Source organism: Acomys russatus, chromosome 14, assembly GCF_903995435.1.
Source record: "Acomys russatus chromosome 14, mAcoRus1.1, whole genome shotgun sequence".
Lineage (NCBI taxonomy): Eukaryota > Metazoa > Chordata > Mammalia > Rodentia > Muridae > Acomys > Acomys russatus.
The window spans coordinates 35321499-35464331 of NC_067150.1; the positions used below are offsets into that span (position 1 = coordinate 35321499).

The following is a 142833-nucleotide window of genomic DNA, read 5'->3' on the forward strand; positions in this document are numbered from 1 at the left end:
AATCCCCAATCCCCAACATCCCTTTTTTAAAAACCAAAGTCATCATGTATATTCTAAGATTTATTTGGAAATACAAAATCTCTAGAAGAACCAAAAAGTCTGAAAATGAATAAAACTGAAGGGCTCACGAGATCTAAACCTTGTCATAAAGCCGCAGTTGCTAGGATATTGTGGTTCCAGTACCAAGAAAAACAAATAGGTCACTGAACAGAATAAATAGAATAGAATAACACCCATGTCTGGTCAGTTGCTATTTTTTTATAGGTTTAAAAAAAAAATAAAAAGGAACAATTATCCATGTGATAAGCCATATACTCAAAATGAAAAATTATTTTGATAACTAAATGAAAATCAATAAACTAACTCAAAATAGATCATAAGTGTCAATGTAAAATCATACAGTTCCTAGAAAAAAAAATATTCATGACCAATGGATTTAAGCAAAGATCTCCTAGATATAACACCAAGGACGCAATCATGAAAGAAGAAAGTGATCAATTAGGGCTCAACAAGATTTAGAATTTCTGGAGCTGGAAAGACACTGTGAAGAGAATGAAAAGGCGACCAGACACCGGAAGGGGATATTTGCAAATCACAGAGCTGATAAAGAAAGAGCTTGTACTCAGAACGTAAACAAGCACACAACGGTAAGAAAATAACCCAATTAAACGCAAGACACAAAATATTTGAACAGCTCACCAAAGAAGCTATATGGGGGAGAAAGAGCTTGAAAAGATCTTTAGCATTATTAGTCACCAGCGGCCTGCAAATTAAAATCATAATGAGGAGCCTCGACACAGTTATTAGAATCACTAAAACCAAAAAGAGTGACTATGTTGATTCTAGTTGAAGCTGGTGGCAGATTTCATGTATACATGGGTGCTTCTGGGAGCATAAAATAATGCAACTAGTAGGAAAAGGATCCAAGCTGTTCCTTTTTTTATGTGTTTGGAGGTTTTGGTGGTGCTGGTAGAGGGTTTTTTGAGACAGAGACTCACTATGTAGACCAGGCTGGTCTCAAAATAACAAAGATCTGTCTCCTGAGTGAGTGCTGGGATTAAACGCACACACCACCACCTCCGTGGGTGGGAGGTAATTTTGGTTTTGTGTGGGTTTTTTGTTGTCGTTGGGTTTTTTGTTTGTTTGTTGTTTGTTTGTTTTTGTTTTTGTTTTGTTTTTTGGCCTTTGTTGAGCTGGAGATTGAATCCAGGGCCTCATATAAACTAGACGAGTGCTCAACTACAGAGTGCAGAAAGGAACAAAACATACATGAGAGAACTGTTTTTGTTGTTTGTTTGTTTGTTTGTTTATTGTTTATTTTGGAGGAGCAGGGTGTGTGTGTGCTAGGGATAGAACCTAAAGCTGCATGCTCACTAGGCAAGTACCCTACCATTGAGCAGATCCCCGGCCTCTTCATACACTGCCACGACTGTGGTTATATTTCACAGAGTCCATATATGTCCAAACATATACCAATGAACATGTGACATATGTATAGTTTCTAATGTCTGTTATACCTCAATAAAGCTACTTTTGTTCAATATCACGATAGAATAGTGTCCCGTGCTACTTCAGGTTAGTCCCTAGGAAAGGCCTCTCTGAGGAAGCAGGGTCTCTTTGAACCTGAAATATCCCCACCCCACCCTCACCCTCACCCCATCCCCTCACCCCCATCCTACACCCCCACCCCCATTGCCTGTGTTTTAAATGCTCAGTCCCCAGCATGCAGAACTGTTTTAAAGGGTAGAGAGCCTTTAGAAAGTGACGCCTACCTAGAAGAAAACAGGTAACTAGGGTCTAAGCCTTTGAGGATTATACTTACCCTGGTTCCTACCTAGTCTTCTGTCTCCAGTCCCCCCAAGATATGAGACACCTCTACCTCCAAGACACACTGCCACCATGGATCGGCTCAACCTGTTCCCTGCTCTGATTGGCTAAAGCCCCTCCACAACTGTGAGGCAAGATCAACCTTCCTTCTTTTTAGTTGCCTCTGTCAGGCATTTTGTCATAGCAACCAGAAAAATAACTAATATCACGACATTGTGCTGGATCTGTCTGGCTGACCAGAAGCAGCGCAGCAGAAGTGTGGGAACAGCATCCCAAGCAGAGGCCACTGTAAACACAAGGTCCCTGTGGACAAGAAAGAGTGTCCTGTCTGAGAGGCACATTGTGCTGGGAGGGCTGTTGTGGGTCACAGAGGTTACCAGAGGCAGACTGACTCCAGATCAGGGAGGGATTAGCAGGCCCAGCAGGAAGTCTGGGCTTTACTCCAAGTAGGTTGGAAGTCATTTGCTTCCAAGTCTCTCACTCACTCGCTCCGCTCTGGTAGGTGGGTAGATGTCATTCAACAGAGGGACACAATCTGATTGCCATTGCTTTGTTGTTTCTAATATTCAACTCTGCACCAAGGGTATGCATTATCTGTTAGAGATAAAACATATATTCAAAACAAGATTAGCTACGCTGTCATGTGGAGTCTAGGTGGCAAATGAGTAAGAGTGGAAACCCCAAGGTAGGTGCAGCTGCATGTGGCATGCAGAAGGCTTGGAAAGCATCAAATCAAGGCTGGTCAGGGCTTCATAGTGACCTGAGAAGACTTTGACGATGACGAGGAGGAGGAGGAGGAAGAGAGATGATGATGATGATTAAAAACTGGGCAGAACTCTTGCCTAGCAAGCCTACAGGCCTGGGTTGGATCCATAGCATGAAGTCAGGGGGGTTGGGGAAGTTGGGGAAGCTGCTGTGGTCACTAGGCTGGGACCACAGAGGCAGCAGTGGAGTGGGAGGATGCCTTTAAGATTGACCTAGAGGTGGGGTCCAGAGTACACACTATAGGTGAGGTGCTGGTGAGCAGAAATGGGCTCCAAAGCTGGCTGCAGAGTTTATACAAGCACCTGCCCCTCGGATTATGTAGCCTCCTGACCTCCACAGGCTCTAGCCACTGTTCCCTCCCTGGAGTCACCATGGTTGGCTATGTCTCTACCTCCCTCTCTAGGCAGAGATCTCGTCTTCCTAACCAGAACTTAGAACAGCACCTGGAAGGCAAGTAGCTGCATTTTTGCTGAATAAAGAAGTAGAAGAGGGTGCCGGGCGTGGTGGCGCACGCCTTTAATCCCAGCACTCGGGAGGCAGAGGCAGGCAGATCGTTGTAAGTTTGAGGCCAGCCTGGTCTACATAGTGAGTTCCAGGGCATCCAGGGCTATGTAGAGAGACCTTGTTTCAAAAAACAAGAAGGGGGAAAATGAGGTCTGGGAAAATGGTTCAGTCATGTAAGCATGAGGCACCTGAATTCAGATCCCTAGAGCCCAGGTAAAGCCAGGCAGGACAGTGAGCACCTGTATCTCTAGAAGAAGGGGGTGGGGCAGAGGAAGGACCGATGGAGCTCACCCATCAATCAATCAATCCTGCCAAATCAGTCATCTCCAGGTTTATTAAGAGACCCATGTCAAAGAATAAGGTCTCAGAGCATGATATGGAAAGATCCCCCTGGCCTCCACATGCATGCATACAGACACATACAGAGACACACACAGACACACACACACACACAGACACATACACACACACACACACACACACACACGTGCATGTGCACCAGCATGTACACATGCACAAGCAGAAACAGAAGAATGAGTAGCTGAGTAGCTCACAGGCTCACAAGCACCAGACAACCTGCCTTGGCTGCGGCATCGTGCCTTCTGCACCATCCTGCACCACTCTCCCCTCGTTCCTGTGCTCCACTATAGCAGGCTGCCACCACCAAAAACTGCAACTACATGGCCAGCATGCTGGGCAGTCAGTGCTCGCTGCCCCTGCCAGAAAGCCCTGACCTAGTTTGGTGCTGGTCAAGGCTAATGATGTCATCATCAGTGAAGCTCCAGGCTGGGGCTTGTGGGTTGGACTCTGGGGCTGGCTTTAGCTCTGAATGCCAGGAGCCTGGGCAGAGTGCTACTCAGGGATGTCACAGAGTGGTGAGGACAGTGCTATGAGTGTGGATAACAGCTCTCTGGAAACCCCATTCTCCTGCTGGGAGGAGGCCCATATCAGTTTCCAAATCCCTTCTGGGGCATCTGGGTTGTATGATCTGAATCCCAAATTCCTCATCACACAGAATTGGGGTAGGAACAGGGGGTGGGAAGGATCCTTGAAGGACCTCCCCTATGTCCCCAGTCTTTAATGAGTGTGTTAATTTGAGCAGTTTCAGCCATGCTGGCAGGGCACAGAGCTGTTGGTGAGGGTACAGGTGATTAAGATATTGTCTCAACGCTCAGTGGCTCCCTGTCAGGACTCTGAGAGAAACATCAAGCAACCAAAACACTATGAATAATTGTGAACATGGAAACACAGCTGTGACCAATTGCGTGGCAGGCTCACTGGGCTCAGAGTCCAGCAGCGGTTTCACAGGGCGGGTGTATCTTAAGAAATGAAGCATGGTAGGACTTTCCTAGTGCAAACAGGTTGGCATCAATCCCAGCAGTGGTGTCGGCTCAGGCCAACACTGTGTGTCTGAGGCTACAACCCAAACATGGGGGGAGTGGGCACAGGTGCAGAGAACAAGGCTGAACTTGGCCTATGTGGGACATATATACATGCTATGCTCACAGGCTAAGATGCCATCCTGTCAGTGGCAGGGACCTAGGAAGAAACTTGAATCCAGGAAAGGCTTGGACATTTTAGGGTTTCAGCACCCTGCTAGGTACAGTGGTGGTGAGGAGGGTCAGGCTGGAGACAGAGGGACACTAGAAACACTGACACGTTGGTAACAGTGATGGGGTTTGGGATCCTTGCCAGATCCAGAGGGGGAAGTTAGGAAGGACTCATGAGGAAGGTGGGTGCAGTGATCAGATGACAGCAAAGGCCATCTGTCCCCAATCCTCATGCCTCCACTCCTACTGCTGGCCATTCAAATCCATGACACCACCACCACCACCACCACCACCAATGGTGTTTTCCCTTGTGTGTGGCTCTGTGTAACTGTACTTTCAGCTCACCCTGGAATTCCCATTGAATACTGTATATGGAGGAAATAGAGAGACAGAGACAGGCTGCAGGTGAATGGGGCAGAGGGGGTCATAGGGGACACAAACAGTCTCCTTTTTAGGCAGGAAAATCTGAAGCGTTCTTCCAGGCTTCATCCACCCTTCCTTGGGACACAGCATCTGTGAGATGAGTCCGTAGGGAGAAGAATCAAGTCCCTAAGCTCTGGGCTCTCCACCAACCACAAAGTGACAGCCTGGTCCCCGAGAAGCCGGATGAGACTGTCCTAGGGATGGAGACGTGCCCCAAGTTGGGCACTCAGCTGCTATGAAGTGGCCTTGACCGTCTCCCCAGGGTCAAGAGTGCCACTGAGTATGGGATTGAATGGGACAAGGGGAGGGCTGACCAGCTGATCTCCTGGCTGGAGGGAGAAGGCCCTGAGAGCCACTTAATGCAGTGTGACACCAGGGCCCCCTGGCAGCACAATATTCCATGTCATGGTAATCAAGTATGACAGCTCCTCTTTACTGCCCCAGCATGTGTCGGGGCCAAGCAAGGGAGGTCCCCAAAGCCCCACCCTTGTCACCATAGGCTATGTAGCAGGAGCCAGCTGTACTGTAGCAGCTCGGGTGGGCAGAAGGGCAGCCCTGGAGGGCCAAGAAGGAGACAGATTTCATGAGAAAACCAGAAGCAGAAGAAAGGAGACAGTCGGGTGTCTATAGAAAACCCTAGAAATGAAGAGGTTAGATCCTAGCTAGGCATGGTGGCTCATGCTTATTGCCCAGTACTTCTGGGAGGCCAAGGCAGGAGGACTGCCATGAGTTTGAGGCATGCCTGGGCTACAGATAAAGACCTTTTTGGAGTAGGGGGAGAAACAGCCCCTTTGAATAAGTCACTTCACCTCTCCAGAAGTCAATATCTATATTTATAAAAATCAGGGGCGGAGCTGGCCAGTGGTGGCGCACACCTTTAATCCCAGCACTTGGGAAGCAGAGGCAGGCAGATCTCCATGAGTTTGAGGACAGCCTGGCCTTCAAAATGAGTCTAGGACAGACAAGGCTATACAGAGAAACCCTGTCTCGAAAAACCAAAAGAAAAACTAAAAGCAAAAACAAAAAATCAGGGGCGGGTGTTACTATTCCCGGCAATATAGGCTTTGTTTAATTTTTGTTGGTAGTTTTTGTTTTGCTTCATTTTGTTTAGAGAACAGAGTGTTTGTTGGGAAGAAAATGCCAAACAAAGACAAGCTTCTGGGAAAACAAGCTACTAGTGAATGGGCGGACAGTGGGGCTAAGCAGCAAAGCCAGGCCTCCCTCCCTGTGGACAGAGGCGATGGTGAAGGCCTTGCCTATTTTATCCTGGCTCCAGGGAATGTCTGGGGATCAGAACTCTGGCAGTGCACCCACCCCAAATCCTTATGAACTTTCTCCTTCTCCACCTTGTTCAGGCCTGTTAACTGAAGGAGAAGCCAGAGAATAGTCAGGGGCTATTTTAGGGCCACAAACACCTGGTGATCGCATTCACCCTGTGACTGTCCAACAGGCAGCTTTAGACTCCACCTTGTCCTTCAAGGAACAAACTAACTGACTTTATGGGAATCACTTTACAAGCTACATTCTATCAGTGGAACTAATAGCAACACAAAGCTCCCTTGTCTCCCACAGTAATAGCACCTGCAGCTCCCAACATCACGACACACCTCCCGGAAATGGTTTCTTTTAGTTCTCCCCAGGACCCTGTGAAGGAAGGAGACATGGAGCCACTCTCCGTACGTGTCAGGGACAGGAAGGAAGATTCTGACAGTTCAGTTACTATGTGGTAGCAGAGCCCAGCTCTGATCACCCTCTCCTCCTCCACACCGCTCAGAGGTCCTCTCAGAATCCTGCACGTGCTTCCCACACTACAGGCCAAAAAAGCATGAGGGTGGCCGACAAGGAACATGTGGAGTCGGCAGGGATGGGCATCAGCGTGGTAGGGAATTAGGGATGACCACACCCACACCAAGACATCATCATCAGTCGGCATTTCCTGAACACCTGATGCACACATGGCTGGGGAATCAAGGATAACTACACTATGACATTGATAGTCAGCATTTCCTGAGGTGCTGTATACGTGGCTGGGGTGCTGGTGCTGGAGGAACAGCACGATGGGGATCCTGGAAGATGAACACAGAATTACGCCTTTGTCACCCTTGTGGTACCAAACCCAGGTACCGTTTCACAAGTGAGGAAGTTGAGCTACAGAAAGGATTCTAGAGCCGAGGAGGCAAACTTTTCCGTGATAGCTTAAGCTTTGCAGGCCATGTGTGTCTCTATAGTATGTTACTGATATGTAGGGGGTTTTTTGTTGTTGTTGTTTTGTTTTGCTTGTTTGTTTGTTTTAAGGATTTCTTTCTTTCCTTTTTTTTTTCATTTTGTTTATTTGGGGGTAGTAGGTGTAAGCCATGGAGTTCATGTGGAGAGAAGAGAACAACCTTCAGGAGTTAGCTCTCTCCTTCTACTGTGCAGACCTTGGGGGTCAATCTGAGTGAACGGGGGTGGGGGGCAACAAGTACCTTTCACTGCTAATGAATCTTGATGGCCCTCTTTCATAGTTTTCACTACATCTCTTTAAAAACATAGACACTCAGGCAGAAGCAGGTGGATCACTGTGAGCTCAAGGCCAACCTGGTCTACAAAGCGAGTCCAGGACAGCCAAGGCTATCACAGAGAAATTCTGTCTCGAAAACAAACAAACAAAACACATAGACATTCAAAATGAATACATGTATCAAAACATCACGTTGTACCCTCATATACGTAAAATGATTACCTGTAAATTAAAAGCTCATTTTAAATGAAGCTGTGGAAATAACTCAGTAAAGTGCTCACTTTGAGTTTGATCCCCAGAGGCCATGTAAGAAAGCCATATGGGGGTGATGGACAAGCAGACCTCTGAGCCTTGCTGGACAGACATTCTGGTTTAGGTGGTGAGTCTCAGCATAGTAAGGTGGACAATACCACCTAAGGAATGACGGCTAGAGTTGTCCCTTGGCCTCCACATGTTTGTGCACACAAGTGCGTGCACACATCTACATGAAACTGCATGCGCACATAAGACCCCACACACACATACACAAAGGCTTTAAGTATTCTCAGTTTGAGGGTCACATAAGACAGGCTGGCCACAGGTGGGATTTGGTTCACAGCCACAGTTTGATGGCCTCTGTTCTGCAGAAGTCAAGCAACCAACTGTTTCCTGAGCTGAGGTTCATCCAACCAGCCAAACTAGAGTCCACAGCTGCTCTGCTCGGAACCTGTGCCAAGACCTGGGGTGCTTATTATATAGTTTATGTCCTGGGGGTGCCTACAGCACTAGAGAAGACTGACAGGTGAGGACATACTGTCAGCTCAGTGCATGCTGGGAGGTGATTTAGGACAGGGCAACCAGAGGCTGAAAGGTTTTTTTCTACCTATGGGTCTCCTATGTGCCCCAGGGTGGAGACGAAGAAGAGTATTTTAATCTCTCCCTCCTTACTTATATCTACCCCCTCCCACAGTAGGAGTAGTTCATGAGGGGGGCATGTGACCCTTGTTTGATCCTTCCACCCAGGTACCTACAGTGCCTAGCAAGGGCAAGAGCAATCGCAGCACTAGAGGCGGAACATTTGGTGAGAGCCGCCGAAGAAACAAGAACAACTGAAGGGCTGCTCACCTTTGCTGCTCCAGGATGGACAAAGGGAACAAATGAGAAGCTTGTGGTGCCCACGCATGACACCCCAGACCCCTCACCCCACCCTGGCCACTCTGCTGACTCACCCCACAGCTCAGTCAAGCACGTTTAACTCAGTCCCAGTTAGCCACAGCTTCTCTTCGAGAGGGGGCTGGCGTGACTGTATCTTGAGAGTATTCTATGGCAATGGGGAAGCGGGATCCCTGAGCGGAGAAGACAGTCACAGAGATAAAGACACATGACCCCACCTCTGGATTACAGGGGAGAGTGTGGAGGGGATGCAAGGAGCCACAGCTGGGCGGGGGGGGGGGGGGGGGGGGGGGGGGGGAGGGGGGGGGAGGGGGAGGGGGGAGGAGCTGTTCACAGGTCTTCCTGCCATGACAGAGGACAGACCTTAGTCCCAGACAACTGGAATTACTAGAGAGAATTTAAGCAACGAGATGCTTTTCATCTCTGTGTTAGAAAATGGGCCTGCAGGGGTGAGAAAGAGGAGAGGGAGAAGGGAAGCTCCGGCAGGCAGACCATTAGGAGACTGGAGGAGACCCAAGCTGAGTGGTGTAGGAGAGTGGACTGTGAAGATCAGCGAGAATCAGAGGGAGGCCGAGAGTGAGAGGGAAAGGACAGAAGCAAGCGGCCATTTGGCTGTGAATAGGAAAGAGGTCATTTAAGCTCGCAGAGCCTCAGCTCGCTCTATAAAACAGGAAAGAAGAACTACCCAGCAGTGTCATTGTGAGATTCATGGAGGGAGACTGAAAGGCCAGAACAGGGTCTGGCAGGCAGAGATGGCTTTTCCTCTCTGCACCTTGCTGTGCCTTTGTGCAACATCTTATACTACTGGGCTTTTTCTGTGTGTGTGTGTGTATGTATGTATGTATATATATATTAATTTTTACTATATATTTTACTATATACAGTATATCACAAAAATACGCAGGATGTAAACTTACCCTCGCTGAGTGCACAGTCCCACAAGACTCAATGCATGAGATTGTACAGCCATCACCATCCATCTCCATAATTATGTTCATGTTGCAAACTGAAAATCTGTACCTGTTGAACACTGACACACACACACACACACACACACACACACACACACACACACACACACCGATTTCCCCTTCCTCCAGCCCTGGCAACTGCAGTTCTACTTCCTGTCTCTTGTGATTTTTGACTCCTGAGGTATTTCACTTAAGTGCCATCATACATAATTTGTCCTTCCGTGCCTGGCTTATTTTACTTAGCAAAACATCCTGAGACTTATCCCGATTGTAGCCAATGCCATATTCCCATCCAAATATGGTGGCTCACATCTATAATCCCAACACAGGAGGCTGAGGCAGGAGGATTGCCAAAATTACAAGGCTAACTTGGGCTTCAGAATACCCTGTTTCAAATAGATGAATAGATAGATAGATAGATAGTTAACAGACAGATAGATGATAGGTAGGTAGGTAGATAGATAGATAGATAGATAGATAGATAGATAGATAGATAGATAGATAGATACTTTCTAAAGTGTGAGTAGTAGGTCAGGTATGGTGGCCCACATCTCTAATGCCAGCACTCAGCAGTCAGAGGCAGGTAAATCTCTATAAGTTTGAGGCTATCCTGGTCTACAAAGTGAGTCCAGGACAGCCAGGGCTATTACAAAGAGAAACCCTGTCTCAAAAAAACAAAAACAAAAACAAACAAAATGTGTGAATAGTATTCTTTTGGTTGTGCCCACCACATCTTGCAGGTGATATATAGGTTCCTTCTATATTTTAGCTACTATTCCTACTGAGGACATGAGTGGGCAGTAAGTTTTGAGGACTCTGTTTTTGGAGGGGATGTTTGTTTGTTTGTTCTTAAAATATATACCCAGAAGCAGAATAGCAAGATCATGTGATGCTTCTATGTTTAACTTCTCGAGGCACCACAGTAGTGTTTTCCAGCTGCATGTTCGCCTCCCCATCACCATCCCCAGCTATGCGAGGGCTTCATTAACACTGACTTTTTGCTAGAAGTTATCCTAGTGGGTATGAGATGGGCCCGCTAGCAGTTTTTCAGCAGCGAGCAGAACCAGGCTCACCACGGGGAATGAATGAGCAGTCCCAAGATGGAGAGTCAGGGTCCCCTGGGCTGTAGCTGTCATCACATGCCAAAGGCCTGTGAGGGCTCCTCCCACCAGGGCAGGGTGCAACATCAGATGGATTCCAGGTACCCAGCAGATCCAGCCCACTCAAAGCTGGAAGTTCATGTAGAGTCTGTTTCTGGAGGGGGGGTGGGTCACACAATGTGCATACTTACTCACCCCACTGAGTCCATTGAGAAATCAGAATCCACTCAAGGCCTTTCAAACAGAGGGATTTAATTGATGGGCTCAATTCTGGCTTATGACAGAAGAGGTAGGGAGCCCACATTAGCTATGTAGGAAGCTGTTCCCTTCGTGGAGATGGAACTGGGGCAATGTTCTAAGCGCTCAGTACTGAGACCACCAGACAGGGCATGGAGCCACTGCAGTCAACCAGAAGGATCTGGGCTACGAGAGGAGGGGCTTGTTCACAGAAGCCGAGGAGGAAAGGCAGATGCTGTAGAAATATAGACCCATAGAGACAGAGAGACATCTTGGCTTCTCTTCCCACCCACCTTCTTCCAGTGGCTTTAATTGGCTGGAGCCATCCAGACCCCAGAAGGTAAGAGAGTCTGGGAAACGTAGCTTCCTTGAGACATATAAACCATAGCTAGGAACAACAGGATGTGATCCCGAAGCAATTGATGGGCACATCCATTTGTCCTCCCATCCATTCACCCATTCACGTTTATTGAGCATCAACAAGCAGGGAGATTTAAACGAAGAAGAATGCTGGGTCCTGTCCTCAAAGCACTTAGGATCCAGCAGTACCAGGACTGTATCTTGCATCATACGCCCACAGCTGGCCAGAGGCATCTGCTCACCCAGCCTGGAGCAGGAACCCTGGAGAACTACAGGCAGGGAGGGGGTGGGGTAGAGGCTGGAAGCTTCACAGCAGGGTACCAACCAAGAGGCTGGGGCTGAGTTCTGCCTAGGCTAGGGATTTGGAAGGGCAGGGTTGCTCCAGCCGCTGCGCCTCCTCCCCAGCTGAAAGCTCAGCTCAGAATGAAATGACTCTAAAAAGGAAAGAAAACCCTTAAATCCCACTGTTTGTCTTTGGAACCTGGGAAGTGAGGGTGTAATGAACATGAAACGTGCAGGCTGCTCAGAAGTTGCCTTTGAAACCTCGCAGGCCGGCTTTGTCAGGGAGCAGCCCTTCCTTTTCAAAGCCTCGTGGCTCTGAGCTACCCTCTCCTCCCTCATCCCTAGCAGGCACTAGATAATTAGCTGGAGACGTTAAATGTTCCCTGGCTCTAAGAGAGAGAAGTCGCTGGTTTTCTGGGGACCTGGTAGTAGGGCCTCTACTACCACTGTACCCCATGAATGCCTTGCTTCTTCACCTTGCTCATACTAAGTCCCTCTCCATACCCAGCCAGCCCCCCCCCCCCCCCCCCCCCCCCCCCCCCCCCCCCCGCTCCTGGCACTCCCTCCCACTGGCTGTGCTGAAACATGTTCTGTTTCCTCAGATTTTTCTCTTCCCCTAAATACGCCTCTTCCCAGAAGCCTTCCAAGACGTATCACATGAGTGATGATGACAAACCTCGCTCTAAGAATTCACCCCAGCTAGGCTCTTATACACACCCCTCCTTGAATGACTAGGACAGGAAGTAACCCTCAGCAATCAGCATTCAACCTAACTAAGCCCAGTGTCTCCAAACACAACGGCTGCTGAATATTCATGCCAACACGGGGAGCAGACAGGTGGATGGTCCCTCGGCCTCACCACTACGGGTATTACAGGTGGGCAACCTAGCATTGGAGCTTGTCCATGATACCCCATGATAACCTTGAGCAAGACCTGCCTTGCTCTCCAGGCTTTGGGTGCCATCTGTAAAGAGAAGGAGGGTGCTATACCAACCAAGTCTGCCCCCACCATTCTGATTCAACAGGTCTGAAGGGCTGAAATCTGCATTCTCCATTTCACTATGTAGCCCTGGCTGGCCTTGAACTTATAGCAACCCCTCTGCCTGTCTCCCAAGTCCTGGGATCACAGCTTTACACTATCATACTTGACCTAAGAATCTGCATTTCTAGTCTAATGCCTCCAGATGCTGAGGTTCCTGCTGAGGGAACTACGTTGAAGGCTTGTGAAGGTGGCAGGGAGCTTAGTAGATGGGTTTGGATGTTCTGTCAGAATAAGGCTGTGTTTGTAGGAAGCTCAAGCAGGGGCATGCTGGCATGCAGATGGAAAAGACTGGGCAGGCCCCACCTTACCACAAGCATCATGGCTTTTGTGGGTTTTGCTTGCCTACATGTCTAAGCAAGACTTAATCACCAATGAGTGTCCAAGCTGGAAAAAGGTTGGAAGCCTGTCAACTCAAAGAGAGGTCAGGGAAGTCCCTGGCCTGTGACATTCCAGACCCCTGTGGTCCCTGCACACCCTTCCCAGGCTCCTCCAGCTTGCTTGTGCTTACAACTAAAGGATACAGGAAGCCAGGACAAGTGTTGTAGTGTAAGGGAGAGGGCACTGGGTGGGAAGAGGGACCTGGCCATAGTTCAACAAGGATGCACCATGAAATTGTGTGGCTTATAAACACACACATACACACACACACACACACACACACACCACACACACACACACACACACACACACACACATGGACACACACACCAGGCTCTTTCTTCTGCTCAAACATCCCCTCCAGAAACAGCCTAGAGTCCAGATGAGCTAGGCAGTTCCGGCAAAGCATGACAAGGTGCAAGGAAATATGCATGTACACATGTGTGATGTCTGTGTGTGCAAAAAAGTTACCAAGAGAGTTTTGACTAGAGTGATCTGAGTGCAGACAAAGTTAAATGAAAGAAGTCTCCTCAAAGCTGAGGAGAGTGGAGGGCACCCTTATTCCCAGCACTCAGGAGGCAGAAGCAGGCAGATTTCTGTGAGTTCAAGGCCAGCTGGTCTACCTGGGAAGATCCAGGGCAGTAACCACGGTGTAATAAAACCCTGTCTAAAAAAAGAGGAGGGGGAGGAGGAAGAAGGAGGAGGAGGAGGAAGAAGAAGAAGAGAAAGAAAGAAAGAAAGAAAGAAAGAAGGAAGGAAGGAAGGAAGGAAGGAAGGAAGGAAGGAAGGAAGGAAGAAGCCTCTCCAACCCCCAGGATCTGACAAGAAGACAGAAATTCCTCTGCAAGTGGAACCAGGGTTTCCTGCTGCCTGGGTCAGAGATCTGCCTTAGCTCTACACAGATGTCAAAGGCGCTCCCCCACACCACAGTGACATCAGCTGAAATGAATGGAGCATCGTGGCAAAGAGACAAAAATTTCACAAAAAAGAATCCAAAGCAGACAAATCCCTTCCAGCCGTGCCGTCCCCACCCACGCCGGCATACCCTGCTCAGCTGCTCCTTAGGGATGCCATTTCCAGAAAGGAGCCTTCCCCACTTGCGGCCAAGCTAGAGAGTGGCCCAAGAGTTATGGGGACTTCAAGATCAACAGCAGGCCTAACAGCCTCCTCAGCAGTCTGAGCCTGCTGGGGAATCTGGAGGTGACAGAAAAAGAAATATCAGAGAACACACCCAGGCCCTTAAGATGAATGGAGTTCTCCAGAACCGAGAGCTCTGTGTGGACTGTTCAGAAAGACCAGCAGAGAGACGCCAAAAAGCTCTGTGTGTGTGTGTGTGTGTGTGTGTGTGTGTGTGTGTGTGTGTGTGTGTGTGTATCAAATTGTATGAAAATGAAAGTGTTTGTACAAACCCAAGAAAGGCTAGCAGAGATTGTTGCCAGCCAAGGAAAACACACAAACTAGGTGTACACATACACAAGCATGTGTTCACACATATGTACATACACATACATACATACACATGGGCATACATACACATGCACACACATGCACACAAGCTGTGTGTAGGTGGTACCAGGAACAGGAAAGCCAGGGTGAGAGCCAAGAGTTGAACTGCTGTCAGAGTGAGTCGAGAGCAGACTTGTTTGTCTGTGACAGCAAGCTATGATAGAAGAGGACAGAGCATGCCCGGGCTTGTGGACCACAGGAACCTGTGGTTTTCCCTGCCATCAGCAGCCTAGAGTGTACTCTCACACTTTGGGGGAATCAGGCTCTTCCAGACAGAATCCCTTTCTCTGAGCTCTTTGCTCACAGCTCCCCATCAGCTACTACTGAGAATCTGTCAATCCCAGGGGCTCCTCTGCCCTCTACTTCTTCCTCCCTTGGGGCTAACTCTAGGGCAGTCTCCAACTCTAGGACAAATCTCTTTGTTCTGCGGGCAGCAATGGCATCCCAGCCAGTACAGTAACCACCAAATGCCTGTTCTGATCCCATCCCACCCACGTCATGTGACTGAATCCAAATAGTGGACCTAATAAACAAAGACACTGAGTCACAGCCTTGATGTCAGGGTTTGCCTCTGAAGCCTTGTGTTCTTGTACAACATACATAGGCCTACCCAGGCCCCTCTTTCTTTTTCTTTTCTCCTCCTCCTCCTTCTCCTCCTCCTTCTCCTCCTTCTTCTCTTCCTCCTCCTCCTTCTCTTCCTCCTCCTCCTTCTCTCCCTCCTCCTCCTTCTCTCCCTCCTCTTTTTTTCCTCCTCCTTCTATTTCTCCTCCTCCTCCCTCTCCTCCCCCCTCCTCCCTCTCCTCCTCCTCTTCCTCCTCCCCCTCCTCCTCCTCCTCCTCCCTCTCCTTCTATAATAAGGTAAAGAATGTGAAGCCCCTGGCATTGCACCAGCTACAAAGCAAACACTTCCTTTTTGGCCTCTAATCCATTCTCCCAGGAGTAAATTGGTTAGAATTCTCAGGGACTTCCCAAGTCACACCTCCTGCCTGAAACTGGAGTCATATGTTCTAGGCCCCCACCTCCCCCAGTGGTAAATGAAGACTATGGTCCCTGGAGAGGCATGTGTACTGATAATGGTACAGAAATCAGCATAACAGGTTGCAGCCTCACCTTGGCAGGTAGTCTTAGGATTCAGCCTTAAGCCAGAGAAGAGTCACAGCAGTGAGCTTCCATGGTCGGCTCCCTTTGGCTTGGAGGTGACAGTGAGCCCTGGATGTGGGAAAGGATGGGTCAGAGGCCAGGGAAGATATAGTCCTGCCCATCTTAGGAGTGTTGATCAGTTCTGCTCTGGCCCAAGTCAGAGCCCCTCCATTTCCTGCCTCTACCTTGCTCCTCACCTCAGCTGTGACCCATGGGACCAACAACACTAAGGAAAGCAGGTCTATGCTGGGACTTGCCCTTCCCTTGAGCAAGCATCCCAGAAAAGAGAAGGAGGAACGCTGTGAGGACAGCAGAGGTCGTGGTCCTTCTTGTGTTCGTCACACCCTGCACGGGAAGTTTCTGAGAGAGGAATAGGTGCATAAGCCACTAGTGATGAGGCTCCTCGCTCCACAGTGGCCTAGGACTCACTATGTAGCCCAGTCTAGCATCAAGTAGGCAGCAATCCTCCTGCCTCAGCCTCCCAAGGGATTATAGGCATAAACTATCACACATTGCGGTGTATTACAAGGCTTAATTTAATAGAGACCTATGAGGTGCTTAGAATAACAGATGACACATAGTAGAAGTTAAGTAAGCACTAGTGTGATGATGATGATGATGATGATGATGATGATGATGATGATGATTATTATTTATTCAGCTACCAAAAAAAAGTGTTGGGCTCATCTGCCAGGGGCACCGCCATAGATGCAATGCTGGAAAAGAAACCCAGGGCCTGCAACATGGCAGGGAAGCACCTTACCACTGACCACCGTCCCAACCCAATCTTTCAATAATCATGTAAAAACTACATATTTAACAAATCACTGTGAAGATAAAAAACCGAGCATGCTGAGAAGGCCTTTTAAATGAAACCGAATGAGCCTGGAAGGTCAGGTCAGGCTCTCTGGAAGGGCCAGGTCTCCCAGATCCCCCACTGAGTCTGTACATCCATCTGTGTGCACATCAGCATCAGAAGGCACATGAGCTGGACAAAGCTGGTCTAGCCAAGACACATGCAATTGATGAACTGAGACCCTCTCATTCGCCTCAGCTGCTGCCATTTCTCTTCAGAATCCCAGAGCAGCGGAGCTGGCAGTGGGGCGTGGCAGCACCAGGCTTCCTGCTCCCAGACTTCCCATTGTCCTGTTGTAAGCAGGTCTTCTTCCTGAGGACGTCCTGCACCAACTGGCCTCCTTGTGGGTCACAGCAGCTCACTGCCCACTGTCCCAGGCTAATGCCCCATGGGAGAGAGGGGGGTAGGTGCGGATCGGTGTCCTGCAAGGTGTGTTACCATTTCTCTCCTCTTCACCAAAGGGGGAAAAAAAAATGGACTCAGAAGAGAGAAATCACTTTACCAAGGTCACAGCGGAGACAGGAAACTCTGCTTGCCTTGAAACCACCCTGCAGTCTTCTTCCTTTTCAAAAAATGTTTAAAATGTATTTTTTTGACAATTTTGTACGCATACATAATGTATTTTGATCATTTTCATTCTCCTATCTGCCTTCCCAAGACTTTGCAACCTTAAGCCAACATAATGTAATTTTTCCTTTTCTTTTCTTTTCAAATTTAATTTGTGTGTGCATGCACATACCATAGCATGTGTGTCTCTTCCTCCACCATGAGATCCAGGGGTTGAACTCAGGTTGTCAAGCTTGCACGGCAAAGAGCCTTTACCCATTGAGCCTGATATCCCTGGCCTGATAATAGGCTCTTTTAAATAGTTATGAGTAATAACTATTATTATAGCTAATACTTATACAGCACTTCCCTTTCTACAGCTGTACATATTCTTAACTTATTTAATCTCCCTCATCACCCACGAAACAAGTGCTTATTCTGATATACAGAAAGATTGAGCCACATACCCAAGGTCAACAAGATGCATCTTCTTGCTCAAAATCAGACTGGAAGAACTGGGAGCCACTTAGCAAGCCTAGACCACAGTCTAGAAGGAGAACGGATAAGTCCAGGAGAGGGTGGGGCAGTGATACACAGGGTCCAGCCTGTCCAACCACAATCTGCCACTATAAGGTATCTTCAAGAATCCAAGGGCCTTGCTTTCCCTTGGACTTGACCCCTTCTCTTTCCCTCCACTTCTCCCAGGCTGATAATGGCTGGAGTACCGTCTTGCCCAGCTCCATCGTCCACCAGCTTGGCCAGAATTACGGGCTCCTCTGTCCTTGGTAATGAAAAAGAGGCTTCTCACAGATGCTGCCCAAACACTGAAACCCCTCCTACTACCCTATATGGGTTTATTTGCTCAGAAGCTAACCTCAACTCAGCACCATGCTTTGACCCAGAAATGCAGAACCCAGGTCAGAGAGAGCATGGTGCCCCTCTCATTATCTACCTCGACACAGAGAAGGTGGCTCAACTTTATCCCATAGCAGCTGCCCACTTCCCATCAGTCCTGCCCCTTCAAGGGATCTTTTCAGAGCCAGCCTTCTACCCCACCCCCACCCCATTGCATAGGCTCAGCTCAGTTTCCCTCCACATAGAACAGGGAGGGTCTAATGAAAGACCAGAGCATTAGGGGACAAGAGTGAGAGCTGTAGAGGGCTTAGGAACCTGAAGGATTAACTCAGATTTTTTTTTTAAGCCTTTGGCACTATCTGGCCACAGCCACACAGAAGCAAAGGGTCTGCATCCCTCCTTTTTCCTGGGAATATGAAACTGCACGACTCGTTTGTCCCAAAGTCATCTCCACAGGGAAGCAAAAAGAGCCCTCCAGCTGGTGTGGGGATAGACACACCAAGGGAGGCAGCCACAGAGGTAAGCTGACTGGGCCACAGACCCAAGGTGGTTGACATGGGCTCCCTCCCTCCTCCAGGTCCCCAGGCTCAACCCTCCAGAGGTCTGTGTGAAGGACAGAGCCTGTGTGGAGGGAAAGTAGCCTGTAGCAGGAGGCTAAGAAGAAGCTCTGTGGAATGAGTGCTGGCATTAACGGTCCCTGTGGATGTTCGAGAGAGGCAGCAGGTGAAAACTGTGGATTCTGTCCAAAGGATACCCACCCCCCCATCTCACACAGAGCATTCGAACATGGCCTTGTGCTAAGATGGCATGTTTCTACCTCCCAGTTGGACCACAAAATGGCAAGGAGCATCCATAAAGCTCCAGAGTTGCCTCTGTGGCCCCAAGCTCCACCAGGGCTGCCGCTTCCCCCTTTAATTGGCCATAATTTCTGTGATTTGCAAGTCCCAAGCTTACCCAGGGCCCAGTCTTTGTCATGATAAATGGCCAAAAACAGTAAGCCATTCCTGTTAGCCCAGAGCTGACCCAGCCTGGGCACTGGGGCTGATATAGCAGGGTTCCCTGGGAAACAGGACACCCCACTCTTGCCTCCCTTGAGCAGAATCAAGCCTAGACTCTGGAGCCCAGAAAGAGGTGCTACACGTTAACTTTTATCCACGAAAATCTTGCATTAGACTTCTAACCCTGAACAGTATTGTAAGATAGGAACTGGATGTTGCTAGAAGCCCCCAGAGTTTGCACCATTTTTAATAGCATCAATAGGAAACACACGCTGAGCACTTTGGGAGTGTCTGGCACACAGCAAGAGCCCAACAGACATCATCTCACTATGTAGCTTTGTCACTTTCATTATCTTTATGGTTGGTCAGGATGGAGGATGCATAGTTGCTTCCTATGTGAACTGCTGAGAACCTGTATCTCGCTCTACTGGAGAGATGAAGCTGAATGTAATACTGCCAGTGGGTAGGGACAGCCTTGAAACAAAGTGTCACTTGGCACAGCCACTTGGTAAATATAAGACAGATGATAAGCCAGGGCATCCCTGAAGTCCCTTTCTTTTAAAGAACAGGAGTCGTGGGCACCTGGGAGAGAGGGGTGGGCCCATCTAGCACAGACACAAAGATGTTCCTACAGTTGCCCCTGCAGACATGACAGCTGGAGCTTAATTGTACCCCACCCCACCCCTGACAATGATCAAGGACACAGGGTAGCTGAGAAGGCTTGGCCCTAGGTATGGTTCGGCATCAAACCCTGCACTCACTGAGCAGTGTGCGAATGAACAAGACATGCCATAGGAAGGACTCGGAGCTAGACAGAAGGACTTCCCTGGTCCCCAGATAATCTAGGACTTACCTTGAAGACCCGAGGAAGCGGGAAGGGCTAATTATTCTTCCGTCCTTCTGTGAGCAGAAGGCAGGACTGGGGAAGGAGAGGAGATGACCCCCAGAAGCTCAGTCTGGCTAATGGATTATGGATTACCCTGCCCACAGAATACACCTGCTCAGTACCCCCTCCTCAGTTACTACTCTAACCAATAAGAGGGAGGCTTCCCCCAGGACCTCCAACTGGTCTCACTTTTCCCCTCAGCAGAAGCTTTACATTGCAGCCTTCTTTTCCCTCAGTTCCCTCACAACTTCCCTAGAGAGGAGAGCAATGCAGACAGCTGTCCCCTGTGGATCTTCTACTTTGTAGCCTTGCATAGTCCTTGGTTCTAAGGCAAGAGGTTTCTTATATAACGAGGCTGGGCCCAGTGTAGATAGCAGAATGCTTTAGTGCTCATAGCCTTTCATGGCGTCCTGGCACACTGGCCCTGGGTGATATGAGCTCGCTGCTGGTAGGGTCCGTGGCTACTTGTTCAGTGCAGGATCCCCAGAGGGACTGAATTTTTTATCTGGTTGGTTTTGGTTTTGGTTTGTTTTGAGAGAGTCTCACTTGGAACTCACTTTGTGGACCAAACTAGCCTCAAACTCACAGAGATCCACCTGCCTCTGCCTCCCAGGTGCTAGAATTGAAGGCATTCATGACTGCCCAGCTGGGGATGAATTTGAAATAGCCTAGAAGATGCACTTCCGGGTATGTCTGTGAGATTGTTTCCAGGGAAATTAACTGAGGAGGCAAGATCTACCCAGAAAGAATGCAGATGGTGCTATCTCATGAGTTGAGTCTGGTACTGAATTTAAAATTTAAAAAAAAAAAAAAAAAAAAAAAAAAAAAAAAAAAAAAAACAGGAAAAGCTGAGCATCAGCCTTCATCTCTTTGCTTCCTGGCTGGGGATGCTACATGGCCAGCTTCCTCGGCCTTTCCTGTCACAGCTATGGTGAAAGGGAATCCCAATACATCAGTAGAATTTGGCAACAGCATCCACGTGGTGGTGGTTTTGGAGGCACATAAAATACAAGGGTTACAGGATCGTGAAGGATTTGCACCAAGGTTCCAGAAAGCTGCTGAGGCCACGCAAATACACAGCAGGTTTGGATTCCCTAGCGAGGAAGCCTGAGAGTGATTGCATGAGACTACGGGGACGAACCTTGGGCTGCAGTGAAGATGCCAGGATTTGGGGAATTCCAAGTATAGGACATCTGCTGAGGGAAGCTATAGGAATTGGGTGCAACCAAGCTGAGAGTAGCAATGTGTGACCCAGGTGCAGAATTAAACACGCAGGGTTGCATGCAGGCACTGGAGCCCAGGTGATGCCACCATAACCTCAGATGCCGTGTATCTGCTGGGTTTGGGGTTTGCACTGCTGGATTTCAGTCTTGCTTTGGTCCAATCTTTCCTTGGTATATTTTTTACTCTTTTTTTTTTTTTTTTTTTTTTGCAATGGGAGTGTTGATTCTGTGTCATTGTGTAATGGAAGTATATTTCCTTTAAAAAAAAAAAAAAAAACAGGAGCTCACAGTTAAAAGATTGCCTTGAGTCTCAGAGGATACTTTGAACAATTTATTACGAGATTCCCATGAAGCTTTGGGGACCAGGACTAGCATGCTATGATTTTAAAACGATGTATTTGAGTATCAATTTGACAAGGGGCGGGTTTGCAATGGTTAATCTTAACTAGATTTAAAACAACCTAGGAAACATCTGGGAGTGTCTGTGAGGGCTTTTCCAGGGAGGTTTTCCTGAGGCTAGAGGACCCAGTCCCAGACTGAATAAAAGCGCAAAGGCGAGGAGCGTGATGGGCACCAGCACTCATTTCTGTTTGACTGTGGACTCCATATGGCCAGCTCCTGCCGTCATGCCCCGCCCCCACGATGGGCTGCACCCTCAACTGTCAGCCCAAACAAACCTTCCTTCCTAAAGTGCTTTTGTATGGCATTTTCTCACAGGAAGGAGAATAGGAATCAATACAGGCCCCAAATCCAGAGGTTAGGGAAGGAAATGCCCATCGAAGAGGAGTTCTAGAAACCCGAGGGTTCCTCCAGCAGAGAGCTTAAGGGGACCCATTCTTCCTAGAGCTGTTATTGTGAGAACAGAGCTGGGTTGAGCTAGGCCATGGAGAGGGAAACCACTGCTCTCTGGGGCATGCTGACCCCCATGCAGGATCTGCTAGTGGCTTAGGTGGCCTCTCTATCCCAAGTGTCCTTACTTGCGAAGTTCAGCTCCAAGCTAACATATTCCCACTACCCTCGCTCTACCCCGACTCATGTCCTTCCTTCTGATAAGCTCTCTTTGGCACCCCAACTCTACTTCCACCTCATTTGACAGACCTCAGGAAACACACCCACTAAAAGAGCCAGCTGACCCCTTCCAAAGAGATCATCATTTATCCAAGGTCATGTGGCATTCTGGTGACAAAACTAAGGATGGGGGTGGGGGTGGGGATTAGAGACCTTGACTACAATTTCATTGTTCATTCTGTTGTCCCTCTCTATCCAAGTCTGACTCTTGGGGACAGATGGCAAAGCCAAGACAGCAGGAGAGCTCCCGAAAGCATCGCCTGGGGAAGCCTTCCTGCACCAATTAGAGAAGAAATGATAACCTCATCCCAAACTCTGTCTAGACATAAAATTGAACATAAAGCTCCCTGAACCATGCACAGCCCAACTTGTGGCTGGCATGGAACATAAATACAGAGCCCCTATTTATTTCCCATCTCCCAACCACAGTCATGCGCCGCACCTCGGTGAGGACGCACGTAATGTCTGGGTAGACCAGTGCATCTCGCTTGGCCTGACAACTCGCAGGTAGAGTCACTGCGATTGGGAGAACCTCACGCTGAAAAGAAGATTTTCAATTTAGCTAGGCATGGCGGTGCAATGCCTGTCATCCCAGCAAAGGCAGAAAGACGGCCATGAGTTTAAAGTCAACCTGGGCTACATAATGAGTTCCAGGCTAGCTTATGCTACAGAGGGAGACTGTGAAGATGACAAAGATGGAGGTGGATAGAGAGGGGTGAAAAGGAGAGTAGTCTGGGGGGTGGGTGGCCAGGACGGACAGCATTTATCTCCCATGCATGAAACTTGGAGTTCATCCCTGAACAAGGGCAAAGGAAAAAGGAAGAGAATGAGAAAGGGGGGAGGGGGCTAAGCAATTCCTGAAGCCCTAGTTTCTTATCTAGGGTTCCCAGGAGCCCACTAAGCTCTGCTTCTTGCAAGTAGTGTTGAATATAAACATACATGTGTATGCCTGCTTACTGAACATGCATGTCCTGCCTGTCTCTCAGTCCATAGCACTGATGTGTGTGTGTGTGTGTGTGTGTGTGTGTGTGTGTGTGTGTGTGTGTGTGTGTGTGTGATTAAACTCAGACAGAGCCACACTTCCTGGCTTTGAGTTAAAGCATAGCTACTTCCTGGCTCTCAGCCTTCAGGTAAGTGCCTTCACTTCTCTGGGCCTCAGTTTCCTCTTCAATAACCTGATGGCCATCCCAGGAGTGCCTCTAGGTTCCTAGAGCACCAGAGCAGTAGGAGGCCTCAGTAACTTCTCCCTGTCACTCACTCCAAGTATTGTTCCTTAGCCTCTGCTTCTGTGGTCCTGTGATCCATTTTCTTGCAAATGGGAAGTTCTTGGTCAGGTAGCCTGGCAGTTTCCAACTCAGCATTTGAACCTGTAGCAGGATGGGCCTTCTGGGAAAGAAGTAAGCTTCTGATCACCAGGGATAATAGAGAAGAGTCTGTGTGTGTGTGTGTGTGTGTGTGTGTGTGTGTGTGTGTGTGTATGGTGTGCATGTGTGTATATGGTATGTGTGTGTATGGGTGTGTGTGTATGTGGTGTGTATGGTATGTGTGTGTATGTGTGCATGGTATATGTGTGTATGTGTGTATGGTTGTGTGTATGAATGTATGTGTGTATGGTGTGTGTGTGTGTATGATTGTGTATGTGTGTATATGGTATGTGTGTGTATGGTGTGTGTGTGTGTGTGTGGTGTGTGTGGTGTGTGACATCCTTTCCAATCCTGAAAGTCTGTGAATATGCGGGAAAATTCTCATTCTCAGCACCCACGTTCCGGAAGCTTTGCTTATGAATTGGGGCACGCCCTCCACACTGGCTGTGGGTAACAGGAAGATACATTATAAACTATGTCCTTCAGCACCCCCAGCCACCTCCTGTGTACACACCAGTGGCAGGTGGCCAGCAGGAGTGGAGGGAGGGACCAAGGGGCCATGCCCAGAAGCCTGTTCCCTACCACTCCCACAGCTCTTTCTTACCCTTACCAGCTGCCTGCCCCCACCCCCACCCCCAGATGCCCAGCTGGAGGCAGTGGGGGCAGGGACCAATAACCAGGACAGCTCTTTTGGTACGTAGATGTACTTTTGTACTTATAAGGAACCAGACACACACACACACACACACACACACACACACACACACACACACACACACTGCCATCCTTAGGCTGTGGCAATTTTCCAATTAAAGAGGTAGAAGAGGCATGGAGGACTCCTATCCCAGCTCTCCTCCTCCTCCTTTCCTCTTTCCTCCCCCACCTCGCCCAGCCTCAAGACTTCCTCCTGTACACAGCCTTACGGGGCTCTCTGGGGAGGGCCAGGTGAGCCACAGCAGCCAACATACTTTGTTGCAATGTATTTGTCTTTGCAGCAGCTGCATAGCAGTTCCTGTTTCCTAACAGTATCGGCTTGCCTGGTATTAAAAAAAGGCCCGTAAGTGCGGCGGCGGAGGAGCTTTGCAGGGAGCGGAGAGCCGGCGCGGGAGGGGTGGGATGGGGGTGGCTAGCTGGCCCAAATGGAAGTTTAGTGCTGAGGATGTCTCCGATGACGCGAATGAGGCGTGGAGGGTGGAGGGCGAGGCAGATCTCTTCCTCCATACCCGGTCCCCACTCGGTCCTTCTGTTCTTCCGCAAGAGTCATGAGGCTGCAAAGAGGCACTGTGTGTGTGTGTCTGTGCGTGTGTGCGTGTGTGTGTGTGTGTTCGTGTGTGTGCGCGCGCGCACGTGCCTGTCCCTTCAGCTTTCCTACCACAGATCCGCTACTCTTGCCAATCAATGGCCTCTTTGTGGCACAGAGGGGAGGGGAGCTAGAACATGCAGTGTTGGGGGAGGGGTACAGGCTGTCGCTGGGACTCTGGGGGAGATCCGGGCCTTCTGCCCTCGAGATACCCTCCTCAATTTGGGAAAAGTTCTCTCCAGGACCATCTACACACTCTCTGAAAGCAAAGAACACGAGGCTAACACAGGCAGTGGCCAAAGTCTCCCCGCACTGCGCCGTGCCCATAGTGGTGGGCAGTCCCGGGACCCATACACCAGGAAAGACCCGGACGTGCAGTCCCTGTGCCCCATATCCGCTAGGTGGCGCTGGCCCCACTGCGCTCGCCCCACTTGGGGCAGGCCCAGCAGCTTGAGGAAGCCTTTGGAAAAGGATGAGAGGTACATAGGAAGTCTCATTCACCAAGTCACTCGTTCGTTCCTATGTTTGCACATGTCCACTAAGTTGGACATGGAATCAGTTACACTTCCTTAAAGATCTAAAAGCCTTTGTCCTCAAGAAGGTCACAACCTCAGAGACTAGAGCTGCCTAGTGGAAATGACCACCCCACGTTGTGTAGGGAGAGCTGGGAATTCAGACTCAGAGAGGAATGACACATTCCTAAACTCCAACGGGTTGTCCCGTCCCATCTGTCCTGAGCTAAGCCCTAAGCTCTGTGACCTTGCACACAGTCCGTGCCTTGGAACTCAAGTGTTGTGGGAGAAAGCCCTCAGCACTCATTTCCAGGGAGATGCCCCCCATGTTCATCCTAGGCTGCTTGCTCCAGTCCCAGCCGTGGTTGGAAGTAAGGGAGTCTGTATCAGGAAGAGAACCAGCCATGCCCCTCTTAGGTCAAGGCAGAGATGAGAAAGGATGCTCTGACATCCAGAACACCGTCCAGATTGAGGCGGCTCTCTTTCTCGGTAAACTGGACCAAGAAATGTAGATCCTGACTCCATGTGCAAGACACAGTGGGTATCTGCCTTCTCTGTTGGCCTTTACTGCACTGTGGAGTGGATGTTCAGGCCACTACAGAGAAGTTTGAGGCCCCCCACCTCCTCTGCTGTAGGTGCTATTTGACTCTGGGCCAAAACTAAATAGCTTGCTCCTGAGGGCCAGACCATCAGAAGGAGGGGGAAAATCAGGAGATCGGGACCAGCCAGGCTAAGACGCCTCTAGAAGGGGTGCTCAGCATCCCCTGTAGCTTTCTCAAGTCAACCCTTTCTCCGTGTCTCCTGACCATGCCACCATCCACTTAGCATTCTGCTCACTTCCCTCTGCTCCGACTCCAAATGTTTATCAACACATGCTGTAATGTAATCAGCTCCTGGGAAAATACACACCAGGTAACGGGTGCTGACAAGAGTGTCAAACAGATGTCTCCTCCCTGCCCCTCCTTCCTAACCCCACCAGGCACACCCAGGAGGCTGGTGATATGCTTCTCACCAGGCCACCTCCCAGCCTTGTCAGTGGAGGCATTCACCAGGAAGCTGGCAACACAGAGGGCAGGGCCTGGCACTGTGGGGGTTCAGCAATGTGTCAGGCACCTGCCCAGGCTCTACACACCTCATCTCATCTGTCCCTCAAGGTGCCATTTTGCAGAAACTGAGGTCCACAGTGATGACCATGCAGAGTGAAACAGTAGTGACAGTCACTCTCCCTGACCCATCATCAGGCCAACCTCCCTACTGGTCACCAACTTTGAAAGGGAGCTGCCCTCATAGACCCTTTTGATAGGACTAAAAGCCTGGCCCCAGAGAACATGGCAAACAGGTATTTGGGGGCTTGCAATCTGTTCTTCATTTTAGCCAAAATAAGTGTGGCACAAGAGAGGGCTCTGAGGAAGGGGACATCCCTTCTTTGTCCTTTCCTCCTCTCTTCTCCTGAACCAGAGAGCCTGGGGACTCATAGACAGCATGGACAGAAGGACAAAGAAGTATGCAGAGCTGGGGAAGGCCCAGGGCGGGCACACACACACACACACACACACACACACACACACACACGCCCTTCCGGGGCCTCTGGGATCAGCTGTGTGAGGCTGGGCGTCCTAAAGGAAATCGGTATTTGCTTTTCCTTCAATTGCTCCTTTCATCTGACAGGGGTTGTAAATGAGACTTTATGGGATTTCTAATGATGGCGGTTTCCCTTTATCAGCCTCCAATTCCCACTTCGCTGCTGGCCTGGGTTGACTCTGGGAAATGTTTTGACCAGGAATCAAGACTCCAGCAGGCGCTGCCCTGGTCACCGCTTTCCATAGTGAGGGATGGAAGCCATCAAACTGGCATCCAAGGACCATACACAGGAAACTCACTACCAAGAAGTTCACCCTGTGACAGCTGACTGCCTTCTGCATGGGGAGCTTCACCTCCCTGGTTCTGGTTCTGCAGCCATAAATGTGGAGCAATTATACCTGCTCCTCCCACCTCCCCCAAGAGTTGCTGTGAGACCCAATTGAGGTTCCAAGCCTGAAAGGCCTTGGAAATAGAAAGCAGTCACCTAGCCTGAGTTTGCTAAGACTGTCATTGCTGATGAGGTTCTGTGTAGATGCAACAAGGGGAAGAAATGATGGCACTGCCCAGGTGAGGGTGCGCTAGTTTGTGTGCACAGAAGTGCACCCACCTGTTCTGGGGAAGGATGGGGTTCTCATATTTGCACCTGCTTCCAAAGGCAATAGATGAAACAGTGCGTGTGTGTGTGTGTGTGTGTGTGTGTGTGTGTGTGTGTGCCTGCAAGTATGTGTGCACACACTAAAATGTCTGCACATAATTGTAGATAATGGTATTGTATTAAAATACAATACAAAACTCCTACATGCCAGGCATTAATGTGGATGATCCTTTTAACCTCTGTGATGTATCTTTAAGAATATGAAAAGGCCCACAAGCCAACATATTATACAAGCATCTACCGAGACTAATAGTGTTTTCACCATAGGTATGTCAGCGTTGGAAGAGGAATGTCACAGATGAATCTAATGTAATTTAACGTCTATTCATCTTACACAAGTAGCAGGGATGGCCTCCATGTGCTTGCCTGAGTTTCAGTGCATATGTGAACATAACTACACACACACACACACACACGCATGCACGCAAGCACGCACGCGTGCGCGCATGTGCACCCACCTCCCCACTGCTGGGCTGATAAGTATAATTGTCCCTCATCTACCAGCTGCCTGATCTGAGTGAGCCCCTGGTAGGCTCTGAACACTGTTGTTGTGAGCCATCCAGCCCACGCAGACACAATGTGGTGACAGCAGTATGTTTGGGAGGGGTAGAACTCAGCATTTGGGAGTCACTGTCTGTGAAGATGGCAGGGACCCCTGCCAGTGGAAGGTGTAGATTGATGCACCAGGTTAGGAGCTACAGGGGTTTACAGCAGGTGGGGAAGGCTTAAAAGCCTTCAGCACAAGACAAGCAGAGCCAGCACTGCCATGTTCAAAGAACCTGGAGATGACAGGACAAAGCAGGGTCTGAGCAATCGTGGGATGAGGGGCTGCTGAGTGGACAGGCCTTACCACAGCTCCTGGCTGCCCTGGAATTCACTCCAGACTTCAGGAGGAGCCGCAGGGAGCCCCCACAGTGAGGCATGGATCTCCTCAGCCCCTCCCTCATGCTCTCTCCTCTTGCTCAGCCCCAGTAACCACGAACTGTTACAGCCTCCCCACCCCACCCCATCCCATCCCAAGCAGGCGCACAGCCTATGTGGGTTTCCTACCTTTCCTCAGCCTGCTTTGCCTCCCAGGCTTATAAGCCTGACTAAACCAGTCTCAGCCTCAGAGGGGTTGGCTCACCTCTGCAGGACATTTCCCAGCCTTACCCAACCTCTTGGACTGGCAACAAGTCCCTACACACATTACCACAGCTTCCTAATTTTCCTATTGTCCTACTTCCTCAATGATCCCTGCCTATCTACTAGACTTTGCTCCTGGCAAGGAAAAGGGCACAGCAGCTTGGTCCTGGATGGGCTGTAACTCTTTCTTTTCTGGGTTCTATGAATTAAACCTAGGGTTTCTCATGTCATAGATGAGTCTCTACCACCAAGCTATATCCTTGGTCTCCGTTAATATAAACCCTCTATATAGAAATTGTGGTGTTAATCCAAACGAGCTTTTGAGCTATGAGATTTTACAGCCAGAGAGAAGCAGTTCCCCCACTCCACCCGCAACGTTCCCTCCTCCTAAATCCACCCCCACCCCAGTACTGAGCACCACCCCCAACAAGTAGGAAAAAATGGAGTTTGCAGTGCACTTATAGAGACTCTCCCATCATCAGCACCATCTCAGACCTGAGGATGCTGAGCAGTCCCATAGCTCCTTAAGAAATGAATGACTGTCCTAGTTTGTCCATGACCTTCCGAGTTTTACCAAAGGAAGTCTCATGCCCTGGGACTTTCCCCACCCTACTCAACCCTAGGCAAACCAGTACAGCGTGTCCCTCTTGCTGTCCTAGGCCTCATAGTTAACACATGGCTGATCCAGGACCCTATCTCAATCGTCTTGACTCCGTATCACATCCTCATCCCCTGGCTAGGCCACCTCCCAAACAGCATAGCAACACATGACCCCAGTTCCTTTCAAACTCAATTGCCTTCACGGGCTCTGTCTACCCTTTGGCAGTCACCCCAGGCCACTTGCCACCTTCCTGGAGCACCTCTTCTCAGAGGCATGTGCTTAAGAAGTACAGGGCACAGACATTAACCTAAACCAAATATATTTCAGAGCTCATTTCTGCAGGAAAAGCGCTTTTCATAATACAGAAAAAAAAATAAAATTATTATTAAAGTAACTTCATAATGATATTAAAGTTTTAAATAAAATTAGAATAGAAAAACTTCACCCACAAATTATTTTCATTTCTCCACATTGCCTTCCTTATAGCTGCCTGTTTTTTGAGACCAGCAATACAGTGTCTGAACCTTGCTCGGTCGTTCCTGCATTACACCCTAAAAACTCGATATGGATGCTCTTCTTGCCAGAGTCTCTGCCTCACTAAGGTCTCTCATTAAGTCAGATGATAGGGAGCATGGACACAACACAAGGCAGCAACTGCAAAGGACTTTTTCTTCAGAGGGCTAGCTTGCCATGCAGACACTGTCCTTGCACAGATGTGTGGGCTCCTAGGCAGAGGAATATGGCTCTCCTCCATCCTTCCTGGGAAAGGTTGAGGTAAAAAAAAAATGTGAAAGGCCTAACTCTTGGGCCAGCTTCCGCTCAACATGCCCAAAACAAGTGTCCACAGTGTGCCCTTCTCAACTGGACACTCCTCTCTATCCTTAAGAGTTCTATTGCTTAACTTCATACCGCTCTGGCAAAGTCTGTTCCCTGACTGAGAACACAACCCCTTATAATTTCCGTGACCCCCTACATGAAAGGGAAAGATTTCCCAAAAATCTTTTGTCTCTTGGTCTCTGCCACCGAAGCTCAGTCCAGTCCTTCCTGTGCTCATGATCCAGGCTCATTGGTCTACTCAGACCCTCACACAACCCACTTCTCAGCACCACTGTAGAGTGTAAGAAGCCCCACCCAAGGCAAGCGTGTCACCTCCAGTCACGCTCAGAATTCCCTGGGATCCAGAGCGCTAAAGCGGCAAGAACACTAGGAGGACCTCTTGACCGGTAGGAAGGAGAGCACTAACTTTCTTTCAGACTTCATTCTTTCTGGAGAATTCTATGGTTCAAGAAGGGGCAAGGTATATGTCGCTCAGTTGGTGGAGGGCTTGCCTAACGTGCATGAAGCGAAGTCCTGGCTTCAATCCCTCGCAACACAGAGACCAGACACAATGGTACACACCTTCGATCTCAGCATTTGTGGGGGAGAGGCAAGAGAAGCAGAAGCTTCCAGTAGCCCTTGGCTACAAAGTAAGTTTGATGACAGCCTACACAAACATGTCTCAACAAACAACAACAAAAACCCCAGACAAAACCCTTGGACTTCAGTTCCACCAGCCATTAAAGTCCCTGGAACATTTCTTGATGTTCCCTTTTGACATGCTGGATCATTGGCGCCGGGGTGGGGTGCAGTCATTTTTTTTTTTTTTTTTCAGCTGGTCGGTCCCAAGAGCAATGGCAGCCATGGCAATGGGGAAGCTCTGCAGTGATCTCTCTAGGAATAACAATAATTAAATGCTGCTAAGCACTGTGGGATACAGAAGTACCATCGTAATCACCACAGCTACCATGGTGATGATAACAGTAATTAGGGGCTGTGGTTTCCAGCTCCCCCCAGGAGCACAGCCTAGGGTGATGCTGGCCTGTCAGGTGAGGGGAGGGGGTGCGGATAGCAGGTGGGGCGTCTCTGGGATTGGTCAGAGGTTTGGGCCATGTTTTCTCCATGGGATCCTATTTTCTGACCTTGCTCATGTTCCTCCTCTTCCTCTTCCTCCTCCCTCATCTTCCTCTGCTCACACTTCAGCCTCAACTGACCTTACACTGAGGGTTGGGGACCCCAGAAGGGGTAACCTTTTATTTAAGATAGCACTTCCAATGTATCTTCTCCTGCCATCAGATTTCAGGGGTTTGGGGAGACCCTTGGGATTTCATAAGGTCCTTCTCACATCAAAGTAAGCTTTATTAGCTAATTACTGAATGACACAGAGGGGCCTGGGAGACAGCCCCGGGAGGGGAAGTCATTATTATGTTGACTTTGGGCCTTTTCCAAGCCCAACAGCTGCCTGTCTGAAAGGGCCTGTGGAAGCTGAGAGAGTGCCTCTCTGGAGAATCTCCTAGGAGGGCGCCTTTCTCAGAGCCACTCCGGCAGACCAGTTGCCACCTTTTGTACCTCTATCGGTGGGCTAGGTAAGAAAGGAGAGACCAGCTGCCTGTTATTGGAGTGGCCTGCCACACTGAGGCATGTCTAGTCCCAGAGCCAGAAAGGGAGGACCCACTAGTGTCCAAGCCAAAACAAAATTCTACGAAAAGCATCGTTATTGAATGGACTGCAGCCTCAGTGGGAAGATGACCTGGAGTTCATTCCCTCGCCACTCGCCACTCGGCTAGGGTCTCTAAGTAGTCCTTGCCAGGGCAAATTGAATCCGACTTTGCTTAAACAGCCACCCTGGGTCCCAGGGGTCCTGAATCCCCTGGAAAACCACACCCAATCACGTGTACTCCTTTGCCCTGAGGTATTGGGAGACTGCAGATCACACTTTCCTTTCATTCTCTCCAGCCTCCCCACTTGTGAAACCTGAAGCTGCCTTCCAACCTCTTTCAGCAGGTAACTCCAGCCTGCAGTGACCCTGTTATTTATCCTTCCGGTGCTCTATCCCCAAAATTCTCTTTACCTCCGCCCTCTTCGTCTCCTCCCCCAGGCTCAGAAGCACCTGCCTCACCTCTTTGTTTTCCACCCTTGGCCCCACCTCACTACCACCACCCACTTCCAGGGGTGGATCCATAAAGGATTTTCACTTTCACTTCTTCCCTTTGCCGGGAGCCCACTCCCCCACCCCCCACCCCGCCCCCAGCTCTTGCTCCTGGGATGCTAAGACGCTTGGTAGCCTTTTGATTTCCCAACCAAAAGGAGAAACCAAGTCTCTTGACCTGTCTGGTTACCTCTCTAAGCTTCTGACTATCTTGCTTATGCCAGGCACCAAATTTCTAAAAAGCAGGGCACCTACTACTGCCCCCGCCCTTTGTTCTTCCTCAAACCACCCCCCTCCCCCCATCACCACCTCCTACTCTCCCGCTAGGATCTGGATTCTGCTCCTACTTGGAGGTCAACACTATTCTTTCAAAGGTCCCGGGTGTTTCAGCCACTGTTTCCAAGAGCCCTCTGATCCTTTGCACCTGCAAAATCACTATTGGTGGTGGCCTCCCCCTCCCCACACCGCCCCTCTCTCCCCTTCCTCTTCTTCAACTAAATCCCCTCCTCTTCTTACTGGCTCCCATGACAACCCACCCTCTCTGCTCCCCTCCTCCTTCGCTGACCAATCATCATCTGTCTGTCCAACCCACAGCGTTGCCAGATTCATCTCCTGAAAGCCCAGCTCCCAATAAGCACTTCTCTGTTCAGAAATCTTCAATGGCTCACTATTGAAGAAAAAAAAAAAAAAGATTTAAACCAACCATCATGTATTTGTGAAATCATACACCTTTACACAATCATAACATCTAATGCAATAAGTATCAAGAGTCTCAAACTTTTTTGATCATCCGAATCTTCAAGCTCCATTAAGAGAAATACTTTTCAGGAAGGCCAGTGTTTACTGTGTGTAAAAAACAACACGCTCTTTAAATATGTCTCTTATTAAAGCAAGGATATGACACCCAAAGACATTGTAGGGCTCTTAAAATACAATTTGAAAGCCAGTGGGCGCAATAGCCTCTTCAGTCTGCAGATGAGAAAAATGAGACGCAGAGAGAGCATGTGATTGGCAGAAGGAGCACACAGGATGCAAGTGAGAAGACAACACGTTTTTATTAAGTATTTAGTGTGTATGAGGTGTGTTCTAGGTACAGAGCATATAAAAGGGAACAAAACAGGTAGGGTCCCTGTCCTAAAGTAGATGAGGCACTGTAGCTAATCACCATGAGGCTGCAGGGATGCAAAGATGGCTGTGAGAAGACGCAGGAGGAAAGACCGTTAGGAGTTGACACAAGTAAACAGAGGCCAAAAGAAAAAAGTAGCTAACCAAAAAGAGTAGGAAAGAGTTGCACAGGAAATTGACGGCCATCTCTCAGCGCCCCGCCCCCTGCCCCCCACCCACCCACCCAGAGTGCCACATCTCCCACTCAAAGCCCTAGGGCAGAGGGATGCAGGAATTGTGAAGCAGGCAGGATCCAACAGGCATTGCTGAAGCCTTGACAATGACCTTGGTCTGGCAGGCCAAGGAAAGGGTGGAACTGATTACTGACATTAGAAGGTCACTTACATTAAAAGCCATGTGGTGTCTTTACTCGGATCCTAGGAGAGAAAATAAACATTAGTGAGGAACTTGGGAAAATCCAAATAAATTCTGTAATTCATTTAATAGTGACACAGTGATGCTAGTTGTTTTGATACATGGCTCATATATAAGCCATTCACATTTAAGAAAGTAAGTGAAGGGTAAATGAAAACTACCTTACCATTTTGTTTTGTTTTTAAAGGTGTTTTAAAATTATATTTGTGCATTTGCACACGTGTTTGTTCCTGTGTTAATGCAGAAAAGTATATCAGATCTCTTGGAGTTGGAGGTGGTTGTGAACCACCTGGTGTGGGCTCTGGGAATTGAACTCAGGTCCTCTGGAAAAGCATCAAATGCTCTTAACCATGGAGCCATTCCTTTCGCCTTCTTTATACTTGAAATGCACAGCATGGGAGTGCAGTGTCCACATCACGCTGTGTGTATAGTGTAGATCCCTCTGACAGAGAAGAACAAAGCACATAGTGTAGGATCAATGAAGCCAACATGAAAACAGTTCTCTGTACACCAGGCACTGCTCCAACTGTGTCCTCACAACCCTAAGAAGTGTGTGTCATCTACTCCTATTTTACAGATAAAGAACCTGAGGACATAGAAATTAAGCTGACAGTCGGTTGCAGCTCTGAAGGATGGATCGGATTTGAACCAAGGGAAGCAACTGAGGGAATTATGGGTGAACGGGACAGCTTGTGCAAGTATGTGGACTGAGCTTGTCTAAACACACATAGTTGACTGAGGGCTGCTGACTACAGACACACAATTACTGAAAAGAGTTGGCATTTAAGAAGTTGAGTGCAGGGCTGGAGAGTTAGATGGCTCAGAGCTTAAGAGGGAACACTGCTCTCCCCGCAGACCTGAAGTCAGTTCCCTGGACCCACTTGTAACTCAGCCAACTCTAAGATGAGCTCTGTTGTCTCTGGCTACTTTGGGCCCTGCACTCACAGGCACATACACATAATTAAAAATAATAAAGTAAGAAAAATTTTTAAGATTTATTTATTTATTATTTTATGTGTATCAGTGTTTTGGCTATGTGCATGTCTGTGTGAGGATTTCAGTTCCTCTGGATCTGAAGGTACAGACAGCTGGGAACTGCCATGTAGGTGTTGGGAATTGAACCCGGATCTTCTGGAAGAACAGCCAGTGCTCCTAACCGCTGAGCCATCTTCCCAGCCCCATAAAGTAAGAATTTTAAAAATAATTTGAATCCAGAGTTGGCCATGGTGATACACAGCTATTAACCTAGCACTTGGGAAATGGAGGCAGGAAAAAAGTAAATCGTCAACCTCAATTACATACTAAGTTCAAGGCTAGCCAAGGCCACAGTGAGACCCTGCCTCAAAAAACAAAACAAAAACAAAAAACAAATAAACAACAAAAACAACACAGTGTTGGGGGCCAGGTCTTTCATTCCAGGAAGCAGAGGTGGGTGAATCTCTGTGAGTTCAAGGCTAGCTTGGTCTATATAGCAAGTTCAAGGATAGCTAAGGCTACATAAAGAGACCCTGTCTCAAACACAAAACAAAGAAACAAACAAAATAACAAGAATGGAATCTTCTGAACTGGAGTGGAAAAGAAAAAAACAAAAACAAGGGGGGGGGGGGGGGGAAACACCTCTTAAACCAGGTGTAGTGGCCCAGACCTTTAATCCCAGCACTAGAAAGAGAGAGACAGAACAATGCTGTGAGTTCAAGGCCAGCCTGGTCTACATAGTGAGTTCCAAGACAGTCAGGGTCCTGTCAAAAGAGGGGAGTGGGGAATGGAGGAAGAATTTGAATTCAGGCATTTGGACCATCAAAGTCCCATGTGCCTGGTCAGTATATTATCCTCTTAGTCCTCAGTGAGGACCACACAGATACCATGAGCCTAGGAAAGCAGAAGTGCAGTAGTGCCATCTGTATAAGGCATAGATGCAGCAGAACCATCACATTCGTTTTTAGTTTGATTGGTTTTGGGGGTTGTTGTTTGGTTTGGTCTTTTTGAGACAGGATTTTTTTTCTGTGTAGCCCTGGATGTCCTGGAACTCGCTCTGTAGACCAGGCTGTCCTTGAACTCAAAGATTGTCCTGACTCTGACTCCTGAGTGCTAAGATTAAAGGCATGCGGCGCTGCTGCCACCGCCGCCACCACTCAGCAGAAACACCAGGTTTTGCTTTCAGGCTGGAACATGAGAGTTAAGCAAGAAGAGGCAAGGGCGACACCTGGGCTCCTAGAGACAGCGGTATACACCTTTGATCCCAGCACTCAAGAGGCAGAGGCAGAAGAATCTCTGAGTTTGAAGACAGCCTGGTCCACAGAGTGAGTTTCAGGACAGCTAGGTGTGTTTTGGGGGAGGGGGAGTTTAGGAGCACAGCCTGTGCCCTTCTGATGCCTGGTCCTATTTTCCTTCTCATCAGCAAAAACCAAACCAACCAACCAAACAACAACAACAACAACAACAACAACAACAAAAACCCTTCTGATCTTTTGCAACCCTGTTGCTTCTACCTGCCCCTCTCTCACACTCCTTTAGACTGGAAAACAAACTAAACCCCTTGCCATTCCCACAAAGGCAGAACCCTTACCTTCAAACATTTCCATACTCTTGCACAAATAGTACCACCTTCCTGAAATTCTCTCTTCTGCCTCCTGGGCTCAAATCTGAATGATCCTTAAGGGCAGCAGCTAACTGTCAGCCTTCCTGCATGTATATAGCTGACTACAGTATATACTGTAGGAGCTATAGTGCCTCAGCCACTTGCCGGCACATTCTCCACCTTAAGACAAACGCCCTCTTTGGATGCCTTGTTTAATTTTTGTGTGTTTGTTTGTGGTTTTGTTTTTCTTTTTTCTTTCTTTTTCCTTTTTGAGACAGGATTTCTCTGTATAGACTTGGCTATCCTGAACTTGATTTGTAGACCAGGCTGGCCTCAAACTCACAAAGATCCACCTGCCTCTGCCTCCCAAGTGCTGGGATTAAAGGCGTGCACCACCACGCCTGGCTGTTATTATTAGAAAGGCATCTAAAGCTGGGCATGGTGGCTCACAACTTTGGGGCAGAGGCAGGAAGATCTCTGAGTTCAAGGCTACCTTGGTCTACAAAAATGAGTTCCAGGATAGCCACAGAAAAACCCATTCTTAAAAACCAACAGGCAGGGCATGATGGCACATGGGAGGCAGAGGCAGATGGATCGCTGAGAGTTTGAGGCCAGCCTGGTCTATAAATCAAGTGCCTGGTCTACAAAGGGAGTCCAGGACAGCCAAGACAACATAGAGAACCCTGTCTTGAAAAGCTTTAAAAAAAAAAAAAATAACAACAAAAAGACTAACAGATCCAGGAAAGCTCCACAAGCGTGAGAAGGGAAGGGAGTTGACAGAACTTGCTGTATCTGGAATTACCCCCTTGAACACACAACCGTTCAGCTCCTGTGATATGTTAGGCACAAGCAAGAAACTCATTTTTGGCTTTGACAAGCTTAAAAGCACTTGCCAGCCAGATGGAAGATTCCTGGCTGCCAGCCTGGCCACTAACTTGCTGAATTTGACAGGGCATTCCGTGGATTAAGACCCTCCTGGGGCTACCTGGCATGATTCTGATTATAGGCCTGACCTTACCCCCAAGCTGAGGCTGGGGTAGAACCAAGTATTTATGAACCCCTTCCCCAATACCCTAGATGGTGCTCACCCTTTCATGGTTTCCCCTGCACTGACCCCTACCTCAGACCCAGTTGCTTGAAGGACTGTGTCTGGTGGATGCCTCCTGTCAGCCCCAGTCGCTCCCTTCCCACAGAAGTCTTTCTAGTCCAGCCCAGCCCAGGCTAAGCTAGATGCTTCTGTAGTGATTCTGAAAACCCACACCATGCTGTAGTGAATGAGTCTTCAGAACTTCTGGTTTTGAGTCCGTCCTCCTCCCCAGTCCCCCACCCCTACCCGGTGCCCCCGCAGCGCCCCCCTCCTCCCGCTAGACCCAGCACCCTATCAGAAGGTGCAATGTATTCCCAGGTCAGGCAGTAGTGTGGTACAAAGTCCGTCCTGAGTTAAACATGCGAAACATAAAAGACTACGGAGAGTGTTCCTGTGAGTGGAGTGACTTATTTAGGAGGCCGAGGTCATGAGGCCAATAGTGGAAAACTGTCACTCTCCTCCATCCTCCTCACCCCCCACCCCCTCCAAAGAAAAATTTACATTTTATCAGAATTTGGCTGCTTCCCTATGCATCTGTGCCCTTGGGGCTGGGCAAAGGGCAAAGGGGGGCGTTGTCAGCTCAGGCCTCTGGGGAGTGTTCAGATCTCACGACTGGGAAACCCTGTCTGTCTGCCTCTCCCAGACTAAGGATGGGGACAGAAGGTCCAGGCTTCAGGGAGCGAAGGGCCCCTCAGGCTCAGTCACCTTGGCAAGAAGCCACCCGGATGTGGTGGGTGGCAAACAGGATGGGGCGGAGAGTCCTGGCCATTCTGGGACACCGACTGGATGGGCCGCATTAGCGGGAATCCCGCAAACCGCTCAGAAACGATATGCAGGCACTAGGAGCCGGCACGGTTTCTCGCTGTTTGGGGAAAAGCAGAATGCTTCAGTTTCGGGACAAGGACCCCCTGAAGGCAATGAGATTCATAGAAGTCCCACTAGAAACCTGAGTGCCCTGATCGCACTCACTAATGCTTTCCCTCCGCTTCTCCACCGCTTTCGCAGTTAGCCCTCCGCAAGGCAGCTCTGTCTGGCGCCCAGATCTTGAGGAGCAGAGGCTTTAGCAGCTGGGTTCTAGACTGTGTTCTTCTTTCTGCCCGGGACCACTCTCCACGCCCTCTTCTGGGCCTTTGTTTCCTCATCTGAGAAATGGGCCCAGGGTTGGAGGAGAAGGTTGGAAAAGCCCTCGGAGCTTGGACAATGCCAGATACGGCATTCTCTCGTCTTCCCACGGCAGCCCCCCTCCCCATCTTAACTCCACCCCCATGGAGCCGCTTCTCCCCCTTGCTGGCCGCTAGGGGTCACTGCCTCCCTTTGTCATCGACCGAGGAGGGCAGCCGCCCTCCCGCCCTCTCCACGACCGAAGGCGACCCAAGGGGTATCTAGCTACTAAGGGGCCCTGAACAGAAGCCCAGGGCCACGCTCGCAGCCACGGCTGCATAGGGCTGGGAGGTGCGGGAGTTCGGGCGGAGGCCCGGGCAGGGTTGGGCCAGGCGCGTGGGAGCCAGGAGGGGGTTAACGCTAACCCCTCCCCCCGGGCTGACATCACGGGAGAGCGGGTGAGAGGCTGGATCGGCGAGTGAGAGAAAGAGAGGGAGAGCAGCGAGCGCGGCTCGCCTCGGCGCCCGGGAAGCTCCACATTGTTGCGGATCGCCCGCACCGGGCGCAGCGGCGGCGGTGGGGACTCGTGGCGCACCCGGCTTTCTCCCTACGCTCCTCCAAGACCGCGCAGCCCCGAGCCTCGCGGGCAGCTGGCCGCCGTAGCCGCACACCACAGCCTGGGCCCCGAGCCCTCCGCACCGCCCGGCCACCCTCGGAGAACGGCCGGCCATGGACGCCTGCAAGTTGGAGACGAGCGGGAGGGTGTGAACGAGCCCAGGGCCGGGAGCCTGCGCCTCGCTAGCCCGGCAGCCGGGCGCGCCGGGGGTGGGTCCCTCTCCCCAGCCGGCTCTGCGTGGAAGAAGAGGGCGGGGACCGGGTCGAGGAGGAGAGCAGAGGAGGCGAAGGGGGCATGACTCGTGCAACTTGCGGCGGGCATCTGCCGAGGCTCTGAGCCGGCGGCAGCCCCGGGCCGGGATTGCGGCCGCGCGGATCCCACCCAGCCCACCCCGCCCCGGCCGACGGCTGCGGCTGACCTGGATCCTCCGAGCGCTTGCCGGGCACCAGCGATCCGCCCTCGTCTTCCAGGCTGGTTTCTGGAGCGCGAGGAGCGCCCTCCTGGCCGCCCCTTTCGCCGGACCCCCGCCCCCCGATGGCTCGGATGGGGCTTGCGGGCGCCGCTGGACGCTGGTGGGGACTCGCTCTCGGTTTGACCGCCTTCTTCCTCCCAGGTAAGGCGATTGCCTCTGCTTCCCCCCTATGCTCCCCACCCAACCAGAACCTCCCCGGGACTGGGAGCTGGATGACGGGGCACGACTATGGGTTGTAGAAAGCGAACCGAGCCAGAAAAGTTGGGTCACGCTTGGATAAGGGGGGGCAGGAGGTGGCACCGTGGAGAAAGGGGTTGAGAAGCCCAACAGCCTGCCCTGCAGGGAAGCAATCGGATGCACGTCTCTATGTAGCAAGAAAGCACTTTCTCCGCTCAGTTCTTCACAAAAATAATAATATGTAATAGGGTTCTATTTATTTAATAACCAGTTCTCAGCTCGAGAAGCAGTTTGGAAACACTGTGTGTTACATAAATGCAAAATAATCACCGTAATCACGGGCTCCGGGTATGAGACAACAGCCCCAGGGGGAGGGCGTCAGTCTCCTAGCTGGTGGGCTTGGGGGGTGGCGGGGCGGCCCGGCGTTGGGGGGGGGGTTGTTCTTCGTTTCTTTTGGCGGCCTCTTGTCAGACGGTTTCGGGCTCGCGGGAGCCCCCTCCTGCCCCACATCGCCCCACAGCGGGCGCTCGGAGTCCGCTCCTGCGGCACAGGCGGCCTCTTGCTCACCTGCGGTTCCTTTTCTGGAGGGTGAGGCCAGGCTGCCTGGAGATGGCAAACTCTCGACCTTGCGCGGGACTGGGCTCCGCCTTGGAACTCTACTTCTAAAGCGGCGGACTCTCCCAGGAGGAAGCTCCGTGGGCTTCATGCCAGCCAGGTGGCCGCATGACCCACTTTCCCGAGAGGCCCCGAGAGTGTCCCGCGTGTCTTTCCTCGAGGTGGGAGCTGCCGGCAGAAGAGGGGTTAACTCGGCGCCCGACCCTGGGGTGGCCCATGGCAGCCCATTCTGACGGGTGGGGTGGGGGCGGAGGCTGGGACGGGCCGGGCATATTGTGCTGGGGAATGAACTGGAAAATGCGTTTAGGAGGCAAATCCTACCGAGTCCCCTCGCCTGGATTTAACCCCTTGTGTCCCCTGGGGAAGCAGCTAGGCTGCCGTCAAGACACTAATTTGGGTCAAAGTGGGGAAAGTATCTCTCTAGCTACCCCTCCCCCTCCCATAAAGAAACCTGAAGTGAGCTCTGGCCCTAGGAAGATGGGGTTTTGGAAAGCTAGAGGAAGCTTGAAGGTAGCTCATGGTCATCCACTGAGGGTGGAAGAATAGGGGGCTGGAATATAGACAGCGCCTCCTGGATTAAGAATATTGGATTCTCAGCCACTGCGATTCTGAAGGCTTGCCAGGCAGTTTCTTAGGGAGAGGCTGGTCTGACTGTCCAGGTGTGGCTTGGATGCACTCCTGGAAGCCAAGAGCCTGGCCTCTGCTTCCCTTACTTGCCTCCTCCTCTTGCTAGCCAGCTTGCTACTGGGGGCACTGCACCTCTCCATCAGTGGTGGATGCCAGGAAGGCAATTTGGGGAAGCCAGGTACACGGGCCATTGTGGAGTGTACCCCTCTTGGGTGTCCCAGGAGGGAAAATTCCACACCACTGTCCACTGTCAGCACAGGGTCATACTGAACCCTCCAGTGGTGTGGTCCGGGTGGGGGTGAGAGATTCTTCCATTCACTTTCTTGCTGATGATGTCAAGTGAAGTACACAGAGAAGCTCAGCCTCTGAATGTACATCGTCAGCATAGGTTGGACTTCAGAGCAGCTTTTAAATCCCCAACTCCTCCTGGAACCCAGTGCAAGCACTTTGCCAAGAGCCCTAAGGATTCCTAGCATACTAGGGGTTAACCCAATCCTGGGATGGACAAAGGGCCAGAGGGTTTGAGAAAGGATCAGCCTACTACATGTTCTGTTTGTTGCTCCATTTCCTCCAGTTTTGGGTTGAAGCATGATCAATTTTATCACTTTGGGTTAGAGGCCCCTTGTGCTCCATCCACCCCACCCACACAAGAGGTAGAAACAGAGAGGTGGGTGACACCTGGCTCAAAGCAGATGTTCCCCTACCAAAAATCCAACCGAGGGGCTAGGATGCCCAGAATGAAATCACAGCTAAGAGGTATTTTGTAAGTGCTCTCTGCCCCTGACTGTGACTGGTGGATGGGTACAGCTGAGGCAGCCAAGGTTCCTGGACTCACCTAGATGGAGCCTTCTTCTGTGTCTCTGTTGCTTCCTCTACCTGCTCCCTGAGGTCCACTGTGGCACACAGCAGTTAGACATAGCCACACTCACTCAGGTCCTTGGACCAAGGAAGCTGGCAGGCCTAGTTGGCAACCCATCCCCACTGTTTCCCTCCCTCTCCCTCTCCTCAGCTTTTTCTTGCCCTTCTCTGGGGGATTTGCCAGTCTGTTACTCTCTCCTGGATTTTCAGGGGTGGGGTGGGGGTGGGGAGCATTGAGGAAGTAGAGAGGAAGGAGCCCCCAGTGTGTGTGATGGCTCCTGCCTTTATAACAGCCCACCTGGCTTTTGAAGTATGTTTCTATATGACAGATGGTACAGGCAGCGTAGAAAGGGCCCAGGAGCTTCGTCTTTGTTTCCTGAGGTGGCAGGCTCCTTCCAGGGTGCTCACTTAGAGGAGAGAGAGGGTCAGGGCTACCCACCCAGGGTTGGAAGCCAGAAGAGGAAGGGGTGGAGAAACTGTGTGGGAAGTAAGTGTCCCACCTATGCCACACCCTCTCTAATTGGCTTCCCTACACCTTTGGTCTAGAAAGAAAACCCACACCCTAGGTGTCAAGCTCACTGTGCATAGACCTGCCAGGCTAGGCTACCTGTGCACAGCACCCATCATTCCTGGCGCTCTCCTTTGAAGCCCCCAGAGCCAAGCGGTTGGGTTCTTTTCCTCCTTCCTGTTTCTCACAGACATGGTGGGCTCGGGCTTACTGGGCCAGGCATTATAGCAGAACCCATTCTCCTGGCCTGAGGCTTGCAGTGTAAAACAGCCGTCTCTAGGCCTATTAGTCAGGCAGCCTTGTGGAGAGCATCTGAGTCAGAGTCAAAGCCTAACCTTCAAGGCCGGAGGGAAGGCTAGACACTGCAGAGCTTGGGCCCAGTAGGCCTGGCCCAGTGGCCCAGAAGGTGCTCTCTGAACCTGGACTCGCAGTGCGCATGTGGGGCATGTAGTCAGCGGTTCCCTATTGCAAGCTGGGGACCATTTGTAGGCTGCCAGTTCCTTCTTTGGCCACTTGGCTCTGCACAACAAGCCCACCTGGGCAATCGCCTAGGCTGCCTGGCCTGGGGGCCCAGTTGTAGGCTGCCAGCATGGCTGTGCCCACAGCTGAGCCAGTGGGACGGGATGGAGGGCCAGAGGGTCGGCTCCCATTGCTGCATCTCTGATGCTACCATTGTTTAGCAGCTGACTAATGTTCATTGTTCAGCACAAACAGAAAACACCCAAGGGAGGTGTGACTACAGCTTCGACTCTTCTGATTGTATCTTTCCTGGTTCACTTGGCAAATTGAACACCTAACTGAAGAAGGGGCAGAAAGGTGTCTGCAAAGTCACCTGTTGGGCTTTTCTTTTTCTTTGCTTTCTTTCTTCCTTCTCCCCCCACCCCCCACCCCCTTTGAACATTAGGCAGCACACCAGGTGAGAATGGACAGTAGCCAGTTGGGGAACTTGGCCCCTGACACTTCTGACAGGCTCACCTTTGGTCTAGTGTGGGTGTATTACACATGTGTACAGGGCTTTGTGTGATGGTGTTGGTCATCTACAATTCACTGCTGCAAGTACAGATCTGCCGGGACTAGAATTAGGGAGTATATATGCTCATATTTGCAGATTACCATGGAGCTGGAGCTTTGAGTACCAAATAGCATGTTCACACATAACTGATTTTTTACGGCATTCAGACGGGTTGAGCCTTGACGACGCCTGTGTCTGTATCAGTGACTTGAGGGTGATTTTGAGAGGAGACCCAGGATTTGCTCTTGGCTAGCTGGCTCTGGGGGAAGCTTCTGGATCCCAGTCCTTTGGAAATAGGAAGCCTTGATGCTGCTTCCTGCGTCTCTGTCCTTGGCTTTCTACTAAATCCTTGCTGGGAGGAGCACAAGACCTTGACAACACCTGGAAAGGCTTCCCTCTGTCAGCCTTCTGTTGTCTCCTTAGCCAACAGAGGAATGCTAGAGCCTGCTCCGTGGGCTCTCAAGATCCTGAAATGTCTGGAAGGGGCCAAGGGACATAGGTTTTCAGTTCCTCCTCAGGCACCTCTACTTTCTGCTTGGGCACTTAGGAAGTTGGGTACCACACTGCCACACCCCCCAAGTGTGTGTATGTGTGTGTGTGTGTTGTTGTTGTTGTTGTTTTTCAATACAGGGTTTCTCTGTGTAGCCTTGGATGTCCTGGACTTGCCTTGTGGACCAGGCAGGCCTGGAACTCACAGAGATCCACCTGCCTCTGCCTCCCAAAGTGCTGGGATTACAGGCGTGTGCCACCATGCCCAGCTGCCACGGTGTCCTTTTTAAAAGAGCAGAAGTGAGACTTTGGTCCCCATCAGAATCCTGCAGGGCCAGGTGGGTGGCCAGCTCAGCAACATGAATGTACCTGACAGAATCCTAGGCTTGGGTGGCAGGAGAGAGCCCACTAGTTAGAAAAAGAGGTGGCAGTGAGGGACAGGGAATAGGGAAACAGCAGTCTCAGGAGCTTAACCTCTTCTCCCAAGCCAAGCAGGCACATATACCCCTGTGCTGCCAACCCCACTCCATAGAGAGCAGGCCTGCAGAGCCAACAGCAGATGTGCTGCCTAGCACAGGAGGTAACTTAAGATCTGAGCTGGATCACCTTGCAGAGGGAATGCCCTGAGCTGGAGATAACACCCCTGTGTCCAGTTAACCCTCTAAGCCCCAAGAGCCTGGTGGAGCTGGAAGAAGAGAAAAGGGAAGAGATTTGAGACAAGAAGTCAGGCATGCTGTCAGAACCCTGACCTTTCCACAAGGAGAGGCAAACCCTGGTGCCACAGAAGAGACCCAAGACAGATACCACGCTTTTGTGATAGCAGAATGTAGGGCTTTGAGACAATGGGTAGGCAAGTAATCTTCATCTGGGGGAAGTGCAGAAAAGGGGCAGTTATAGGTTTTTATTCTTCAGGGGTAGGGCATGGGATCTGTGCCTTTCCCAGTCTCTCTGTGAAGGGCAGAGAAGCAGGTCACTTAGCTGTCCCTGTCCTGTAACCAGGCGTTTAACTCATCTTGGTGGCCCAGCCTTGTAAAACTGGCCAAACTAGGTTGGAATCCCAGCTCTACAGATGACTAGTTGAGAAACCTTAGCAGAGGTGCCTCCTGAACCTCAGTTTTCCCATCTGCAAAATAGAACTCTGTTGATATGCCTCGCAAGATTGCCAGACAAGGTGGAGAACGGTGAATGAAAAGTGATGATTGGCTCAAGGCTAGCCTGTGATAACACAAAATGGACCAAGAGCCGGGCTGCTTGCCCCGTGTCTTTTCTCTGACTGGCCCCTCCCCTCTGTGTCTACTCATTAGGTAGTACCACCATTATGCTCCTTTGAGAAAGCCACTGAGCTGCCTGCTCACTGCCAGCCTCGCTCCATTTTTCTCCAACCTGGCACTAAGGGAGTAAGTCCCTGCTCCTATTTGGACATGATGCTACAGCCACCTGGGAGCTGATGGCATGGTGGGAGGGCCCGGGTGGCCTAACTAGCTGAAGGTACCTGCCAAGGCCAGTCCTGTGGAGGCTGAGTACTGCACAGGCAGCAGGTGCTGGGCAGCCTTTGTTCTGTAGCTTGTCACTTAGGCCTCTCCAGGCTTTGCTCCCTGGATGCAGCCCAGCTGGGACGCCATTGCCCATCTGGAGTGCTTGCAGAGGCAGAGGCAGAGGCCAGGGCCTGGCAGGGAGGGCCTGGGACTCTTGGTTCCTGCTTTTTCTTCAAACTTCTACATCTGAGGGGAGGGGAGGTAACAGCTCCTGGTGAGGTGCTATAGGCCAAGAAAAGAGAAAGTCCTTCCTGGGATTGCCTCCTTCTCTTCCGGGTCTCCTGTTGCAAATGGAACACTTGGGCTAAATTGTCACAGGGTGTTGCAGATAGAACCCTTGGATTATGTGGTCGTGAGAGTAATGTCGGTGCAACCTTGCACTCAGAGTTGCAGCCGAAATTGTGTGTTAGAGTTAATATCGTTCTCCTTTTACAGATGAGGAAAAGGAATATTAGTTCGGTGATTTGTTGCCTTTCCCACGCGGGCAAATTAGAGACAGGGCTTCTGAGGGTAAATCCTTCTAGACCAGAAAGAAGAAACAGGCAGGGATGGGCACACAGCAGGGGTTGAGTCAAGTCATCATTGTGTCCACGATACAGTCATTGGTATTGTCAGCAACCACCAGCTTCCACTCTCCCTGCCCCCACAGCAGGTATGCCAGCTCCCGGGGGAGGTAAGGGGTGAGTAGAAAACACAGAGAAAAGTGCTGCTGAGATGACCACAGAGCCTAGGTTGGCATGGGGTACGGGGGGGGGGGGGCAGGGAGGGAGGGGGGAGGAGAGTGAGAAACCTCCTGTGGGAATGTGGGCTGAGACAAGGGCAGGGCCCTGAGGTGTGAGCGTGGAGCCCCAGGGCATGGGCACGCCAGGACAGGGTGTGGGCTTGGCTCAGGCAGAGAGCAGGAGCCCAGAAAGCATCAGGAGGTGGATGGAGCACCCAAGAGGGGTTTGGAGATACAGTTTGGCACTTTGAGTCAACTCCCTCGCCCAGGCAACCCCTGCCACCTCTAGTCTGCACAGACCCCCAAATCACTCGCAGTTTACGAGGAGTCTCATTACCAGCCACAGACAATAAAACCCGCCTGACCACTCTGGCCCGAATCTCATTAGAGGACATTAGTTCCGCTGGCTCGTGGCTCCTTTGGGACCCAGCTGCAGGCGTGGTCCGGGAAGAGAAATGGGCCATTGGCCATGGGCACAAGACTGTCCCATTGAGAGCTTGGGGTCAATCAATGGGCTTAAATGGAGGCCATCCCTCCAGAGTCCCAGGATGCCTGCACCTCAAAGCTGGAAACCAACTGGATGCTCAGTTCTGCCCTCTGCCTGTGGCGGACTAGACCTGGCTCTCTTCCAGGCTGTTCTCTGAAAGGAGCTGACTACAGGCTCCACCCACCATCGGTCCATAGAGGAGGGTCCTTAGGGAAAGGGACAATATACCAATCTCACATACAAGGGGAATTAGAGCCAGAATCCTCAGTGGCCTTTGCCTGTCTTCCATCCCAAAGAGGAAAGAGACTTAGAGAGCCTGTGGCAAAAGCATCTTCCCCATCTCTAACTGGAGTTCCATCCAGGCCTGAAAGAAGGAGCCAGCTGCTACCAAGAACCACCTAATAGCCTTGTCAGGGTTTCATGTCCCATCTCCCTGGAGTTGGGTACCTTGACCATAGTAACTGGTAGGGACTTTTGGAGTTCTTTCCCCCAAAGATGAGGGTGTCTGTTTCATAGCAAGCTCTAGTATCTGTGAGCAACCAGCCTTGCTCTGCCTGTACCCTCCTCTGCTGCTGCTCCTTGCCTGAAACCCAGCATACCAGAACACCAGCATGGCTCCTTGGGTGTCACAAGGAAAAACAAACAAGATCCCTCTTGGTGCCTCAGGCTTATGAGGAAAATGCAGGCCAGACCCAAATAACTGGTGTGAGCACACTTGGGCTCCCTGATCTTCCCTGCTCCCATAAGGGGGTCACACAGGGGAGCCCACGCTTTGGCAAGGGAGATGAGCTGGTATGGCTGCCCCATGAGTCAGTGGAGATGGGAGCGTGATCTGTTTGGGCAGACGCAGTCAACTCTGCCGGGAGGAAAGGGAGCAAGAGGCCACTAATGGCTCCAGGCCAATCCCTGTGAGCCCCTTCAAGCCACTTCTGGTATATAAATGACACTGGGATGGGGAGGTGGTTCCCTTCTCTATCTCTGAGGTGGAGTGTTAGAGAAGATGCCAAGCCAGCCCTATGGACACTGTGGCTGTGGGCTCTGATGACGGCATCTCCCTGGTAGGCTGCTACTGCAGCTCCTGCCTTGCATCTGGCCCTGACTCCTGACTCCCACCCTCTCAGGAAACACCTGAGAAGGACACTCAGGAGCCCAGGAACATGTGATGGCCGCTCCCTCCCTGCAGTCTCACTGCCCCCACCTGCACACTGCACACTCCTCAGTTCGAGCCAAGTGTTTTTCTCACCCCAGTGCCTTTGCACATGCTGTTTCTGAACATTGTCCACTATTTCCTTTAAATGCTGATTCCAAACTTTAACTCCTAGCCAATGGCATCATGAAGCCTTCACGGTCTGCCCCCTGGCTGAGGATAACTTCTCATCTTAAAGTCTTCCTATACCTCATTGGTGCCTCGTAGTTTGTTGAGCTTGGGATTTATCTTCCTTGTAAGGCTGGGAATACCATTGCTGATAGAGCTTGGTGTCCCCGTGGCCTAACTTGGCTTAAGAGCGCTGCTGTGTGGATAGGTACGTGCATGAATAATAATGATGGTGAAACAAACTTGTGTTCAGAGATCTTGGGTGCCAGACACTGTTGGCAGCGTCATGTAATAACTTAATGGCTATCGCGGGTCACGTGGGATGTTCATGATAAATGTGGTTTGCCTGTTTTTATATATGGAAAGATGAGGCCCAGACTGGTTAGGTGACTTGCCTGTGGCCACTCGGCTGATGAGTGGCAGAGCCAGAGTTCGGGTCTAGGAAGTCAGACCCAATGCCCATGATGCTTCTACTCAGCTAAGCTTCTCTTCCCAGGTGTTGTGGGCAAATGGTGGAGGCACCCCAAGCGCTCACAGACATTAAGAGCAGTCAGTTCAGTTCCTGCGCATAGCACTACACTGCTCACATCTTTGTCCCTTTGAGGACCCCCACATAGCCTGGCTCTGTGGTTAAATGGCCTGGGAGCATCGGGTCTTCAAGAGTCCTGGTGCTATTCCGGTGACATCCTTTGGCTATATTAGAAGTTTTAGAAGCTCAGTTAATATGGTCCGGGACCATCCTGTTCCCACCCATCCTGGACCTCAGGAGTATTCATTGGCTGTGCTAGAACAGAATCGATATTACGCTGTTATTCTTCTATCCTGAGTCTACACATTCCCAGCGCCAGTGTGGGGCCCTCCTACCATGCTCTGTGCAGGTACGAGAAGCAAGGCAATGGCTCCTCGGAGAGAACTTGCCAAGAACTGCTCCCAGTAGGTATCAAGGTTCCTGGGTTGGGCACAGATCGTGGGTGGGTCCAGAGCTCATCCCAGATTCAGGGAGGTTATGATCTCGCTTGCTGTCTCCCAGAGATCTCAAAAGATGGGAAGGGAGGGGCCTCTGCTGGGGGCGGATTTAGGGTGTTCACCTGTGCAAGACGCTTTGATCCCCTAGGATGAAAGGGCCAGTGCTTCCTCTGCCCCAGGGAAGCTGGGGACCAGGAGTTGGAGTGGAGGCAGGGCATGGGGGTGGGAGGGGGCAGCGGCCTGGGAGCCTCAGCGTGCAGCAGGGTAGAGAATGAGCCCAGCAGAGGCAATCTTCGAGGCAGAAAAATCAGACCTTTTCCCCTGTTGTGGCTGGGGACTAATCATGGCCTTTGCACATATTGCACTCTCAGGCTCACCAAGGGCTAGAGCTTTTCCTGGCACCCATGACCCAACAGGTCACCCAGTGGACTCTAGCCCCACAGCTCCACTGGCTTAATTAGGAAGCTAGCTGGACTGAAACAAAGTCATCTGATCGGCTTCGAAGCCAAAGAGAAATTCCTCCCAGACCCTCTCTCTGATTGTCCATGCTCCATTAGCTCGAATCACGATGTGGCCCCTGTGGCCCAGACACCAGCCAGAGCCATGCTCTGCGTTCCCCACATTGGGATCTACTCGAAAGCTCCTAGAAGAAGCAGGCTTACAACCTGCTTGGATCCTCCCCAAACCCAGGGCTTGCCCAGTGATCACAAAGGGGCCCCCTGCCCAGGGCTTGCTTTTGGGTCAAGTCACTCCACAACTCCTCTCCTCTACTCCCTGGAAAGGTTTGCTTTTATGGTGGCTGTATTCCGCAACCTCTTCTGGGGGGTGGCGGTGGGGGGGTGGTCTCGGTTTGAGCGCAGGCAGGGATAGGCATCTCCCAGGTGTAAATAAGACACGAATGGAGGAGACACACCATGCACAAGATGATTTTATTATTACTGCCCGCCACCCCGCCCCAAAGCGTCGCCATCTCATTGGCCTAGATTGCTGCATCTCTCAGAATGATGGATGGGCCTTCTCTCTCTTCCCAGGCAGGGCAGCAGCTCTGCTATCCAGATACCTCCTACACAGCCCCTTCCTAAATTTATTCTTTGTGTCTATGGTGCCCAGAGAGTCATCAGTGACCTGAACCAGCTGAGCACTGATTATCTCCGATGGCTTGATGGATGGGCCTTTAGGGGAACTGAGGCGACAGGCCCTACCCACCCCCTGCTCCCTCCTCTGTCCCCGCCATAGCACCCTTCTCAGCCCTCCCAGGAGGCAGATAATGGGCCTGGGTCTGCGCTGAAGAAAAACAGGGGTGAAAAAGGAGGGGAGTCAGTGATAGTCCTTGGCGCCCACCTCACAGCGCCGCCGCCGCAGGGATAGCTGGGAAGTCTCCATGCCCACCCCGCCCTGAGCTCTGCATGCGCCTATCATTCTCAGGCAGTGTCTCCCATTACCCTGTCTGCCCCCTATCACTCCATTAATTACCCCATCCCCTCAGCACTGTGGATGCAGCTTGCACTGTGGTAATAATCTGTATGGTTTATGTGTGTTCTTCACAAGTGTTTTTATGTCCTCTGTGTGTGTACTATGGAGGTTTATGGCTGTGTGTGTGCATGCGCACATGAAGTCATGTGCTGTGTGTGTGTTTTTATATGCGTGAGCATACTCCTGACTAGATGCTCGCCATCTTCATGGGGAGAGGGGTTCCATCCAGCTCCTGATGCTTATGCAGAGCAGGTACTGGAGGTGAGAGGTGGCCAGAGATGCTGGCTCTCCCAGCCAGGACCTGCTCAGCCCCCAGTGCCATGCAGAGACGCCAAGGTCACTGCCATAATTGTTTTGTCTATGGGATTACAAGCAACTTGTTTCACTCTTTTTCTTTTCAACGTTGAACCCACAAGTTATTTTGGTCTCAAGGTTTTTATGAGTGACTTGTGTTGGCCTATGGATCGATGCCATATGATGTCTAAACGTGGGTTCCCTGAACTGTTAAGTTGGGGTGAAGCGTTAGAATGGGAAAGTGACTGATAGCTGAGAGGGTCTGACATCATACCATGGCCATCGTTACCTCGTCACCTAAGGGTGCTGAGTCTAGAAGGGGAAGGGTCAGGCTCCAAAGGAGGAACACCCCCCCCCCGCATCGTACTGTCAAGAGATTCCCTCCTCCAGACTGGGAGCAAACATGTGCCCTTAAAGATGTGCCCCCACCTCAGATGGTCACCTGGTGCCTGGTGGCTCTCTGGGGCCATTTGGTCTTTCTTAAGTGGTAGTTGGAAGCAAGGCTTAAATGAGAGAGCCTCTAGATTCTGACTCCCACATACTCCTCACCACCCTTGTGCAATAGGGGTGGGCAAGTTCATCCCTACATTCTCTGAAAGATGGCCAACATACTATTCTGGCCAGCAGCCCTCTGCCCGCTACCCTCACACACAGCATGTGACACCTCAGGGTTCCAGTTCCTTTAAGTGAGAATGCCCACAGCACAGATGCCTGGAAGGCAGTGTAGACAGTGTTGCACCCTGGCAGGTCACGTCATCACTGACCACCCTGAATCTTCCCTGTATAGAAGAACAGCTGGGGTAGGCAAGATACTGTGTTCTCCTTCAGCCTTCAAGGAGAGTCCCCGCTTCCCCCACCAGACCCAGGTCTAGAAAGAGCCTCCCAGTAGAGCCATGGCTTAAGGGGTTTCCCTGCCCTGCCTCAGAGGGCAGAGCAGGTTGGTCAAAATCCTGGAGACTCAGCCTTAGAGGGAAAATCAAATAAAGTGCTAACCACAGTCACATCCTGAACCCCTTACCCAAGCCCCTACCAGTTGGTAGAGATTCCAGCTTCAGTGTGAACCCCTCTAGTGACAGGGAGCTCACCACCCTCTTTGGAACCCCCCACGCCCCACATTCACCATGCAGTTATGCCAAGATCTGTGTGTCCTGACCCAACAGCTGTATCTCTGCCCCATGGAATTGCCTGGGGGGGAGGGCGCGCATCGCATCTGATGCCCTTGTGATAATCTTCTCAGAGAGGCCTGAAGCCATGGCTCTTCCCCCATGTGTTTCTGTGGCTAGGGGTCACACTCCTCACCATCTCTGGGTCTGTGTCTGGGGGTGAACCATCCAGACAGATATCTAGTAACAAGTGAACTTAGTGCACCCGAAGTGGGCTGAGCAGCCTGCGATTCTGGTCTCATTTCCCAACTGTAAGAGATGTAAGAGGAGGTGGAGTGGGCGGGGGGAGGGGGGCTGGCTTCACACCTGCCGCCATCCTCACCCCATCTCTCCCAGCCCTCACTCCCTTCCCACCCCTGTTTTCTTTTGGATTAACTATAAATTGCAGTGAAAGATCGGCTTATCTCCAGTGGGAATTAAGGAATTAAGTTAGTGATGGGAGAGATGGTGGAGGGAGCATATTGCAGAGGATCAGGGTGGCAGGGGCGAGAGGGGGATGGTCAGGGTGGTGGGTTAGGACCCTCTCTACCTGCATCTGTTACCTTGGGGGTTGAAGGTGGGTGACTTGTCCTTGGGTTCCAAGCTCCCTGTGGCCCTCCTGGGGACCAGAGTCCTGACAGCCTTGGAGAGTGTGGTGACTCCGTGGGAATGGGGTGCCCCATGGGGTAGAGTACATGGAGTGATCTCCCAGTAGCCTCTTCTGTTGTTTTCTGGTGTTTCATGACCCCCAATACAGCAACTCTGTGGCAAGTCACAACACAGGAGGGGCCAGCCCCAGCATGCAGCAGGGTGGGGCATGCCACTTTTTGGCGCTAGAGTACTGAAGCAAATTCTGCCGTGGGAAGTTCAAGGGCCAGGGTGGCTCTGACAGATCTGTCCTGTCTCTGAAATGAGTCCAGGTGGGCCTCACTGCCTGTCTCAGGGGTTTCTTACCAGAGAATGCCTGGAGTTACGCTGAAACCCATACAGCCACCAGCCACCCAACTCCCCAAAGCGAAACTTGAGGGGGAGAATCAGTTCCCCTCTACTTGCAGGGTCCCTCAGAAGCCTTTTTGAATGGCAAGTGAGAGGTGAGGGGCCATGCGCGATCTGCTCCACCTGCCTCCACCTCACCCAGCTCCTGTCCACCACCCCCCTCCCCAGGCAGCCCTGGGTAGAGCCCGTACCCCAGGATATCCACTGCTACTTACCACCCTGCCTGGTATCAAGTCCCCCTGCGGCAGGCAGAGACAGTGTCCTCTCCTTCAGACTCCTAGCCTGACCCAAGCCCTGAGAAGCTGAGAACATCCAGCTAAACCATGGGGGAGGTTGGGAAAGAAGAAACGACAAGGCTGAGGACCTCCCTGTTCCCTCAGACAAGCTTGGGGACCTGTCCCAAACAACTGTCAGTCCTGGATGGTGGGGGGGAGTGGGGGTGTCGCTGAATCATAGCAGCCATCAGGGCACCAGAAGATAAGATCCAGACCAGAAATGGATCCTGACCCTGGTGGGTGGCGGGGAGGGAAGAGTTCAGCTCTGATGGGAGAAGCCAAACTGCCTAGAGGTCCAGGCATTTGGTGGGTTAATCATTGGTAACTCTGGTTAATAAATCATTGGCAGTTTTGTCCCCAAATTTCAGCCCCAACCCTAGAGGTCTCTCTGGCTATGTCCAGATCCCAGAAAGGAAGCCCCATCTGCCCTGTCCTGGGCCCCCCACCTCCCAGGCAAGAGCCTCTCATCATGTTCCCCACCCCCACACTGGTCTCTGGCATCCAGAACCAGCCTGCAGTGTAATCTCTGAGAGAGATTAGTGGCCTGGCTTCCCTGCCCTCCCCCACAGGCTGTGGATGCTCCTAGATACTTCCTGCTGGGAGGGCAGGCCACCCACAGAGGGTCTCCAGGTGCCCTAGTGAGCAGCCCACCACCACCCCATTATATGTGGGCCCTTACCTAGGGTGCCTGTAAGAGGAATGAGCCCACAACTCCTTTTTAGGTAGCTCCTTTGTGCCAGGTACCGTGTATCAACAAGAAATGCTTTAAGCAACTAGAGACAAGATTAGAGACGTTATTCAGCTGGTACGTGTTGGGAGCACCTGAGACCAGTTATACCAGGTCCCGCCATTTCAGGTAAAAAAAGAGGGGGCGTGTTGGGCGTGGTGGCGCACGCCTTTAATCCCAGCACTCGGGAGGCAGAGGCAGGTGGATCTTTGTGAGTTCGAGGCCAGCCTGGTCTAAAAAGTGAGTCCAGGGCAGCCAAGGCTACACAGAGAGGCCCTGTCTCGAAAAACAAAACAAAACAAAAAGAGGAGGGGGGTCACATGTTCTTGGGTTCTAGCATTTTCTTCGTCTGCCTTGTGGGGCACTTGCTGGTTGGAGATTGCTCAGGTTTCTCACCTCTGATTTATGGTCTTGGGTATAATCCTGTCCTGACGGCCATTAGAACAGTTTCCCTAGCTGTTTGTTTGTTTTTTGTTTTTTGTTTTGTTTTGTTTTTAACAAGACTGTCATCAGGGCAGAATGGCAGAAAGGGAAGAATGAGAAAGGCCAAAGGTCAAGCCAGGCCACCGGGGTGAGCTCTCCTACTCTCCCTCATCCTTCGCATCCCCTGAAGACAAGTGCTCAGTGCTAGGTTGTCCTCAACACGTGGGTTCCTGACTTCTGGGAATGATGCAGAGCATCCGAGCTCCTTGAGTGGTTTAGTTGCAGAATGCAGAGGTTGGGGTGGAGGGGCAGGAGCTGGGCCTTTGTGAGAGTGGGGCCCAGAGGCTGGAGACAGACCAGGGCCACTCCACGTGGAAGACCTGTGTCTTCTGGGGTCTATGGATATGCGTGGAGCCTCGGGAGGCCCAGGTGAAGGGGGCAGGCTAGAGAAACAAACCACTCTTCCCCAAGACCTTCACTGACACACACCCCTTCTCAACCTACAGCTCACCCAAGACTTTTCCCTTTTGTGCCATTGGGACCCCCACCCCCTGCCCCCAGCAGTCTGTTCCCTGTCTTTCACTCTCCCCGCTTTGCTTCTGCAAGACCCTGGCCCTCTACTCCTGGGGACACCTCTGAGCTTGGTACTGTTATTCTTCCCCTGTGTCTCTCCCCAGTCCTGAGCAAGCCACTGGCAGACTGAAGAGAAGTTTGAGCTCACTGCCCTGCTCTGAAGCTCTCCTGAGCGCCCCATTGCTGCTGACCTCAGTTCACGCTCCATCCATGCTCTAGGCCAGGCCTTTCAGCCTTAGCACTGCTCTCTTGGAGCCAGACAAGCTTTGGCGTGGGCCATCCTGCACACTGTAGCATGATTAGCAATGTCCCTAGCCTCCACTCGCTAGAGGCCAGCAGCATCCACTCCCTTTACCCCTGTGTACTGTGACAATAGATGTCTTCAAGCCAGACATGGTGGTACATTCCCGTATTCCCAGAACTCATGAGGTAGAAGCAGGCAGACCGCTGTGGGTTTGAGGCCAGCCTGGAGACCTTGCCTCAGACAAATGAACAAAAACAAAACGGAACAACCCCACCAAAAACATTGCTGCGTTCCCGCCGGCAACATATCAAGCATCTCTGGTCTAGCCTTCTGCTACAGCCAGACCTGTTTTCCCAAAGCTAACTCCCATGTTGTTACCTGAGTGCCAATTCCCGTCCCTGGGCCTTGCCTCCTGCTGCTGCCTGAGCCCTGAGCCCTAGCACATCTGCCTGAGAAACACCCAGTTTGCTCAGTATGACTTTCTCTTCTCCCTTCTTCTAGACCCTTGGCTCCTTGTGTGTGTGTGTGTGTGTGTGTGTGTGTGTGTGTGTGTGTGTGTGCGCGCGTGTGCGCGCGCATTGCGGGGCATTCACACAGCCCAGCTCAGTGCCTTGTAAGCAGCAGGTGCCTCATGAATGTATGATAAGGCGATGGAAGCCAGCTGGCTCTGGAGCACCCCCTTTTCTGTGCCATTCTTGGCACCCTTTCTCACCCTGTAGCCAAGAGAGAACTTCGGATGCTCCGTTTTTCCTGACACCTCTATACCCACCTCGTTTTTTTTTTTCCACACACAGCAAACGGGATCATCTTTTTCCATTTGCTAAGCACAGGGGCACCATGGTTGTGTGTGCAGCAAAGCTGTGTGTGGCTGGGGTGGCTTTGCTGGCAGGGAACCGAGTGGTGGCATGTTTCCGTGTGCCGGGTACTGGCGATGGCGTCAGAAATGATGGCGTTTGTGCCAGGCCTTGTCTAGGGGTCTTCTCTCCCCCTAATTGCTCTACACTCCAGCCACCCAAATGAGCTTATCCCCCTGCAAGCTATGTTCTTTCCCAGCTTTGTTCTGGCTGCCTTCTCTGTTTGGAGAGCCCTCCCTCACCACGTGGTGAGCTCCTACTCACCCTTCAAAGCCCAGTGCATCCTCAGGATATCTCCTTTCATCTCCAGTCGCCTTCCCCAGATGAATCATTTCTTTCCTCCGTGGCCACAGCACTTTTCGAACAGTCTGACGCAAGCAATGCCCATGTTATTAGTTCATTTGTCCTGTGTCTTTGGGACTATATCCAAGCACAGGTGTATGTTTATATTCCTATTCCCAGGCTCTTGATAAGAGTCTTCTAAGATGTTAATTAAATAAATGGGAATAAATTGCTTACTTTGTTTCCAAAGCTTTTTTTTTTTTTTTTTTGTACCGCGTTAAAAGTGTGTCTCTGTAATGACTTTGCTTAACCTTTCTGCACTGCTCCTGTGTGCTTCTGTTCATGTAGATGTGTGTCAGTGCACAGGTGTGCTTGGGTGTGTGTGTGTGTGCGCGCGCGCGTTTTGATGCTCTGAATTTAGAGGTGAGTCCCCCAAGTGCTGCTCCACACAGCTGACATTTCTTTAACCTACTTGCCCTACATCTTCAAGAACTGAAGACATGAGGGCAGGGGTGTGCAGCAGTGAGACTCACCTCCCAAGCCTCGCGCCTATTGTAGGGGAGTCCTGGGTATGTGCAGGACGGGTTGGGGGCCAGAGAACCTTCATGGCCCCATCAGATCACACCCCCTTTCCTATCAATCTCTGCCCTGTTTAATTGGAATTTGGCTAGTGGAGACCATCTGTTCTATTCCATCCCGTTTCCATGACAACCAAGTGGCTTGAGACTGAGGTTTGTGGTGAGAGAAGTGGCCTGGGGGATGCTGGGAAAAAATAGCTAGGTCCTCCCCCTCAACCCGCTCTGTCTAGTCCTCTTGTCTTTGCCGTGCCTTTACCTCTGAACTCAGAGTGACATAAAAAGCCACCCCTGCCCCAGAGCTGGAGTTCCCTGCATCACTCTGCCATCTCCGCAGCCCTTTCCCCGGCTTCTTTTGGCCTCCCACACACACACTGCTCCCATTCCCTCCGCTTCCATTCATAAGAACTTTCCATGGGTGCACACTGGGGCATGCAGGATTGCCCTAATCCTTTGTCCTGGCAAAGTGAGAACCTACATCTTCTGCCACCTTCTTCCTGGTACCTTTCTGTCTACCTGCCCACCCACCCCACTTCCAAGCATCCAACGTTTCCCTATGGTATCTGTCCCTCACATTTTCTCACTCAGCAGCTAGTATGAGGGGAACCCCACTCCCACAGATGAAGCGCCTAAGGAGTAAGGCCTTCTATATCCCCCATTGGGAAGCCAGAAGCCTGTGACTCAGTGATCTACATCAAGGACCACCTTTAGAAGCAGTCCTGGCTTCTGAATCCCTTCCCATCATGCTTCGGGGAGCACATGAGACCTCCCGCAGGTACAATAGCAAGACAGGGAGACAATGTGGCAGTCTCGTCAGGTGACCCTTGGTCTCCCAGGAGTTCTGACAGGTCTGGCACACTGGGATGTGAGGGGTATGGTGTCCCTCTCATATCTAACAGCCAGTTCTGTTTTCATGATGTTATTTTCTGCCCTAATTTCCTCATCTCTAGCAAAGCCTTTCTGTGCCTGCTCTATTGCCAGGGGACCTGCCTGTCTTCAAAAATAAGTGGTGTAGCCTGTCAGATGACCTGTTTGTTACGCTAGTTCCAGCCATCATGTGTGGGGCATGCATGAAATGTTTACTATAGCAGGGCACTGTTGGTGTGCCTGGTGGGGTCCTGGGCCTTTCCAATGCCCACTCTGCACAGAATCATCCCTGAGCTGGGGAGCGAAGGTGTCTCACACCTTTGCAGAGACACCAATTCCTGGCTGGCTTTCTTTAAATAGAGCTCCTCACCATCCAACCTTCTCCATGCACTTTTTTTTATTACAATATAATTGACATACCATAAAATTCACCCTTCTAAAGTATGCAACCCAGTGGCTTTTTATTATATTCACTGAGCTGAGAAGCCATCACCACCCTAGCATTCAAAACATCTGTGCCGCCTCAGAGAAAAATCCTAGACCTGTCACCTCTCCTGCCCACGTGCCCACTCATCCACTGTTTTCCTATTTAAACATATCCCATAAGTGAGACCATACAGTGGCTGGCCTCTTTCACTTAACACACTCCAAGCCTCCTCAAGTGACCATGTCACAGCGTTGCTGAGAAGCACTAATGGCACCCAAGTGGCTCATAGCTAAGGTCAATACACGGACTATTTACTTACTTACTTGTTTATTTGTTTTGGTTATGAGACAGTGTCTCATATAGACCCGGCTGGCCTCAAACACACTATGTCCCATGGCCTCCTTGTCTTCCACCTCCCAAAGTCACAGTTGAGTAATCAGGGTTATTTGGTGCTGGGGACTTAAGCGTGCTAGCCACCCCTGTCTCCTCCCCACCACTCTCCCCTCCGCCACAGATCTGCATGTGCCCCGCTTCCCCCATACACACACACTTTGAAAGACGCGATTTCTCTTCTGCCCCCTCTTGAGGGATTCTCATGAGACCCAACTAAAAGCCTCATCTTGCCTTGTAGTACCTTCATTGCTCTCAGACAGCCGTCCTCCCTCATTTGAAACTCCCTCAGTTCTGGTTCATACTTTACAAAACAAAACCAGCACTTGGCATGCAGTAATTGTTTGTTTTCATGTCTGGGTCTCTTGTTAGCCTGAGTTTTCCAAAGGGAAAAAAAAAAAAAAAAAGAAAAAAAAAAAGAAAATATCTTTGTCTTTCTCATTCCTCTGTCTTCTTGCAGCCATCACTGTTGTCTTCGCCACCTATAAGAAGCCGACACAGTGTTTGGCCCACAGTGTGTGGTCAGTGGTGTCTTAGGAGAACCGTCAAGGGACAAAGAATGGCTGTGGGGGTGGGTTACGTCCATAGCCTCTGTGCTACATCAAAATGGTCAGTAGTAGCGTGGGAGATGGGTTTGGAAAATTCGGCTTTGGTGGGAGGAGAATGGGGTTTAATCACAAAAGATGGGGTAAGGTGCTTTTCTGCCACTAAATGGGAGTGGTGGGCATAGGAGAAGGTACCCCCTGCTGACAGAGAAGCTGTGTAAAACCTCAGAGGGAGGAGGAGAGCCAGGCCCTAAAATACACTGGCACAGAGCCCAGCACAGGAGAGGAAAAGAGCAGTGGTGAATTTGGGCAGGTCCAGCTGCCCTTTATACCTGCACCTGATGGGAACCTCCCTCAGAGACTTCTTGTCACACAGAATGCCTGGCAAATGCAACTCAAGGGAAGAAGGGCTTATTTTGGCTCGCAGTTTGAGGGGATACAATCCATCATAGCAGGAAAGGCACAGCAGTAGAGAAAGGAAGGGGAGGGAGGGAGGGGAAAGAGAGACTGGCTGGAACTCTGCTTGCTGTCTCCTTTTTATTCAGTCTTGGACCCCAGCCCATAGTTCAGAGTGGGTTTTCTCACATCAACTAGCCTAGTTGAGAAAGTCCCCCACCCCACCCCACCCCACCCCACCCCTGCCTGGATGTGCCTAGAGGTTTCTCTCCTAGGTGATTTTTAAATCCTGTCAAATTGAAAATTGATACTACCCATCACACCCTTCGTCCTTCAAGGTCATTTAAAGATGGATGGCTTGATGGAAACTACTAGAATGCAAATGGTAGATACTAACCCCTCTCCTTCCTCACCTACCCAATCCTATGTGGAAGAACTAAGGGGGTGGGGCTAGAGAGATGGCTCGGCAGTTAAGAGTGCTTGCCGACTTGCTGTTCTTGCAGAGGACCCAAGTTTGGTTCCCAGCACCAATCTCAGGTGATTCACAACTGCCTGCAGCTCTAGCTCCAGAGGACCCAGCGACCTATTCTGACCTTCATCCATGCCATGTGCACTCAGATGTGCATAACCATACACATAATTAAAAATACAACTAAATCTTAAAAAAAAAAAAAGAACTGAGGGACAAGAGTAGATCTGGGGGTCCCTGGCGCCTGTGAACCTATGCCCTTTGGACTTTATGCCAGGCCCATGGCCCTCAGTTTCTCCTTTTGAAGTACTGACCAGCTGGCTATACCCATCACCCCAACACCTGGGAGGCTGGGGCAGGAATATCAGGAGTCCAGGGCTAGCCTGAACTGCGTCATGAGACCCTGACTCTCCACTCATCTACAAAACAATAGATAACAGTGCTGCCAACTCCTAGGGTTTTCGTGAGGCAAGTACCAGTGAACTGGAAGGGTATGCCAATGTTTGCCGTCTGGTGTGCTGAGGACGCCATTAACCAAATGGATGAAGTAGAGGCCACACCAAGGCCTCTGATATCCTCTTTGCCATTTCCAAAGGTTTAAAAGGTCCACTCTCCCCACTTGGGAAGCAGGCAGTTCTATGTCGTGCGTTTGAAACAGACTGGAAAGGAGTCCATGCTGTGATCTCTAGGTATGGAAGGGAATGGATGTTTCTGCCACCTTTGCTCTGAGGGTACAGATGGGCAGAAAGAGGTGCAGGGCCCTGGTCTGCAGTATCTTCCTGGGCTGGGCAAAGGCCTAGAGACAGAAGTTCTCAAAGCCTAGGGAAGCTGCCTTTCCCTACTCCCTGAAGCTGAAGTAGGGATTGGTCCAAGGCCAGGTTACTACTTCCTTAGAGGGTGACTCAGTTCCTGAGAAAGGTGTCAAGCAGACCTCCTGCCCCAGCGGAAGCCACCCAACTGCCTTTTAATCTGGGTGCGGGCCCTGACGTGAGGCAGAATGAAAAGTAGAGCTTCTCTCCCTTGAGTGAAAGTTATTTGATCTCTCAGTGTTGGGGGACAATATAAGAAGCTGGAGGTGTGGGCCCAGGGCTCCAGACCCTGGGGAGGCCACCCCAGAAGGCTCTATTCTCTGTGTGGCAGCTGACCCGGGGCCATTGTTTTTGCAGTATGCCCCCACCCCTACTCTGTTCCTCCTCCCTCAGGCCAGGATGGGTATGACAGCTTGTCTGCAGGGAGAGGGAGTGGGTTGCCAGCTGTCACCTGCACAGGTGGGAGAGGTGGGCTATGGGGAGGGGGAGGCCTCCCCATGCCTTGTTCCGTCAGGCCTGGGGTGCTTCCGTGAAGCCCTGGAAGGCACAGGAGGGTCCTGGTTGGTACAGTAGCCTAGTGGTAGCTCCCCGCCTTCATTTCCCGTAGGCTTATTCCCAGCAGTTATCAGTGATCTTGTGAAAACAAGCCGGATCAGGTGCCTCCTCTGATCACCCTCCTGTGCCTCCCATCACACTCAGAGGAACAGTCTAGGCCCTGTGTCATGTGGCTCCTATGTTTCTCACTTCAGCAACACAGGCCAGGAATTCCAGACCTCTGGCCTCAGGGCCTTTGCACCTTCTGCTCTCGCTACTGGAATGTTACTGTCTCCCACAACTGCTTGTCATGGTTGGCGTTTTGCTGACATGTCTTTTTCTCAGTCACGCCTCCCAGATAACCTATAGACGCTTCCTCCCTGTTTCTTGTCTTTTCCATCACTAGCATCCAAGCTTCCCAGGAGGAGAGAATTTTTGTGTTTCATCTAGTGCTAGATCTCTGGACCCTAATAGGATTCCTGTGATACCGGTAATATTTTAGTGAGTGGACACCCCAGAGGGCAGCCCCTGCCAGTGCCCTTGCACTCACTGGCCTTCCTGTGCAGGCTCATGTTGCACACACATGCACACATCTCCTGCTCACCTGGGCTGGCTCCAGGAAACTGCCTCTGGTATTGATGTGGCCACAGTGAGCTTTCTGTCCCTTTTCTTAGTCTTCTGTCCACCCCAGAGTCTCTTGTAGTGCTTTTCGAGTAGAGGGGTCCCTACTCCTCCAAGACCTGACCCTTCTCCAAGGAGAAGGCTCAGAGCAACTCACTCTGAGCCCTCTTGACAGTTAGCCAGCCAAGTTACACATGGACACAGGACCTGTAAGAGCCTAGGGAATCTCTCCCTATGCTATAGCCAAGGTCTTTAGTTCACAGCCTCTGACCCCATTCATCTTACTGCGTTCCTTCTCCCTGGCTGTCACTTCTACCTCTCAGGGAACACTGAGGGTGTCCCAGAAGGCCAGAAGGAGGAAGAAGACAGCCCTAACCCTCAGGTGAATGTTCAGGAAAATGGTGCAGTACCTTTAGTGAGCCACCTAGCAGAAGTGGCTCCTTCCAGCCTGGAGAACCATGTCGCCTGGATGCTTGAACAGGAGCCCTAAGAAGAGGTTTCTGAAAGGAGGATAACCTGGCAGAGAGAAAAGCACCACAAGTGTACGATTTGAGCCTGTTTGAAAAGACAGGTGCGGGAAAGGCTGATTGCCTCTCCATGACATGACGAGCGCCTGTGTGTCCCCGAGCACACTCACCTGGCAGGAAGCTGCCTTGCAGGTTCTGTGATTGTCCTTGGAGGATCTTAGTGTTTGAAGACAGGGGTTCTTTAATGATAGCCAGGTGGGGATGCGATAAGCGGGCCATTCAAGGTGGGGGTCATACAGAAAGTGGTTTGCTAGCTTCGGCTAAGCGTGCTCACATGGGAAGAGCGTCAATTTGGAGCTCACCTCAGTCACCAAGCCACTTAGTCACCCTAGCTGTTCTCTGGCCTTGCGGCTTCTAAGGAACTCTTGGAATCTCCTGTCCTGTGCTCTCTGCACAGCAGATCCATTCCTACCTCTTGTCAATTCCAATGCACTGAAAGACTAGTCAACGCATTACACCAGAGCAAGGAGCTGAGACTTCTGCCGGTTCTGGAGATGCCTCCCTCCTCTTGGGGGAGAGCTTTACCTGCCTATCCCCTGTTATGCTCAGGAGCCCTTCCTGACAGCTTGGGGCCTCCAGCATGTGGGTTCCAGAGGGTCAGGCAAAAGAACCCTGAGGTCACGTCTCTTCTCAAACTAAGCTCACTGGGGCCAGGGAAGCATCAGGATGCCCTGGCCTCCTGGTCACGCTGCTCATGTCAGCTCTTCTTCATGGTTGGTCTCCAGTGTGACCATCCTGACAGGCTCCAACCACCCGCTCATGAAACGCGTGGCCATTACTTAGCGCTTGCTTTGAGCCAGGCTCAGCTTCCTGGACTCAGCTTATAGAAAGTTATTTGATATTTCGGAGCCAGCAAGATGGCTAGCTGTTCTCTGACCTCCCCGTATGTGCCGTGGCACACACCTGCCCACACAAACATGCACACAAAATAAATAAAAATGCACTTAAAATGTGTTTATTTTTAGTCATTTGACCTTCCCAACAGCTAATCAATGATAAAGGTAAAGAAAGGACAGTCATTTCTCCTCCCCCTCTCTCTCTTCCTCTTCCTCCTCCTCCTCTTCCTCTTCCCTCTTCCTCTTTTTCTTCTCTTCTTCCTCCTCCCCCTCCCCCCTCCTTCTCTCCCTTTGGTGAAATAGAGTTTTTGTTTGTTTGGTTTTGGTTTTGGTTTGTTTGTTTTGCTTTTTTTTTTTTTTTTTTTTTTTTTTTGGGAGACAGGGTTTCTCTGTGTAGTCTTGGCTCTCTTGGACTCCCTTTGTAGACCAGGCTGGCCTCGAACTCACAACGATCCGCCTGCCTCTGCCTCCCGAGTGCTGGGATTAAAGGTGTGTGCCACCATGCCCGGCTGTGAAATAGAGTTTTGCTAGGTAGCTCAGGATAGCTTAAAGGTGTGGCCCTGCTTTAGCATCTTCGGTAGTGGGGTCTCAGGCATGTTCCACCGTACTCCGCTTTCTTTCCATTGTCGTAAGCGAGGACGCAGGTGTCAAAAGTGTAAAGTCACACGCGCCAGCAATTACAGAGGTGGGCTTTGGATCCAGCAACTGGAAATAGAAAGCTCTCTGCTATACAGTGAGACAAAGGAGTCTCTGGTTTGGTGGAACAAGAAGGCAACATGAGGCAGGGACCTGGCCCTACCCAAATCAAAAGGGAATCTCCCGCTATTTTAGCACCAGGCCTAGCTGGACGGTTTATGGACAGTTTCCACGTCTAGCCTTAGCCTGGGTGGTGTCTGGCAGTAACAGATCCATTCCTGGGCTCAGTATCAAAAAGCATGAGGGAATGGACTTTCCCTTCAGCAAAAAGGATGGAGATTAAACAGCAGGAAGGACTGCCCAGCTGTCAGGACCATACGCTTTTAAAACAGGCCGCCCAGGAAGGTGGAGGCCCTCGCAGAGCAGGTTAATGCTGTCCTTGCTCAGAGCTGTTGAAAAGGTGGAGGAAGGGAGGATGTGCTGCTGACCTCTCCAGGGTCTAGAGGTAGGACCGTGCCATTCAGACTGAAGATGCTGCCCCCCAGGAAAAAGAGGCTATTGGCTATCCTCACACTGGTACCACCCTATTCCTAGGACCCCATCTGCCCCAGCTCTGCCATTGGACTTCATTAAATTGCATTTTCCCAGAGTAGGGCAGGCTGGTGACAGAATGAGTCAACACCAGCTTGCTACAACTGTCGCCCCTGGAGCCGGCGGGCATAGAGGGAGATAATTGGGAGCGGTTTGACAGCTTAATGTCTGGGGCTGGCTTCCTGGAGTAGTGCAGGGTGGGGGGGGGGTGGGGCGGGCAGCTAGAAATGGGGAGGTGGCAGATTGGGCAGTCTTCAGACCAACTCCACCACTACCACCACCAACACTGCTGCCTGCCACCACTGCCGTCTTTCCTCTCCATTTCCCCAGCACCAGCTTGTTGGGCAGGAAAATAAAACACAGGAAAGGAAATTAGATACGGAAAATAAATTAGGGTTTCTTTATTAATTTGTCAGAACTAATTAACATCTCCCTGAGATTTGTCTCCTCTCCAGATACCCTCAGAGCAAGAAGGAGGAAAGTCGGCTAGAGTCAGGCTTCAGCTTCAGGGTCACTGTCCCAACCACTCCTGACAGCTCCTACCTCTAAAGTAGGGGACAGAAAAGGGGTCACTCAGAGGGAAGCCCCTAGAGTCCAGCTGAGAGAGACCCGACACCTTTGTCCATTTCCCTGGGTCGCTGAACCCCCGAGAACACTCATGTCACTGAGTTGTGGTTACTCTCCTGCCTCAGTTCACATCACATTGTCATTGGAGCAGAGTTACTGCCTGACTCAGTCAAGGCTGTGGGGGACAGTACCTAGTGTCAAGTGTCATTCTGAGCATAGTCAGGACTCAGTGTCACTTGGGAGACAGAGCTTAAGAGAAATTGAAACCGCTACATACAGAATCCTTTTATCCTAAGCCTTGTGGTGGTGCTCGACTATAATTCCTAACACTCAGGAGGCTGAGGCAGGAGGATTGTTGCTATTTCAAGGCCACCCCAGGGTATGTTTATAGAGTCTCTGTCGTTTAAAAAAAGAAAAAAAAAAAGTTTTGTGGAGAGGGACAGCACTCCCAAGAGCTGCCTCCTGAGTCCTCTCCGCCCACCCGTCTCACCCACCACAGGGCCTGACTCACTTCTAGGAGTCTCATTAATAGCTGTCTCATTTCCCAGTTGTGAGTGCAAATTCTCCCAGCCCGGAAGCCACCCCAGCTGCCCCTTGATTTGGGTGAGAGATAGACTTCCTTTCCCAGAGTCAGGCCCCACCCCGCTGTGTCAGAGCGATTTTCTGACCTCTCCACAGTCATGCCTTGTAGACGCTGCCTTGGAGGGTTGCAAAACTCCAGTGTGTTCTGAGTCCCACCATACTGACAGCATCTAAAGTGTTCCATTGACACCAGCCAACAAGATCTCGGACGCCTAGGAACTGTGGGGATGAAACCCACTCTCCTCCGCAGGCCTGTCACCCCTGGAGTTGGCTGGAGGTCGCAGAGACCCTAACACTGGCCAAGCCAGAAGAGGCCAAAGAGAGAGAGGGCTAAGTAGCCTCGAGTAACTCAGATGAGGACACTGAAGTCTTGGGGGCGGAGAAAGCCACAGCTTTCTGGGTCAAAGTAGCCTCAGAATTGGCACTCAAGTCTTCTGACTCCCAGGCCATGCCTCTCATCAACAGGTGTCAGGGATTTATAAATGACATTGGAAGTAAACTAATTTGTCACATCAGGGTCTCACAGAACCAAGATGAGGGATGTGAAACTTATGTTCAGTGGATTCAGACTACAGAGTTAGTGTCCAGGGTCGGGGAGGTAACAGTCCCACCCTCTATAGACATGCTCTTGATGTCTAAGACATGCTCTTAATGCCCCTGTGGGGCATTAGGGCCCTGCCACATCTCTGCATTAGCGGCATGCAGTATGTACAATCAGCAGACCTGGGTTTGCATCCGGGCTTTGTTGTAACTGTGACCTTGGCTGCCCTTGAGTGCAGTTGAGCCTCAGTTTTCCAGTTGTCTTAGAATGCCTGCCTTGAAATGTAAGGACACCATGAGCCATGGGTGTGGTGCCCTTGGAGTGGATCCAGTGCCCAGTGATCTCCAGAGTGTCTTTCGAAAGGCTCCTCCCTGCCTCCTGCCACTTTCCCTCCACACTAGGCAGAGATGGAATGGGGCCCTTGCGGCCATCCTGTGATTCTAACCAGGGCTGCCCGGCTGCTTTGCTCCTGCCCGGGCAGGTGTGCAGCAGGCACCTGGGATGGGGGCCTCTGTTCTCCAAGTCTCGAAGTTAGGCAGGAGGACTTTGGGTAGCCAGTGGGGAGGGGGCTGGGGACAGAGAAGGCCTGGCAAGGTTGGTGTCTGAGTCTGTGGACTGGACATGGAAGGAAGTCACAGAGGCCACTTAGAACTGTCTTAGACTTGGGGAACATGGAGTAGGGACTGAGAAGCCCCTTAGCGCTGTGAAGCCACACTCCCATGCTTCTTACCACACCCTCGCACCCTGACCAGGAAAAACGCAGGGCCACTTGCACTTAATCTCTGCAGGAAGGACAGCCAGTGCCTTGTGGCACTCTCCTAGGTTGCTGTCCCACTGGCTATGGGAACCTCAAGACCTGGCCCAGCTCTGTAGTCAAAATGAGGTGCAGATTTGAGGGGGAGCAGTTGAGCTGCTTTGACAAAGCAGCCTAGAGAATCCAGACAGAGGGACCTAGACATCAGCTTAGGGAGCTGGAAAAGGTCAAGGTTGGTGTCAGGTTGTGGCTCGTGCCTTGATCCCACAGCAGCTCCATCTATCGGGCTCCGCGTCCTGAGCGATTCCTTAGCCAGGCAACTGGATAATCATGTCTGCGTGTTGTTTTATCTCAGCCATTTTGAGATGAGCTACCAAGTCCACTTTTGTGGGCAAGGAAACTGAGGCTCCCAGGACTGAGGCAACTTGCCAGTGAATGGAAGGGCCCAGCCCGAGCTCTGTCTGCCTCCCGAGCTCTCTCTCTCTCTACTCCCCCACTTCTCTCCTTAGGAGGAAAAGCTTACTGATCTCCAGCTTTGCTGGCTGGTCAAACAGGTCTAAGCACTGTGGGACAGGGTGTGCTTCCATTGCAGCAGGAAGAATTGAGGAGACATCCCCAGGAGTAAAAGGGTGGACATCAGTTTAGCAGTCTCCCAGGGGCAACGGTAGAGCACCTTGGCTTCTATCTGCTGCTACCTAGCCAAGAAAGTCTGACCCAAGTGTCACGTTCCCAAAGACTTTTGTTCCAGTCCACTTGGGGACCCTTGCTAGCCAAAGCCTGGGGTAGTAGGCCAGGTGGGACCCCAGGCTAGGTGTGTCACTGATAGCTTCAGCCTATGATGCCCTTATTCTGTGCATGCAAAACAGGGAGCAGGTCCCCAGGCTCTGGCCCAGGACAGGGCTCAGACGGAAGATGAGCGAGCCCTGAGTCCTGGTTCCACTGTCCCAGCCGAACGGCTTGGTGGATTTCTCACCCAACCCCAGGCCAGGAGGTTTCCGCCTCTGTAAAATGGGAGTGTCAAGACTTGTTCCAGAAGAAAGTGAATGAAAGAAAGCAATGAAAGTGAAAAGAACCCAGAAGAGAAGCACTTCTGGGTACCTAACACACACACACACACACACACACACACACACACACACACACACACACACACAAACCAACAACAACCAGAGTAGAGCAATCAGTTCTTTGATGCCGAAGGCCAGAAGCACAGATTCTGCCCACCAGCATTTATTTTTTTTAGGGTTCAGAGAGCCTCCAGATGATGGGGGACAAGCTTACTCAATCTGTATTTCAGAAAGAAAGAGTTGCTGAGAACTGTTGGCCACTGTGATGGGACCATAGCTGGGCGCATGAAGATGAGGGTCTAAAGTCAGATGTGTGTTTTTAATTGCTTGAGTTCACATCTATAATAATAATAATAATAATAATAAAGCAGGAGCTTTGTCATTCCCCACCCCCTTTCTCTGCCATGAGTCAAGAACCAGTTCCCACCAGTCTTTCTGGGGTTCAAAGCGTCTCCCCGCCCTAATCCTTCCTCACTTGGACCTCCCCGCACCCACCACACTGTGGGCAAGAGGCTTTTCTCTGCCACTCCTAAGACTGTGCCACCATGATGTGGCAGTGCCTGGGGTGCTGGCAAAGAGGGGACACCCAGTCCTGCTCCCTGTTGATTGAGCCCAAGGCTCAACTCTTGCTTTTTTTTTTTTTTTTTTCTAAATCTAGTTCAGGCCTGATCTCTCCCTGCACAATGAAGGTGCTCTCTCCTAGCCCCTATCTACTGGAGGTGGCCTTGCCTAACAATTGAATCATACTAGAGAGCAGAGGTCCAGGATGAGGGACCCCTGAGGCTAAGCACCACTTTCCCACCTGGGGGCACTACACTGGTCCTGCTCCCTGCCAGCCCCTTGATTGTCTAACGTGGGCAGACCTCTGTCGTCCCTTCTATCCCCCTCTACCCCACCTTCTCCAAGCCCTGACTCACTCTCTCACTTCCCACTCAAGCTGTGTCTCCAGGACATGTCAGGACAACGTGCTGGGTTCTGGTCCTACAGGCTTGGCTGTGCCGCTCTGGCTGGGGGTGGGGCAGTGGGGAGAGTTGGCATTGACCTGCTTCTTCAGGCCTCCTACCCCACTCTTACAGCAGGGGGGAGAGGGGGCGAGCAAGCAAGGCTGAACTCTAGAGTACCTCCTGCTTGCACCTACAAGAGGCCCAGCCTGGGGCAGCTGCAGCCTAGGCTTGGTGGGGGATGGGCATCACACTTCTGCACCCTAATCTTGCTGTTCTGGATCTCTTAGCAGTGTGCATGGTATGCCACTCTGCCTCCCAGAAACCCTTAACCAGAAGCCTTCACTCTCAGAAGGCTGTTTGTCAGCCAGTGGCTGGTCCCACTTCCCCATTATTCTGCAGTCAAAGTGAAAAGGGTCTTGGGTTCTCCTTGGTTTTTTGTTTTTGTCTTTCTTTCTTTCTTTCTTTCTTTTTTTTTTTCCCCTACTCATTGTATAACCCTAAGTCACCAAACTCTTTATCATCCTCAAAATGGTCAGCATTTTCCCCTTGATTGCTTCAGGATTTCTGGATGCCTGAAGTCAAAGAGGCTAGAGAAAAGAGTGGTGGGATACCCCCGGCCGGCCAGCCTAGCCAGCAGGGGGCGAGAGGGGTGCTCCCTCTTCTCACTGAGAAGAGAGCTGAGAGCAAAGGCTCTGGCAGCCCTGTGGCTCTCAGCCCTCCTCTCATAAAGAATCTTCTCTTTTGCCAAGTAACCCTGGCCTTTGCCAGGGAGCCAGGTCCTCCTTTGATTAGGCAGCTTCCTAAAACGTCTTGATTAAAAGTTCTTAGTGACCTGAGAAGTCATTGGGGATAAATGTCCCCAAGTCTGTTCCCTGGGGCTTGCAGGGTTCATTATGGAGATCAGCTGGAGTGTGTTCCCAGTGCAGGCAGGCATCAGGCAGCAGGCTGGCTGGGGCTTCTGATTCGGGTTCTGGCACAGCCAATCATGGAGGGCCCAAGGATTGCTATTTGGGCAAGGTGGAGCCGCCATGGGCTGTGGGGATATGAGAACTGAACAGAAGCTTCCGAGGGACCTGAAAGTCGAAGTAGGAGTTTTCCACTTCAAGGAGGTGTGGCGGGTGGTGATATGGGAGGGGTTGAGAGGAAGCTGGGAATTTAAGCAGGGGTAGATTGAAGGCCTGATAACTGGTTTAGATCTGCCCCGAGGCAGTGGAGAGGGAAGGAGGCTGTGTCACAAGATCTGATTCGGATTCAGATCCACCTGTTAGCAGTGTTGCTCGAACAAATCACTTTCCCAGCCTGAGCCTCAGTTTCCCAGCATGACAGTGGCACCTGCCTTAACAGGGTGTTTGTGAGACTGGTTGCCTAACCTCACACCCTTAGATGTGGGTGCCTCTCAGGAAAGGTTCAGTGCCTTCAGAATTACCCACGATTTCGTAAAGACAGGAAGCTCATGAGCACGTCTAGAAATTCCCAAGGAGGCTTAAACCGCTATACTGTCGTGACTGAAGAGTTGAGTCTTGTGGGTGGTGAGGGAGTAGTTGGCAACAATGCTCAGTAGTATTTATTTTATGTATGTTAGAGTTTGCCTGAGTGTGTGTGTGTGTGTGTGTGTGTGTGTGTGTGTGTGTGTGTGTGTCTTGTGTGCATGATGGTGCTATGAAGGCCAAAAGAGGGCACATTAGATTCCCCAGAACTGGAGTCACCACCATGTGGGTGCTGAGAACTGAACTTAGATCCTCTGTAAGAACAGCCTGTGCCATCTTTCCTCAGCCCCTGGCTTGTTTCGTTTTGTTAGTCTGGCTTTTGAGACAAGGTGTTGCTAAATCGCTCAGGATGGCCTTGAACTCAAAATCCAACCTCTGGGCCTCTGAACATCTCAGATTACAGACCCAGCTGCGGGCCAGTTACCCACCCCTCTGCCATCCCTAACTCCTTCCCCGTCTGCCTCTTCCCAAAGTCATAGGAAGTCCTTAAGTCGCTCTTAAAGTTCCAAGAGCTGGTGCTTTGCCCTCTCCACTCCATGCAGTTGTCTTGAACTCTTGTCACTTGGTGCTGCACTCAGGCAGAGTCAGCCAAGCATGAAAGAAATGGGCAGTCGGGAGACTTGGGAAACATTTGCGCCTGGAGGAAGAGGCCAAATGGGGAGAGAGATGGGTGGCTAGAGGTGGCCTTCTAGCCACCCGCCCACTGTTCTTTTGCTGCACCTGGCTTCTTAGGTGAGCTGTTTGCTTATCTGGTGACCCAGAGGCAAAGCCTCTGTTACCACAACAAGAGAGACAAGCGCATTACATTTCTAAAGTCTTGTGGCTGGCTGATAAGTCTTCCCCAGGTGCTCCTGTGGCCTTTATCATCATATTGAGCCATCCTAGGCCAAGTCATACCTTCCCACCCGTCTTCTTCAGCCAGCTCTGCAGTTCCAGTCCCTATCACCTTCTTTCCAACTGTTGGACCAGTTTATTCCTCTGTGGATGTTTCTTCTTCTTCTTCTTCTTCTTCTTCTTCTTCTTCTTCTTCTTCTTCTTCTTCTTCTTCTTCTTCTTCTTCTTCTTCTTCTCATGGACAAACAGTGAGCCAGTAGCAACTGGTCTCCAGCTAAGGAGACCACTGAAGGATCCATAGCCTGCTTCTCCCCCACCCTAGACTTTCCTTGGATCTCAGTCTGAGGCCTCTGTCCCTTTGACTTTCCTACTTGTGTACCAGAATTCACCCACCACATTTCAGTTTCCCAATCAAATCATTAATTACCCCAGTAATTAAATCCAATTAGCAGTTGTAGGGGCCTTTCTGAGTGAGGGACCATTAGCCGGGGTGCAAATGCATGGGAGAGGGAGAGAGAGAAAACCCACCCCTTCCCAGCTTGAAAAATGAAAACAGGAGTCAGTGCTGCAAGGCCCAGGGCCCCAATTAAAGCTGGGGCCTCACTCATTAAGCTAATTTAGCATGCTATCCCAGCCGCCTCTGGTGGGAAGGCCAGCAGCGGAGCTGGCCAGCACTTGGTGGTGATGGAGATGGGACAAGCCCTGCTCTCCTTGAGGGCTGCACTGGAACTCCAGGTCCACCCAGGGAAGGGCTGGGCTCTCGTGTGTACCCCCTGCTTCTGGCTTCCTTGGCTTTGGGACTGATGAGGGTAGGATGGACTGGGGTGAGATGAGCCAGGAAAGAACACCAACACCCTCCACTTCCAGCCTTGGGAAAGACAGCTTGGCAGCCACTCACCTTTCTAGGTCTGAGGCTGAGGGGGAACTCCCTATCTGGGGTGGCTATGAAGAATACATACACATACATGCACACACACACACACACACACACACACACACACACACACACACACACATTCTCTCTCTCTCTCTCTCTCTCTCTCTCTCTCTCTCTCTCTCTCTCTCTCTCTCTCTCCCCCCCCCCCTTCTCTGTGCCTAGTAGCCACCATTACCCTCCACTCCACGATTCCTGGAAATGCTCGGCATTTTGTCTCTGTTCCCTTACAGCTCATGCCACAATTCCCAGGTTGAGAAGCCGAGGGCCAGAAAGATAAAGATCTAAGCCAGAGTCAGGCAGCATGGAAGGATGGAGATTATGTGCGTTTAGAGTCCTCATTCTGGCCTGCAGCCCTGACAGAGGCAGAGGTGGGAGCCAGGGGTGAGAGACTCAGCCTTTTCCCAGGGGTGACAGGCAGCCGGGATGATGCCCACACCCCCTGTACTGCAGTGACTCCTCATGCATCCTGCCTCAGATGGGTTCCATGTGTCTGCCGTGAAGGTATAGACCACTGCTTCCCCCCCCCCCCAAAAAAAAGGGGCAGAAGCAAGACACACAGATACCCAACCTCTCTGAATTCTCCGTTTCTAAGATGAGAACAATAGTGGCACCTAGCACCTAGGAGTTTTGAGGATTTCCATCTCCAGGAGGGGCCCAGCAGGGAGCATCACCCTCTTGTGTCCTCTCAGGGACCCACAGGCTTCTGTTACTCAGGATATTGGCCAATCTTGGAGTGGTCCAAGGGGACAGGTGATACTCCTCCCACACTTGAAGGGTGTGGGGTGCTTATACACACAACACACCACTGCCATAGGCTGCTCCTGGGCTCTCTGGCCACACTGGGCAGGGTCAGAAGGACAAGGGAATAGGAAGGAAGGGTAGGCAAGGGAAGCAGGTGGCCACAGAGGCCGGCTCCATCTCCACAGCTGGGCGCCATGCCCTGTGCCTACGTGCTGGCTCCCTCTCTGAGGCAGGATGAGAAACAGGCCCTGGCATGCCAGCCCTTACCAGTGACTCCTGAAACCTTGACAAGTCTGAGCTAGAAGCGGACTGGGTGAGGCCCCTGAGAGACTCATGTGGGGCAGAGGGATGGTCGATGTTGAGAGGAAAGTGGGAAAGACCCTACCACTTGAAACTGTGACACCACAAGGGGAAACTGGGATGGTGACTCGGAAGGATGCGGTCTAGTGGCTGGGCTCAGAGCCTTTTCTGACTCTGAGGTCTTCTCACCTCATGTGTCCCTCCCAGGCAGGGCAGGGAGAGGACAGGCTACAGTGGCAGCTGGGAGGTGTTCCCTCAGCATTTTGCCAAGTGTAAGGTGATGGTTTGAGTGCTGTGGAGAAAGAAGGAAAGAGCAGTGACAGCCATGTGCCAGGAACAGAGGAAGCTGCGCAGTAGTGAGGAGGTGACCTCTCCCCAGCTGAGTGGCATAGATGCCCCGGGACTCATTGTGTGGGTGGAAAGGCTAGGCTTGGGCATTGGGCATGAGACTTGGCCATGGGCACTGACACTGGAAGTTACTGAAGTTGTCCAGGTCAGCTAGGAAAGCCTGTACCCCAGCAGTACCCCACCTTCAGCCTCTTGTGTGCTAGGGGGAAAGGCGACACAGGGACAGTTATGCAGAACCTGGACATGGTCACAGGCCTGCTGAAGGTGGGAGCAGGGTGCCCCAGTGGGGACAGCCTCCCTCTCCCTGAGTCACCACGTTGGGATCCTCTGAATATCTTGCCTTCTCCACGTCCCTGCTAGATTTTTTTAAAAGGCGGGGGCGGGGGGAGGGGGAGGACAAGGGGCAGTCATAAATGTCCCGCTTCCCTATGACAGTAAGCTTGGCTGAACTTAGACCTCGAGTTCCACAAAAGTTAAAAGGCAGCCAACATGGGCCACCCACCTGTAGACCTGGGTCCACTTTTCAGAGGACTGAGATAAGAGAATCCTCCAAGCCCTCCATTTCAGGGCCAGCCTGGGAAAACTGTGACTAAAAGAGAGAGAGACTAGGCCTGTCACTGCAGGGCCAGCATGCTCCCCAGTTCGCTGTGTGCTGTGGTTAAAACCGGGACGGAGATAGCACTCAGGTTGGAGTCATGACCTTGGTTTTGTTGTGGTCTGAGTTGCCACAAACCTAGGCTGGAACTGTTGTGAAGATTTATGTTGGATAGTTGGGGGAGGTTGGTTTGGAGGTCTACAGGGGGTGTGTGTAGTGAGTTGGGCTATGGCCCCTAAAGCTAATATTCTAAGGGAACCCATGCCGTATACAAGAGTTTGGGGTCACTGTAGTTCTAGGCTACAAAGCATTACTCTCAAGTTACGTATTTCAGCTTTTGGAACTGATAAGACAGTCTTTCCAGAGGGCTCGGAGCAGGAGCAAAGCCTGCCCTCTCCCCCATCCCAGCATGCCTCAGTGGCCCTTGGCACTGGTCTGCGCTCAGTCCCGCTGCCCACTTGGATATGAGAGCTCAGCCTCCTGTGCAGTTGTATTTTCCACGTTGCACTGTTCCTGTCCCTCTGCTGGAGGGGCAGGTTCACACTCAGCAGTCTGGAACACTCCTCTGACCCTTAGCATTGCCTATAAGGTAGCTTCAAAGGTGGGGCAGGGCCACAGGAGAGCTGCCAGCCATGTGCAGGTACCTGAGGGTATGGACAAAGGGCCAGGAGGGACAGATGCCAGTCCTGGGTGGGACAGCCATTAGGGCTGGAACAATGGAATCTAAATGCCACAGAGTGCATTTGCATGCTAGCGTGCATGCTAATGTGCATGCGTGCATGCGTGGTGTGCAGTTGCATGAATATCTCCTGAGTCCACCACAGTGGAGGGACCTGGCTATCTCTAGTCAGGCCTTCCGACATTAAAGCGTACGCAGGAGAGCCAGGCCCAGGGTGAGGAGAGCAAACAGCAAAACTTAATGACTTTAATATGAAAGAATTTGCCACTAATTAAGCACAAACACTCCACTAATGCAGAGAACACATGTTGTGGATTTCACTTAAGCAGGAACCAAATGAGGTGAAAATCCTTCCAAAATGATAGCAGTTTACCCTCGAAGGAAGATGCTGCCTGTCCCCGGTTCGGCTGAGCACAGCCCTGAGCACACCCCAGCCTTCTGCCTTTACAGCCTCCTACCCACCCTGACTAGAGGTTCTGCCCTCGCTCCCTCGGCAAGTCTCCCTGCTGGCATCTCTTTGCCTCGCTGCCCTTCTCCGTGTTCTTCCATCCTCTGGAGACACGAAAGCCTCTTCATGGCCTATGTCTGTCAAACAGTAACCCTTGAGCCCTTTCTCTTAGAATGAACTTTCCCTGGGCTGGAGAGATGGCTCAGCAGTTAAGAGCACTGACTACTCTTCCAGAGGACCCTGGTTCAATTCCCGGCACCCACATGGCAGCTCACAACTGTCTGTAACTCCAAGATCTGATATCCACAGACAGACACGCAGGCAAAACACCAATGCACATAAAATAAAAATAAATAAATTATTAAAAAAAAAAAAAAAAAGAATGAACCTTCCCTGTAGGTAGGCAGCTGTACCCCCTGATAGCCTACCCTTCCTACACCCATCTGGAAAGACAGAGCATCTGCAGAGCTGGTGCTGGAGTGGCCCACCTTTCCCTTTCTGATACACGGTAGACCCAAGAGCCCTACACTGCCAAACAGGTGATGAACTTCGTTGTAGTCTGGAACCCTGAGCACTGAGGCAAAGAAGCTACATGCCAATCCTGAGCCTTGTGAAGGTTCCCCCTCACCCACCCCTGGGGAAGCCGAGGGAATTCTTCCTCTGCCTTCTCAGCAGCCCCCAGCCTCTCCTTCCCCACCGCTTGTCTTCCAAAGAGGCTGCTGCCCACACTTTCCCAAATGTGTCAGTAGCGATGCACGCACACTCACAGGGAAACCCTGGCTGTGTCTGCTCAAAGACAATAGTGTTCACTGCAGCCTCAGCTGCTATCATGTCACCGAACCTTCCTGAATATAGCTTGGCCTGAGAGCAAGAGGCTTCTGTGCCTGCAAGTCAAGAAAGGCCAGGTCAGGCAGGAGCAGCCCAGGGCTGTGGAGGGAGGAGGTGGAGCACACAGACATAAACAGGCTTAGGTGGAGGGAGCAGGGCCTCTCTGCAGCAGCTTGCTTAGGTGAGAAAACTATTTTTCACCTTATGCTCTGGTGTGAGGAAGGAAGGGAGACAGGGTACTAGGAACTGGGACAGAAAAGAGAGAAAGGGAATCAAGACTATCAGCTGGGAAGCTAGCAGGAAGACAGGGGATTGAAAGGTGGGTCAAACCAACTCCAGCTCTGTGGGGGTGTGGCTTCCCATTTTCGGGCAAGGAAGGAGAGTCAGACCTTAAGGTGTGTCCCCTCTATACAGAAGAAGGGGTCTCACCGTCCATTTCTGCCCCTTGGCTAATGTGCTTCCCAGGAGCTGCCACTGGACCTGAGACAATAGTTAGCCTTGGCTCAGGACCACAACTGGGTCACAGCCGTCTCCACCACCCAGTGGGGTTGTTCTGTGGGTTCTGAGTGCTAGGCTTCAGACTGACATGCTAACAAGTGCATGCCCATGTGTGCACCCTGAGCATACAGTACCACCTAACCCATGACAGGGGCAAGAAGAGAGAGCACCAGGAAGCTGCATGCGTGTGTGTGTGTGTGTGTGTGTGTGTGTGTGTGTGTGTGTGTAGTATGTAGGTATTTTAGCAGAAGGGATAGCAAGCCTCTAGCAGCTTTTTGTGTCCTCATTTTCTCAACATTCCTCATATGGGACTCTGTTCAAAGCCTTCCGTTGGGGAGTGGTGGCTCACACTTATAATCTCGGCATACAGGAGGCTGAGGCAGGAAGGTTGCCATGAATTCAAAAGCCACTTAGGTGGGCCGGGCATGGTGGTGCATGCCTTTCATTGCAACACTCTGGAGACAGAGGCAGGCAGATCTCTGTGAGTTCGAGGCCAACCTTGGACTTGATCTTGAGGAGTTCAGGAAGTTTACAACATGGCACCTCCAGCCAGGGAACTAACTGTACACTCAGCATTGTCCTGCAGTGGACCAGTGAGAGGTGGGCCACTCGGGGTCAAGGCTTAAGGAGGAAGAAGGCATAAGACATGGGTGTTGAAGTTAAAAAGGAAGGAGTTGCCCATGGGGGGGCCTAGCCAAGGAGGGACGAGAAAATAAAGTGAGAGACATAGAGATGGCAACGAGGGTATTGGTGGGAATAGCTTGGCGGACATTTAGATTTGGACCAAAGCTGTTAAGGAGCTACTGTAAGCTGGATTGGGTGACTGCTTGGCTATGGAAGAACCTGCCATACCCCAGCTTTGCTGCGATACAACGTGGATTTGATCTGGGAGGACTTCCAGGAGACACTGGCCAGCATACAAAGACAGAGAACTAACTGGTCAGTACTCAAGCTCCCGAAGGTAAATCCAGAGGAGGAGCAAAGCGGAGGCAGACTGAGCGGAGCAGGCTGGAGCCACAGAACCCCTCCAGCATCCTCAGGCCCACTACTCCCATTTTACAGAAAGGGACACTGGCCCGACATAAGCCCTGATGACAACAGAGCCTGCCATGTCCATTTCCTGTGGGTATGCTTCCCCTGTCCGTTGCCCAGAGGAAAGGTGGCAAGTATGGTACCAGAGAGGAAGCAGAGTGGGCCGAGAGCTAGCATCATGAAGGCTTGAAATGGAGATAGGTAGAGAGCCAGGAGTCAAGCACTGTGTTCCTGGTGTGCCAAAGTAGAGTCCCTGCTTGCCGGAGAGCCTGGAGATGGGGCAACAATAGGAAATGGACCTGCAGAAGAGTGGTCCAGAACCTCCAACCCCTTCCTTGTTCCTCGATGGGAGAGCTGAAGCCCAGCTCCCTGATTCATCTCTGGCCCCCCAGCCCGCCCTGCCAGGTTTCAGGAAGAGATAGGGCTTGTTGGGGCACCCCCATGGGTGCTGCCATCCCCCGGGGCTTCTGCACTGCCAGAGGAGTGGGGCTGGCCCAGCCTGTCTGGAAGATCCTGCGCCCTGGCTCCTTCTAGGTCTTTTCCCAGGCTGCCGCGCCCCCTCTTCTCCCACGCACTGTGCTCCCCCACCCAAGGCAACCGGGCGCCAGCCCCACAGCCCATCATTAACCAACTCCATGTGGGGAGTCGGAGGGGGGTGAGGGGGAGCCTTCAGCCAAGAGGAAAACATGGACAGTGTTTGTGACCCCAGAGCTGGGGGTGGAGGCGCCTGGGCTCAGACAGTAGCAATTAGCCCCTGGCTGTGGGATCATAGGACATTATCACTACTGTGAGTGGCTGATGGTGAATGGAAGGGACACAGAGCCCCTGGAGTCATCCCAGAAGCTCTGTCCCCAAGAGAATTCCCCAAGGCCTTCTCACCAGCAGAGGTCCCTTAACTGCAGGAGGTAAGAAATGAAGATGCTAACCATTGTGCTGGCCCAGGAAATGCACTATTCCCTCTTTCTGTGCCTCCCAAGGGAGGACTGGCTGAGCACTGGGACAAGGAATGGGACAGCTATTGCCTCTGTCCGCTCTTCCTGGTGCCCTCTTAGCCAGGTCACTGTTCCCCACCCCCGTCCCATCCCAGCTATGAAGGGGAATTTGGAAGCAGGTGATGCAGCCTGAATTAATGGAGAGCCATGCCTGGGGCATAGATACGAGAAAGGACAAGTTCAAAGAGCTTCAGCTAGTGCCCTGCCCTTATAGGATAGGTTTTTCCTGGCGGAATGATCCAGTCCAGATGACAGGTTGGCAAAAGCCTTCCAAGAGGAGATGACCCCCAGAAAGAGAGTTCCCTCCTGATCCCATTTCTTCATTGCCGGCCTCCCCCAAATGCTTCCTGCCTGGGCTTCCTGAGAGTTGACATTTGGGAAAGAAGCTGTGCAGAGGGGAGGGTCCTTAAGCTTTAGGTCACCTTGCTGACTCAGCAAGGTTTCAGGGACCCTCCCCTCCCCTTCCCCACAGTGAGTCATTCCCACTTGCACTTAGCTGTTTCTCACCACCTGAAGTCCCATCCTGCCTGCCAGTTCCTGGAGGGGAAGAGAGGGAGGGAGCATGCCTAGAAAGCCCTAGAAACAAAGAGTACTGGTTTCAACTGGGGATGTACCTTGTTGGTAGTCAAGAGATTAAGGCAGGAGAATTGCCATGAGTCTGAGGCTAGGCTAGGCTGCATAGTCTTGTTCTAGGGCAGCCTGGGCTACGGGGTGAGACCAAGTAAGACCAAGAGAAAAAAGGGACGTTGCTTTGGCACAGGTTGTTGTCCGAGAACCAACACAACACCCCACACCTATACACACAAACTTCTGCTCTCTCGTGTGCTCACACTCTGCTCAAGCCACTGCTGGGGACATTGAGGCAGGCTGCAGGAAATAAAGGCCAGGAGAAGATCAGCATAGCTAGGCCAGGGCATTGGGGGGGGGGGGGGCTCACGAAGTACCCATTTACATACCCACCTTCTGAGCCCAGGCCCATTTGCCCGGCTAGGACAGGAGTTCTCAAGTCGAAAAGGGCAGGAGGAGAAACTGCTCATGTGGCCACGCCCAATGCGTGGGAACTCTTGCCACCCCCCTGCAGATTAGCTCCATGGCAGGCAGGGCAGGGCCTTGGGGAGCAGGTTCGGCTGCCACAACTGAAGAGCCTTTGTGTTTTGTTGCTGAGCTTGGGCTTTTGCAGGCCTGTGACGTGGGGAGGTGGGCTGGTCTGGTGCTTGGCTTTGCTCGCTCAGCACTTCTGGGAAGCCAGGTCGCCCCAACTGCCTAGCCTGTGTTCTGCTAAGGAAACTGAGGCACCATAGCACAAGTCCCAGGGACCCGTGTCTTGGACCTTGACCTGACTGTCTAGGGTGGTCAGGGAGAACCTAGGCAGTGATTGAGGTCAGGGCAGGGAAAGATTCATTATGTACCCTCAGATGTAGGAACCCCTATTCTGCAGGCACAGGTCCCAGGGTCTTTGTCTCCTACCCTTTACTCTCCCCACTCTGCACATATAACAGCCTTCTGTAGGCACTCTGGCCTGGGCTCCCCAGATTCCATTTCTGAACTTCCATCACAAGACCCTAGCACCAGGTACCTGCGAACGCTGTGGCTGAATATTGGGATTGGCATTTGTGTCCTTTTCAAAATATGGTGGGGTTTCTGGAGGGCACCACTCAGAACAAAGTCCCCAGAGAGACAGATTGAGCCAGCCTCTGGTCTAGGTGGGAGTTGTGTTAGGTCACTGTTCTGTGTCACTCGGCAGATGACCCAATCCCTCTTGACCTGGCTAGTGGAAGGTTGCCTGGTCCACTAGACTCTCCCGTGCTGCTGTGTCACGAGCTCTAGTCTATAGTCTTCAGGGAAAGAGGACTATTGCTTGGGTGACCAGAGAGTGAGCAGGCTCCCTATGCTTGGGTCTACTGTATCAAGTGTAATGCAGTAGACACAGCCCAAGGCCGAGCATGTTCCTGCTTTTCCACATGGTAGCCAGACATCCGTTGAGTGACAGGATACAGACTCTCAACAAGGGCAGGAATATAGTAACAGGTACAGTTGCAGGTTATATGCCATTGGGGTCTTAGCAGAAGTGCCCACCAGGGAGTCAGGAGTGAGAACTATCATGGTGTCCCAGAAGAGAGGGGCTGTACAGTGCCTGGTGCCAGGTAGATGATCAGTAGACATTTGTTAAATGAAGTTCCAAAGAGGGAGGCCTACTGTTTCACAGATGATGGTGATGATGGTGGTGGTGGCGGTGGCGACGATGATGAGGATGATGATGGTGACGATGATAACAATGATGGCAGCAGCCAACATTGACTGAGCGTTTATTCTTGTGCTAATGCTGCTTTGTGACTTTCCCATGTACCCCTTCATTTCATCTTTACAATAGTTGTATAGGATGGGCATTAAGTATTAGAATGCCCATTTTGCAAATGTGCATCCTCCATGTAAACAGAGTCATAGAGAGGTTAAGTCATTGGCCCACTAGATACCCCAGAGGCAGAATGCAAACTCACACCACAGACTCTTCCCAGCCCCATCATGCACCTCAAAAGAGAGTACCAAAAAGGTCCTACAGAGCTTGGGGGCCACCGGCTCATCTTCCAGATTATGAGGTTGGAGCAGAAATGTAGAAAGATGAACGTACTCAGGGGCTAGGCATGGTGGCACACGCCTTTAATCCCAGCACTCGGGAGGCAGAGGCAGGTGGATTGCTGTGAGTTCGAGGCCAGCCTGGTCTACAAAGGGAATCCAGGACAGCCATGGCTACACAGAGAAACCCTGTCTCAAAAAAACAAACAACAACAACAACAACAACAAAGAAAGATGAACATACTCTAACACACACACACACACACACACACACACACACACACCCTTCCTGCACCTGTCCCCATCAATCCTGTTCTATTTCCCAGGCTTTCTCAGCTCCTCCTCTCCATGTTCAAGGTGGAGTCTGCTCCCTTGGGGGAAAAAAGGGAAAAAGAGGGGAGGGCAACCCAGTCTAAGAGCTGGTACCTAGACCTGACTTGACATGCTTGCTGCAAGCCAGGGAGCCCCCACAGAAGCTTGGGAACTAGGTCCCTCAGGCTGGAGTGTTAAGGAGGGGCCTAATTTTGTTAATTTTTCATCCCCTTTCAACTTCAGGGCACTGAGGTCTCTACCCTCAATGTTCCAGGAGCCCTACATGCCACCCACGGACCACCTTCTAGTCCCTGTTAACAGCCCCAAATGGCAGAGGCCAAGAATAAAAGTGAACATGCCTACTACTGAGAGGTCCTCTATGTCACCATCCAACCCATCACCGAGCCAGGAATACCTCCATGTACAACGAGGGGATGCCAGGAATGTTTCTTTCTGCACTGAGTTCTGGGAGAACCAGTGGAGAGAAAAAATGGCCTCTACCCAGCATAGACTTAGGTAGGGAGCACACACACACACACACACACACACACACACACACACACACACACACACACACCTGCTTTGGCACAGAAACCTCCCCCAATTTCCAAGAGGCATCATCAGCAACCTCCCCTCCTGGCACTGACTTACCCCTGAAGGGTGACATCACCGCTTCGGAAGCAGCAGAGGAATGCCAGCCTATATCCCAGGGCCAGCCCCCTGCCTGCTCCACTCCTGCAGACGGCATGGAGGGAGATGGGGTAGTGGAGCTCAGTGGGCCATGTGGCCCTCCAGACTCACTATATCTAGCAACCAAGATGGTTCCTGATGCCCATGCCCCTTCCCCCAACTCTCACCTGTGGCCCAAGCCCTCCCAACTGGCTTTTCCAGTTCTTGGCTTTATGTGGTGCAAGTTCTCCAATTATGCCCACATTATCTCAGCCGCTGGGCAGCCGCCAGCAGGCTTGGGGGTTGAGGCTGTAGGAGCATCAGGGAGCACCCATTCATCCTGTCGGGGAGGACGGAGGAATTAGTTGCTTGCCAGCTGACCAGTCAGCAAGAGTGCCAGACCATCTGACCCACTGACCTCCTCTCAGGGCTGCTGCTTCTGGGTGGGGCACAGGCTGGGGCTGCTGTCAGATAGAGGCAGAAGGAAACAGGAGACTCAGGGCATCCAGCCTGCTCTTTGGTAGGGTTCCACAGGTAGGAGGAAATTCAGCCCCCAGCTATGTGCCACACTTCCCTCCTCACAGCACCTCCTGGCCCCCAACACCTCACCTTGGGGTGTCTCTTGTGCTTCCAGGGGCCAGCTGGGGGGATGGGAACACTCGATGTGCTTGGTAAGGCTGTGTGAATGGTGAAAAGAATGGGGGGGGGGAAATGTATGAAATTCTCAGTGCTCAGGAAAGTCAAAACTAGAAGTCTTCAGCAATTCTCTCTCTCTCTCTCTCTCTCTCTCTCTCTCTCTCTCTCTCTCTCTCTCTCTCTCTCTGTCCTCCCTCTCCTCCCTCCTCTTTCTTCTCTCCTCCTTTCCTCCACCCACTCCCAAGGTCTTACTATATGGTCCAGACTGGCCTTGAACTTACCATCACCCTCCTGATTCCTGGATGCTAATATTACAAGCATGTCCCACCATGCCTGGCTTAGCATACATTTCTTGAGAGCCTGCTGTAGACTAAGGCCCTGAGGTCCCACAGTCCTACAGTGATCTCTGGAAGAGTGGAATCGGGAGCAGTGTACTAAAGTGACCATGGGCTTTAGGTCCTTCCTAGGAGCCCCCCATTTCTCCATCGTACACAAGAGTCAAGGATCCCAGGCTTCCTGGAGCCAGCCTCCTGCCTCTGGATCAGTAGAGGGCCTAGTATTATCGATGGCACTCAGGACACAAGATATGAAGTCCACCAATGACAGGAAGCATATTACAGTCATGTGACAAAGAGGCAGCCTTGGGGATGTGACAGACTCAGAAATAGAGAGAAGTGGAGGGCAGAGCCTGGGTCTGGCATGGTTGCCCCAAGTTAGCAGCTCAAACTGCTGTGGAGCTCAAAGGGAAAGAGTTTGTAAGATGAGGAGGCTGGAGGGATCTTATGCCTAGCACAGCTGCCCGCTCCATCCTGGGAATCTCCATTCTCTTGGCTGTCACTGCAGTCTGCCCAGCGATAGATATTTGCTACGTTTGAGAGAAGGAAACACGGAAGCCTGCTGTGTAAGCCAGATGCTGAGCTGGGCTGGGCTTTGGAGAATCCTGGTAGGAGTTCATAGTCCAGGAAAGAAGTCAGAGGTATCAACAGTCATATTCTGAGACAGGGGAGGGCTGTATCAGGAGGAACCTGGAGGACCAGACAGGGCAGGCTTCCTGAAGGAAGGGCTTGAGTGAGCTCCTCACGGGGGCTGCAGGGGAAGGGCCTTCACGATGCACCTCCTCAGGACTTTCCCTAGATCCCTGCCCCCCCCCCCATCCCATGTCCTTTCTTATCTGTCTGGCCGCCCAGCAATGGGTAAAGTAGAGAACACCGGGTTACCTGGCTCATTAATCAGATGAGGGAACCGGAGGCCCAGGAAAGCTCTTAGCTAGAGCTCTTCTTGGAAAATAGAGCTTTTTGACCCTCATACAAAATGATGGCATGCTAGGTAGGAATGGTGCCGCCACCTGTAACCCCAACATTCTGGAGGCTGAGGCAGGAAGATGCTTAGTTCAAGATCAGACCTAACTGTGAAGCTAGAAACTGCCTTAAAAGGCACCATGGGAGGACAGGGAGAGGTGGGGCTTGATGTAGCTCAGTGGTGGAAAGCTTAACAAGAATAAGCAAGGTCCTGGGCTCCATCCACAGAACTAGACAGAAGGGGGGAAATTGGGATGTGGGTGTATGTTTACTAGCACATATGTTTGGGACGCTGACCTTTATACTCAGTGAAAAGCAGCGTTTGGAACAATCTGTATGGTATGGTTCTGATTTTGCTTGGGTTTGGGGTTTTTTGGGTTTGGTTTGGTTGGCGGCGGGGCAGGGGGGCAGGAGCTGGTTTTCTTTTTAATGTCGAGAGCTAGAGAGATAGCTCATTGGGTAAAGTGTTTGCCACAAAAGCCTGAGGGCCAAATCTAGGGACCCCAGCACCCACACAAATGCCAGATGGCAAAGCCGGCATCCCTGGCTAGCTAAACTAACCAACCCCACGTGGGTCCAGCTGAGAGCTTTCGCCTGAAAATATAAGACTAAGAAACCCATGCCTTTAACTCCAGCACTGAGGAGGCAGAGGCAAGCAGATTTGAAGCCAGCCTGGTTTACACAGCAAATTCTAGGCCAGCCAGGGCCAGACCCTGTAGGGGAAAAAAGAATATTAGAACTCAACCCAGGACGATTGCTAACATCAACCTCAGACCCTCATGTGCATGCATAACACATACACATGCAAAAAAAAAAAAAATGTAGATCATCAGCAGGCACAGTAGTGGTACACCTAGAGCATTCCAACACCCAGGAAGCTGAGATATGAGGATTGTGAGTTCAAGGGCATTCTAAGCTACAAGTGAATGATGTCATCCTCTTCTTGGTAGTTTTCAGAATTATCCAAAGAGAGATTTTATTATTAAATTTGTTTATTTATTTGTGTGTGTGTGTGTGTGCGTGCGTGCATAAGCCGTGGTGGGTGTGTGGAAGCCAGAGAACCATTTACAGGATTCCCTTCTTCCACCAAGTGGGTTCTGGGTATCAAATTTAGGTCATCACATGCTTAGGGCTCTATATCTACCCACTGAGCCATCTTAACAGCCTACAGGTGGTTTTTATATCAAGTAAGTAATTCGTTCACTCTGAGGGGGATTTGAAATGAGTTTCACTCTCATCTCAGGCTGTCCAGGAACTTACTATGTAACCCAGGCTGGCCTCAAAGTCTCATAGCAAACACCCTGCTTAGCCTCCCAAGCGCTGGGGTTATGGGCACAAGCCACCAGGCCCAGTGACTATTTCCATAAGAAGATTTATTAAAAAAAAAAAAAAAAAAAAAAAAAGGAATGTGGCTGCTGTAAAAAGTCAAGACCAGAGGTCAGAGAATGGTAGGGGTAGGGAGCAGTCCCTGGCACTGACTGCTTCCTGTCATCCCCTCTGCCAGGCACTCACGCGCAGGTGGTGCAGGTGAACGACTCCATGTATGGCTTCATCGGCACAGACGTGGTACTGCACTGCAGTTTTGCCAACCCACTGCCCAGTGTGAAGATCACCCAGGTCACATGGCAGAAGGCCACCAACGGCTCCAAGCAGAACATGGCCATCTATAACCCAACGATGGGCGTTTCTGTGCTGCCTCCCTACGAGAAACGAGTGGAGTTCCTGCGACCCTCCTTCATCGATGGCACCATCCGCCTCTCCCACCTAGAGCTGGAGGACGAGGGCATGTACATCTGTGAATTTGCCACTTTCCCTACAGGCAACCGTGAGAGCCAGCTCAATCTCACTGTGATGGGTAAGCTGCCCTGGGCCTCTCGCCCTTGCCTGCCTAAAGGGCTTGGCCATCCTTAGCCTGTAGCCACCCCAGTAGCCATATAACGCCAGGTATAGTGCCTCTCACTTGAGTAGCCGGATTGTCCACATTTCCCCAAGGATTGGAGGTGGGGACCTTGGCTTTGGACAGGGGCAGGAACTGTATTTAGGTTGGGGTCCCCACAAAGGACATGTGTTGGAGACTAGGAAGCAGGCAGGTGCTTTGGACACTTGTGGTAAGGAAGGAAGCTGCTTGGCTTGAGCATGCCAAGAGTCTAAGAAGCCTAAAATCATAGCTGTTTGTGCAGCAAGGAGGATTTGCTGGCATGAGGAAGTTCCCAAGAGAAATTCTGAGAAGAGCTTTAGCCAAGCACAGTTGAGAGGCAGATGTGGCCAGGGTGAGTACCTAGCAGATGCCCAGGCAATTTCAACTGATGCCATGGTGTTGTCCCCACAGCCAAACCCACCAACTGGATTGAGGGCACCCAGGCAGTGCTCCGAGCCAGGAAGGGACAAGATGACAAGGTCCTGGTGGCCACCTGCACCTCAGCCAATGGGAAGCCTCCTAGTGTGGTGTCCTGGGAAACACGGCTAAAAGGCGAGGCCGAGTACCAGGAAATTCGGAACCCCAATGGTACAGTGACAGTCATCAGCCGTTACCGCTTGGTGCCCAGCAGGGAAGCCCACCGGAAGTCCCTGGCCTGCATCGTCAACTATCACTTGGACCGCTTCAGGGAGAGCCTTACACTCAACGTGCAGTGTGAGCCAGGGCCAGGGGCCCTTCCCACCCATTGCCTACCTGCCCTCCTCTTCTGTCCGTGGTCTCCCCGCTACCTTCTCTTCCAAGATGCTGCAGTCTCCTGTCCTTTTCCTCTGTAACTTCCTATCTCCTTCTAACCTTTCCCAAGCCTTGCTGCGCCTGCTGAGGTCCTGTAATGCCACCCTGCCCTCCTAGCTGCTCCCACGTCCTCAGCGTCTCCCTGACCTCACCCTCTTCCAACATTCTCCCTTGCCTCACAGATGAACCTGAGGTGACCATTGAGGGCTTTGACGGCAACTGGTACCTGCAGCGGACAGACGTGAAGCTTACGTGCAAAGCAGATGCCAACCCTCCAGCCACTGAGTACCACTGGACCACGTGAGTGCTGTAGGCTGGCCCATCCCCTGAAAATACCACTTGTTAACTGCCCACCTTCAAGGGGTAGGGAGGATTAGAATCTAGGCTCATATTTTTCCATGGGCAGTGGTTTAAGAGACCCCACACACACACACACACACACACACACACATGCACACACGTACTAACTATGATCATGCACCTCTGCATTTGAGTGCTTGGGTTAGTTTGTTATGCTGCCGGGCAGGGGCTTCTCTCACAACCTGCTTCCCTTCCCTCACTAATAAAAGAAGATTGTCATTTTCCTTTGGTGACTCATCCTGAGTCATCCCACCCCGGCCCCCATTATTTATTTTTATCAAGGTATCCCTTGGGAAGCTGATGTTCTGGAACACCCTAGTCTTTCTTTGTTCCTTGTGCTTGCCAGTCAGTTCTGTAGCCGGAGTGGCTGCTGGCTTAGCTGAAGGACTAGTGAACAAGGGAAGGATGAAGGTCTTCTGTACTTGGCGAGCCCCCAGGAGGGTCCCCACATGGAAATGTCTCGAGACATGCCTAGCAATGAGAAGGAGCTCAAAGGCTTGCCCCTCTGATTAGCTTCTCCAGATGCACGTGGCCCCAGTGGCCCCCACTAGGTGAGAGCTAGGGTCAGAGCCCAGGTGTCTCTGTTATCAACCCACTACTAAGGAGACGGAGGACCAAGCGGACCCAGGAGCAGCAGCACAAGCACTCTGCTACAGCCTGCAGACCCAGCTGGCTCTCGCTCTGCTGCTTCCTAGCTGTGTGTCCTTGGCCTTGGATCTCGGGTTTCATCTGTTACGTGGGAGTGGTACCCACCTGCCTTGAATGTGGTTTAGTGGTGTGATGATCAAACACGAACTGCCAGGCGTGGTGGCCCAAGTCCTGTCATCTTAGCAATAGAAAGGCCCGGATAGGATTGCTGCAAGTTCAGAGCCAACCTGGGCTCTGAAAAACCCTGTGTCCAAAAAAACAAAACAATCCCCCCCCCCCCCGACCCAAAAAAACCCAAACCCTTAAGCTACTGAATAATAGAAAACTGTGAGATGCACAAGGTTGTTGTTGTTACTATTTCCCCCATCCCAAACAGAGCCTAATATACACTCAAAGAAAGAGCTGACAGACAGCACCTGAGCCAAGTGGATTCCTCCCCCTTCCCCCCCCCCCACCCCCAGGGGCTGCTTCTTGGGACTGAAGAGTCATAACCCTTCACTGTGTCTCCCAATACCTACAGGTTGAATGGCTCTCTCCCCAAAGGTGTGGAGGCCCAGAACAGAACCCTCTTCTTCCGGGGTCCCATCAACTACAGCCTAGCAGGAACCTACATCTGTGAGGCCACCAACCCCATTGGTACCCGCTCAGGCCAGGTGGAGGTCAATATCACAGGTAGGAATCTTCAGCTTCCCCTGCCGCCCCCCCGTCCTAAGGTTCCTCTATAGCTGCACCCGCTCCTTACTTCGCATCGTGGGAAATTTGTTCTCCACCCCTCCCCTAACCACCACTTGCTTCTCTGGAGTCCAGGCCATGATTCTTTTCTTTGCCATCTCTCTCTTTGCTTTATGGAGGGAGCTAAAGGGTACAGTCAGAGTGACCCTCATTGAGAGAGGGGCAGCAATGGCATTTAGGGGCTACAACTGAGCTCTTGGCACCAGGGAGTCATGCTGGCTTGGTGGGGCAGGTCTACAGATAGAGTGCATGTCCTTTTCCAGGTTCTGCAGGTGGAGATGAGAAAACCTGCAGGGCTGCAGGTGGAGGCTCGCCTCAAGCAGAACACAAGGCGGAGGCTGGAGTGAGCATACACCCTAAATGCACTGGATACATATGTCTCAGGACTGTTTTTCACCCAGATCTTTACATGAGAGGGTGAACCAGTCGTCGGGGGAGGGTTATGATGCTCCTCAGGGAGACTTCACCTGGGACATGACCTGAGCAGGCCTCATCTGTAAAATGGGGGTAGTGTGACCTGCCTTGAAGGGAGGGCTGTTGTCCAATGACACATAATGTAGGTCATGTAACCTAGCACAACTCGGTCTGTCAGTCAGTGGCCAGGGCTCCGTGATTATTGCCGTGGCCTCCATCATTATCACTGTCATTAACAAGAGCATCAAAACAAATGCACGCAGGAGTAAATCGCCACTGAGCTTCACAAGGGGGAACTCTCTTTCGTATCAAGCCTAAGCTGCCTGCAGGGTGAGAAAGTGACACAGTGAACCCCTGAAAACAGGAAGGGACATCCATTCCTCTGCCACCAAAGGAGACAGACAGGATGTACTATGTGCAGAGTAACCTTTGGCTTCTGGGAGACTAGCCAATGGTAGGAGTTCTAGCTAAGACGCAGGTTTTGGGGAGCCCTGAGGATTTGCTGGCTCTGGGCCTCTGTCTCAAGAAGATGAGGCATCCTCTGTGCGTGCACCCCAGACATTCATCTGCAGGATGAGCAGCGGGAGCTATCCAGGGACTGCACTGACCTGTCCTTGCTGCTCTCCCGTCACCTAGGAACAAGAAGGTGTGGTCACTTATGATTTTCTTCAACTCCCTGCCCCTGACTCTGGGACTGTTTATAGGAGCAGAGGTGCCAGGTTTGGAGCTTGGTAATAGCCCAGGTGACCGGCCAGGATAGGGTTTGGGAATTCCTATAGGGTAACAGACAAGCAGAAGAGGACTGCCACACACTTCCCCCTTCTGGAACAAGATGAGCCTTATAGGGAGAGTTCTTTGCCTCTCGGAGTCTGAGCTTCCCAGTCTGTGGTGTAGAGAGAGTCAAATCTAAGCCTCAGTCTCCATATGACCAGGTGGTACTCCCTCCAGCAGGATCGCCAACGCCATCACAGCATCCCACTCTGGGAGATGGCTGACTGGAAATTTGGAGGAAATAAGGAGCCCAAAGGCCATCTATCTTTCTCATTGATGCTGCTTCTCAGGGTGAGACGAGTGACCAGAGACTCTGCTAGGGCAAGTATAACCAGCCTCAGAGCCACAGATAGCAGGAGCATGCCATCCTCCTTTCTCTCAAAGTCCAGGGGCAAAGGCAATGGCCACAAGGAAGGGGCCATGGGGGCTCAGATCCAGGAGCAGAAAGGAGGAAAAGAAAAAAAGAAACTAGCCACAAGGAGGAAGCTGCCATGGGTACCCAGGACCTTCTGTGGGACCCGTGGTCAGGTCATGGAGGTGGTGTGTGCTCCGAGGACAGGTTTTCCTAAAGCCACCTAGAGCTCCAATTGGAAAGGGGGTCATACCCAGGGCTCTGTTGCTTGCAAATCAATTAGCCGGGAGCTAAGAGACAAAAAAAGCATGGCATCCCTTGATCTCCTGATAGGCTCAGGAGCTGTGGTCAGCCCTGCCGGAAGCAGCTTTCAGCCTTTCTGAAGGATTCAGCTGGATGTCCTAAGCTTTTCCCGTGCTGTTCATTCTCTTAAGTGGCAGGCGACCTCATGGCTCTATCCCCCCACACCAGCAAGTGCCCTCTGCATCCCTTGGGACTACCCCAAGGGGGCATAGCTGGGCTCTGTGCTCCCAGCCTCACTGGTCTAAAGGCAATGCATGAGTAAGAGGGATAAATGGAAATTTAATATTTCATTGTGGCCATCCTTTCAGGTAATAGCTTTGCCCTGGGCACATCTAGAGAGAAGAATGAAGAGCAGCTGGGGTAGGCGGCGGGGGTGGGGGGGGCATGGGTAAGGGGAGGCGCTGGAACAGCAGTGATGGTGGGCACGAGAGCCTCTGGAAGGCTCACAGTGGAGCAGCATAGAGGTGCTGGGGGTTTGACTATGTCCAGGTGGCTGCATGGTGGCACCAGGACACCAGCTAGGGCCTGTCATAGTGAACGACTCCTAGTGTGAAATGGGCCCAAGCTGTGGCCATAAGGATGAGAAAGCTGAGCAGACGACCCGGTGGACTTTGTGGAGGCCGTTCACAGTGTCTGGCCGCTCCAAGGATCCCATTTGCAAGGCCCTTGTGCTGAGAAGCAGTTCCAGAGTGCTGGGTCAGTGGTCCTACAACACAGTAGACAGAGTGCCTTCCCTCTTCCACAAGGGCTGACACCAAGGGGGGTGGGGGGTGAGGAAGAGGTCTAGGGTATGGCCTTGACCAAATAGGGTATAGCTTCTGCCACTAAAGGTGTTAGAAGGAAAGTGGCGGATTGGCCTCTTGCCACTCCCATGAGTAGGGAGGGAAGCTACTCAAGTTCACTGTGTCTGTCCCAGCTCTTACTTGTGGGAAGTCTGGCCTCATCCCATGAGCATGCCAGTCAGGCCAGTTCTTTGGACCAAAGATGGGTAGGCCTTCACGGGGAGTGTCTCTGCGAGTGTGCGTGCCCAGACATGAGTGTGGGTGTGTTCTTCTGTAAGTGTGGGTGAGCCGGTGTGAGCAGGCAAGCCACCATCTGCGTGCTGAGTGTGCAAATGGAAGCCTGGGGCTCTGCTGAGGGCAAATGTACCTGTTTCCGAACAAGCAAATGGCAGTATGTTTGGGAGTCTGAGAATGCAGCTGCGTCCATACCTCTGGGAGTTCCTCCTGCAACTTGCAGTAGTCCTGTCAGACAATGGAGGAATTACAGCAGCAGCAGCTGCTTCAGCAAGGCTTCTCAGGGTATGACCCCAGGCCTTCCCACTCTCCCTGTGGCTGGCCCCGCTGCATGCTGGGAAATGTAGTTCTCACAATTTCCTGGCCTGATCTCATGTAGGTCATTTCCTGCCTGCCAAAACATTGTGTATTGGTTGCGGGAGCAAGCCCAAACATCGTCTTTGACCCTAGACCCTAGTTCCAGACCGTAAAACCTAACTCCAGTTCACCTCAGGTCCATCCAAAGCCCCACCACCACCTCCCTACTGAGCCACCCATTTTAATCTGGGAACTGGAAACCCAGAATGAGAAGTTTCATTGCTCTGAGGGCCACTTTGTAAGAGGATGTGAGAGGGACCCATTGGACCCCCCCTCCCCGCAGCAGAAGCAAAGAAGCAAAGGACCCCAGTGCTCAGCTCCGCCCTCTCCACGCAGCTGTGGCCCCTGTGGTTCTGCTTCTGGCACAGAAGGAGGCTGTGGCTGGCTGTGACAAATGGAGGGGTAGAGGAGAGGGACAAGATGCCTCCCTTCTTGCCCTCTCTGCACATGAATTAAGTTCCCATAACTATCTCTTCCATCTGTCTCCCTCGCTTGGTGCCTTTGGCATCAAAACTAACTAGCCCTCTTGTTCTACACAGACCTGACCTTAGCGTAGTCAAAATAACGTGGGTTCCCTTTAGTCCCAAAAGATCCCCCATGAACTTTAAACCTCATTAGAGCTTAGGAAAAAACATTAAGTAAAGGACCCTAGTGAGAAGGTCAGAGGTAGAAAAGCAACTATAAGCCGGGGGAGGGGGGTTGGCGCACGCCTTTAATCCCAGCACTCGGGAGGCAGAGGCAGGCGGATTGCTGTGAGTTCGAGGCCAGCCTGGTCTACAAAGAGAGTCCAGGATAGTCAAGGCTACACAGAGGAACCCTGTCTCGAAAAAACAAAAAAACAAAAAAAAAAAAGAAAGAAAGAAAGAAAAGCAACTATAACCACTTTACTCCTACCCCAGCTCCTGTAAAATGAGGTCCCCAGTATGTCCCAGGGCCACTTTATCTGTGGAGCAAATGCTTGCTCTGCCTGACACAGCATGAGAGCGTGTATCTTTTTTCTCAACAAGGATTTCTTTGCCATGGGATCTAGACATTCAGGATAAATCAGTGAGCAAAACAGACCAAACTCCATCCGTGTGAAGCTTATGGGTTCCCGAAGGTGATACAGACAAAAGGACAGTGAGAAAGGAGGTCACTGTGTTGAGGATGAGGGACTTGTACATTGCAATTTTAAGTTATGGTGGATGAGGAAAGTGCCCGTGAAGAGGAGGTGACATTCACGCCAAGCCCTGAAGGAGGTGATGGCGGGAAGCTCCAGGCCATGACAGAGCACCCTCCCTCGGCCTGCAGAAAAGCAGGACAAGATGGCGTCGGAGGTTAGAGCAGGGTGCAGGCCATGGAGAACATTGTAGGCTCTGTGTGTGGCTTTAGCCTTCTCTGAGAGTAAAACAGAGTCATCAGGGGCTCTGGGCAGGGTAGCAATGGGATGTGACCTACACTCTAATGGGCTCTTGCTGGCTGCTGTAGCAAATATGGCATATAGAAGTCAGGGGAGGAGAGCAGTTGGGTGTCGATAGCCATAAATAGTCCAGGTGAGAGATGGTGGTGTCGTGAGCGTGGTTGGGACGGAATGGCGAGAAGCAGTTGGATTCTAGATTTATTTCAAAATATAATTTACAGAGTAGTTTGGGACACCAAGCATTCTCATCAGACAGATGATACAGCAAACCCTGTCACTCTGTGATTAGTGGGGTCAGAAAATCCAATCTAGCTGAGTTAAATGTAAGAGCATGGTATTTTTCATTGGTTCTTTGCCGGGAAAGCAGGAAAGTAACCGAGGTGCAACTTAACGTTCTGCGCGGCAGCCATGCTGCAGTGGCCCCGGAGGACAGGGAGCCATTTCCCTCAGCCCTTTCCTTATTCTGAATTAAAGGAGAACCAGGACCAACTGTGTTTAATCCTAATTTGTGTTTATTAGCAATAAACACGTGATTAGTAAATCTGGATCTGAAATTGTTTAAAAGAGAGCAAAGGGCGCAAGCCATTGGTCCATATAAAGTCTACAGAGGAAAAAAGTTAAATGTGAGATACAGATGAGAAGCTTCAGGGGTCTGTTTGTGGTTAGAGACTCACTTGAAGCGGGGTCTGTATTCTCAGCTACTTGGGAAGCTGAGGCTAGAGGATCAGCGGTTCAAGGCCAGCCTGAGAAACTTAGTGATACCCTATCTCAAAACATAAAATGAATGAGAATTAAAAATATAGCCTGATGGTAGAGCATAGGCTCTATGCTAAATCCTTAATAACACACACACACACACACACACACACACACACACACACACACACACACACACACACACACACACACACCAGAACCCACTTAGATAGCAAGCATAACATATTAATCAGCTTTCAATGTAAAAAGAGGAAAGGTTTGCACATCTTTACTCCCAGAACTCGGGAGGCAGAGGCAGGCAGATCTCTGTGGATCTGTGGGTTCAGGGCCAGTCTGGTCTACATAGTGAGTTCCAAGATAGCCCGGGCTACATAGTAAGATACTTGTCAAAGGGTGTCAGGGTCAGGGTGGGGGGTTCATTCTAGCTCACAGTTTCAAAAGTTGCCATCTATGACTGTTTGACTGTTGCTTTCGGGCCTATGAAGAATATGAGGTAGAATGACTCATTCACCCTATGGAAGCCAGCTAACAGATATGGGACAGGCTCCCCATAGCCCCTTCAAGGACACACCCCTCAAGTGACTGGACCTCCTCCCACTAGGCTCCAGCTCTAAAGGTACCCCCACCTTCCAGTAGTGCTATGAGCTAGCAACCATGTCTTTAGCACCTGGGCCTTTGGTGGGGACAGTTTTCCAAATCATAGCAGTCAGTGATGAAGGCGCGTGGTAGGAGGCTGGCAGGCCAGGTTCCAAGTCCCAGCAGGCCTTGGGGAGTTGCTGCTGGTCTCTGAGATAACAGTGGTCATGTCTCTCCTATGGAAGCTAATCTGCTGACTGGGTGAGACAACTAAGAGGGTAGAGACCCAGTGAAGGTGTGAGGCCCAAGAATATTCTACAACGACAAAACCCAGAGAGAAACAATAGGGTAATAGAAGAGTCAAGGTGGACAAATGCTGGTGGAGTGGGAGCCCCAGGGAAGGACCGGTGAGTGCAGAGAATGACAGAGGAGGACAGACAGCCATGCTGGAACAGGAAGGATTTGAGTTAGTAGTCCGAGAAGTTTCTGTAGCCCCAAGTGTTAGTTCCCTGGGATGGTCCTGTGAGCAGGAAAATGAGGTCAGGCTTCAGGAAGCTGGGAAGTACTCCGTGTCCTGTATATGTCCCTTAGTCCAGAGGATGGGAGAAGGTGAAGGGCTCCAGTGTGTCATCTAAGCCAACGTTTCTCCACGTGTTTGTCCCGCTGTTGTCACTGAGATCTGAGTGAATGGGTCAAGGTTCCATGAGGTACAGATTGGGAAACTGTATTCCAGAGACCTTCAGAGGTACAGTTCTGCAGGTGAGTAAGAACTATGTAGACCAGGCTGGCCTTGAACCCACAGAGATCTGCCTGCCTCTGCCTCCCGAGTACTGGAGATAAAGACGTGCAAACTTTTCTTCTTTTTCTTTTCTTTGTTTCTTGTTGTTGTTGTTTTGTTCTGTTTTTCCCGAGACAGGGTCTCTCAGTGTTAGCCTTGGCTGTCCTGGACTGGCTTTGTAGACCAGGCTGGCCTCAAACTCACAGCAATCCCCCTGCCTCTGCCTCCCGAGTGCTGGGATTAAAGGTGTGTGCCACCATACCCAACCCCACCTTTCCTCTTTTTAAGTTTATTGTCTCAAGTATTTTATGACAGTAGCAGAAAGCTGATTGATACATTATGCCTGCTATGTAAGTGGGTTCTGGTGTGTGTGTGTGTGTGTGTGTGTGTGTGTGTGTGTGTGTGTGTGTGTGTGTGTTTTGGGAAGCCAGGAGGACCACAGTTAAGCCATGAAATGGAGAAAGCCTCTACTGGGACCGCTGGAGAAAGACCTCCAGTGCAGGTGGTTACAGAGCATTGAAAGGGAAAACCAGAGACCCAGGGCTCCTGTCTCAGCAGGCTAAGGGCACAGTTCAGAAGCTGCAGGCTGGCCCTTCCCTCTGGACACCTCGCTTACTATTTTGGCCTCTCTGAGTCCATACCAGCCTCCAAGAAACCTTGTGCGAAGTGCATGTCTCAGTATTCTCCTACACCCCTAAGCACCCCATCATCAGCTCCCTCGATGTCTGCCTGCTGCTGCAACTCCAAGCATGTCATTTAGCTCTGCAGTGGCTAAAGAGAAAGACACTTGGGGAATATTTGCTAACTGAATAAGGAAGTAGACAGGGGAAGAGGATTGGCCAGGAGTGGTGGCTCAGAACCTCAACACCCGGAAGGCTGAGATAGGAAGATCTCAAGTTCAAAGCCAGCCTGGGCTAGTGAGACCTTGTTGCAAAACCAACCAAGCAAAAAAAGGCTTGGAGGCAGAGATAGAGGACAGGACCTGAAGACTCGGGTGAGAGTGGGGGAGCAAGCTGAGAGTACAGATAAGTAAGGCGCTTCCTCTCTAAATCAGTGAGCAGATGAGCTTGAGGCTGCTCCCATGGAGTGCTGCAGTAAAGACACATATCAGTAAACATTTATGGACCTTCACTCTGTGACCTACACTGAGGACACAGTGGTGACAAGTAGAGAGCTGAACCCTCTGGCCCTGAGCTTCTCTCCACCAGCTCCAGGCTCAGGAGCATCTGGGTGGCCACAGCTCAACCATGTGACCTCAGGCAAGGTCAGGCAAGGCCCCACCCCCTTTCAGGAGGCCCCTGAGTTTTCATTAGCCCTTCCAGCCTGAGCCACAGGAAAGCCTCTCCCCCATTCAGAACCTCTGCCCTGCTCCCGCCTGCCTGCCAACAGCACCCCACACACTCACATGGGGCCCATGGGAGGAGTGTGATTCCGATGGAGTGAGTGATGCTGAATCAGGCAGTGAGCTGGTTGCAGCAGGCTCCCAGGAGCAGACACATGGGCCCAGACAGATCCAGCACCTTGGCCGTGGCCCTCCTGGGCCAGGCTGGAGAGAGGACTGGACAGCAAGCAGCCTTCCAGGCTTGCCCCAGCTCCTTGCCAAGGCCAGCCATGGTCTCCAGTGCCACCCTGTGGTAGTGCTGGGAACACACATGCCCTGGGACCTCTTGGCCTCTGGCCTGGCCTGGCCTGGAAAGAAAGGAAAGGAAAGAAAGACAACAGGGTTGACAAAAAGCAACCCACTTCTTCCTCCCACCCTCTCCTGGTCTTTTTTCCCCCACCGTTGTTGCCTTTTTATTTCTACTCTATTTGTATTATTGACTTTTCTTTCTTTTTTTTTCTTTCTTTTTTTCTTTTTCTTTCTTTCTTTTTTTTTTTTTTTTTTTTTTTTTTTTTTTTGACAGTCTTGCTCTATAACCCAATCTGGCCTTGAACTTATAGCAGTCCTCTTGCCTTAGTCTTTCACATCCTGAAATTACAAGTATGAGCCGTTACACCTGGCTCCAGCTGCCCTCGTTATCACCATACCTTTATGCTCACATGTGTTGTGCCTGGCAAGGCCTGTGGGCCATCAGACATGCTTTTGAGTGTGTATGTTCCTGATCTGTAACACGCATGTGGGCCTCTACAACCCCTTTCTGCCTGTCCCTGCTCTGTACCTACAATCTGTCACTTTGGGTGGTCCAATCTTGTGGCCCAAGCTGGCAATCCCAGCAGGTCTCCACCTTGCCCTTGCAGGGCCAAACCACAACCAAGAGTCACAGCCCTGGCTTGTAGCACATTGACAGGCAATTGACACTCATAAGGTGTCTACAGAGCCAAAACTTGGGAACCTATTTTCTGTGTGTCCTGAAGGCAAAAGAAATTAGTCCTGGAATACCTCCTAGGCTCCTGGTGTTGGGGCAGTCACTTCTACATGTCAGGCAAAACGACACTGGTGACATGTGCACAGGATTTATATGTTGAAAATAGTTTGATATCTAATTGGCTCAGTGGCCTTGGGTAAGTTAAGCTCCCTAACTGTCTTCTGCACTGAATAGACGTGAACAGCAGACCACTCTTGGAGAGTGGTGACAGTGGGGGACCATGGTGGGATAGGACAGGATTGGTAATACCTCCAAGCATGGTCAGGATGGAAGGCTGGGTGCTATGGGTACATTAGCTGCTTCTCTCCTCTTGCCTGCCTTATTCTAGCTATACTGAAATCCCCTAATGCTGCAGCTGACTTGACCTAAGGAAGTGGTGCACTAAGGGGCCTCTAGAACCAGGACTGCTCAAACCTAGGGTGTGGACATCCTGTCCTGGGCTTTTCCCTCCCCTGTCTCCCTAAACCTCTGCTGACTTCCGAAGAGCAGACATTGACACTATCCCCTCCATCTCTTTTCCTCACCCAGAATTCCCCTACACCCCGTCTCCTGAACACGGGCGGCGCGCGGGGCAGATGCCCACGGCCATCATTGGGGGCGTGGCAGGAAGTGTCCTGCTGGTGCTGATTGTGGTTGGAGGGATCGTGGTGGCCCTGCGCCGGCGCCGGCACACCTTCAAGGGTGACTACAGCACCAAGAAGCATGTATATGGCAACGGCTACAGCAAGGCAGGAATCCCCCAGCATCACCCGCCCATGGCACAGAACCTGCAGTACCCCGATGACTCGGATGATGAAAAGAAGGCTGGTCCACTGGGTGGGAGCAGCTACGAGGAGGAAGAAGAGGAGGAGGGTGGTGGAGGAAGCGAACGCAAGGTGGGCGGCCCCCACCCCAAATATGACGAGGACGCCAAACGGCCCTACTTCACTGTGGATGAGGCTGAGGCCCGTCAGGGCGGCTATGGGGACCGGACTCTGGGCTACCAGTATGACCCTGAACAGCTGGACTTAGCTGAGAACATGGTTTCTCAGAACGACGGGTCTTTCATTTCCAAGAAAGAGTGGTATGTGTAGCCCCGCCTTCTGGAGCCTCTGTCTGTGCCCACTTCTCCTTGGCCCCTACCCGCACGCCCCCTGCCCACCCCCACAGCCCACCACTGCCCCAGGAGCTCGACAGAGACTTGACCAGCTGCCCTAAACCAGCCCCAAACTCCTGGGGAGCCAGGGGAGCTCAGGGCAGACCCCACTTGGCTTTGTTTTTGTTTTTGTTTTTAAATTTCCTCCCTCACCAACCCTCCCCAATGGTGTTGTGTTCGACCGTGGCTTTGGTGTTACCCTATCTTTCCTTTAAGGACCCCTTCCACTGCCCTCTGTGTAGGGAGCCCTGTTCTTGTCTTGTGTACTTGGGCACCCCTCCAGGGTTTGGGGAGCCAGTCCTCTCCCACCCCCACCCCCAACACTGGAATTTGTTTGTTTTCTTTATTGGGGATGGAGGGCAAAGGGAGCTTCAAGATGAAGCCCACCCTCACCCCTACCCCATATGCTGCTCTTCTTCCCAGAGAGAAGTACCCCAATCTCCCCCACTAAGCTGATGCTACCAGTGCACCTAAGAGGTTTTTAGGTATACACGGGAGTCTTGTCTGTGAAATAATGATGCTGGGGCCCTGGGCAGTGTGTTTTCCTAGTGAGGGTGGTTTTACGTTTTCTTCCTTCTGACCTACAAAGTGGAGTTGGCCTAGCTCTCATATATCCCTCCCGTTCAACCCCGAGTCCGTTCTCTACACAGTGGGTGACCCCAGGTGGGCTCTACCCTATATGCCTCTGCCAACACGTGCACACATATCCATGCACACACCCCTGGGTCGATGCCAATCTCCCCCTCCCCCCAGCGCTCTCACGCCCTGCCCAGGCTCAACACTGCCCCAGGCCGAAACTTCTGCTCCAGCTCTTAGCCTCCCCGCCCCCCCACCGCCCCCTCAGGAAGAGATCGGCCCACAGAAGCATCCAGAGACAGCTAGGGTGAACCACCCAGCTGCTGCCACTCTTAAGATTTCAGTATAGCTCCAACGATTCCTTACAGTGTGCACGTTTCTCAGATTTCTCCTTATCTGTCAAATGCTAGCAACACTTGACTCTTCTGGAAAGTCGGGGCTGGGATCCTAGGAAGGCGTTTGAGGCAAAGAAGTGTTTACATGGAGAAGGCGGCCTGGTGGAAGCTCTGCAAACACAATCTGGTAGGCCGAAGGGGGACTGCTAGCGTCTCGTACAGCAAGGCCAGCGTGGATGTCACTGGTCTCAAAGAAAGTGCAGGGGCACCAGGGAGCCTGCTACTTGCCCATGGTCTGATTCCCTGCTCAATTTCTCCTGGTGCCATGCTGAGATGAGGGGGGAAACCTTTGCATGCAGACTCCCTCTTTGAATGGGACTCTGGCTTCTTCGGCCATTTGGGGCTAGGCCTTCCCTTGAGTCCCTTGGAGAAAGGCCTCCTCCCAGCCCTCAGTCCCCAAGCTCAAAGTGCCTCAGTTTCTCCATCTGTGCCCCCAGATTCCCCACATTCTAAATGGGCATGCCTATGCCCTGGGGTCAGCAAAGTGGGCTGCAAGAGCCCTAGCTAGGGCCTGCCTACCAGGATTTCAGCTAACTCAGCCCAAGGTGGACACTCTCTGAGGGATAGCAAATATCAGGAAGCGGGAGGCAGCCCATTCTGTGCCCCACGGGCACTGACCCACCCCTGCCATAGGCTTCCTAAGGGAGCCCCAGCCCTCACCCCCCTCCCCTCCCTGGTGCTGCTATTGAATTCCCAGTCCAAGCGCCATCAGGGCTCCCCTCAGCCCACCTGCTGGGGCCCTTTTTGTCAGGCTGCCACTGCCCTAGTCCCAGCCCAGGCCGCCCAGTAGCCACGTAGCAGAAGTCTGAAGCCATGCCGGCCCTGTGGCGGCTCTCCCCTCTTGGCACTGGGGGACACTGGATCGGGTGAAGTTTGGGCAAGAAGTTAGAAAATGGAAGAGCTGGGCTGCTTCTCCCAGCAGTATTACTGTCCCTCCCATGTCACATCACTCCCCTGCTCCTCATGCTACTCTGGCCCCTCTGCTTGGTCCCCTTCCCTGAAGGCAGGAGGCAGAACCCTGACTGCCCCATAGACGCATTTCTGCCCCTATGGAACCATAAGACTGAAAGGACTCGCCCTCCTGCCTCTCTTACCTTTCACTGTCAACCCCTCTTCCTTATTTTGTGATGGACTGAGGAGGCCCTGGGCCCGGACAAGCACCCAAGCTCCCCTTTAGATACCTGCACGCCTTTCCCCCAAGCAAAGCACAATTTAAAGGGTCCATGCAGCAGGATCCAGGGTCCCAGCCGTGGCATCACTTCCAGGCAGCTGCTACCTGGGCTAAAAGAGGGCATGAGGCAGGGGTCAGTAGGTAGGCCTAAGGAGGCGGGGCTTTCTTTGCCCTGTGTTTGGGGGGCAGTGGACACAGCTGACAGTGCCCAGTGCCACAGAGAGGAGGGCATTCCACTTCACCTCCATGCCCCCCAACACAGCTGAGCTTCTGCCATACTGCAGAGAATAAACTCCGTGTGTTAACTGCCAAGGCCTCTCCGGTTGTTGTCCCTCCTTCTCCTGTCACCCTCCACTGCTCCCGAGTTCCGGTTTCCCTTCAGATTTTGATATTGTTCTGATGTGCAACAACTGCCTGAGCCTTTTTACCAGAAAGACCTGGAAAACACCAGTACATAGTCAGCGAACAGCATCCCGCTACCCACGGACACACGCCTTCCACAGACCAAGCATGGGCGGGCGTGCAGGCAGGCATGTGCACAAGTACACACAGGAGGAGCAAGAAGCCCGCTTATTAATTAGCTCAGGCCCAAGACAGGTGGACAGGGGCCCAAGGCCTGGAAAGGTGCCCTCTCTGCCAGCTCACCCCTGTGTGCCCCAGTCACTGGTGCAATAACTTCTGCCATCCTCCAAGGTGGGAGAATCAGGACTCATGTCAGGTGGGTGGGGCCACTCCCCTGAGCCCAGCAGGACACTGCATTCCCTTTCCTGGGAGGAGGAGGGTGCTCCCAGGCCTCTGGGGGTCCTGGTAGAGACTTCCCCAAGCCTGACTGTCAACTGAAACCCTCTCCTGGTGAGGGCAGGTGGCTCAAGCTGACCTGGGCCAGAGACACTCAGAGGTGTAGGACCTGGCCTCACCCATGCTGCTTTCTGACCCTGGCTATAAGGAAAGGGTTGGGGGAGGGGTGACTTTTTTTTTTTTTTTTTAACAAATGGAAACAAAATCCAGGAGAAGCTGCCACCCTCACCTCTTGAGTGTGACTAGCTTCCTTTGCGTCAGTTTCTTCGTCACTGTTTTCCTCTTTGGTCCTGGGGACAGCCCAGCAGATCCTGGTCCTGACCCGGAAGTTGGGGGGGGAGGGGGTTACCCCACCCCCTTTTACTTGTATTAAAAAAAAAAAAAGATGGGTTGAAAATGTACTGAGAAAAAAAATGTACTTTTTTATAAATAAAGCGTTTAAAACAAGACTGTTTGCCTCATGTCACTGCGATGGTGTATGAGCGAAGCTGGAGAAGACGCGCCCAGCCAGACCTCAGGGAGGACAAAGGAGCAGTGCAGATAACCAGAGCATCCCATTCTATGACAGGGACTTACTGAGTGAGGTGCCCCACTGGCCCACCTTGCAGGCATCCCGGTTGAGTGCCTGCAGGCCACAATGGAGCTATCCTTCCATGAGAAGATGTGAGCTGTGCAGGGCACAGAGGGTTGGCTGGCTTTTGTCTGCTGGCCAGAGCCAAGGCATGTGGGGGTTTGGGGCTGGGGGGGGGGGGGATCAAGAAAGAGATGACAGAAGTACACAGCTGAGGAAGGCCTGCTCTAGCTAGAGCCAGAGCTCTTCTATCAGTCACCACCCCTCCCCGGGGTTGGTCCCCTCTTGCCCATTTCCTTGGAGTCCTGTTTCTCCCTGCCAGGTCCCCTGTGGCTCTGAGAAGAAGGAACCCCACCCTCACAGTGGAGCACCTGCTGTGTTCGACAGCTCCCTGGAGACAAGCGAAGGGCTCTTTCCTTTGCTCTTCCATTCTAAGGATGCAGCCCCATCTCCCAGCAGCTCTCCCTGGTCCCAGCCTTACCCCTTCTCTCCCAGGGGGGCTGGTTGTGGGGAGCTCTTCTGGATTCTCCATTCCCTCCTCCCCTCCCCGCCCTCCCCAATGCCAGCACCATCTGCTTCCCATCTCCTGGGCTGGAATGCAGGACAAATTGATCCTGAGGGTGGGAGGACAGGGGGCTCCAGGGACTGCCCCCTCCTCACCCCTGGTGGCATCTCTTTTCACCAAGATCCACACCATAGAGCTTTGGGCTCTAGCGGGGAGGGGCAGGGACCACAGAAGCTAAGGGGGCAGCTTAGAAGACAGCTCTCAGGTCCACTAGGAACAAGGCCACCTCCTCCCCACCTAAGATTAGGGCAGTACAGAAAGGCAGAATCCAGCATGGAAAAGGAGCCCGCAGCTGTTGGCAGCTGGCTGAGCCCCTCACTGCAAGGTTAAACCAAGGCGCCCAGGACAGACAGAGCTGTGTTTTGGTGTTGATACTGGAATGAGATGCAAATTGGTTGTCTAAGCGGTTATTTCCTCAGTTTTTCGGGCTGTCTGTTTAAGTTAATTTTTAATTTGTGCGAGCAATAAATGCTTAATTACATTATTAATATATTGGAAGAGAGCAGTGGACAGAACATCCTAATTGGCATTTAACTAGAGCGTTCCGGCAAATTAGCCAAGACTTTCTCGGCTTCGAGGAAGGAGGGCAAGCCAATTAGTCTCAGGCACAGCCTCTGTGGGTGGAGCTTTGCCCTGGAGAAGCCAGACCCATACCTTCCCCAGACCTGAGGATACCAGCATCTACACTAGGCTTCCTAGTTGAATAAGGGCTTAGGAGAAATGTCATGCTAGTTAGGCCATGGGTCCTCCATCTGTCTAAACCCAAAACCTTTGGCCAGTCTGTCAGCCAGACAGAGCAGAGTACACAGGTTGGATGGCCCAAGGCAGAAGACCCTGCCTGAGCAGGGCTAAGTCTACCTCCTGCGTGCCACCTTTGCCCACTCCCAGATGGTACCCTGTCCCCTAGAGGCAGTCTCCTGCTGCAGATGACTAAGGGAATAAACTTGATCACGAATTCTTTCACTTAGGTCACATTTTGGGTCACTGGAGGCCAGGCTAGTATTCTGTGATTATCCTGCTCCAAGAATTCAGAGCACCAAGGACCCTAGATTCCAAATTAGCCATTGGCTTCCTGGCTAAGGGCTATTAGCTGCAATAGGATGAGAAGTGCTCATTTGTCTGAAAGAGTGTGACGTGACCTTGACCTTGTATATGTAAGGGCTCTGTAGATACTGCTGGGTCACAAGTACTCTGAGCACACTTCAGACTTTAGTATCTTACATTATTTGTTCCAAAGTGACCGTGCCAGTCCAACCCCCTCACTCTGTCTGTGAAGTGCTGAAGTTAAGAGAAGAAACTAGGGATGAACCCAGATATAACCCCTAAGTGTACGCTGAGCTTGTTCCTGGGCAGGGCCACCTCTGAGAGTGGAGAATGGAAGTTGGGTGTCCAAAAACTTTGGGGAAGGAAAAACAAGTTTGTGTTGGACAAATAAATAAATAAATAAATAAATAAACAAATAACCAACAACAATACAAGCCCCCAGTGGAACATAAATAAGATAGGCAAGTAGGAGCTGCACTGAGCATTGAGTAGGGTTGCCAGTCAGATTAGACTCACTGAGGAACACATCCTGGGAAAGATTTAAAATAATGAGTTGATTTGAAATGAGAGGACCAGGCGATGGTGGTACACACCTTTAATCCCAGTGCTTGAGAGACAGAGGCAGGCAGATATGAGTTCAAGGCCAGCCTGGTTTACAAAGATGGATGGATGATAGATAGATAGATAGATAGATAGATAGATAGATAGATAGATAGATAGATAGATGTGAATGGTAGGACAGTGGGCGGAAGAAGGCCTCTGACAGCTGGAATAAGCACCAGCTGGACTCTGCTTCTGCAAACACCTCTGTACCTGCCTCCATGTCCAGCAGCCTCCAGGAAACAGTCCTGGAATTCGAACTTGGTGCTGCCTTCCACGGTCCTCAAGCCCCTGTTTTCTCCCGTTGGTCAATAAACTTGATGACAGCCATGCTCAGATCTTTTGGGGGTTGCCGTCTCACTCCTCATCTCTATCACCAACTCCTGGATAACAGAGGCATTGTCCTCTGTTTCTCTCCCTCTGACAACCATTCCTCCCCAAATATGCGTTCCCCACTCACACACTCCACACCCCATACCCTGCCCCACCTCTAGCCGCATCATATCCAGCCCACCCTGAACTCTAGGCTAAGACTAGCACAGGAATTGTTATGTCTGCCTTGAGAACCAACACAATAGCACCGTCTACATGCATACAACACAAGCTCCACTGAGCAGAGTCAATCCAGAATTGCCCAATGCAGTCATTACTTGCCCTGTTGCTATGACAAAATAGCTGGCCCAAGCAACTTAAGGAAGAAAGCTTATTCTGATGACTGTTTGACAGTGTGGTCCATCTCGGTCAAGAAGTCATAGCATCAGGATCTCGTGGGCTGATGGCATGATGTCCACAGTCAGGAGTCTCTATTCAGGAGTGAGTATTCATGCTCAACTCCCCTTTTCCACTCAGTCTGCAACCTGAGCCCAGGGAATGGTGTTGCCCACATTTTGGGACGGATCCTCCTAACTCAATTAACCTAATCTAGATAATCCCTCAGAGGTCTGCCAAGAGATTTGTTTCCATGGTGACTCTAGATCTTATCAAGGTGGCAATCAAGATGGACCACCACAGCTGAGGTTTTAAAACACCCGAGCCTTGTCCCAGGCAGATAAAAGTAGAACCCTGGAGCTTGGGAGCTTTTAACTAGCTACCCAGGAGAGTTAAAAAAAAAAAAAGAAAAGAAAAAAAAACAGTCAAATTCAAGACCTCCAGCGTGAAGTTGAGAGAGAACATTCTCAGGTGTCAATCATGAAGAAGAGGAGGGTCCCAAGATAGGAGCACGGCTAAGCACAAGGGTGCTAAAACTCAGGAAGCTGGGGTAGGATTGTAAGTTCAAGGCAAGCCTCGAATAGAAAGCAATACCCTAATTAAGGGGAGGGAGGGAGGGAAGAGAGGGAGAAGAGGAGCTACCTATTGGCTAATAACAAGTGCAGTATCTTGAAACATCAAAGTAGATGGGTCGTTGGGTGACATGGCATAATAGTGCACATAGGGCTTAGGTGACAAGTAAGACTATTTATTGTCATTGTTAACCACCCTCCTCATCATCCTCGAAGACATAATGTCCTGGATGATGATGCCTTTCACAGAGGCCACCAACTGGAGGCAAGTAGGGGGCCAGAGGATAGCCGTAGCTGTACGCAGCTGTTGACATGTTACGTCACTCCTGGATGTGGAGGCTTTGGGCATTTTCCAGAAGAGAAAGGAAGTTCCATAGGCCCTCTGTGAGTGAAGAGTCTTGGTCCATGGTGCTGACAGAAGTGAATGTGCTTCAAGAAGGAAGTTGATGGTTCCCCTATGGCCCTGTTAGAGAATCGAGAAAGGACCCTCATGTTAAGAGAGAGAAAGAGGTGGCAGTGCTTATAGCTGTCAGCCCTTTTCCTGCCTGAGGACTAGGCCCAAAGGTCCTGAGAAGCATGTATTCCACAGTGAATGAAAACTTTGAGGGGATAGATGTTTCAGATGTCCTCGCTGCTGAAGAATCTAGCTCGTCTTGGTTAGCTTCCTATTGCTGTAGTAAAGCACAGTGCCCAAATGCAACCCAGGGAGGAAAGAGTTTATGCACTCACACGTCCACATCATAGTCCATCGTCTACGGACGTCAGGGCAGAACTCAGGCAGGAACCTTGAGACAGGAGCTGAAGCAGAAGCCATGGAGGAATGCTACTTACTGACTTGTTCCCCCAAATCCTGCTCGGCCTGCTTTCTTAACATCCAGGGACTACTACCTGCCCATGGGTGAACCGCTCACAATAGGCCATCCCTACCACATCAATCATTAATTTTTTAAAAAATGCATCACAAATGGGCAATATGGTAGGGGCATTCTCTTAATTGAGATTACTTCTTCCCAAATAACTCTAACTTGTGTCAAGTTGACATAAAACTAGGCAGCGCATAAGCTCTTTTGCATCTTTACCACCTCCCTAGAATGCTCTGGCTCAGGAAGAGCCAGCCCATCACCTGCAAGCCAAGGAGCCACACAAGCTGCCTTCCTCACTGGACTGATGAGTGTCTCCCTCATCCCCGGCACTAAGGGAAGAGGGACATACAATAGGTGGCTCCGTAGAATTAAAGACTAATAGAATTTGTCAAAGGGACAGTCAAAAGAGACCTTTTGGATCACACAGGCTAACCTCTTCCAAGGCAGGGCTATCCTCCGAGCATCTGATAGATGTCTCTGTTGACAGATTAGCTTAGCTCCCAGGTAACCCTGCCTTTGCAGCGCTGCTCTGGTCTTCAGGGGAAAAAAAATTGCCTTCCCAGGTGTTGTTCACTGATCTGGGTACATAGAATAACTCAACCTGCTTCCTAGTAGAGCCCTTTGGATATTAGGAGACAGTCACTGTTAACCTACTTCTCCCTGACCTGAACAGTAATCATCAGGCCACTGAGCACCACAACGGTGAGGCACCTGCCCTTGGGAGTCAGGCAAGGCTGTGCTTACATCTTGGTGCAATTGGTCAGAAACTCTGGGAAAGCATGATCTCAAGGACGGTACAGGGCCAGCACTCAAGCTGGCATCACCCAGCCCCAGTCACCTCTGGACTACAGGTGATAATGAGGTGTCAGAGTGGGTTCATCCACTGTAACAAACAGACCACTCTACCTTGGGACTGCAGAGAGTGTGAGAGGGGGGCTGTGTATAAGGGCAGGGGCTCTCTGGGACCCTGAAATTACTCCAAAAACATAAAGTCAACTTTTGACAAGCCCCCAGTTCCAGTGTTCCCTGGGGGAACAAAACCACCTCCCTCTCATCCTCATAGGCATAGATGAGATGTTGTTACCTGCAGCTGTCTGACCAGGAAAAGATGAAGGTGCAGGGGTGGGAACTGTGTGTCCCCCCTGATGCTGTCCCACCCACTCTTGTACAGTGGGCACAGCCAAAGCAGCTGACTTCAGAGTGATGGCGTGGAATACAGAAGGGCTCGATCCAAATGCAAACAACCTCCTTGTCAAGTATTCAACATATATTCCTGGACAGATGGGAGGGATGCCCAGTCAGGTTTAGCCAAGAAGATATCCTTTCCTACTATAATTTTTACTATTATGTGTCTCCCTAATGAGGGATCAGCCATGAAAAACTATCAGGACACTTGTCAAACCATAACTGAGAGGCCAACTCTGCACTGTACAAGCTGTGGTGACCGCTGCCCTCTTAGTATTCACTCCCTGCTCTGCAGCATCCCACCTCCCAGCTCGGTGTAGTAGCTGACATGGGTAGCCTTAGCTAGCCTCTCCATACTGGTTTCCTTTCATTAGCCGGGCACTGGGACCAACTGCAGAAACAAAATACTATGTTTATTTCAGAGCAAAGACTTCTGGCTGCCCTCCCAAGTTTCATCGGTAGATATGGGAGCCCTGGGCTGTAGTTCATGATGGAGCCCTTGCCTGGCATGAAGAAGGCCTTGGGTTTGATCCCAAGGACTGCAAAATAATTAATTAAAAAAGAATTAGGAGCCCAGAGTGGTGATGCACACCTTTAATTCCAGCACTCAGGAGGCAGAGGCAGGCGGATCTCTGTGAGTTCAAGGCCAGCCTGGTCTACAAAGTGAGTCTAGGACAGCCAGGGCTGTTACACAGAGAAACTCTGCCTCAAAAAACAAAAACAAAAACAAAAAAAGAAAGAAAGAAAAGACGAACAAAACAAACAAACAAAAAAATCCCAGGAGAAGCAAGTGGATAGGTCTCAACTTTGGTCTTCGGTTTGTTTTACTTATCAGAACTCTGCATAAGAGTTTGTCAATTGTAATTTCTTAAACTTCCTCATTTTCCAAGGGTAAAGTGTTCAGACTATCATGGTCTAGTGCCATATACACACACACCAGCTCTCCATCAAGACAGTACCTCCCACACCACATCTCCAGGTAAGACCTTCATCTGGAGCCATGGGGTGTACGTATGTCGTGTGAGTGTGTGTGTGTGTGTGTGTGTGTGTGTGTGTGTGTGTGTGTGTGTCTGTATGTGTGTGTCTGTGTCTGTGTGTCTGTGTGTGTGCAGAAGCACATATGTGCCTATACCGTGGAATGTATGTAGGGTCAGTAGACAGTTTGCAGGAGTCAGTTCTTTTCTGGTGTTTGTTTCCTCATTACATATTGTTCCTGGGGTGGGGGTGGGGCTACAAGGTACTTATTCTGTGGACAGTGGTCACCTGTGTGAGATGACCACTTATCCCGTTGCTATCCATGTTCTATGTAACTGTGGAAGCCATTGCAATTGTATCTGCTGATACCTATCTGAAAGTGGATTAGAGACCGATGCACCTGAGTTGTTTATGGGCAAATCCTGCTAGCATCATGCATGTTCTGGTGGCCCTACTGCCTTACACACTTGCTGTGATCTCCTTTTACTTTTAGTCATCTTAGCAAGAACCTAGTGGTGTCTTGTTGTGGCTTTAATTTGCATTTTTTCTGATAGCTACTGGTGTTTTGAGTTGGTTTTCATGTCTATAAATGATTTGTGCTTTCAAAAGGGTTCAATAATAAGAAAATTAAAAAAGTTTGGCATCCACTTGTTACCCCAATGCTGCAGAGACAGGCAGGAACATCCTTGTGGATTGCTGCCCAGACAGTCTAGCCAAATCAGCGAGCGACCCTGTCTCCCAACATAAAGTAGAGAATGACAAAGGATGATACCCAGTGCCCACATCTAGCCTCCAAACACATGTGCACACACATTGAACAGAGAGAGAGAGAGAGTGAGTGAGAGAGAGAGAGACAGACAGACAGACAGAAACACAGACAGAAACACAGACAGAGAGAGGGGAGAGCAGAGAGAGAGTTTGGAGGTCTGTTGACACATGTTCTCCAGAGCTCAGAAGGGGAGATTGGTACCTGTCCATCTGGGCATATTGGAGTCTTCTTAGGGACCTAGGAAGTACTGGGAGCCAGAGGAGGATGGAAATGATGAGTACCCTTGCGGAGGGGCTATCCTAGAGAGGAAGGAAACACCAGCAGTAAAAAATTTGATGGCTGGAGTGACTGGCTGGCATGAGGTGTTAATGGTGCCACCTTGGCCACAGCAGGTGGAATTTGCTGAGAAACCTTCTTCTGCCCACCATGGCTGACTCCCAAGTAACTCAGAGTTCCTGGGGGGGGGGGGGGTGGGGTAGCAAAAGGAAGGCAGGGGACAGGGAGGGACACTTCATGTTTCTTCTCCAGTGACTATCAGGAATTGCCGGGGAAGAGCATCGGTTATAACTGGACCCCAGGGGAGAGCACTGGAGAGGGCTGGGCTGAAAACCAGGGCTAGGTCTCCTCCTCTACTTTGCCACATCTCACCAAGTAAGCTCTCTGATTCCACGATGGGACTGAGCAGGATATGGTCCCTCTCTGGGTGTAAAACAAAGAGCTGGAGACATGGGAGCACGCCAGCTTCCTCTGAGATGCTTCTGCAAACAAAGCTCCAGGGCCAGGACAGCGAGTCCCCAAGCTCTTGCCGCCTGGCAGTGATGAATGGCCATGCCCCATTCCATGCCCTCTGTCTAATTCAGTGGATGCTGAGACCAGGTGCCTGGGGTGATAGTGGCAGGAGGTTTGCAGAGGAATCTGGTCTGCAGCAGCAGCAGTGGGGTGGGGGGGAGGACAGCCCAGTCACACTGCTTGACCCACCTCATCAGTGACAGGTCCCCCCTCTGCCTTCCACTGCAGAGAAATGAAGGCTCTTCTCTAAAACAAAAAGTATCCAAGCCCCCTCCATGACAAGATGAGCAGAGAAGCCCTTCCTACAGGGAAGACTACAGCGGGCGAGGCTTCCCCTGCCATAGCCGAGGCAGGGACAGACCCCCAAGGAGACTGTGCCTTTACTCTGTCGCCAGAGATTTCTTCTCTGTTTACTGGAGGAAGAAGCAGGGCTTAAGTAATGAAAAGTAGATTCCCTTACTTGAAATGCTTTGGGGAGACGTCCCCAAGCCCTGTGGAATGGAGAGTACTCAGCTGGTTGGTACTGGCCTTCCCGGAGGCTCCAGGATAGGGAATGCACCAGGGCCCAACTAACTAGGAAAGCTCACACTCCCCTAGCACTGCCATCAGCCCTTCTCAGTGGTCAAGGGCTATTCCCAAAGCCTAAGCCACTGGTGTTCTGTCCTGTGCCCTATTCCTTTGTCCTCAAATCTCAACACCTGAAAATCCCCAGCAGAAGATCTGTTGTCTAGCTTCTAATGAAATCCCTTGATCTCATTAGAGGATTAAGTCCAGGACTTCCCCCCCCCCCACCCCATCCCTCCGTATAGCAAAATTCACAGAGGCGCTAGCTCCTTGCATAAAACTGTGCAGGGGTCACACAGAACCCGCACAACCCTCCTGCATACCTCAGGTCATCTTTGGATTACTTGAAACACTGGTTATGGTTAAGTGACATGTAAATAGTTGTCATGGTCCATTGTTTCAAGAAGAATGACAAGGAAAAGAGACAACATATGTTCGGTACAGAGATGCTCTTAGTTTTCCACCTCTGAGACAAAATACGTGAGAGAAACTTAATGAACGAAAGGTTTCTTGTGGCTCCCAGTTTCAGACTTTCCACCTGTTCTGTGTCTAGACCGGTGTGAGAGAGACCAAATATGGTGGAGGGAGGCTGCTCACTTCCTGGCAGTCAGGAAGCTCAGGGTGGTCACACTGTATCTTTTCAGGGCACAGCCCAGTGACCCACTTCCTCTAGGCAAGCCACAGCTCCTGTCAGCCCATTGAGGTGTGATACACTTGCCTCTCCATAGCACCAGGGAGCAGATCTTCAAAAGGAGTCGACGGAGGGAACATGTCCAAGCCAAAGCACCTAGCCCAGACCTCACAACCCTTCCCCTTTACCCAGATGGGAGTCCCCCTGACATAGCCCGGCAAAGACCACGCTGCTAAAGAGTCAGGCCTCTATCTTCTCACTGCCTCTCCACTTTTCCCAGTTTGGGTCCTTGTTCCTAAGTCATGGAGGTTCTCTGAAAACAGCTGGGGAAGAAACAGGAGTTGACAGAGGAGGGGGACCATGGTGTCCAGTTGAGTAAGGGATGGCCATGTGACACAAATGGCTTCCCATGCCCTCCTCACTTGGCTGGGACATTCCCCACCCTCCAAGAAGCCGAGGGTCAGGTCCCTGCAGGGCAAGGTCCCCACCAGGAAGATAGTTCCTCCTCCCCCAGGAATGTGCATGAAATCCCAGTAACTCTCTCCAGCTGGGCTTAAAGTTGGAGGAGCTCAGCTTAAGTTGCATCTTTTCTCCTAATGACAACTCAAGGTGCAAAGGTTGAGTAGGAGGAGCTAGGGAGCCTAGCGACACTGGAGAGACCCTTCCAGGTTAGAGGAACATCATAGGCATCGTGGAAAGTGACTGTCCTCAACACACTACACACACAGACACAGATACACACACACACACACACACACACACACACGTACAGGCATGCACCCACACATGCACGCTTACAAAGGCATTTATAATGATCTCTTTATGAGTGGATCATAAGACTAAAGAAAGCTAAGGGGAGGAGAAAGACTAGCATGAATCTTTTCCTGAGGAGCCCTACGAGAAAAAAAAAAATGCTTGTCAATAACATGTCCAGGCACTGTACTAACGCTTCAAACATGTGTTATGTGACTAACCCTGAATAGTATGTGCCACTGTTCCCGCCTTCCAGATGAAAAGCTGGTACTTGGAGGTTTTGAGTGACTTACTAGGAAAGTGGGTAACTTAAGGCTGAGCTGCCTGACTCCCTTGCAGAGACACTGAGAGCTAGAGGCAGATGGAAAGGGGGACTCAGGCAGGATCCTCCTTCACGCTACCCAGAGCACTGTGCCAAGAATCAGGACTCCTTGGTTCCTCTCTCGTCTCCACCAGCAACGTGACCTTAGCAGTGCCACGAACTTTCTCTGAGCCTCCGTTCCCGAGCTCTTTGCAGAGATTAAACAGTGGAGATGTCAAATAAGATCATGCAAGTACAAGCACATAAAAGACACGACTGATACGATTCAGTGCCATGGAGGATTTGGCTGAGGGTGCCACTTCTGTCAGATTCTGTTTCCAAGCCAGGCATTGTGGTATGCACATGCGATCAGCATTTGGGAGATAGAGACAGGATGATCAGGGCTCCAAGGTCATCATGAGTTCAAGATCAGCCTGGGCTTCATACAACCCTGTCCCAAGACATCCAAAAAAAAAGGAAAAGGAGGAGGAGAAGGGGGAGGGGAGAGAGGAGGAGCCAGAGAGAGATGGTACTAATATGTCCATTATCTTCACTCCCATCATCACCACCACCACAACCAGCAGCAGCAGGAGCCTCGCCCCGACCATCAGCAACTTCAGCACCACCACCATCAATTTCTACCTATTGAATAGCTAATAACAAAAATAGTAACCATTTATTACATATCGGCTATGTGCCAAGCACGGGGCTGAGCATCATTTATGTCTGCCCCAGGCTAGCAAAAGATGAGTGAAGGGCAAGAGACCAAAGAGATGGGGACTGCAGAGAGTGGCTGCAAAGTGACCTCCAGCCAAGGCCCAAGCCAAAGTAACTTCTATGGCCAAGGCTCTTTTCCCTGGAAGGTCCACTGGTGCAGGCCCAGCACTCAGGCCTTCGGCAGTGACAGAGGCAGGAGCTCTAGAATGAGATAGTCAAAGGCTCACCCCAGCCCAGGGCCGCCTTGGTGATAAAATAGAAGCCAGACCTGTAGCCAAAGAAAAGGAACAAGTAGAAGCCTGGCTATGTCTAAGTCACGTGGCCATTGGCTGCTCAGAACACAAGACTGCCGTGGCTGCTCCTCTACATGCCTCTAGATGGATTCTACACCAGCCTGGGTCAAAGGGAAGAGCCTGAAAGAGTTGATGCCTATAAGCAGAGGAGAGATGCAGTCATCTCTAGGCAGAAGAGAGGAGAGTCCTAGGACCCCCAAATATGCTGATACAGCAGTGGGCTATACTTGGGGTCCTACGAAGGCAAGACTGAAAGAGGACAGAGAGTTGGAGAGAACTGAAACAAGCAGAGAGCAGCAGGGTTGTGTGGGGCACGACTGGAGTCAGGCTAAAGAGTTAGCCCATGGTCTTAGGGTGCTGAGGGAGCTCAGTCTAGATGCCAAGGCCATAGGCCTGTGGGAGCAGTGGCTGCTTATTACAGAGGATGGTAAACCACAGTAGAAGTCCTCATGCCTTGGGATGTTGCCTCGCCCTAGCCTCACATCTGCTCTGACCTGTACCATCAGAAGCTTCCTGTCCCCATGGGCTTCCCCATGCAACAATGACACTAAAATGAATCATGCCCTGGGTGTGCCTGATACAGACCTGGAATTTCAACACTTGGGAAGCTGAGGCAGGAGGGTTGCAGCAGTTAGTTCAAAGCCAGCCTAGGCTACATGGCAAAACACCTGCTCTACCTAGACCTAGAGACAGCTGGGTGGCCAGTAAAATGCTGGGTTTTGCCCTCAGGTCTCCTGGAGTCGACCTAGAATACCCTCTGTCTAACCAGCAGACAGAGGCTACCCTGTACATCTGGGCTGGGGAAGTGTCCATGGGACACTGAGCAGAGAACTCAGCCAGCCTTTCCTCTGTCCCACCCTCCCCCATGCCCAAACAACCAGTCTCCCAAAATGAAAGTCCCGCCTTCTTCCTCTCCCATCAGAACAGCTACTTACCCACAGAACCCATAGAGTCCCCAGAAACACCTGTTTGGCCTGTCCCATAGGTGGTGACTCACCCAGGACAGGCTTGAGTAAAGGGCTTTTGAGGAGGATACATTGGGACAGCCTGGTCAGTCCAGCGGCTTAGAAAGCCAGGGTCTCTGTCCCCAGGCAGGGACCTCACAAGAGAGATTGTGACTATTTAAACCTCTAATCATGCTCCATCCTTGTCCCCACTACCAGCTCCTGCCCCACCATATCTAACTGGAGCCTGTTTCCTAGCCATATCCTTATCCATACACCCCACACTTCATACATACATGCCCGGAGCACAGCCATTCCACTATACAAATGCCCCTTTATGCACAGTCACCCCACTATACTGATGCCCCTGGGAGCTCTTACTAGGCTCTCAAAACCCTACCGAGAGGTCTGTGATCTGTGAAACCCGAACTCCCAGGGTTAATCTCTCTCTTCTCTATACTCATCCTGAGCTTTGTAAAGACCTCTCAAGGCAAGTATCTTAAAGTGGGATGCTTGCGTGTCTGTGTCTGACCCCACCTTACCCAAGGAAAAGCCCTTGCCTTAGCACCTAGCATGTAGAGCTGACCATATGCTTGTGGGTGAAAGGCAGGCTATCGTCAAGAGCACAGTCACCCAGACAGGCACATGGGGAGGACAAGATCCTCAGCTCCCCAGGGACCCGACCCACCCACCCAGGCTGGCGCTTGAAGGAGCCTAGAGCCCTATCTGTCTCTGTCACAGCCTCCAGGCCTGAGCCCAGGCCTCTTTTGTAATTCACCAGATTTCATGTGCTCAGTTTGCGGGCTGATGGATAAAACAGTTTGTTGTCAGTAAGTTCGGGAGTTCAAGGCGAGCCTAGGCTACATATGAAGTCTAAGGACATCCTGTTCTATATGCAACCATAAAGGAGCCAGGGGAAAAGAAAAGAAGAAAAAAAGAAAGAAAAAAAGAAAGAAAGAAAGAAAGAAAGAAAAGATAAGTCACGCTGGGTCAAAGTGGTGCTCCTGGCTGTGGAACTCTGTTGATTTAACCCCTCTGAGAATTCTCAGTAGAGCAAGGGGCTTACACCAGCCTCAGGAGACTGGCAAAGACTGGGCCTTGCACACCATAGGTTCTTTGTGGAAACTCTTACTTTTCTTCCACGTGCTTTCCCAGCTCCCTCTGGCCCCTTACTGGTTCTTCTCCCAGCCATGTCCGGCTGCCTGCAGGTGACAGAGCCTCCTCTAAACCCTGTGGAGCTGAGACGGGGGAACACATTTGTCACGGTGTAACTAGAGAGTGTCTGGGGGCTTGATGCCAGTGCTCCAGCTGGGGCCAGCGCCAGGCCCCCTCCTCACAGCTGTCAAGAGGAGGCTCAGAGACAAAGCAACTAGGGGCCCTCACTGGGGGCAGGGGATAGGTGGGGCCCTGTCTGCAAAGGGACAAGGAGGCCACAGCAGGTCCATGCTGCGTGAGGGAGCCAGGATCTGTAAGAATCCTCTATAGCCTGGGCCAGGGAAAGCCACACACGTGAGGGTCCCAGTCTACTCCTGAGCACCTGGAGAACTTTGAACAAACTACTTCACCTCTCTAAGCTAGACTTTGCTCATCAAGAATAATATTATCTAATTCTGCAAGCAGAGCACCTGGCAAGCTGCAGGCATAAGCCAACTTCTTCCCTCGGCCTTCTCATTTTTTGACCTCCTTTCTCCTCTCTACTTTTTTCTATTCCACTGAGTTGATGGAGGGGAGAGTCCTCCAGGTCGATGGGGCAGGGTCAAGGGTCAATGGGGATAGCTACACTTCGAGAGGATAAACTTAGAGGAAACAAAGTCAGAGGCCTTCACCTGGGCCCCGGCATTCGTGAGGGCTTTCTCAGAACCTGACACTCTCTTTGAGCCTCGGTTCTTCTAATGATCCCATCCCTTGAGGCATACGCAAACCCTTCCTGGATATTTTTGTTTTGCTGTGTGTTACACAGTTTGACACCAGGTCCCTTATCGGGACAGCTGCCATCTTCCTTGCTAAAGTGATCCTAGAGGGTGATGGGTGAAATCCCAGGAGACAGGGCCTTAACCCATAAACAGAGTGCGAATGGGGCCTGAGACCCCAGTCCTTGGTCCTAATGCTTTCCCTCCCTTCTGCTCTGTTGGTATAGCTGGTGCCCCACAGCTACTAGACTGGTAGAAGAGAAACCTGAACAATGAGCCAAACAAGGGATGTGTTCATCTCCCTGCCGCTCCACCCACTCAGCACCTCAGAAATGCCAGCCTTTTTGAGCTGAGCCCAGGGTACCAGATGTAGTTGGGGCCTAGCCAGGGGTGGGGGAAATGGAACAAAGGTGGCTCAGGGTGAGAGCGCCCCCTGGTGGAAGGCGATATTCCAGTGCTTGGGCCCACCCTTTTCCTAGAGCTGCCCTTGGGGACTGGCCCACCAAGCCCCACTAAGCTAGTTGATCCTGCACATGACAGCCGTGTCAAACTAGTCATCCAGGCACTCACAATCCATAGACAAGATGCTGATGGGGGGGGGGGGGGTCAGAAAGAGGGGTATATATTGAAGTGGCCCCAGCAAAAAAGTATATCCCATAATACCTGGGCAAGAGAGGAGGCAGGGATCCTGTCATGAGGGTACAGAATAGTCAGGACATACAGACATCAGGACCACTTCTCAAGGAGCCTCAAAAGCCTTGCCTGGAGACCTTCTGCTGAGCACTCTGAGCTCCTGGGGGATTGTAATGGGGCAGGGGCCTGATGGGATTTGTAGTTTAGGAAGATCATGCAGGGGCGGGGTGGAAATGTAGCTCAGGTAGTGGGGTGTTTGCCTAATGAACACTAAACACTGGGTTTGAGCCCCTGCATCAAATAAAGTGATTGTGGAGGTACACACCTATAAACTCAGAGCCCTAGAGGTACAGACAGGAGGATCAGGAGTTCAAAGTCACCCTTGGCTACATAGGGCTAGCCTGAGCTACATGAGACTCGGTCTTAAAAGGAACGGAGGGAAGGGAGGAAGGAAGTGATACAACTCAGGATAGAAGGTGGGGAATAGCTTCAAGGGGATGAGACGGGCTGTGGAGAGGCTCGGCTGTGATGGCAGCTGATGACAGGACAGTAGCACTAGACAAGGAAGAGGGTGGTGGGGTTAGCCGAGCATGGTGCCACACCCCTTCAATCCCAGCACTTAGGGAGGCAGAGGCAGGCGGATCTCTGTGAGTTCAAGGCCAACCTGGTCTACAAAGTGAGTCCAGGACAGCCAGGGCTACACAGAGAAACCTTGTCTCGAAAAACCAACAAAAAGACTGGTGGGGTTCAGAGCCTCAGTCTCAGCCTCTCACATCCCTGTGGCCAGCACTACTACAACTGAAACAGTCTGAATACTCCTATCTGCTAAAGCCAAGGCAGAAAGAGAGTAGAGAGCTGGGACAAGGTTGGGGAGAGAAGGAAGGTTAAGGATACAGAAGAGAAACACTCTTGCAAGATGCCAGGGGTTAGAGGAGAGGAGATGACAAAGTTTGTTTCTTTATCTGGTTATTGTATCCCAGTCCAAGATGTCTGTGAACAAAGGTGTTAGGAGGAGCCTGCGGCATCTGAGTCCCTGTGGACAGATGGACACACACACACACACACACACACACACAACCCAGCCCCAAGAGCCCATAACTACCATGCAAGGCCTCCCTTCAGCAAACACAACCCTCCTGATGGAGCCATTGGCCAGCAGCTGTGTTATGGATGAAGGGATGCTGAAGCTGCCTAGGGCTGGATGGAGCCATTGTGGAGAGACTGTCCTCTGAATACCAGAACCTAGAACCAAGAGGAGGCCACAGGGTCTATGAAAGCCAGGCTGTGCTGGGGTACCTGCCAGACAGTCCCCCTCCTCTCCTTCACAGCATTTGGGACTGGGGGAGTGGGAAGGGAGATGCTCGTCAAATCCACTTTAGGAAAATTGGCTACATGATGTTTATTGCAAACTGCAATTTAGCATCTCTATTCAGGTCCTCTCCATGTTTAATTAGGGATAATACGGTAGAGGGAAGGAAACGGAGGAAGGACTCCATAGGACTGGCTCCTCAGTCTCTTCCTCCCAGAGTGCTAAAAAGATCAGAGGTGGGACATGGAGTCCAGCACAGTGGGGGACAAGGACTTGGCACCTTCGGGGGTCTTCACATAACAAATCTGCAGAGCCGGAAAGCCACTTGTACTCCTGGCTGCAGGATGGGCTGGTGGCTCATCACGGACTGCGACCTAGATCCCCACATCTGAGCACATCCCGGGCCTTTTTCTTTCCAAGGCCCAGAGACACCCAGCACAGGGCAAACTGAGAGGGGCCACACCCACACCCCAGCCCAGACAGGAGGCATAGTCAGCCCCCTCATCTTAGACTACAGGCCTCTGTGATTTTAACCCCTCCTGACTGAAGAGACTAGGGTTCCCTCAGGAGCCTTCAGGCGCCCTTTCCCCATCTAATCTCCTAGCCTTCTTCCCCCCAGGATCCTGTCCCCTCCAGAGCTGTGAGGGCAGAGCTCCAATTAGCTCATTTGCTTGGTTAATTGGGTGGGGAGGGGAAGGAATTAAACTCCTTGTCAGGGATCTCCCCTGCAGGGCCAGAAATGGAATGAGAGGGTGGAGACCCCACCTCTGAGCACCCTCAGTCAAGCCTGGATTCCCCGCCCCCCCCCCCTCCATCTCCATGCCCTAGATCTGGATGGAAGCATAGACTAGAGTGACAGCTCTGGGAAAGATTCTGACCTCTTGACTTAAGCTGGCAACCACCCTCCTAGACCAGAGTGCAGTGGGAAAACTCCTGCCTGGGGTCTGTCTATTAATTTCTGGGTTTTGCCAGCCTTGCTGACTCCCCCTAGCTCATAACTAACACTCACTCTCTCTCTCCCTCTCTCTCTCTCTCTCTCTCTCTCTCTCTCTCTATCTCTCTCTACTCTAATCTTGCTCCCCCTCTCCCCCCTCCCATCTCTTTCTCTGTCTCTTCCTTCCTCCCTCCCTCCCCCTCTTTCTCTTCCTGGTCTGTTGATTCCAGAAAAGCCCCTCCCCCAGGGGGGACCAGGAAGTACAGCCAAGCTTTTTGGGGGTGCATTGGCCATGGTCCTTATCCTCGGTATGACTCTGGCTGTCTTCCTTCTGTACCGCTGGCAGCAGAAGAACCAGTTAGGAACTGGCATCAATGGGTGAGTGTGGACAAGCTTGCCTCCCTTGCCAGCCCCTATGGCCCTTAAACTCCCAGCAAGCACTTGCCCTTGCACAGGGTGCAGGCGGTCAGGTGCTCCTCAGCAGCTCAAAGTAAGTGCGCAATTTACAGTGAGGAAAACCATGGCCCAAAGGAGCTACTATAACTAGTAGTCTGACCTTCTTCTAGCTCAGTGGTCCTCAACGTTCATAACACATTATTTTGCTGGTACTTCGTCACTGTTGTGAGTTGTAATGTAAATATCTGACCCACAGGGTATCTGATATGTGACCCCCCAAGGGGGTTGTGACCCACAGATTGAGAACCACCGGACCAACTGGGAGACAGGGACCACTGAGGTGTAAAGTTTATGAAGTTTATGAAGGAGCCCAAAACTCTAGACATCACCATCAATAACATTTTAATTCATTTCTTATTATTATTAATAGTAGTATTTTATTATTATTAGTAGTAGTATTACAGTTTCAGATAGTGTCTCACTGTGTTGCTCAAGCTAGCCTCAGATTTATGGGCCCAAACTATTCTTCTGCCTCAACCCTCATGCTAAGCTTGAATACAAATTTTTTTTTACATTAAAATCGATGTAAAAAAAATCTAGGATGAACAAACTATCCACATTTTAAATAGAGACAGAATTAGAATGACTGGTTTCTCCCCTTTGCCTCAGGCTCCAATATGGCTCAGCATGCGATTACTGATCCTCTCTTTACTTAAAAAAAAAAAAATGTTATTTTGTTCATCATGGATTTCTGCATTAACTTTCATTTGAAAAATACTGCGTTAAATATGATCTGTTGTGATGGCTCAGATGGCCTGTGCCCCATACTTTGTCCCTGTGTTCTCCTTCCCCTGGCCCTGGGTGTGGCCTCTGGAAGTCTCACTGTTGCTGGAAGCTAGAAAACCTGAGACTCACAGGATTCCTACACTGTCCAAGGTAGACTGAGCTGGACTATAGCAAGGACACCTGGGAAGGATGGACAGGTCAGCCACCCTTAGCCTCTGCTCCCTCTGCTGAGTAGCCTCGTCTCAGACTCTGGCTACCAGGGTCTGCTAGGGAGCAGAGCTCAGGGCTCTTGGGACAGTAATGTTCAGGTGTCCTGACAGGGACAGAGGTGGTCCCACCCCCACCCCCACCCCCATTTGAGGATATGCTAAACTCACCTTCATCCTGTTCCTCCAGAATGAACCTATCCTCCTCCCAGAAGCTGGAGCCACCTCCAGAAGGGCAGAGCCAGCTTGCACTGGAGGACATTCAGGTGGGCCAAGGGCAGCACAGGGTAAGATCCCTGGCCTGTGGAGACAGGAACTAGGGACAGAGAATGAGAGCTAACCTCAGGGAGGGAATCCTCCCTGAAGAGAGTATGGTACCTTCATGAATCAGTCAGTCCTCCCAGGTTAGGTCAAAGCCTTCTCCTGCCCTGCCCCGACCAGAAGAAGTGACATACTCAGGCTTTCTTGGAGCCTCTCTCTCACTGCCTCTCAACCATCCATGGAGATGTAGTTCAGTTGATAGAGTGCCTCCATAGCACACATGAAGCCTAGGGTGCAATGCCCAGCTCCAAATAGACTGAGTAAGATAGTACGTTCTAGACTTGGAGACAGGATGATCATGAGTTCAACACCAAGCCAGGCATGATGACCCAAACCTTTAATCCCAACACTCAGGAGGTAGGACAAACAGATCTCTGTGAGTTCCAGGACATCCAGGGCTACATGGTGAGACCTGTTTTTAAAGAGAGAAAGAGAGTTGGGAGGGGGGCAAAAATTAAATGAAGAGAGAGCATTCAAGATGAGCCTTGGCTACACATAGCAACGTGGACAGCCACATGAGATTGTCTTAAAACCAAAATGAAAACCAAAATCCAAAGAGCAGTTGTGAGGTGACCTGCCTGTACTGGCTCCTATCAGGGTGTCATCATCACCACTAGGGTGAACATGGGGTGGGATGGGGTGGGGTGGGACATCCCCACCAACCTCCAGGACAGATAGGGTCACCTCACCTGGACTAGGATGTGGAGTGGTCTGTGCAGCTCCCTCTTTCCTTTTTAGGGTCTCCACCTAGAACTGGAGGGAAAACAGGAAGAAGATCTGCCTCTACAGGCCCCCTACTATGACCTGGGGGTCTCCCCAACCTACCGACCCTTGGTAAGGATGGCTAAAACCTAGGGCAGTGCCACAGCCCAGCTCCCCCAGAACCTAGCTGCCTTAGAGAGAAAAGCCAGGCAAAAGAGTGAGCGGCTGGGCCCAGAATGCTTAGCATTCCAAAGGCCCAAGGTTCAAGCCCCCCATGAAGGAGGAGAGGGGAGAGGAGAAAAGGGAAGGGAGGAGAGAAGACAGAGGGGGGATTCTTAGGAGGGACTGGGGAGAAGGAGGACCCCCATTTCAGTGACCCTGGGCAGAAGGGTGCTGCAGCATCCTATCTACCAGAGGGAAGGTAAGACATCCAAGAAAGCCAACCACAGCCTGATGCCCAGTTCTCACTCCCCCAAGCCCCAGCCGCAGCTCTGTACCCTGCACCCAAGCCTCCAGGCTCCAACAACAACCAGAAAGCTCCCCTCTTGCCCCTTTCTCCTGGCCTCACTCCCAACTGCTCAAAGGGCCAGCACCACTTGAATGGGCTGCTACCTCTGCCCACGGCCGGCTCCTTTCAGAAGGCTTGGGAACTGGAGGTGGTTACCCATATGGTGCCAGCTCAGAGACCCAGGCCAGAGCGCCTGGGCCCAAAGATAACACCCTCTCTCCTGGCATGGGTAGCCAAGTCATGCCTTTGTCTCCTCAGCACAGCTATCCTCCCTCTTAGCTGGAAGTGCCAGTGAAGGCCCAACTTAGGTGCCAACTCCTGGCCCCAGGACAGACACATTCTCCTTTGGGGGGACTGCACCCAGAAGAACAACCCAGGCTCCACCTTCTGATCCAATGATGGGGTCCAAAAGACCACCAGCTGGTCAGCCAAGAACTGACATGAAGCTGACTCCTCAGAGAACAAGCCCCCGCACCACTCCCACCCCCACCAGAGGCTGCATAGCATGGCCCTGCCAGCTCCCCTCAGAAGGAATCACAGAGGCACTGCAAAGGTCTGGCTGGGCCCCAGGCTTCATGCCCGTTGTTCCACAAACACTATTTCATTTAATCTCACAACAATCCAAACCAGAAGCCCTGTTGATATTTACTGGATAAATTGGGGAACTGAGGCTCAGTGGACTTAACAGCCTTGACTGAGACCACCCAGTGAGCAGTTGCGACAGCACAACTCACCCTCTCCTCCCAGGCCCTTGGGATCCCGCTTTTGGTGCTGTGTGTACAGCAGCCGGCATGACCCCCAGACATGGAGGGAGAGAAGGGAAGTCATGGGAGCTAGGGTAGGTTCTGGAGCTTCTGTCTGGTGCAGAAGGATCCAGGTCTACTGTCTGCCTGTCCCGTCCAGCAAGGTTTAAGTAAGAGCGGGCAAGGTGGCTGAGCTAAAACAAGAGTGGAGACGTCCCCCGTTTTCAGACGAGCAAGCCACTCCCCTTCCAAGATCTGCAAAACTATCCATCTCCCTCAACCCGGAGACTGGAGTGTGGGGGAAATAAAGGGAGGAGGAGCCAAGGCTATGGCACAGGGAGAAGAGATGATGGAAGTTCGCAATTTGGAAGGTTGTGGGTAGAGCGGGATCCCCCGTAGAGTGGGCCAAGGCTCACCGTAATAATCGCGGTGATGTAAGGAGACAGCTGCGCCTGGCCCTAATCCCCACCACGACCTTCTTTCTGTCTTGTTCTCTGCCAGCTGCCCCTTCCGCCTAGCAGGCACAGGCTTCCCTGGGGACTCAGGAGGAGCCAGACCTTACCCGGCTGTTCCCAATCAAGGACAGTACCTATCCCTCAGGCCCTGCTGCACACTCCTTTCCCCTTCTCCCCACTAAGCACCACACCCCATATTCATGGCTCTAAGGCCCCCTCCTCCTGAGCAGCCTGCCCTTCTCCTCCAGCTCGGCTTTAGCTGGACTCCCAGAATCCTCTGGCGCAGCGGCTCGCAACCTTCCTAAATGGCTGCAGCCCTTTTAAAAACAGTTCCTCGTGTTGTGAGGACCCCCGACTAGAAGATTATTTTGTTGCTACTTCAGAACTGTAATTTTTGCCACTGGTATGAATTATAATGTGAATATCTGATATGCAACCCCAAGGGGGTTGCGACCCACAGGTTGAGAACCGCCGCTCTGTAAATTTATCTATTCAAGAGTTTCCGGGGACCAAAAGCAGAAGGAGCCGCCTCTGCCCACCAGTCACAGGCAAATGAGACCAGGAGATGGCTTCACCCTGTGTCCTGCGTGAGCCAGAGGCGGTCTAAAAAAGGACATCTGGGTGGCTAGCGGCTGAAAAGAATGGCCGGTGGGGTAGTGGTAGTGTACGCAGGTCTCCAGGGGCCTCTGTGGGAGGCTCCATCGTTGTTCCCAGAAAAAGTGTAATTCCTTTTGCCTTACAGAGCAATTACTGGCCAGGAAAGGATTTATCCCCAGTACTCGGGTTTGTTGTCCATGCAGCTTGTATACAAGTCACATTATTGATGTTGTCATCAATTCTCCTCAACAAGTGGTGAGAGAGGGAGGCGGGCAACGTTCGCTATTCACTGAGGCAGAGTTCCAGAGAGGCCAGGAAGACTTCAGGGAGCCTGAGGACTAGCAACTTAAGGGCCAGACAAGCTCAGTAGCCCTAACCTGTGTGGACCCATGTTCTTCTCTCTGTGTAAGGCAGATCTGTGCTGTACATTTTCCCAAGATGCTAAGCCAGGCTGTGAAAACACTCCCCGGCATGCCTGCTAGGAGTTTATCCAGGCACTACTGGAAAGCTGCACAGCTCTAGGCTAGCTCTTAGGAGGGACCCCATGAGATCCATAACGTCCAGAAGAGGGGGAAAGGAGGGGCGGCCCTACCTTTAAAGAAAGAGTCCTCTCTCCTCAGCCTTGTGAACAGACAGGCCAGGCTAGAAAGTTAAGGTGCTACTCAATGGCCTTGGGGTTTGGAAGCCACTATGTCAACTCCAGTCCCCCAAGAAGCAGATGTCACAGAGCAAAATCAGACATGTGGGAGTCACTGGGAGGACAGCTCTGAAAGACTCAGGAGCAGAGAGGGCATTTTTGACCAGAAGGCCGCCTTATTCCCAAGAAAGGAGAGGGGGACAGAGGAGAATCACCTGGAAAATCTCAGGCAATAGAAAACACTTAGTTCATCATGGCCGTCCCACGGAAATCCACCCGCTTTGACCAATCCTCACTGATGAGTAGACAGAGCAGCCTGGGCCATGGGTGGCCTCAGCACAGGTAGGGCACAGCCAACTGCTATAGCATCCCGAGACCACAGGCATGTCCAGGCTACCCAAGGTACCTGTGGGCCTCTTCTGAAGAGATGGAGCCCTGTTGCTATGGAGGACCTTAGGCTCACAACTGGTATTACCTTCTCCTTTCTTTCTCCTTATTTTCGTTTGTTTGGCTTCATTGTGTCTGTTTTTTCAGAAGAGTCTTGTGTTGCCCAGGCTAGTCTCATACTTGACACGTTGCTAAAGAAGTCCTTAAGCCAGCGAGGTGGCGCACGCCTTTAGTCCCAGCACTAAGGGAAGCAGAGGCAGGCGGATCACTGTGAGCTCAAGGCCAGCCTGGTCTACAAAGTGAGTCCAGAACAGCCAGGGCTACACTGTGAAACCCTGTCTCCAAACAAAACAAAACAAACAAAGACCTTAAAGTCTTGATCCTCCTGCCTCTATCTTCCAGGCATGGAGTTACAGGCAAGTCTCACCGCCCTTAGGTCACTTTCTTCCTCCTGTGTCCATTAGCTCCTTTCATTCAGCCATCTCCTCAGGGCCCAGGATCTGTGTTAAGCCTGCCCCTCTCACCCAGGCGTTTTGTCTGTCTCAGTTCACAGTCAGACCAGAAGATGTGTCAACGAGATCAAGTGTAGGTTCTAAACATTCCTTGTCTTCATCAGATAGCTGCAGCTGGCCTCCTCCTGTGGACCAATTACCCTACCAACCTTGCTCACTAGATCCTAAATACAGGGAGTTCTAGTGGCCAGGCAGCAGCCTCAGGTACTGGCACAATAGGACCGTCAGCCTTGCAGAGCCCCAAGCATGGGGATGGAAACACAAAATTCCCTCTACTGGGTACTGGGAGCTGTGGAATTTGCTCCTGCTGGCCTTTGTACTTTGGTTCTCGGACTTATGCATTCTTCCTATAAAAAGACACAGCCCCATTTAGAGGCTTTTCAAAGTACTGATAAACAGCTGGAGAGATGGCACAGCAGATAAAGGCGCATGCCTCCAAGACTGATGATGACTTGAGTCTCCTCCCTGGGACCCACATGTTGGAGAGAAAAAACTGGCTTCCATAAGTTGCCCCCCCCACCTCCACACAAGCACCAGTGCGCATGCGCATATCCAAAAACTGGCTTCCATAAGTTGCCCCCCCCACCTCCACACAAGCACCAGTGCGCATGCGCATATCCATACATCTAATTCAAAAGCTGTTTTTAAGTGTAACTGCTCCAAAGCTGGCTTTTGCTCCCAAGCTGGTCCTTCGGCTGGCACTGGAGAGATTCAGTGTTCATCGGGCACCACGTTCTGTTCCCCAGACGGCGAGCTCTCGTGCTGCCCTTGCAAAGCAGAAAGGTGGGTGAGTTCCTACTCCTCTCCTAGAGGCCCCGGCTGGGGATTTCTCACCTTGGGATCCTAGCATGAGAACCAGAGGACACCGACCTTCAAGTCATGGCATCAGCCATCACTCTGTAGAGCCTGCTGGTTTCCGCAGAAGCTGGACTGACAGAGTAAGGAGACCAAAGATAGGGAGCATCTGCCTGCATCCTTTAGGTCTTTAGGGGTGATACCTCACAGCTCCTTCCCACCCCCCACCTCGCCTCACGGGTTGCATCTATGGTGATTTTCACTTGGCTCTTCTCCCACATGCCAAGAAGCCAACGTGGCATTAATATGTCAGTCCCAACACTACACTCCTGTGTGGAGCACAGGCCACAGCCCTGGCGGTGACGTTCCCTATCCTCTGCTGTCTGTTAGTCACAGATCTTGTCATGTTACAAAATAACGCGCACAGAAGCAAGTTAGGGGAGGAAGGTCTGTCTTGGTTTACCAAGCCAGAGGGTAGAGGCCATCATGGCAGGATAAACATGGTGATGGGGTGCTCTTATTGCATGACCAACCAGGAGGCAGAAAGAAGAACCCCAAGCAGGAATAACCTTCAAAGCCCACCCTCAGTGACACACTCCTACCAATACTTAAAAAAAAAAAAAGCCTAGCGGTGGTGGCACATGCCTTTAGTCCCAGCCCTCCAGAGGCAGGTGGATCTCTATGAGTTTGAGGCCAGCCTGGTCTACAGAGCAAGTTCCAGGACAGCCAGGGCTACACAGAGAAACCCTGTCTCGAGAAAAAAACAAAACAAAAATTAAAAAAAAAAACAAAATTCCTTCTGCTAAGGACCAAGTACTCAAACGGATGAGTCTGTGGAGAACATTTCAGACTCAAATCATAGCAAAGATCCAGGGTGTCAAATCCCAGGTTCTGAGAAAATGTCAGTGTTCTGTTTATCTGGTTTTTCTCCTGGGCCACTGGATCAGAATCCTCAAAATCCAACTTAAAGGCAAATGAGGTAGCATATTCCAGTAACCTCAGCCCCTCAGCCGGATGAGACAGGGCCATAGAGCCGGAGGTCAAAGAGTCGGAGCTACCAAAGAGACTCTGTAAAAATGAAATTAAATCTAACCTAGGAATATTCATCTGGCTTCTGCTGTGCCTGCTGGCTAATTCCTTACTCCAGGGTATAATTTTTCCTTCTCAGTCAAGTCCAGCATGTTCCAAGCTGGGTCATGTGGGGCTCTATTCCTGATTACCAGCCTGTAGCCAGGGTTTATGCTTTGCAAAGAAGCCTCTGAGGTACAGAGCACTGGAGTGCCCAACAGTAGTAGCTCTTAATAGGGAAAAGGGGCTGCCTCTGCCTGCTGTGGGGATCCAGTTTCAGGACCTCTGTCCATTCATTCTAGGCTAGGTTGGGGTTGTCTGGGTCCATACCTCATTACAGCAAGCCCCGCCCCAGGTCCTGTCTTTCAGCTGAATCCTCCCCACTGCCAGAGAAGGGCCTCCTAGGAAGCTAGGAAGAGATGGGGTCTCACGCTGAGCTTTCCTGGTGATGGCTCACTATTCATGGATCAGTGTCCACATGGCTTCATAATAGGCCACCTCTGCTGTCCCCGAAGTCATTGTTCCCCACATCTGTTTCAAATGCCTTGCCTGGTTGTATCACCAATACATTCTCTCAGGTCACCACTAATGAAATATTCAGTGACTAGGCTGCCACCTTGTGCTAGGGACTTTGTGCCCTTCTTCGTTACTTTTTCTTTTTGGGGAGTTGATTGTTTGTTGAGACAGGGTCTCCTTTAGCCTAGGCTGACCTCAAACTCACATCGTAGCAAAGGTTACGGGAGAGAGAGGCGGGGTTTATTAGTTTGTTTTAAATCTCTTTATAATATGGTTGAGTAGGGTAGGAAGACAACTTTCAGGGGTCAGTCCCAGGGATAAAATCAGGCCATCAGAACTGCACAACAAATGCTTTTACCTACGCAGCCATCTTACTGACCCATTTGTTTCTTTGTTTGTTGTGAGGGACTTGTTTGTTCCTTTGGCTTTTGGAGACAAAGTGTCACTCTGTATCTCCGACTGGCTGGAAACTCCTTACGTAGATCAGGTTGGCCCCCTGCTTCTGCCCCCCAAGTTCTAGGATTACAGATGGGCATCACCACACTTTTGCCCTACTTTCTGCTGGGGCTGGAAGAGTCCTAGCTATCCGAAAGAGAGGCCACCAGACCAAATCTCCATCCCACCCTCTGTGCCTGCTTCCTTCGGTTGCCCCTGGCATTACCCAGCAGGGACCACTGGTCACAGCTTTCCGTCTGCCTCTGGGAGATTTTATTGAAGCTTTTTTAGGTAACGTACTGAGGACTCCCAGGGCAGCCCCAATCCTTGAAATCTATAAAATGAACACCCCTCTTCCCTCTGCTTCCCTAAGTAGGGTGTTCCCAAACCACTTCAGCCAGCACCTCACCTTCAGTCTCCTGCATTCCCGCGGTCACAGCCACAGTGGCCACCTTTTGATGGCAGCACTGGGAAAGAACTACAGAGAAGTTGCCAGAACACATCTTGGTGGACTCTATGGAGCCTGGGTAGTCCCCCAGACACCCCTGGCATTCCATTCAGCGGAACCCCAGACCCAGGCCTCTTGTACTGAGGGGATGTAAAATAAGGGTGCTCTCCACATGTCCAGTCCTTGCGACAGCAGGACAGCCCCACACCGTGTCAGTACACAGTCATTCTCGGCTCCACCATGCTCCCTGCTCCTTAAGACTGCTGCATGCACACATCATTTGTCTTACCCACACACAGCCACCCTCTGGACCCCTGGAGTTCATAGGGAGGACCCGGACTGCCTGTCAGTCCAGCCCCTTCCCTTTCCTTCTGTCTCTGGCCAACTCCCTTCAAGGGCTCTTGTCTTCCGGAAGAGATATACAACCTCCCCCTTCCCCATCCTCCCAACTCCAGCCAGGCCCTGGAAGGACAGGAGGCTGCAGAAGAAGGTGCCAGGGCGTGACTTTTGCTTGTGACAAATCAGAAACTAATTGCACTAATTTTAGCTCCGCCACGTCCCTGACCTCAGGCTCTACCCAGGCTTTACCGGAGGGCAAGCAAAACCAGGACAAGCAAGGCCTGGCCTGCTGCTCAGATGACCTAAGAAGAGTAGACACGGCCTAGGAGGGGTGCCCTCCAATTGCATGGAACCCTAATCCTATTCCCTGTCTCCTGCCCTCCTGATGGAGGAGGGGCGGGGCATTCTGTCTATCTGCCCAAAGATTGGCATCGAGTCTTGGAGGAGGTGGCAGCTCTGAGAAAGAGCCAAAGACAAGAGCCAGAGAGACCTCAGATGGCCAGGCCACCCTCACATTGGAAAGGAAACTGAGGCCTGGGGAAAAGGGGCGTGGCAGGGTTCCAGTGCTGAGCTGTCAGCCAGGATGGGGTGGGCGCCTGCCTTTCAGCTGCTCCTGGTAATTTCCACATCAAACCAAGAGCCCAAGTAAAGCACTGCTGCAAATAGCCCAAGATGGGAGGGGAGCCTTGGGCTCTAACGAGAGTGATAATGCTCATAAATTTTATGTCTCCATGTCACAAATGAAAAACTGAGTTTGGATGAGTTGAGCAATCTGCCTGGCAAGTCATAGCAAGTGGGTCAGCTCAGATCCAAAGGCAGGTGCTCTGACTCTGCTCCTGCAAACATCTTGTTGCAAACTTCCATGACCGCAGGCACATCAGGGCCCCCTCTCTTCCCTCTGAAAAATAAGAGGGTAGGTTTAAATCACCCCTTCAGAGCCCAGAACAGTAGGATCAGGAAGCCCATGGACTCTTCCCACTTGCATCCGACATCTAAGGTAGCAGTTCTCAACTTTTTTTTGAAAAAATTATTAATTTTTAAAAAATAATTAAATAATTTTAATACATTGATGTTTTGCCTGTGTATATGTCTGTGTAAGGGTGTCATATCTCGAAGTTACAGACAGTTGTGAGCTGCCATGTGAGTGCTGGGAATTGAACCCGGGTCCTCTGGAAGAGCTTCAGTGCTCTTAACTGCTGAGCCATCTCTCCAGCCCTTCCCAGTTCTTTGGGGGGGGGGTGTTTTGTTTTGTTTTGTTTTGTTTTGTTTTGTTTTGTTTTGTTGAGACAGGGTTTCTCTGTGTAGCCTTGGCTGTCCTGGACTCACTTTGTAGACCAGGCTGGCCTTGTACTCACCGTGATCCACCTGCCTTTGCCTCCTGAGTGCTGGGATTAAAGGCGTGCGCCACCTCGCCCCGGCTCCAGTTCTCAACCTTTCTAACGCTGGGACCCTTTAATACAGTTCCTCATGTTGTGGCAACCCCCAACCATAAAGTTATTCTCATTGTTGCTATTGTTATGAGTCATAATGTAAATATCTGGTATGCAGGATATCTGATATGTGACCCCTGTGAAAGGGTCATCTGACCGCTAGAGAGGTCTCGACCCAGAGATTGAGAACCGCAGGTCTAAAGGGACACATACACAATTAACAGAGCATATAAATGCCTTCTGGCCTGTTCTCATAAACATCTTTCCACACCTTAGCTTTCTATTGTCACTAATGAATTGCTTTTCTGACCCCCCTTCTTGTCCCCAATTCTCCATTCCTCCCTCCACTCCTAACACACACACACACACACACACACACACACACACACACACACACACGAATGCACATGCACACACACACAAGCACGCATGCACGCACACCCTGCAACCTGGGTCTGTCCCCTTCCACCCTCTGCTCAATACCCAGAGTTCTTGCTTAAATGACAGTGACGTCCACTATGCGGAGCTGGACACCTCAGCCCTGGAACGTGTACCAGGGCCACAGACCACTGTGCTAGGACCTGGGGAAGCTGTGGAGTATGCCACCATCCAACTGAGCCCACCTTAGCACTGAGCACCCAGCTTGGGACAACAGGTATGACCTGCCGGCACCCTCCTGCTCTGCGATGGCTCTTCTCCCCTCCTGACAGCACAGTGCCCTGCTGTATGGTGGGCTGGGGTGGGCCTAGCTGGGTCCCAGCAGTTGGGAGGAGGCAGGAGCCAGATGAAGTAGGAGACCAAAGTACCAGAGGTCTGGAATATAGTCTCGCTTCTACCACCAACCTCCAAGACTTGAAGCGAAGCGTGCTGCCTCCCCTCTCCCCAAGCCTGTGAAGAGAGAAGGGTGGATCCAGTGACCTCTGGTGCTCCCTCATGCCCCAGTGACCCTCATTTCCATGTGAGGTGGCTCACTCCTGGCATCACAGATATAGATGGCCCCTGAGCCCTCTCCAGATACCTAGATGTTCCATCTTTCTTTCTTACCAAGGGGTCCCCAGTACCAGGGCTGGATACTCACCTTTGTCTTTGACCTCCATTAGTCCAACTGAAGAGTTAAATCCAATGAACTGTCATCAAACACCTGTTTATACCAGACATGATGTTGAGAGCCTCAAGGCTGGGGTAGTCCCCTATCCCATGAGTGGTACCCATTGAAATAGACATCTCAGGACTTCTGAGCTCATAGGCTGAAGGGAGCTGATGGACAGGGATAGATGGCCACAGATGCCTCAACATGGCCGAGCCCCAGATGATACTACAGGTCACAAGGAGGTCAGAGAGCAGAGAGATATTGAATACTGGCTGGGGAAGATAGGAAGGGTCCACCCTCTGGCTGCAGATGAACACACCTGGTATTGACATAGTATTCCTGGACTTGAACTAGTTTGGACAGGATGGAGGGGGTAGGATGGGCTAGGAGTGACAGGTAGAAAAATGAGAGGTGCTGTGGGCTTGGCAGCTGGCAGGTCCAGTGAGGGCTAGCAGCTGGAGATACTCCCAGAAGGGACTTCTATGGGGGGCCCCTGCAAGATGTCTATCATTCCTACCAGACAGCTGGGGTTCATAAGCCAACAAACTGTCCCCTAACCTCTGCTGCTGCATCTCAGTAAGCCTCGGCAGGCCAGCACCCCACGTACTATGCAGGTGGATGGGGTTGGGCATCTAGCCTAGTAGGAGAGACAGCAAAGGCAAGCTCATAATGGCCCTGTGTAAATCATTCTTCCGTAACCTGGGACCTGCCTGTCGCCTGTTCTAGCTCCTCATCACCTCACCAGGAAGGGGTGCTGTGGGCAAGAGGAAGGTGCCCACCTGCCCTCCTCCACTCCCAGGGGCTGCTGCAGCTTCTTGTGAGGTCTGGCTCTAGGCATGAGGCTCAGGGTGGGGGAAGACAGGCTTGGGGGTAGAGGGGGTGGATGGATGTGCAGAAAAGCTGCTAATCCTATAAATCCTAATTTGGATGCCCTCCCGGCCTCTCTGAAGTCCTTGGGGCTGGGGCCAAATTAATCCTGGGTGCTCCTGGCAGGAACCCAGGAAAGGGACATATTTTACTGCCTCCTCTAGGGCTTTCTCTTGCCAAACATTCCCACGTGGAGGGGGAGGTGGCTGTTCCTGGTCCAGAGAGGCCCTTGCCCTGGAGGAGCTGAGCTAGGAAGCCCAGGACGAGGGAGGAGCTGCAGAGCAGATGAGAGCTCACAAGGGACCTGGAGAGTAGGGGGCAGGGTAAACATGAAGAATGAGATGTGGAGTGGACTGGGGGGCTGGGGGTGGTGGTGGTGCGGGCAGCTGTGCAGCTGGGAAATTAGCCCTCTCTGCCTGGAAGCCCCTTCCTGCCATGTTCTCACATGCCTGCCTTGTGGCAACCCCACAGCAAAAAGCGGGGATGTCAGACAGGAACAGGTGCACAGGCCCATCCACCCCTCCCCCTTGAACTGGGCGCAGGGCTGGGGCATAGAGCCTTAATAGAAGTCTCAAGGTGAGAGTCTCCCTTCCCGCTTCCTCTCTTTCCACCGCTCTCTTTCCTTGGGGCCATTTGGTACCTTCCAAGAGGCCTCAGCCGGAACTTGTCCCATAAGCAGCCTAGGCTGAGCCAGCTTGAGAGCCTCTGCCTGGGAAAGGAAAAGAACTAAAGGCTAGGCTCTAGGGAAGCTGGGGTACTTCTTTGTGGCTCACCCTGATCCCAGACTTAGGTTTAGAAGACATAGGAAATGAGTGCCCCACAGCCTGGACATGAGTCCTCGCTCTCTGCCCCGCCCCCATCCCTTGCCATTCAGCCCTTCCCCTTCTCCCTTTGGCCTAGCCCTGACCATCCTTGCCTGCCTTCAGCATCACTCCTCCATCCAGCCTTTCCCACCAGCTTCTCTGTATCCTCCCAGCTGCCTGACTTCCCTCCTCTTGTTCACACATCTGTTTCTTCCTCCTGGCCCTCCCCTAACCTCCTCCCTCTATGCCCTACCCCCATCCCACCCTTTCATCTCCCCCCCCCCTTCCTCACACACTCTCCCCACTGAAGTCACTGGTCCTAGTGCCAGAACTTCAAAAGGAGATCAAAGTCAGGCTCCCCCATCAAAGCTCTGTCAGCACAACCCTCCCCATAACTGTAACTCTCCCTGACAAGCTAGAGTCCTCCATGCTCCCACCCCGGGGAGACCAGGGTCAGCCAGATTCCTGCTGCTACAGCCAGGGCCTGGTGTACCCGAAAGATCCCTGGGCTGGGGGTTCAGAAAACAAACTGTAAAGTTAACACAGCCAGCCCTTAGTAGGCTATGTGGTCTTGAAGAAGTTACTGAACCTCTCTGAACTACAGTAATAGTTTTTTTTTGTTTTTTAGTTTTTCAAGACAGGGTTCTCTGTGTAATAGCCCTGGCTGTCCTAGACACTCTTTGTAGACCAGTCTGGCCTCGAACTCAAAGAGATCCACCTGCATCTGCCTCCCGAGTGCTGGGATTACAGGTGTGCACCACCACCACCAGCATAATAGCATATTTTAAATAGGGCTAGCATTGATCTCGTGGGGCTGTCGGGTGGATTAAAGGGGAGAGGGCAAGCAGCAAATGGACTGTACCTATCTTACAGTAAGTGCTCAGTAACTTGCTGCTCTTAACGTCACTATTTAGGTCCTCTGGCATGGTGGAGTGGAGAGATGAAAGTGAGAGTACAGAGGGATAAGCCTGCTGCTGTCCTGGAAAACCCAAAAATGCCCTCTCTGGACCCCAAACCTCATGAAGGTTCCACTCATTCTCTGAGCCTCGCAGAATGAATTGGCTACAACAAAGCCACGCCCCACCCAACCCCAATCACACCCCTGCTGGACACTCAGCCACATCCCCTCATAGCTGGATCACCTAAACCTTTAGCTTGGCTTCCCTGTCTAAGGCCGTTCCTTACCTTCCCACAATCCCATCCCACATCCCCTAGGGGATGATGGTGCCTGGGTGGGAGAAAAGTGGGGCGGAGTGGCCATTTACGAAGCTGTTCTTGGCTTGAAGTGTCAGGAATCTCGGGGACGATATGACTTGAGTAAGTCCCTCAGCCTCAGCAAGCTTGTTCTCTCATTTGCAAAATAACAGGTTAGCTGCCTCAAACCCTCCTTAGGAAGGCAAACTGTATAATTTCACTGAACTGCAGGACCTCAGAGGTCCCGCGCAGCCAAATGTGGGCTTCCTGGGAGATGCTACAGCCCTGCTTTACCAAGCAAGAGACCCAGCTTAGGAGGTGAAGGAATGGCCCCCCAAATCATGTATATACAGGCTTCATGGAGGGCCTTGCTGTCCCACATGACTGACCTCAGGGTGAAGATGGGATCCGGCTTAGCACCAAGCCACACTGTTCTGTGCTGTCAGCCTACCCTCTGCCTGGGATCCACCTCCCTCGCCCTCCTGTGCCCAGCACTGGCCCCATCCTCCCTGGATTCTATCTCTCTTCCTCTGATGCTGCCCCCTGATGCCCTGGACCTGAGGCTCCCCAAAATAGGACCCCACCCCACATGTATCTGTTCTTTCCCCAGCTCCCTGACTCTACAAACACCACTTCCAAGCCCTGCACCAGGTGTCTGATGACTGGACCAGTGCAGCCCACAGGAGCACCTGTGAAGGAGGGTGCTCTGGTTCCGCTGCTTTCCTGTTAGGAGGCTCCAGCCACTTGAGGTGATGAAGGGCTGGAAACAGGGGCCCTAGCCTCTAACATCTGGGCCTTTGTTATGCTAATGTTGATGTATGTTAATCTCAATAGAGGCCAAGGGCTAGCGGCTGCCTTACCAAACACTCAAAACACAGCTCCCCATTATCCCTGCCCTGGGTCACTCCCACCCTACCTCCATCATCAACCTCTTCCACCCTGACCCCTCTTTGATTTCACAGTCTCTCCCGACAAGCAGTAGCTGCTTCAGAAGCAGGTTCACAGACTACATTGAGGAATCTACACTGAGAGATAAAATGACAAAAACAAAACAAAACAAAAAAAACAAACCCTCTGCCTCCTAACATCCCTAACCCGGCCCAGGCTACACTGAGCTTCCAAATGTGCTTACCAGAGGTAGACAGAGGGCAGGGGTCCGTGCTGTCCCAAAGAGCAGCTCTCTGAGTAGGGTTGTGCTGAAATGTTGTGAGGGCTTCCTTTCCTTCCTGGAGGTGTTCTGTGCTGCCAGGACCCCTGGGCAGCTTCAAATGGACTTCTTTCTCTCTGGACCTGGAGGGTGGGAGGGAAGGCTCTCTTTTGGAGGAAGCCTGCAAAGGCCTGACTCTCATGTCTGATTTCCTAGGAGGCTAGACGTTGTAAGCAGATGACGCTGGGGCCCCTTCCCTGAGCCAGCAAGTGTCCAGTCATTTGTCCAAGGCCCATGCCCATTGGTCTAATGGCAAAGCAGAAAGAGGCCTGTTATTTCCTACCCTTGATGTCTGACGGACCTCGGAAACAGTAGCTGGAGGCCAGGGCTCCCCCTGCTGAGAAGGCCAGGAAGGGCACCCAGCCTTTTCACTGTGAGACCAACAGGGGTCCCTCAAAATAAACCCCTCTGAGAAGCCACAAAGAGACTTCAGATGGGGCTGAGAGAGATCCTGGCATGTCTTCTCCAGGACTCAGGGTGGTGAGGAGCCAAGTGGAGGTCCTTTTAAGGCCTCTAAAGTTAGCTGCAGCCCATGTCCTTCTCTAGGTAAGAGGCCCTTCTGTCTGCTCCCCCAGATCCCTGCAGAGAAGAGGTCAGACCAATCTGCCATTCACCTATATGACCTTCCTTGAGCCTGTGGAGGAGGAGAGTAAGGACCACGTCTGGGCATCTTGGAAAAGCTGTTATGAGCTAAGGAGTTGCCTGGTATGAGAGGCACCTGTTGCCTGTAGCATCTTCCTTTGCTCTCCTCTTTGCTCCTCTTTTTCCCTAGAACTCTAGCATGAGGGCCCCAGGACCCCAGAACTGACACCGAAGACTTCTGCGTTGGAGCCAGCTTCTCACCTGTGGCTAGGGCCATGACCTTCCAGAGCATCAACCAGCCTCCTCTCACCAGCCTCCCAGGGCTCTACTCACTCCCTTGGCATCCATGAGGCAATGCGGTCACCTCACACATACATGCACCCCTTTCCTCCTGTTGCAAGTGGGCCAGACCAGGAAGCAGCTTCTCCTACAATGGAGGATCCCTACCCAAACCGAGGTGGGATGGGGGTGCTCTGAGACTGTTAACTTCCTTCCAGCTCTCCACACAGGGCAAGTTTAAAAGTAGATGTGGGTGTGATACCTGTGGTGTGTGGGAGAGCATGGGGAGGGTGAATTCACAGAGCTTTGCCATCTCCACCACCATATGTAGGCTTTCAGTCCATATTCTCACAGGCACTTCCGGACTTCCTTTTGGCCTCCCTAGCTTAACATCAGCCAAGCTGAGCCATCAAGTTCCTGAAGGAGCATCAGAGTGCCCCTGTGTGGCCCCTATACCTGCTTTCCAGCATCCCCAAATTGCCTCCAGATTCAAGCCCAAGGCCTTTCTTCCCACTCACCCCAGCCCCTGTCTTAGATCTCATGGGCAGATCATCTTAGGATCCCAACAACTTGGACCAGACAGCAGCCTCTGCTGACTCTTCAGAGCCTGGGACACCCTGGTCAAGCCAAGTCTCTTTACTCATGTTTTTAGGGCCCAGGGGTCCCAGGTTATAAACTTTTTCTCCTTCTAATGGCAATGAAGCATCTAGGTCAATCTAGTTCCAAGTGGCTCTCCCTCATGGGATGTCCCACAGGGACGGGACCCTGGGAACGCCTGAGCAATGCCCCATTGCTGCCTCTGCCCTTCCTTTCTCATATATGCCTGTAGTCTGGAAGGGGCGGGCTATCACAGTGACTCCTGGACTAGAAGTCCCATCAGCCCCTTCCTCAGGGACCACCAAGGGACCAACCAAAGCATGCTAGGAAGGGAGAAGACAGGCTCAGGTGGACAGCTCTGAGTAGAAAGCAGGAAAACGTCATGTCAGAAAAGCAGTCAACTAGAGAGGGTGAATCTACTCTCCCAAATTGCTAGTGCCTCAAGACCCCAGTTATTAAAGAGGAGCTCAGCCCTCAAGCAAAAAAAACAAAACAAACAAACAAAAAACCCCACAGGCCAGACTACAAACAGTACACAGAAAGCCACAAAGGCCAAGCTCCATGGACACACACACACACACACCTGGGTACACACCCAGGTCCAGTACAGTTGGCCTAGTACAATTTCCACTTTCCTGCATGTGTCACAGCCATTGGGTCCTGCCCTCAACAAAGCCTTGCCCAGATGGGAACATCACGGAGAAGTGAGGGCTTCAAGACCTAGAGAGGTGACTCAGAATGCCTGTCCCTTGGCCCTGAGAACTACCCGTGTGGTGTGGCTGAGCATCAAGCTTCCCTCTAACCCACGTTCTCCCCAGACCTGTGCATGCTGAGCACACCCTCTGCCGCTGCACTCTATGCCCACACCTTTTTTCCCCCTCTGCTTTTTTTTCTTTCCATTTTTGAAGCAGAGTCTCTAAGTTTGCCAGGCTGGCCTTCATCATCCACTCTGCAGCCCCACCTGCCTCCACCTCCTAAGTAGCTGGGACTAGGGTCCTAGCCGTGCAGGGACTAGCTGGGACTAGAGCCCTGCACGGCTAGGACCCTATTCTTCCCTGAAAGAAGACATTGAGCTGAAACTTTGTGAATGAAGGGGGAACCAGGAATATCCCGTACAGCTGAACTGGCAACCCAGCATGTGTGGAAAGTGGAACAATCACGAAAACTAAAAATAAAATGAAGTAGAGATGAATGTACAGTCTTTTATTTATGTTAAAAACACAGTTGCATACACTCAGGGTTAACAGCTCCTGGCTTAGTTGCAACTAGTGTAAAAAAAAGTTTCATTAACTACATGTGTAAAAAGAGTTTATTAGCTTGATTTCTGTTGATTAAAGACAGGTGGATTCCATTACTGTTGCCTGTGTGTGTGTGTGTGTGTGTGTGTGTTAATTCTGTTTTGCTTTTCACATTTCTCATTTTCTTCCTGACCACACTGCCTTTATGTTAGCTAACCTCATGGTCACAGGCATCACATCTAGGCTCAAGTTTCTAATATAAAGAGTCAAGCTCTTCTGGTTTTGTTGTTGTTTGTTTTAGATTTATTTATTTATTTATTTATTTTTACAGTATCTGCCTGCATGTGTGCCTACACATCAGAAGGCACCAGATCTCATCATAGATGGTTGTGAGCCACCATGTGGTTGCTGGGAGTTGAACTCAGGACCTTTGGAAGACCAGCCTGTGCGCTTAACCTCTGAGCCATCTCTCCACTCCCCCAAGCTCTTCTGTTTTAAAAGCCTTTCTGGCTAGTCACAGTAGCACATGTGGTAGTACTTGAGAGACAAAATTATCACTGGTTTGTGGCTAACCTGGGCTATAGAAACATAATCTGAAATTCATCAACAGCAGCAGTGTTGCATACATTCAGTGTGGCTCATATGTACATGCATTTCCCAAACAAGAAACTAGAGCTCTAGGTGACTCATCAGATACGGCCCCCGTGTTCCAGGAGCACGCCTCAATTTAACAGTACCCAGCCTCCTCTCTATTACTTGGACAGCACAGACACCCCAAGATTCAGAAGTGAAGACAGGAATAAAGATAGAATGGGGGGGGGGGGCTTTTGGCTGATGCTAGCCAGCTTCTGCCCAGCTATGGGCCACCATGGAGCTAGGCATGATGGTTTTTCACCCGAGCTTTGGGAGGCAGAGGTAGGACTGCCAAGAGCTCACATCCTGAACTATAGAACAAATTCTGGGGCTAGAGAGATGGCCCAGTGGTTAAGAGCACTGGAAGCCCCTTCAGAGGACCTGAGCTTGATTCCCACCACCCAAATGGTGGCTCTCAACTGTCTGTAACTCCAGTTCCAGAGGATGTCTCCTTACCTCCACTGGCACCATCACACACATGGTGTACACACACATGCAGGCAAGACAGCATACTCACAAAATAAATAGTTTTTTAAAGTTCCAGGCCAAAACGAAAACAAAAACAAACAAACAAACAAACAAAGCCGGGTGCAGTGGCACACACCTGTAATCCCAGTACTCTGGGAGGCAGATTTCTGAGTTCGAAGCCAGCCTAGTCTACAAAGTGAGTCCAGGACAGCCAAGGCTACACAGAAAAACCCTGAATCAAAAAACAAACAAACAAACAAATAAAAAATCCCAGGCCAATCTGGACTTCGCAGACAGACTCTTTCTAAACAATAAGGAGGGAGAAGAGATGATAATCACCGTGGGGTGTTGTTGTTATTTTACCAGTACGGCCTAATAATGTTTGTCATCAGGCCTATAATTATTATTACAGCAGTATAGCCCTACAGCAATCAATCCAGACACAGACACCTGTTATATTTTAAAACAGCCTTTAGTTAAAACAGTTAACCTGGAGCAGGGCAGATATCAATCCTCTAAACTACTTCCCATAGTGGGGCAGGTATGGGATACCTGTCCCAGTCCCATGCCATCTGTTTTTAATAATTTCTATCAAGCTACCTCCCATCCATAATGCTATATACTTGCTAATTTTTTTTTTTTAATCTGGGCCAAATCCTCCATCCATGCCGGCCATGTACACATCAAAGCTCCTAGCACTCAAGAGTCAGGGCAGGAGGCTCAGGAGCTCAGAACTGAACGTCATCTTTGGCTACATAGTAAGTTCAAGACCAACCTGGGCTACAATGAGATAAGTGTCTCAAAAGTTGTTTTTGTTTGTTTGTTTTGTTTTGTTTTTTGAGATTAAAAGACAGATTTGTAGAGGCCAAAGGAATGTGTCTCATGCCCTCTGGAAGCCCAAACCTTCCCAGAGAAAAGACACAGGAGGGTGAGGACCAAGCAGCCAGGGAGACTTAAGGGTTTATACACATGCCCCAGGAAGGGGCAGACTGGTAATTTAGAAAGAGAAATGCATTTAGAGGTATTGAGTAGGTAAAAATAATACTGGTAGCTTATCAAGGCTCTGGACCAAGGTCAACTCTGGTCCTGTGCTGAGGCCATGCCCCAGTGAGGCATGGGCCCTTGGGAGAAGAAGGAAGTGGGGAGGGCTTGGTTGTAAGATGGCTTTTTTTTTTTTTTTTAGTTCAAAGCGCTCAGTGTGTCTGAGCTATTCACTTTGGAGTGCTGCTTTCTGAGCACAACAGAATTAACACCCACAGCAGAGGCCAGCAGACACCTCCTCCCAGAGCCACTGGTGTGTGTAAGACACGAGAAACCAGCGAACAGTGTCCATTTGATTTCCTGCTCAAAGAACCGCTGCTGAAATGGAAGGCAGAACCCAGGACGCAACCAAAAAACAATAATTCTATTTCTGTAGCATGCATGTGAAAACCAGCCAGATTTCTTCTATCAAAATAGAAAAACACGAATCCAAGATTGGTACGCAGAGACAGATGAGTGGAGACAGGCAGGAGGCATTCTGGGGACGCAGAGGAGGCAGTGCAAATCACACACACACACACACACACACACATACACAAAACAGTATGCCTGCAAGTGGCACATGCCTGGAAGCACAGCACTTGGGGCTAAAGCAAGAAGAGCAATACAGAGCTGGGCATGGTAGCGCACGCCTTTAATCCCAGCACTCAGGAGGCAGAGGCAGGCAGACCGCTGTGAGTTCGAGGCCAGCCTGGTCTACAAAGTGAGTCCAGGATGGCCAAGGCTACACAGAGAAACCCTGTCTCGAAAAAACAAAAAAAAAAAAAAAAAAAAAGAGCAATACAAGTTCAAAGACAGCCCTATCTACACAGCAAGTTCCAGGCAAGCCAGCGCTACATGGCAAGATCCTATGTCAAGACAAAACAAAACACCCAATCCAGCAAACATACCAAAATAATAATAATAATAATAATAATAATAATAATAATAATAATAATAATAATAATAATGGCCAGGTGCACACTTGTAATCCAGAACAAGGGAGACAGAGGTGGGAGGATCAAGAGGTAAAAGCGTGCTGGGGCTACCTAGAAAGGAGGTTTTTATCTCTCAAATGTGTGTGAAGGACTTTTTGCTTTGATCTGGGTATTTGTTTGCTTGCTTAGATGACATCTTACTGCCTAGACAAGGGCAGCCTCCAGTGTTTTTAAGGCAGCTCTCGTCAGGTATGGTGGCACACACCTGTAATCCCAGGACTTTAGAAGTAGGGCACGGAGTCAAGACCAGCCTCTGCTACTTGGTGAGCACCAAGTCGGCTCTATGTCTTAAGAAACCGTCGCAAAACAAACAAGACAAGAAGACAAGGTCCAGCAGGGCGGTGGTGGCGCACGCTTTTAACCCCAGCATTTAGGAGCAGAGAGGCAGGCGGATCTCTATGGTTTCAGGCCAGCCTGGTCTACAAAGTTTTGTTTTTTTTTTTTTAAGAATATCCAGGGCTGTCTCAAAAACCCAAAAAGGAAAGAGGAAAAAGACAAGGTCCATGTTTCTGATAGGTATGTGGTAGGTGGTGCTGGCTGGGATACTGACCGTGTCAGGAAGACAGGGAGGGACTCACTCTAGAGGATGTTCAAGTTTGCACATGTAGAGGGGAGACGCCCATGAGGCATCCATGCAGAGGTGCTCTGGGGCTATTCAGCATCCTGCTACCCAGGCAAGCCTGCACTAGAGAGCTGTCACCGCCTCTCCATGGTAATTAAAGCCACAAGGAGGATGAGTTCACAAGAAGAATGGAAAGAAGGAGAGGCCTTTGCACAGAGCTGGGGAGCGTGGCGGGGAAGGGAGTGTGGGGGAGGTGCAGGGTGAAGAGAGAGCAACTAGCAAACAGAGACCAACAGGACAGTATTGATCTGATACAGGAAACCCAAGGATGTAGCATCTCAGAGCAGGAGCCCACTTGATAAAGCACTGCCTAAGTCAGTGTTAAAATAATATAAAAAAAAAATTACATGAGATGCTGTTTTGGACTAAGCTTCTGCCTAGGCCCCAACAGTCTGAAAATCAAAATGGAGTCACTCACGCTAAACATCCATGTCACCAAGCTGAAACTAAGCTGTTTATCTCCTCTTCTGAGAAATTAGGATTAGAGAGATAACAGCCAAATTTCCTAAACAGGTTGGTTTCGACTGGCATGATAATAAAATTCCCTCTGGCTTAATCCTTAGACGTATACAGGAAAGGGTAACCTGAAGTAACCCAACGTTAGCC

General features: G+C 51.3%; 1 protein-coding gene across 1 annotated transcript; it reads left to right on the plus strand.

The window, feature by feature from the left end:
- The first annotated feature begins 38868 nt into the window (after positions 1 to 38868).
- Positions 38869 to 99526, plus strand: Nectin1 (nectin cell adhesion molecule 1). Its single transcript, XM_051156262.1, has 6 exons — positions 38869 to 39806; positions 85649 to 85999; positions 86474 to 86776; positions 87037 to 87154; positions 88383 to 88534; positions 98172 to 99526. The coding sequence occupies exons 1-6, from the start codon at positions 39728 to 39730 to the stop codon at positions 98714 to 98716; spliced, it is 1548 nt and encodes a 515-aa protein (XP_051012219.1). The 5' UTR covers positions 38869 to 39727; the 3' UTR covers positions 98717 to 99526.
- The last annotated feature ends 43307 nt before the right edge of the window (positions 99527 to 142833 follow it).

What these genes read in the sequence shown, in the direction of transcription:
- Nectin1 (XM_051156262.1), top strand. Translation starts at nt 39,728, where the DNA reads ATGGCTCGGATGGGGCTTGCGGGCGCCGCTGGACGCTGGTGGGGACTC. An exon ending in GACCGCCTTCTTCCTCCCAG is followed by an intron (nt 39,807 to 85,648) that starts GTAAGGCGATTG and finishes CCCCTCTGCCAG; the next exon opens with GCACTCACGCGCAGGTGGTG. An exon ending in GCTCAATCTCACTGTGATGG is followed by an intron (nt 86,000 to 86,473) that starts GTAAGCTGCCCT and finishes TTGTCCCCACAG; the next exon opens with CCAAACCCACCAACTGGATT.